This window comes from Macaca nemestrina, chromosome 8 (genome assembly GCF_043159975.1).
Source record: "Macaca nemestrina isolate mMacNem1 chromosome 8, mMacNem.hap1, whole genome shotgun sequence".
Taxonomy (NCBI): Eukaryota; Metazoa; Chordata; class Mammalia; order Primates; family Cercopithecidae; genus Macaca; species Macaca nemestrina.
In genome coordinates this window covers 47,129,897-47,247,303 of record NC_092132.1, presented here as the reverse complement: position 1 = coordinate 47,247,303, position 117,407 = coordinate 47,129,897, and the positions used below count along the sequence as shown (strand labels likewise).

General features: G+C 39.6%; 1 protein-coding gene, 1 long non-coding RNA gene and 1 other non-coding gene across 4 annotated transcripts; 1 reads left to right on the top strand and 2 right to left on the bottom strand.

Moving 5' to 3' along the window:
• Positions 1-9,810: 9,810 nt before the first annotated feature.
• On the bottom strand, positions 9,811-116,218 carry LOC105476087 (NIPA like domain containing 2). 2 transcript variants are annotated; one of them, XM_071067960.1, is made up of 11 exons: positions 115,459-116,218; positions 81,845-81,913; positions 80,305-80,476; positions 63,197-63,256; positions 45,233-45,354; positions 39,832-40,000; positions 35,179-35,275; positions 25,532-25,620; positions 18,318-18,381; positions 17,107-17,201; positions 9,811-15,438 (listed from the first exon to the last, which is right to left on the bottom strand). In XM_071067960.1, exons 1-11 carry the CDS (start codon positions 115,591-115,593, stop codon positions 15,326-15,328), a joined length of 1,185 nt encoding a protein of 394 aa, XP_070924061.1. In that variant the 5' UTR covers positions 115,594-116,218; the 3' UTR covers positions 9,811-15,325. The 2 variants fall into 2 exon arrangements, with proteins under 2 accessions (XP_070924061.1, XP_011730035.1); XM_011731733.3 differs by lacking the exon at positions 39,832-40,000 and adding an exon at positions 27,543-27,678 and having other exon boundaries at positions 9,816-15,438; positions 115,459-116,213.
• On the bottom strand, positions 14,549-14,653 carry LOC112425636 (U6 spliceosomal RNA). The gene has a single exon (XR_003016757.1). It is a non-coding gene; the product is annotated as a U6 spliceosomal RNA (small nuclear RNA).
• LOC105476086 (uncharacterized) lies at positions 104,548-110,203 on the top strand. The gene is made up of 3 exons (XR_983852.2): positions 104,548-104,904; positions 105,762-105,998; positions 109,954-110,203. It is a non-coding gene; the product is annotated as an uncharacterized lncRNA (long non-coding RNA).
• Positions 116,219-117,407: the final 1,189 nt, after the last annotated feature.

Genomic DNA, 117,407 nt, shown 5'->3' with positions numbered 1-117,407 from the left:
AAGGCCCTGAGGCAGGAGTGTGCTCGGTGTGTTCAGCGAACAGGGAGGAAGCAGTAAGGCTGGAGAGGAGGGAAGAAGAGAGCAAGGGGGAGACCTTCTGGGCAGAGAGGTCATGGAGGTTGGATCACGTCTAGTCTTTTGACTGGGTCTTTTCTACTGAATGATCAGTTAGGGGGCTGTGAGTGATCACCACTGAGAAGGCACAAGTGACAGTGGTGGTAGTGGAGCTGGAGAGGAGTCCAGGGCAAATCCTGTTCCATAGATAGTGGCAATTGGATAGCAGGAACCAGATGAGCATGTAGATGACTGTAACGCAACCTGCAAGACACTGAGTTGCATCCAAGAATGTAAAGGGGATTCGAAGGTGGGAAGGAGCACCTCTGGCTGATAAGGATCATAAAACTGGTCAGGCATAGTAGCTCACACCTATAATCCAAGCACCTTGGGAGGCCAAGGCAGGTGGATTGCTTGAGCCCAAGAGTTTGAGACCAGCCTGGGAAACATGGCAAAACCCCGTCTCTACAAAAAATACAAAGATTAGCAGAATGTGGTGGCCTTCACCTGTGGTCTCAGCTGCTTGGGAGGCTGAAGTGGGAAGATTGCTTGAGCCCAGGAGGTTGAGGCGGGAGTGAGCCGAGGTTGTGCCACTGTACTCCAGCCTGGGAGTTTCTTGTTTCAAGAAGAAAAAATTATAAAACTCTTTGTCCATATTAGAGATGGGCTTTGAAGGAGGGCTGGATTCCAGTGGAGTGCAGGTGAGCAGATGATGAGGCCAGGAGCAGTAGCAGGGGAAATGCATGGTCGGGGTAGGATCAGGACTTTCTCTCTCTCCAGGACTCACTGCCCCCACCAGCATGCATGGGAATCTGAGATGCAGACAATGGCTCAGACCAGTGTGTGGACTGGGGTGGTGGTTCAGGTGGGAGGACCTGACAAAAGGGTGACTGCTGGGAGCCTGGGAAAAAAGGGAAGCATGGGTTGTATGGGACCTATCTCATGGTGGTCAGGGGAGCACAGGGGGGCCGTGAACAGAGGTAGTTTGGTGATGGCTGGAGAAAAGACAGAGGGTAAAGGTGGGGAGTTTGACTTGGTTTGCACTGAGATTAGGATGTCCCACAGGCCATGGTCAAGCAGGGGTGGAAAATGCCAGACAAGGTGTGTGGGATGCTTGGCTTTTTGTTGATTTGCACTGATGTCCTCGTTTGCTGAGGTATTTACAGAATCCATGGGAAGTCTGCAGGATTGGACTTGGTAAAGGGGAAGGAACCAAGTGAAACCAAATGGCTGGACGAATGGCCAAGGTCAGGTTTCTGGCAAATGCTGGGTGGCATCCTGGCACCATTACAACTGGAGGTTAGGAGCCACCGCTGCTGGCGATGAAAGAATCCTTTCTAAACTGCCCAGTGCTCTAGCCCCAGTGCCCTGCCTGGAATGGAGCATCATCTGCCAGGGGTTGGGGAGAGGGAAATCTTGACTTTCAGCTTTCATAGCGAGGTGAGGGGTGGGTCTGCTTCCCAGCAAGGTTTGCACCATGGCAGATTCTCCGAACAGAACAGGGCGTCAGCCTCTGGGAGCAAAGGAGATGAAAGTCCTTGTATGAGTTTGCTACATGCTCTGTAATAAAGTATCATCAACTGGGGGACATAACAGAAATTTACTGTCTCACAGTCTGGAGCCTAGATGTCCAAACTCAAGGTGATGGTAGGGTTGGTTCCTTTTGAGGTCTGCGAGGAAGATTCTGTTTCATGCCTCTCTGCTGGCTTCAGGTGGCCACAGGTGTCCTTTAGCTTGTTGATGGTGTCTCGCCGTGTCTTTGCCTTGGCTTCACTCTGTGTGTCTCTGTGACCATGTTTCCCCTTTTTCTATGGACACCAGCTGAACTGGTCAGGGCTCAGTCCCTAATGGCCACATTTTTAACTTGCTTACCTCTGTAAAGACTCTATTTCCGAATAATGTCACATTCTGAGGTGATGGGGGTTAGGACTTTCATGTTTATTTTGGGTGGGGGGCCCCAATTCAATCCAGAAGAGGTCCCCGACAGCAGTGTCAGTTTAGCTTTCTTTGTGACTTCGCTTCCTGTCAAGAACAGGATGGTTTTAATCCTGATAGTTTTAGAGATATATTTATGTAACTGTCAATTTTTATATGATGGAAATCAAATAAATCTGCTTTGCTGTTTCGATCATTCATAAAAATCAGTTAACAAGCTTTGGTTTGCTCTTAGCAGTTTCTGTTGATAGACGGTAGATCCAACACTTTGCTGTGCTCGCTGAGAGTGTTCCTGGCCATGGGATATGTTTTTTCCATTATTAACTTTATTGTTGTGGTGCAAAAATCAGCAGGGAAAGTGAGGCTGCTCCCATTGCTTTTGGACCAAAAAAACATATTCAGCACGTGGGCTGTGTGCAGGGGCCAAACACCAATTTGCAGCACAGACCCGTCACTCCTGGCCCACCCAGGAGTTGCTTGCTCCTCAGACAGAACTCTTCCCAAACATGTTTGATGTCTCCGTGGTTTTAAGCAAAAGCTTAGAGTCACACACAGCTCCATGAGGCTTGATGTCTGGGACTCCTCTGCTCTTCTGTTGGATGAGCTTTTCCTGTCTCGTCACCTGTGTCTTTGCTGTCAATTCTCCTGAACATTATTCTGAAGAAGGATGTGAAATCTTTGTGCTAGTCCTAAACCCCCTCTTTTTTTTTTGTTGTGTTTTGTTTTTTGAGACAGGGTCTTCCTTCATTGCCCAGGCTGGAGTTCAGTGGTGAGATCATAGCTCTCTGCAGCCTCGACCTCCCAGGCTTAAGGGATCCTCCCACGTCAGCCTCCTGAGTAGCTGGGACCACACACACATATGTGCCACCATACCTGGCTAATTAAATTTTTTTTTTTTTTTTGTGCAAACGGGGTCTCCCTATGTTGCCCAGGCTGGTCTGGAACTCCTGAGCTCAAGTGATCCTCCTACCTTGACCTCCCAAAGTGCTGGGATTATAGGCATGAACCACTGTGCCTGGCCAGGTCCCCTCTCTCCATAGTCCTTTCATATTTGTGTCACCTACTCTTTCTCCTTCATCTTCCTTCTGAGGCCCAGCAGGCTGGACATAATTAGCTCTACTTTGTGAGAGAACGGGGTCATGGAAAGCACAGAAACACCCTGCAACCTTGTCTCCCTCTAAAAAGGGTTAGAGAAAGGAGATTTGGGAGTTAACCCAACAGACCCCCAAACTAAACTGCCATGGAACACAAGGAAGAGAAATAGAAACACAGAAGAAGAAAGCAAATCGTCACTTGCAGTGTTCTTTGGAGAGGGGCTTTCTGTGCAGAAGTCCAGCAAAGCCCCCAGGCCGTGGGAAGCCCGCAGAGCAGAGTAAACAGGAAACGCCGGGAAACTATTTTTATTTGGTGCCGTCTTTACTTTCCCTTGTTTCAGTGGAAAATGAGTCTGGATTCCACAAAACTCCTTAGTGAACAACAAATACAACCAGAGGCAGTGCCAAGACTGTCCTTCCTCAGCAGTGGTTTGGATATGTTTCTTTTTTGCGGAGATTTTGGAAGGCTCAGGCCCATGCCGGGCAGGAAACAGGTGGTTTGCTTTAGAGAAGGCCCGTGGAAAGGCCAGCAAGGCAAGCCCTGTGCCCTGGGTGACAGATTTCTGTCCTCCCCTGCAGAATCCTGTTTTCTTGTTAGCGACTGAGAAGCAGGGTGGGCCCTGTCATGGTCCAGACAGCAGTGTCCCAGGTTGCTACCCCGAGACCCCCCAAGCCAAAGGAGAAAGGTGGCCATTGCGTACCAGGCTCCATGTGGGTGCTCACCCTGTTCCAAGGCACAGCAGTGGAGCCATAACCTGGCGCAGGAGTTCCTAGCTTGGGGGTGGTGAGGGCCCGGGGGACGGGGTTGGAGGTTGTGCTACTTGGAGGCGACTCTCCTCCCATGACCTGGTTCATTTCTCTGGTTTTGCCCTAAGAGCCACCTGCTCAGCTTTGCGTTCCTAGGTGGACAGAGATTCAAGGAAGGAGGTGTTTAAAGGGCTCTTTTGCTGTTGTGCTCCCTGTTTTTATCCTGTCTGTGACTGAGGGAGCTGACCTTTCTCTCCACACTGAAAAGGGTTCCCATTATGTCCCCTGCTCCCTCAACGTCTTTTTATGCATCACCGTGCCCCACTCCCGACGCATGCGCGCGCGCACACACACACACACTCTCTCACTCACTCAGCAGATGCCTCAGCCGTCATTCAGTGACCATGCATTGGGAGTACTCTACATACCTTCAAAAAACAAGGTTATACTGCTCATTAAGATTAGCCGGCCGGGTGCGGTGGCTCAAGCCTGTAATCCCAGCACTTTGGGAGGCCGAGATGGGCGGATCACGAGGTCAGGAGATTGAGACCATCCTGGCTAACACGGTGAAACCCCGTCTCTACTAAGAAATACAAAAAATAGCCGGGCGAGGTGGCAGCGCCTGTAGTCCCAGCTACTCGGGAGGCTGAGGCTGGAGAATGGCGTGAACCCGGGAGGCGGAGCTTGCAGTGAGCTGAGATCCGGCCACTGCACTCCAGCCTGGGCTACAGAGCGAGACTCCGTCTCAAAAAAAAAAAAAAAAAGATTAGCCCTGGGATCCACCAAGGACTCCTGATCATTTTCTTGGGCCCACTTTCTTCCATCTTCTATCCAAAGGTTGTCCCCTACCACTATGGACTCTCACTGAACAGTCCTGCACTGCAGTGTGAATACTGGAAATGATGGCCTCCTGGTTTTCATGAAGTATTTCTCAAATGAGCTCATCCCTTCCCTGTCTGGTGCCAACAGCCCAATCTAACTATTGTCTTCTGGAAACCCAATGACTTCCAAGGAACTCAGGCCCTTTGGTGGCTAGGAAGAATCTCTCCTGCCAGCTAGACGGTGTTGGCTGTTACTGTAAGTGTGCCATGAACTTTATACCTGCAAGAGGTCCTGGGCTTTGCTCTCCTGGTCACCTCTCTCAGAGTTTATGTTTTTCTTGCAGTATTTTCTTACTTCCCCTGTCTTTGCCAACAGATTTGGCTCTTAGCTCATTTAGTCTCATGATTCCCTCTTCCTTATATACTATTAACCTTGTCTTGCCAAGGCCCTCCGTGGTCCCCTTGTACATTTATATCTCTCTGGGAAGCCTTCCAGTATCAGCTCCCACTCCTAACTCCTTGACTGCTCTATACCTCTCAACCCAAGTTCTGGAGAGTGAGATTCTGGTTGGCCCAGCCCATTCTTCTCTGGAGACAGCTGTTTTGCTCGAGGCCAACTCGAGGTCACTGTCCAGCTCATGGCCTCATTACGCTTGATCGTTTCTGGTAGGATGTGATGAGCCACAAATGCAAAAGTAGAGTTCAGTCATTATTTTTTGAATATCTTTTATGCCATCTTACACTGAGAGTGACTGCCTAAGGAAGATATGGAGGAATGTCCTTAAATTCTGATAGGTGAGTTTTATTGTTGTTGTTTTTGAGTGGTTATTTGCTAGTGTGAATGGATAGGTGAGTTTTTGGAAAGATAACTGATTATGTTCGTTAAGGTCAGTCCTCATCCCCAGAAATGAAGTTAATACAATTGTTACCTCCCAAATCAAGCATGAACTCTTAAATCTGTGTCATAGCTGGCCACTCAGGCCCTTGTTACCTGCTTTTCTAGCCTTACCGAGTTGCCTTCCTCTTCGTGGGACCCCGTGTTATAGATGTTTACCAGGCTTGAACTATTCAGTTTCTTCTTTGCTCATGGGGCTTCCCCTTATGTCCAAATTCTTCATGTGTTTCAAAGACCAGGTCAATCCCTATTTTCGTTTCCTGGAGTTTCCACAATAAATCACCACTAAGGAGGTCAGAAGTCTGAAATCAAGGAGTAGTCAGGGCTGTGCTGCCTCAGAGGGTGCTAGGGGAGAGTCGTGCCCTGTCTCCTCTAGTTTCTGCTGGCCCCAGGTCTGCTTTGGCTTGTGGTTTCAGGACTCCAGTCTCTGCTTCTATCTTCACAGGGTCCTCTCTGTGTTTTGTCTTTTCTTCTGTCTTTTATAAGGACACTTGTCACTGGATTTAGGTGCCACCCAGGTAATCCAGTTTGCTTTCATCTCAAGATCCTGAATTCCTTTTGCAAAGAACTTGTTTCCAAATATGGTCACATTCACGGGTTGTGGGGTTTAGGACATGGACATAGTGTTTCAGGGGTCACTGTTTAACCCACTACAATCCCAAATCCCTTTGAAGATTGTGCCCTAGACCCTTCTCTCCTCTGAGCTCCCATGCCCTTTAAGTCTCTTAAGGCATTTTTGACATTCAATTGCACAGTGTAGGTACTTTGGCCACTTGTGCTAAGAGTGTGGGTTACAGAGCTAGATGTCCTGGGTTCAAATCCAAGCTCTGCCACTTGCCAGCTGAATGATACTGATCAAGTCACTTAACTCCTTTTGCCAGGACTGGGACACAGTGAGGCACCTAGGGCACAACATTTAAAGAGGCACTCACTCTCAGGGTCCTCTCACCACTCTGCCAGTCAGATTTTCATAAGCTTCCTTAATTTGTGTATCTTGGGCCTCTCTTGACTTACCCTAGTCACTGCCCTGCCTCTTATCATGGTTTTCTAATCTGTAAAGTGGGGATCAGGACCTCTCTAATAGATAATTTTAAGGATTAAATGAGTAACACAAGTAAAAGATTAGCAGTAAGGGCTCAATAAATGATAGCTGTGGTTTCTCTGACTAGACAGACAACTCCCGAAGAGCTGGTCTAATTCATCATCATATTCCCAATAACTTTAAATTGCAAAAACTTGGAAGCTTTTTGCAATTGCAAGATGTCCTTCCAAGATCACATCTATTCATCTATTTGTCTAACCAAGTAGGTGAACAGGCGAATAAACTGTGGTACATCCAGAAAATGGAATACAACGGGTGGATCACGAGGTCAGGAGATCGAGACCATCCTGGCTAACACGGTGAAACCCCATCTCTACTAAAAAATACAAAAAACTAGCCGGGCGAGGTGGCGGGCGCCTGTAGTCCCAGCTACTCGGGAGGCTGAGGCAGGAGAATGGCGTGAACCCGGGAGGCGGAGCTTGCAGTGAGCCGAGATCCGGCCACTGCACTCCAGCCTGGGTGACAGAGCGAGACTCCGTCTCAAAAAAAAAAAAAAAAAAGAGTGAGCAACTAAGTGTAAATAGCCATGGAGGAACCTTAAATCCATGTTACTAAGTGAAATAAGCCAATTTAAAAAAGCTACATACTATATAATTTCAATATATGACGTTCTTGAGAAGGCAAAACTTTGGAGACAGTAAAAAGATCAGTCGTTGCCAGGGCCTGCGGGGAGGCAGAGCAAGAGGGTTTTTGAAACTGATCTGTGTGATACTATTGTGATGGGTACATGTCATCATACCTTGTCCAAACCCATAGAATGTATAACACCAACAGTGAACCCTAATGTAAACTAGGGAGTTTGGGTGATAATGATGTGCCAATGTGGGCTCATTGATTGTAACAAATGTACCACTCTGGTGGGGGATGTTGCTAATAGGGGAGGCTGTTAGCATGTGAAGGGGCAAGAAGCAGATGGCAATTCTCTGTACTTTCTGCTCAATTTTGCTGTGACCTAAAGCTGCTCTACAAAATAAAGTCTATTAAAAAAATGCGCATTACATTGAAAATTGTAGGTGATCAATTATGTTTGAGTGAATTAATGAACATTTGCTAAGTTTGAGGCATGTGGTAATTAGGCAAATAACCCAGGCTTTGAGTCCCTGGGTCAAGAGTTCTTGAGTTGGTTCATCTCCTTGTTCATGCACAGTGTTGAGAAGGTTTAGGTGAGGTGCTTTGGATAGAGGGAGTAGAGTCCAGGCCTCAGAACATTTCTGAGGTTGTTTTTCAAATTAGAACCATGAGGGAAAGGCTCTGAAAGTGGGATGCGTGCACACTGGAGGGACGGGCTCGTGTTTGGATAGCAGCAGCTCAAATGTGCAAAGTGGCTTTGGTCCATGCATGCTGGTCCCACCAGGAATGGAGGGCTCTTTCTTGGCTACGCACTTGTCAGCTCCCTGGGAAGGAGACTCTTTCCTGGAACATGGAGACTATCTTACATCTTGCCTGGAACTCCATGAAACTCTTGGCAGTGCCTGGCCCAGCAGGGTGCGCCTCAAAACACCACATTTATTTGATATTGGGATTGATATTCCTCTTTTACATTGTGGTTGGGACTCATTAACTCTCAAAAAGGACCAACGTTAATGTTAAAAGAGGAGTTTCCTCCCTCTCAGGAAAAAAAAAAAAAAAAAAGCTTCCTTGGATGGGCCACAGCTCCTGTAACTGATTTGCTCTCCTGGCACAGGACATCATGTTGTGTGGTACCCCGAGGTTGGTGAGAAAGGGAAAAAACTCAAAAATTCCTGGGTGGGAAGGCTCTTCCCTGCATTTACCACAATTGCTAAAATGCTAGGTTTAATAGCCCAAGGCTGGTCTATATTTGCATGGAAACTGTGTATGTGTGGAATTTTATTTTATTTTTTTTACTTCAAGATGGTCATAATAAGAGCCAGACTGTTGATGAGTCTAACGATTAGAAGCAGCCTCTAAATTCCCCACACAATCAGGTTGGGTTCAATTTTGAGATTTTGTTCTAATAGTTCAAAATGTGTGGTGTTTATCTAGCAACCCCACTAAAGGACTCACATTCATTGGTGCCAAACATGTGCATTAGCCTTGCAGCTGCCCAGTGCAAAGACTGCCTCTATAACCAGCCACAGAGTTTAAGTAAAGCAGTCTGGAAGAGTGTTGGGAAGGTTCACGTTAGTAACCGCTATATTTATGTCCATCATGTCACTGTTAAATTGGCAAGCACTGAGGCAGCCTTCAGCATTGCTGAGTGTGTACACTCACCATTCCTGGATGAGCTGCGTGCTTGGAAACAGGAGCACAAAGAGGGCTCTTGGCTTAGGGAACTTGGCTCGACATTTCTATCTATTTGAGTCATGTCCACCATTACACCTGCGTCCTTTGGAGCCAGACTTACACATTACCACCATTACTCTTTCATAGCACTAGAATTGCACTCATCTATGAAATCTGTCTTTCTCTTTCTTACGTTGCCACAGAACAGAATCTCTAGGAGTGTGTGGGGTATTGAGGAGGGGGAGGAATACATTCTGGGTCCCGCTTGAGAAATTTTTTAATTGTATTTGTTTTCAAGTGATTCTGGTAACGAAAGTATTATAGTTACAGGACAAGCAAACATTTAAGCCAAAAAACCATCATATGGTAAAGGCCTCTGCTTTAATCTACTACATGAGAGGTCATTGTTACTCATTTCCAAAGCTATTATCGACTTGGAATGTGGAATTGGAGAGGCTTTTCAAATGTAGTTAGTGGTGTTCACAAAAGAACCATTGCCTTCAAAAGAGAGAAACTTGGACACTGAGAATGAACTTATCACTTCCATTTATAACTTATATAAGCAAAAATATCTGAAGGCAAATATCAAGCCATGGTTCCACACTCCCAAAGTATCTCATTTGTCATGAGCCATGAGTGTCACTTTTTAAACTCCTTCCCTGAATGCCCAATCAACAGGAAAGAAGCTGCAGAGCAAGGGCAGAAGAATCTAGACCAGGTGTTGGCAAACTATAGCTCATAGACTGACCACTTGTTTTGTTTGTTTGTTGTTGTTTTTTTGAGACAGTCTTACTCGGTCACCCAGGCTGGAGTGCAATGGCATGATCTTGGCTCACTGCAACCTCCACCTCTCGGGTTCAAGCAATTCTCCTGCCTCAGCCTCCCGAGTAGCTGGGAGTCCAGGCACTCACCACCACGCCCGGCTAATTTTTGTACTTTTAGTAGAGATGGGGTTTCACTATGTCGACCAGGCTGGTCCCGAACTCCTAACCTTAGATGATCTGCTGGCCTCAGCCTCCCAGAGTGCTGGGATTATAGGCGTGAGCCACCATGCCTGGTCTGTAAATAAAGTTTTATTGGAACACAGCCATGCTCTTCTGTTTAATCTTGTCTATGGCTGCTTTAGTGCTACAATGGCAGAGTTGGGTAGTTGGGACAGGCACAATGTCTGTCTGTTGGGACAGACAACACAAACTCCAAAATATCTACTCTGTGGGTCTTTACTGAAAACTTTGCTGACCCTTGGTCTAGACAAACAGTCAGATGAGCTAACTGTTGGCTAAAGGTCCTCAACTCACAATGCCAAGAGAAAGACTGAGTTGGCTTTAGCTGTTGTCATGCACTGCGTAATTTAAAAAATCTTACAAGCCAGTACAACTAAAACTCCTATTTACCTTACTTTGGAGCAATAATATGGAAAGTAAAACTGGGTCTGAATATATTTAATATATTACCTGGACTTCTAAAACATTGTTGATTGCTTAAATGTGCATAAGTCAATGTCATTTCTCAAAACGTTTAATAGATGCAACTGTTGGCGGCTGCTAAAGTACTGGTGTTATGCTTGTGCCTGTGTGAAATTCTGCAATGCTGAAAATCTCATGCACTCGAGCTACGAATGTAGGTCTACTTGAAGCAAAACTCTTCAATCTAATTGTTTTCCCAATCTTGGAAACCAATTTTAAGAGTCACCAGAAAACTGTAGTTTAAGGCACTAGATACATTTCTCCGCTGAGCCTTGTAGTACGAATATGCTGGACAAATTCAGTAAAATATGCCATAAATTATGACTGCTTTATCTGAATGCATGGGACACTTTCTACAATGGTGGGAATTATTACCAGGAGTTTAGGAGCCAGACATGGGTTCTGTATTTTTCATACATTGGTGATCAATTCAAATCGCTTTCCTTTGCAGCCAGGTTTGGTCAGTATGGCCAGGAGTACAGATTATGACAAAGAACAAAGCTGAAAGACCTGAATCATTAAGGTTACAGTCTCAATGCCACCAAGTTAAACAACCTATTTACATGCAAGACCATTGGCTGGAATGATATTGGATAGACATGTCAAACGTGATCTGAAGGCTTTTATTTTATTTTATTTTATTTTATTTATTATACTTTAAGTTCTAGGGTACATGTACACAACATGCAGGTTTGTTACATATGTATACATGTGCCATGTTGGTGTGCTGCACCCATTAACTCATCATTTACATTAGGTATATCTCATAATGCTATCCCTCCCCCCTCCTCCCACCCCACAACAGGCCCTGGTGTGTGATGTTCCCCTTCCTGTGTCCAAGTGTTCTCATTGTTCAATTCCCACCTGTGAGTGGGAACATGCAGTGTTCGGTTTTTTGTTCTTGTGATAGTTTGCTGAGAATGATGGTTTCTAGCTTCATCCATGTCCCTACAAAGGACATGAACTCATCCTTTTTTATGGCTGCATAGTAGTCCATGGTGTATATGTACCACATTTTCTTAATCCAGTCTATCATTGATGGACATTTGGGTTGGTTCCAAGTCTTTGCTATTGTGAATAGTGCCACAATAAACATATGTGTGCATGTGTCTTTATAGCAGCATGATTTATAATCTTTTGGGTATATACCCAGTAATGGGATGGCTGGGTCAAATGATATTTCTACTTCTAGATCCTTGAGGAATTGCCACACTGTCTTCACAATGGTTCAACTAGTTTACAGTCCCAACAACGGTATAAAACTGTTCCTCTTTCTCCACATCCTCTTCAGCACCTGTTGTTTCCTGACTTTTTAATGATCGCCATTCTAACTGGTGTGAGATAGTATCTCATTGTGGTTTTGATTTGCATTTCTCTGATGGCCAGTGATGATGAGCATTTTTTCATGTGTCTGTTGGCTGCATAAATGTCTTCTTTTGAGAAGTGTCTGTTCATATCCTTTGCCCACTTTTTGATGGGGTTGTTTTTTTCTTGTAAATTTGATTGAGCTCTTTGTAGATTCTGGATATTAGCCCTTCATCAGATGAGTAGACTGCAAAATTTTTCCCATTCTGTAGGTTGCCTGTTCACTCTGATGGTAGTGTCTTTTGCTGTGCAGAAGCTCTTAAGTTTAATTAGATCCCATCTATCTATTTTGGCGTTTGTTGCCTTTGCTTTTGGTGTTTTAGACATGAAGTCCTTGCCCATGCCTATGTCCTGAATGGTATTGCCTGAGTTTACTTCTAGGGTTTTTATGGTTTTAGGTCTAACATTTAAGTCTTTAATCCATCTTGAATTAATTTTTGTATAAGGTGTAAAGAAGGGATCCAGTTTCAGCTTTCTACATATGGCTAGCCAGTTTTCCCAGCACCATTTATTAAATAGGGAATCCTTTCCCCCTTTCTTGTTTTTGTCAGGTTTGTCAAAGATCAGATGGTTGTAGATGTGTGGTATTATTTCTGAGGGCTCTGTTCTGTTCCATTGGTCTATATCTCTGTTTTGGTACCAGTACCATGCTGTTTTGGTTACTGTAGCCTTGTTGTATAGTTTGAAGTCAGGTAGCATGATGCCTCCAGCTTTGTTCTTTTGGCTTAGGATTAGACATCTTGGCAATGCGGCCTCTTTTTTGGTTCCCTATGAGTTTTAAAGTCATTTTTTCCAATCCTGTGAAGAAAGTCAATGGTAGCTTGATGGTGATGGCATTGAATCTATAAATTACCTGGGGCAGTATGGCCATTTTCACGATACTGATTTTTCCTATCCATGAGCATGGAATGCTCTTCCATTTGTTTGAGTCCTCTTTTATTTCGTTGAGCAGTGGTTTGTAATTCTTCTTGAAGAGGCCCTTGTAAGTTGGATTCCTAGGTATTTTATTCTCTTTGAAGCAATTGTGAATGGGAGTTCACTCATGATTTGACTCTCTGTTTGTCTGTTATTGGTGTATAAGAATGCTTGTGATTTTTGCACATTGATTTTGTATCCTGAGACTTTGCTGAAGTTGCTTATCAGATTAAGGAGATTTTGGGCTGAGACGATGGGGTTTTCTAGATATACAATCACGTCTTCTGCAAACAGGGACAATTTGACTTCATCTTTTCCTAATTGAATACTCTTTATTTCTTTCTCCTGCCTGATTGCCCTGGCCAGAACTTCCAACACTATGTTGAATAGGAGTGGTGAGAGGGCATCACTGTCTTGTGCCAGTTTTCAAAGGGAATGCTTCCAGTTTTTGCCCATTCAGTATGATATTGGCTGTGGGTTTGTCATAAATAGCTCTTATTATTTTGAGATATGTCCCATCAATATCAAATTTATTGATAGTTTTTAGCATGAAGGGCTGTTGAATTTTGTCAAAGGCATTTTCTGCATCTATTGAGATAATCATGTGGTTTTTGTCTTTGGTTCTGTTTATATGGTGGATTACATTTATTGATTTGCATATGTTGAACCAACCTTGCATCCCAGGGATGAAGCCCACTTGATCATGGTGGATAAGCTTTTTGATGTGCTGCTGGATTCGGTTTGCCAGTATTTTATTGAGGACTTTTGCATAGATGTTCATCAGGGATATTGGTCTAAAATTCTCTTTTTTTGTTGTATCTCTGCCAGGCTTTGGTATAAGGATGATGCTGGCCTCATAAAATGAGTTAGGGAGGATTCCCTCTTTTTCTATTGATTGGAATAGTTTCAGAAGAAATGGTACCAGCTCCTCCTTGTACCTCTGTAGAATTCGGCTGTGAATCCATCTGGTCCTGGACTTTTTTTGGTTGGTAAGCTATTAATTATTGCCTCAATTTCAGAGCCTGTTCTTGGTGTATTCAGAGATTCAACTTCTTCCTGGTTTAGTCTTGGGAGGGTGTATGTGTCCAGGAATTTATCCATGTCTTCTAGATTTTCTAGTTTATTTGCATAGAGGGGTTTATAGTATTATCTGATGGTAGTTTGTATTTCTGTGGGGTCGGTGGTGATATCACCCTTATCATTTTTTATTACATCTATTTGATTCTTCTCTCTTTTCTTCATTATTAGTCTTGCTAGTGGTCTATCAATTTTGTTGATCTTTTCAAAAAACCAGCTGCTGGATTCATTGATTTTTTGAAGGGTTTTTTGTGTCTCTATCTCCTGATCTGAAGGCTTTGAAATGTCATGAAGGGTGGGACTTATTGTTTGATGTTGGCTACAATGAAGGCTACCTCTTTCCTTCTCCTTTAAATATTAGGTAGATCATAAATAACAGATATTATTATGGATTCTACATGCAAATGTGTCTTAGTAGATATGTGATCAATTGAAGTGGAAAAGCCTTTTAGGGCACAGGAGGAGTTGGGCTTCCTCTTGAAGCTCAGGTTTGACCACTGGGTTGTCTTCTATGTCTAGAGAATTAAATGGCTGAAATACAGTTCTCTAATCACAACTCTCCTTTTATCTCGAAGAATGTACAAAGCTTGAGATAATGACTTTGGGAAGAAATGATGTGTAGTGAAAATATCACTAAGAATTTAAATGTGATTTTTTAGACTTATATGGAGAATAAGACATATAAGCCCACTGGATAAATTATAAGATCTATAAAAACAAAGGCATAGGATATTAAATTTTTCTTCAGTTTCAAGTATAATAGAATCATACAGCTGAAGAAAACATCACCATTCTATATTTTTATTACAAAATAAAGAAACATCGGTCCTACTTTTTGTCTCTAATGCTTCATGAATTTATGTGTCAGCCTTGCGTGGGGGCTGTGCTAATCTTCTCTGTATTGTTCCTATTTTAGTACATGGGCTACTGAAACAAGCAGAGTCCTACTTCTTAAACTTCCTCTTTCTTACATTTAAAAAGCCCACCAGTCAAGGTCTTTTAATTTTGGTATACACCGTCACTGAATGCCATTTATAAATTCTAATTTTAAAGAGACCCTTAATTTTCCAAGGAGGACTTTGATAGCATTAGTTTTCAGAAAAGATGACTTGCAATTCTAATTTAGGACTTGAAAGGTAAGATTTTTATAGGGAGGCTTATAAAAGGTGGCTTAGAAAAAAAATGAGCACTCTCAAACCTTTCTTTTGGGAGTCAGGCTACGGGGCTGAAGTGTCTTTTTAAAGTGAAGCAATTGACACTACCCGTGGGAGAAGCCACCTCTGCGACCTATGGCCAAACCACAAATGTACATTTCTGTGCAACATTCCTGCTAGAGCAGCTGGGCTCTGATTAAGGTATAGCTGGCTAGATAATCACTAGGGAGAGGTCCAGGGTGTGGGGAACACTTCAAATCACATTCCATGGAAATATTAGACTGTCAGAGCTTAGGAAGCCCCCGATTGTCCATAGGCGCTGAGGTGGGGGAAAGGACTGAAATGAACGCTAGCACATGTCAGCTTATAAAAGAGCTGCTGACACAAATTGAACATGTGCAATTTTTTAAAAAGGTGGTATCGAATAACAGGCCAACAGTCATCCCTCTCAGCATTTTAGACCTCTTTCTTCTCTCCACTTTGGCTGTTTGTTGAGTCACTTCCATCAGGCAAAGTTCCATAGGATAAGCTATTTGAATCTGGTTGTATTTTGTCCAACATTTGTTTCCCTGTGGAGATAATAATCATAGAGAATCTTTTGTGGTCTTACAGAAAAATGAGTCTTAATAATTTCTCCTCAATCTAGGCCACATTTTATCACCTCTCTTTTATACTATGTGGGCACTGTCTAAACAGAAGAGATGAATGTCAAGGAAGGAAAGGCCCTTGGAATGCCATGTCTCTAGCTGTGTGATAGCATGCTGTCTGTGTCAGAGCCACTGTCCCCACCCCACAGGATCGACAGGCTGTGCATGGAAATCAGGTGGGTTTAGTCTGGAGATTCACATGAAGCATTCACTCATCTCCAAGCCTTTCTCCCCAGGGTTGTGTCTTCTTTTCCATGTCGAATACATATAACAACATAGAAAAATAGCCTTTGATAGTGGCTTCTAAAGCTGCTATGGAGTCTATGCACTGGGCTTTGTGAAATAAAAAATAGAGTTAAAAATAATCAGGCTGGGTGCAGTGGCTCACACCTATAATCCCAGCACATTGGGAGGCTGAGGCAGGTGAATCACTTGAGGTCAGGAGTTTGAGACCAGCCTGGCCAACATGGTGAAATAGAAAAATTAGCCAGGCATGGTCATGCATACCTGTAATCCCAGCTACTTGGGAGGCTGAGACACAAGAATCACGTGAACCCTGCGAGGGGAGGTTGCAGTAAGCTGAGATTGTGCCACTGCACTCCAGAACTGGGTGACAGAGCAAGACTCCGTCTCAAAAAAAAAAAAAAAAAAATAAATAAATAAAAAATAAATAAAATAAAATCAAACTTTATTTCCCACCAAAGGACCTCTAACCATATAAGGCTTCTCTCACATGCACCTTTGCCACTGATGCCAATTCTTTCACTGACTGCTCCCAGCAGATAAGATGGCTCGAATGGCACAGAGAACACAGAATTCATTGCATGGGGCCATATTTCTCAGTCTTAGGGATGAGGCTTCCCTAGTTTTTGCTTCACAGGCATGATGCTAACAGAATGGCGGAGAAAGCTGTGAGAATATCTCCACTCCTGCCTGGAAACCTATAGGTCCCCCCAAACCCCTAATAAGGCTGGAGAGTGCTGAGGGCGGGTGGACGGGGGAAGAAGTTACACAGCAGACTGTTTCCTCTGTCCTGGACTTGGCTTTTGTTGTCTACATGACTAGGTGAGTTATTTCTCAGTGAGAGTGAGAACGGGAAAGAGTGTTTGCTCTCTGGGTAGGTGGGGTGAGGAAGGGGGAAGAAGCTACTTGTGTTTTGGTGACTGTCCTGAGCCACAGTGCACAAGCCACCACAGGCTTTCCCCAAGACATGTTCCTTAGCTGCCTACCCTTTGTCCTTGGATGTTCCTTCAAGGCTCTCAAAGTGGCAGGGGTCTGTTGCTGGTAGTCATTGCTACTCTTTTCTCTACCCTTTTCCAATTTAAGGAAACCCAAAAAGGAAATCCTCCAAATTACCCAAATCAAGGAAACGTGGTCAGTTCTTTTATATCCCCAGTTCTGTGCAAAACTAACATTCAATAAATTATTAGTAACATTTACACTGAAAATATCACCTTTGGTTTCATTATTAAATCCACATTTTTTAAGGGTAAGAATTATGTTTTATATTAACTTACCACCCAAAATAATACCAATAATTATTCATTTATAAGGATCAAATTTTCCACTATAAAGAATATATGATTTTACCAGGAATATTTCCAAAATCAATATAAGACTGTTGCAGATGTTCCTTTTCTCGATTTCTTGTGACCAAAAATACACCAAGGAATGACAGAAAACACCTGTAAGAATAATATTAATAAAGAATACAAGAACACTGAAACAGACTCATGATATTAAATAACTGAGCTCCATATTTACATGATGACATAAATCCCATTGGTTTTGTTCATCCAGTTTCTGGTAAGTTTCCTAGTACTTGTCTTAATTAGCACAGCCAATAGTTCTACCCAGAACCAAGACTTGGGCAGATTCCAGTAGATCTCTGCCCCGGGTTTTTACCATCTGGGGGCTAATTCAGGCTCAAAACCCTTTGGGTAGACACCCTGTCTCATTTTCTACCCATGCACGCCCAGATCCATTTGTGGCATGTGACACAAGAGAAAAAATAATTTATTCTTTAATTTTCTAAGAAATCTAGTTGTCCTTGGCCATAAGAGTAGTCATAATTTCCAGACCTCAGAAGTTTGGCCTTGCCCAAATATCTTATGAAATTGAATTTTCAAGATAGATGGCTTCCTACACGGAAAATAGCCTAGGCTTAAGTTTGCATAACAATGGTCATGCTGACTATCAGATCAGAAGCAGCTAAACATTTAATGAAGTGCCTCATGGACTCATGGAAGCTCCTATACACTGGCGATATATTGTAAAAGTTCTGCTTTCTGTTTGCAAGCAATGCTAGCAATGATGCCCACCAAATCTCTAGGGACAGTTCAAGCTGCACACTCTGACACAAGGAAGGGACACTACCAACATGATGTTATCATGACTAAAGCAAGGGATCTGTCCATCTTGGTCTTTTGTTTTGGGCGACCCTAGAGGATCACGATTCTCTAATTTAGATCTAATCTAGGGGTTCCCAAGAGTGAAGTAGGTCTGATACAGTACAGAAAGGTCATGGAGTAACTACAAGGGCCAGTGGATGTATCTTGTCTTTGGCCTGGAATTGAAAATCCCCAATGTTTCAGAGCTTCAGAGGAATACCTAAGTCACAAAGCCAAAGACACTGAGCCCCATGTAGGGCCTTAAGTTAAAAAACATGTTTCTTTTAGGAGCTCAGGAAACTGACGTTTCTTATATTATTTTCCAATTTTCTATACTTCTGGTACAATGCCAAAAATCCTATGTAAAAGTAATAGAATTTCACATACTTTACCTCTGAGGCATTTACTCACCCAAAAAGATATATAAATACAGTGAGAAAAGCAGCACCAAGGAATTCCTGATAAAATATGATACCTGTGACACAGGAAAAGAAGATAAAATTGATTTTGAAGTAAGGTTATTTATAATAGCTAAATATTGTTTGTAAACTTATGTTAATATGTTATTTTTTCAAAGTAAATTTAGTCACCCTTAAAATGCACATTCAGCAGTTTAGTTTAAGAAAATTTGCAGGCCACACATTCTGAATTATTCCAAAAAGAACATAGATTTGTAGACCTGATATAATTATCATTATTATAAAATCAACATAATTGACATATATTTGCAAGCAGAAATTTCTCATCCAGTCCAGGATTGCCCCACTGGAACATACAAGAAAACAACACTCTAGTGACTATTCCCCACCTGCAGTTTTAGGTCAGGAGTCAGCCAGCCTGGCCTGAGAGTCTTGGTGGACTCTGGGGCCTCTGACATGGCAGGTCCACCTCAGGCCAGCTGCTGCCACGCATGCTGTCACTCGTGGCGATGCCAGTGATCTGTTGGTCTGGCCCCACGGCAACTCAAGCACCAAAGCATACTCTAGCAGCTGAAGTGCTACCTTAGCTCCACTTCCCACTGCCAACCCCCGTCTCATCTTCCTCTGGTCTTCCATAGGTAAACAAGGATGCATCATCTACTTTGATGAATGTTGCTTCTATCCCTGTTGGTCTCAATGATTTCTTCTGTAAAGTTCCAAAGCCTTCATAGAGTTTTTGTTAAATAAGATATCTTTAAGTTATATGTCGCCTGGAATTAAATTTTTTTGTGTGTGGTGTTATCCTTGCTAGCCAGCCAGCAAATATTTATCGAACGTCTGCTGTGTGTCAGCCACTGCTCTAGGTCTTGGAGAAACGACAGGACAGAGACCTATCCTCAAGGAGGTTTCTCAATCTTCACCGTATCTTCTTACCTAGGGAATGAACTTCTTACAGGAAGAAGCCATGTCCAGTTCTAACGAATATTTGTTGAATGAATGAAAGTTTCTGAAGCACACTCCAGGTTATTACATACTTCCTTATAATCATTTTAATGTTTTCATGTTATTTTATTTATTTATTTATTTATTTTTGAGACAGAGTCTCGCTCTGTCTCCCAGGCTGGAGTACAGTGGCGTGATCTCAGCTCACTGGAAGCTCCGCCTCCCAGGTTCGTGCCATGCTCCTGCCTCAGCCTCCCGAGTAACTGGGACTACAGGCGCCCGCCACCTCGCCCGGCTAGTTTTTTGTATTTTTTAGTAGAGACGGGGTTTCACAGTGTTAGCCAGGATGGTCTCGATCTCCTGACCTCGTGATCCGCCCGCCTTGGCCTCCCAAAGTGCTGGGATTACAGGCGTGAGCCATTGCGCCCGGCCAGTTTTCATGTTATTTTAAACTGATATACCATAATATTCATTTCTCTAAGGGCATTTCAAGTTGGTTCTACATCTTTTTTCTCTTTTTTTTTTTCATTTTTTTTTCTTTAGTAAAGCAGCAATGTACTTCTTTGTACAGGCGTATCTTGGAGATACGTGGTTTTGGTTCCAGACCACATCACAATAAAGCTAATCTCTCAATAAAGCAAGTCACACTAAATTTTTGGTTTCTCAGTGTACATAAAAGTTATGTTTATACTATACTATAGTTTATCAAATGTGCAATAGCATTATGTCTAAAAAAAAGTACATACCGTAATTAAAATACTTTATTGCTAAAAATGCTAATGATCATCTGAGCCTGCAGTGAGTCCTAATCTTTTTGCTCGTTGGAGGGACTTGCCTCAATGTTGATGGTTGCTGATTGATCGGGGCTGTAGTTGCTGAAGGCTGGGGTGGCTGTGGCAACTTCTTAAGATAAGACAATGATGAAGTTTGCCACATCAATTAACTCTTGTGAAAGATTTCTTTGTAGCATGCAATGCTGTTTGATCGCATTTGACTTACAGTAGAAATTCTTTCAAAATCTCTACTTAATCTTCTCGAACACAGCTGCTGCTTCATCAACTAGGTTACTGAAATATTCTAAATCTTTTGTTTTCATTTCAACAATGTTCCTAGCATCTTCACCAAGAGTAGTTTCCACTTCAAGAAACCACTTTCTTTGCTCTTTTATAAAAAGCAACTCCTCATCCATTAAAGTTTGATCATGAAGTTGTAGCAATCCAGTCACATCTTCAGGCTCCACTTCTATTCTAGTTCTTTTCCTATTTCCATCACATCTGCAGTTACTGCCTTCTCTGAAGTCTTGAACCTTTCAAAACTATCCAGGAGAGTTAGAACAGACTTCTTCCAAACTCCTGTCAACGTGCATATTTTAGCCTCCGCCCATGAATCACAAAGGTTCTTAATGACATCAAGAAAATCAGAAAGTTTTCAATTTACTTTGCTAAGATCCATTGGCAGAATCACTATCTATGACAGCTATAGCTTTACGAAATGTATTTCTTAAATAATAAGACTTGAAAGTCAAAATTACTCATTGATCCATGGGCTGCAGAATGAATGTTGTGTTAGCAGGCATGAAAACAACATTCATCTCCTTGTACATCTCCATAAGAGTTCTTGGGTGATCAGGTTCATTGCCAATAAGCAGTAATATTTCGAAAGGAATCTTTTTCCTGGTCATTAGGTCTCAAGAGTGGGTTTAAAATATTCAGTAACCCATGCCATAAACAGATGTATTGTTATCCAGGATTAGTTGCTTCATTTAGAGAGTACAGGCAGAGTAGATTTAGCATAATTCTTAAGGGCCCTAGGCTTTTCCGAATGGTTAATAACTCTCTCTCTCCCTCCTTCTCTCTCTCTCTCTCTCTTGCCCAGGCTGCAGTGCAATAGTATCATCCTGGCTCACCACAACCTCCACCTGCCAGGTTCAAGCAATTCTCCTGCTTCAGCCTCCCGAGTAGCTGGGATTACAGGCATGCACCACCATGCCCGGCTGATCTTGTATTTTTAGTAGAGACAGGGTTTCTCCATGTTGGTCAGGCTGGTCTCGAACTCCCGACCTCAAGTGATCTGCCCGCCTCGGCCTTCCAAAGTGCTGGGATTACAGACGTGAGCCACCGCACCCAGCCCAGAAACTTTTTTCTTTTGCCTTCACAACTTGGCTGTTTGGTGCAGAAGGTCTACCTTTCAGCCTATCTTGGCTTTTGACATGCCTTCCTCACTAAGCTTAACGGTTTCTAGCTTTTGACTTAACGGAAGGATTGTGTGATGTTTCCTTTCACCTGAACAGTTACAGGCCATTGTAGGGTTATTAAATGGCCAGATTTCAATATTGTTGTGTCCCAGGGAAATAGGAGGCCCAAGGGGAAGGAGAGAGATGTGGGAACAGCTGGTCAGCGGTGCATCAGAACACATACATTTATTGTTAAGTTGGCAGTCTTACACCGGTGCAGTTTGTGGTGTCTCAAAACAATTATGGTAGTCCATTAAAGATCACTGATCACAGATCACCATAACAGATATAATAATAACAATTTGAAATAATGCAATAATTACCAAAACATGACACAGAGATATGAAGTGAGCACATGCTGTTGGAAAAATGATTCCAGCAGACTTGTTCGATGCAGGATTGCCACAAACCTTCAAGTTGTAAAAAATTGCAGTATCTGCAGAGCACAATAAAATGAGGTATGCCTCATTTTCCCAAGTATTTTATGAATTTTCGTGGGTGTTTTTAGAAGTGGAATTTTTGTTTCCAAAGATTTTCTTGGTCCTCCTAGAAAATCTTTATTTATTTTTAACTTTTATTTTTTTAGAGATGGGGTCCTGCTCCATCACCCAGGCTGGAGAGTAGTGGCGTGATTATAGCTCACTGTAACCTTGGACTTTCAGGTCAAGTGATCCTCCCGCCTCAGCCTCCTGCATAGCTGGGACTACAGGTGTGCACCGCCACACCTGGCTATTTTTTTCCCAATTTAAAAACATTGTAGGCTGGGCGCGGTGACTCAAGCCTGTAATCCCAGCACTTTGGGAGGCCGAGACGGGCTGATCATGAGGTCAGGGGATCGAGACCATCCTGGCTAACATGGTGAAACCCCGACTCTACTAAAAATACAAAAAACTAGCTGGGTGAGGTGGCGGGCGCCTGTAGTCCCAGCTACTAGGGAGGCTGAGGCAGGAGAATGGCATAAACCCAGGAGGTGGAGCTTGCAGTGAGCTGAGATCCGGCCACTGCACTCCAGCCTGGGCAACAAAGCGAGACTCCGTCTCAAAAAAAAAATAAAAATAAAAATAAAAAATAAAAAAATAAAAACATTGTAGTAAAATATACATAACATAAAATTTACTATCTCTATTTTTTTTTAGTGTATAGTTCAGTAGCGATAAGTAGTTCACACTGTTTTGCAACCAATTTCCAGAACGTTTCCATCTTGCAAAACTGAAATTCTACTCATTTCCTCCTCCCCGCAGCCATCGTTCTACTTTTGTTTCTGTAAATCTCACTACTCTAGATATCACGTATAAGTGGAATCATACAATATTTTTCTTTTTGTGACTGGCTTATTTCACTTACCATAATGCTCTCAAGGTTCATTTATGTTGTAGCATGTGTTATAATTTCCTTCCTTTTAAAAGCTGAATATATTCCATTGTATATATATACCACGTTTTGTTTATTCATCTGTTGATGGACATCTGGGTTGCTTCTACCTTCTGGCTATTGTGAATAATGCTGCTATGAACATACATATACAAATGTCTTTTCAAGACCTTGCTTTCAATTCTCTTGCCTAGAAGTGAAATTGCTAGATCATATGGTAATTCCATTTTTAATTTTTTGAGGAACTGCCACACTGTTTTCCATAATGGCTGCACCATTTTACATCCCAACCAGCGGTGTACAAAAGTTCCAGTTCATCCACATCCTCACCACCATTTGTTGTTTTCTCTTGTTAATAGCAGCCATCCTATTGGGTGTGAGATTATATCTCATTGTGGTTTTGATTTGCATTTCCCTTATGATTAGGTGTTGAACATCTTTTCACGTCTTTTGGCCATTTGTGTATCTTCTTTTCAAAAACATCTATTCAAGTTCTTTTCCCATTTTAAAATCAGGTTATTTGGGTTTTTGTTGTTGACTTGTAGAATCAAAGAATAGAAATATTTTTAAGGCTTCTGATAAAAACTACAAAACTCAGTTCTAGGAGGGTGGCACCATGTTACCCAGCCCATAAGAGTGCCTGTGATACTGTAGCCTTATCAGCACTGGATAATGCAATAAAAAGAACAAACAAAACTTGACTAATTAGTAGGCAAAATATGGTCTCATCTTAATTGTAAGCTATGCTTTCTCATGGAGGCAGAGAGAAGAAGTAGTCAGCAAGCTCCACCACCATTCCACTCACCAGTAACATCAGAGGGACTCTTATGACTCCCAAAAGGTCTCAGCATCCCCCTGACTCATTAATTACTCTGTATGCTGAGTATTAAGACCCAGCCCTGTTGGTCCTCCTAGAAAATCTTTATTTATTTTTAACTTTTATTTTTTTAGAGATGGGGTCCTGCTCTGTCACCCAGGCTTCAGAGCAGTGGTGTGACTATAGCTCACTGTAACCTCGAACTTCTGGGTTCAAGCAATCCTCCTGCCTTAGCCTCCTGAGTAGCTGGGAATACAGGTATGTGCCACCATACCTGGCTGATTTTCCCCCTAATTTTTTAGAGATAACATTTTGCTATGTTCCCAGGCTGCAGAAAACCTTCTGATCAGAGCAACTAATGTGCATAAAGCAACTTCTTTATGCACATTAACTATCAGGCTTATGTCATTTCTGTGACTCTTTTTGGCCTATTTTCTTTTTCCAATAATTCTAAGACACATCAATATGCAATCTTTTCTTACTTTGTTAACTAGCTTAAAATACTAAAAAATTAGATGTCATGGGATAGAATCTTTTTCTTTAAATATTAAGTGTCAAGTTTGGGAAACAGAAAATGCATTAATTACTTTAAAGAACTACCCACTGACAGTCACATTGTTTTCCATAAAATAAAAAAAAATGTGTCATTTAGGAAACAGGCAATCTTCAATTACTCCCTCAAATACATAAACTTTACATTGAGAAATGAACTCTCAAGATCAAGAAGGTGGTAAATACATCAAATAAGCCAATGAATGAGGGCATACCAGTACCAAATTTAGAAATGGTATACTTGAATCAACTTTGGTTTGGACTGAGTTTCAAATTTATACTTTTAGTTTTAATGTTATCATGCCTGTCATATTTTTAAAAAATGTTCCATACTAATAAAAGAACTGCAATAGTAGAAAAATAGAGGCCAGAATAGCAAAGGCACTAGTTTCTATTCTTGCCTCTCTGGCTTTCCCTGGAACATTGAATTCAGTTTTGGATTGTGCTCTCTGACCAAGCTGGCGAGGGGCATATAGGGAAGAGTTAGTAGATTTGGGCATGTATGGCCCAGAGATAAGACTCAAGAGGATCTTTCAGTTGCTTTGATGATCAGAAGGGCTGATATAGCTTGGATATCTGTCCTCTCCAAATCACATGTTGAAATGTGATCCCCAAATGTTGGAGGTGGGGCCTAGAGGAAGGTGTTTGGGTCCTGGGGGTGGATCCTTCATGAATGGCTTGGTGTCCTCTGTCAGTCCTGAGTTCATATGAGATCTGGTTGTTAAAGAGACTGGGACCTACCCCTCTCCCTTGCCCCATCTCTTGCTATGTGACACGCCTATTCACCCTTTGCCTTCTACCACAGTAAAAGCTTCCTGAGGTCCTGACAAGAAGCAAATGCTGGCACCATGCTTCTGTACAGCCTGCAGAACCATGAGGCAAATAAACCTCTTTTTAAAATAAATTACCCAGTCTCAGGTATTCCTTTATAGCAACACAAAATGGACTAATACAAGGGCTGGCAAGGGAAAGACTCCAACAAGAAGAACAAAGATGAGTGTCTTGAATTTGCAAGGAAACTCATTTCAGCTCCAATATAAGAACACATTTTCTACTTAGAAATCTCCAGAGAATGAGAGTGATCCAAAGCAGGACAGCTGAGCCAGGAGGCAGACAGCATTCACAAAAAGTAGAGGAACCTCTCCTGGAGGATTGTCACAGGGGCAATTCAGACACCAGGTGGAGGCAACAGAGATCCTTACAACTTAAAGATTTCTGGATCCTCTCATTTACTCTGGGAGATACTTAATTTATGCTTGGAATCACCTATGTATAGAAAACCAAAACTCACCTGCAATGATGGCACTGATTGTAAAGAAAATATGATTAACTGGCACCACTCTTGTCGTATTGTAGAGTTTCGTGGCTTGATTCAGGAACCTAGAGCAGAAGGCACTTACTGGAGCTTTGGCTTTAAGAGACATTCAGCAATAAGTTAACAATAACTTCAAGAAATGCGTGTTCTTTAGCTACAACTACAAAGGGAAAGGAGGTGCAGTGAAAGGGCATTTCCAATCAGCAGTCATAGCTTATATGCATCTGATGTATGAGATCAGATGTCAGGTTTTATGGTCTGTTTAAACCAACAACAGTAACAATGAAAAGCAATTAATCATATTCCGAGGCCACAGAAGTTTGAGTTGGAAGCGATTCAAGCTGCTGGACCAGTATCACACTGGGCCTGATTCATTAGGATAGACCCTAGAATCTGTTAAATATCATATCTGGGGAATAGTAGAGCTATCCATTGACATGCCACGTGCCAAGAAAGAAGATGGAGAAGTAAAGGAATGTTTAATGTTTCAAAAACAATGCTCAGTGCTCCAGCTGCAGAGCATATGTGGGAGCTCAGCTTCTCATTCTGGCCACCAACACAAAAGCAGTTCCCACAACTGTGCTGTGCTGCCCTGCTCGGGACTAGATTGTTTTTTGAAGCAGTGAATTGTACTATCACCGGGGTGCTTTTAAAAAGCACGAATGCTTAGGTCCTACTCTAGAGCAATTGAAAAAAGTACTTTGTGGGTAGAGCCTGTGTGTATCTCTCTGTGTGTGTGTGTGTGTGTGTATACACACACATATGTAGGTATACATAAATGCATGTATGTTCTTATATGCCTGCAGGTACGTATATGTACAAAAGTCAGGTCATATACATGCATGTACATATATATGTACTAAACCCAGGTCATTTTAATGGGCAACCAGGGCTGAGAACCACAGTTGTACAGTGTGATGGGTGCAGAGATTGAGACAAGGGTGACAGAATGCAGTTTACCCCCAATTGTGTCTGCCTGCCAAATTTACAAAGTATGGTATGAAGATAATGTCACTAATCCCAAAAGATATTGTGGCAGTACCAATTAATTCAGAAGAAGAAAGAGAAAAAAATAGCAAAATACAAGTATTAGAAACACAGACTTATAAGGAGATGACAAACCAGTGACAAAACATTGGGTTTCTCCAGTAATTCTCCACAGACCTTGTAACAGGGCCTATCTTCAGTCCATAACAATTAGATGGTACTTCTTGCACCTACAGAAGGAACCACTCTTGTACTGATTTTGAGCTCTGATTTCTTATCTGGGATGGTGCTTTTGCATAGCATTTTGGGGTAAACAGAAAACTTTCAGGTCAACTCAAGAAAGCCCAGCAGGCAAAGGCACAATCCCAGTGTGAGAGATGGAGGGGAAGGGATCAGAGCTGATGGAGGTCGGGGCAGGGAAGAGCAGAAATTAAAAATGTTCCATGTCACCACTATTAGGCCCCAAGAGAAACATAAAACAATCATTCCACAATCCCATGGATACAAAGGAAATTCTGGCCAAAGATGCAAAATTTTGGGGAAAGGATTTCCCTCCCGGCCAAATGTCTGGTTTCGTCCATCTCTGGGCAATTAGTGAGCATGAGCTAAGAAATGAAGGTGAAGGGTTCATGTGTGTCCTATATTTAGAATGAAAGCCTGGATGTGGACCTGCCCCTTTGATTTATTGCTAATGACAACCTGTGTACCACGGATATTAATTACAAGCAGAAGAGCATCAGGAAAGCATCAAAGTGCACTTAGCTGGATTAAGGCTGCGCTTTAGAACTCACAAGACATGAAGGCAACGCTTCGTAAAAACTCATTATTGGATGAAGTTTTGGAGGAAGCAAGGCACATTGACTGAGGACAAGCTACAGGCCCTTCACCCTTAGAAATCAGTTGTATCTCATTTTAATTATCATCTGAAGTCAATAAAGATTAATGCCCAGAGAAGCACAGGAATGTTGAAAGATTAGTGAGTATGCAGAAGCTAACTTACTTGACTTGGAAAACACAAGATGCTATCATGATGATAAACATGATATAGAAAATGGGATAAGTTAGTTGCATTTTATCCGTCATAGAAAAAGTGATCATGCCTGAGACGGCCTTTACTGAAATAACAGTCAATGAGGCTGAAAAAGAAAACAAAAAACACAAAGAACATATTTGAGATTGAATTAACAAATAAATATCTTAAGCTTATGTGGTAGGGTAGCAAATACACCAATTATGGTTTAAGAATGAACATGGTTTTGGGAGGTGTAGGAAGGAATGTGACAGTAGTAAGCAGTGGCCTCATTGCTCGAGCCGTGCTGGATTTCAAATTTGCTTAAATCAGCTAAAGTTCTGCTGTGTGACTGTGTGCTTTTTTTTTTTTTTTAATCTTTGGAGCAAGATGCTTCTTTTCCAGCCCTAACTGTTGAAAGAATGCTGTGGAGGTTATAATTACGAGTAGATGGGAAAGGCAAAAACAATGGAGGGAGGAGATAAGAAAAGTCAGATTGTCCACGTGACATTAATGAGAAAAATAACTATTAAGCTATACTGAAAATTTAAAAACCAAATAGATGAGAAGACTAGAAAGTGAAATGTAACTCACTTCTTGAATTTACTTAGAGTTGTACTAAGTCATTGCTTCTCAGCCTTTTGGCTAAGATCAAGTGAGTTGTACTAAGTCTATATATAAGCCTTTTTGTTAGGAGACACCTAGAAGTTTCACTAAAAATATTTTTGACAATGACAATAATTGGAAAGAGGACCAGAGTTGAGTATTCATTTCTCAGCGTGGACCATCAATTTAAGGTTTACATAAGCAATAACTATGTATTTTCTATGCTAAAGATGAACTCATCCCTTATGAGAACAAACTTTTCATAGGTTCCAAACAGCCATTAAGAAAAAGTAACTTGATAAGGTTATATCACTATGAGAGTAATGGAGCATTTTCCGACAACATCATCTTTCTGTAAGGAAGAAAAGAATGCTTTCTGTCTTATGTCTCTTGAAGTTACTGCTGCAAATAATTCCATAATTTAGCTAAAATTCACTGAAAGTTCAAAAATAATTTTTACATGAAATCAAAAAATTATAAGTCAAAGGCAATGCAAAGGAGAAATACTCCCTTTGTTGCTGTTGAACTACTTGGCCATAATATATCTGAATTTTCCTCCTTTTATTTGAAAAGGTATTTTATATATATATATATGAAATATATATACATTTAAAACAGCGAGTGGTGGCCAGCCAAGAAGAGTCTTCCATAATATCGTTTTCCAAAAACTGAAAATATACTTTAACTTGAAGGGTACTAGGGCACACTTCCAAATTAGGCATTTTCTTTCAGTTAAAAATCATAATTGGCCGGGCGCGGTGGCTCACGCCTGTAATCCCAGCACTTTGGGAGGCCGAGGCGGGCGGATCACCAGGTCAGGAGATTGAGACCCTCCTGGCTAACACGGTGAAATCCCGTCTCTACTAAAAATACAAAAAAATTAGCTGGGTATGGTGGCAGGCGCCTGTAGTCCCAACTACAGCTAATCTGGAGGGTGAGGCAGGAGAATAGCGTGAACCCGGGAGGCGGAGCTTGCACTGAGCCGAGATCGCGCCACTGCACTCCAGCCTGGGCGACAGAGCAAGGCCAGACTTCGTCTTAAAAAAAAAACAAAAACCATAATTGACACAGGAGATCAGGTAATAAATTCTAAAAATAAACCCCAGTTCTCAACAAAGAGGCCCTTACAATCAGGTCTCTCTCCATCTTAAGATGTCTTTTGACCTGATTCTTTTACATATTTCCTATTGATTATGCCAATAGTCACATCTTAGCTAACCTAGGCACTTTAAATAGCTATAGAGATCTGTGTGTCACTTGATGGTTTAAGTTTGTAGGTTAGCTCTTGAGGGACCTTGATTCCCTCCTAAACACTGCCTGAAATCAGAGCACAATGTGATTATGATCTTGTGGTCTGAACAGCCAGGTTTCCCAAAGGGACAATTAATGGAGAAGGAGTTGAACGTACGGTTCCATTAGCCTCAGAACCTCAGAATTGCAAAGGACTTTAAAGGTCATCTGATTTAACCACTATCTGATTTTATATTATACTTAAATAAAGACAAAGACAAAACTAGAATTCTCTGTTATTGATAGCTAAACAAACTATCAATTTCTGTAGCCAATCATTATATTTTCAAAGCATGCGCAATTGTCAACTGATTAATCACTATTTTAACCTGTAAGTTATTTCTAGGCTGGTGTTGAGTACTTCTAAGTATTTTTGGGGGGTAGTTGATGAGGATAGGTGGAAATACAGAATTGTAATGCAGTGTTCTTCTAACATTATACTTAAAAACAGAAAGTACTTAGGTAAACACAGAAAAAAAGACTAGAAGAAACTACATCAAGATATTGTCAGTGGTTATCTCTAGCACTGGGATAATGAATTAACTTTAAATTCATTAAAAAAAATCTACAAAAGTAAACACATTCATTTAAAAATTTTTGGAAAATGTGGAAAAGCCTGGAAAGGAAAATTAAAATCACTTGTAGTTTCAGCACTCACCCCAAATCATTTTTGACATTGGGACATATTGTTATATTCCTATCTATAAGTATGAATATGTTACAACATGTGAATCATAAGGTATATACTACTTAGGAGCTTATTTTCCAAGTATATACCACTTAGGAACCTATTTACCTAAAGTAAATAGATTTTACCTAAAGTATTTTCTATGCCATTAAGTATTCTTCTAAAGCATGGATTTGTATGAATTGTATATCCTTACAAAAGCATAAAGAATGCTTTTGTATGAATATATAATTTATTTTGGCAATTCCCTATTTTTGGATATTTAGATTGTATTTTTTTTTTAAGTGTTAAAAGCGTGGCTGTGATGAATATTCTCGAACATAAGTCTTTGTATATCACTCTGCCTATTTCCTTAGGAAAACCACCTAAAGGGGAATTCCTGACTACAGCCACTTTGAGGGCTTGTGAAATATACTAGCAAACTGCCTTCCAGAGAGTACCAGCCACACTCTGTTGTACAGTGCTCAGTTACACAGATTTTCATATTTTTCTTTGTATCTTTCTCTATTTTCTTAATTATCAATAATTACCATATATACTTTCATCATTAGAACAACACCATTTTTTCTAAACTGTGCTGACCTGTTCTTGAAATTTGGCCCTCTCAATTCCCTCTTAGATTTTCATCAATATACCTCCTTCCAAAAATTTTCCTAGGTTGCCATCAACGTTTCCTTATGAGAGCCATAAACATTTTATTTATTAATTTATCTCTGATAACCAAAGCATTCCATGGATAGAGAAGGACTTCCTGGCCTTCCTAGTTTTCTGACGGTCCCAGAGGCTTTGGAGTACTTTCTTTTTTTTTTTTTTTGAGATGGAGTTTCACTCTTGTGGCCCAGGCTGGAGTGCAATGGTGCGATCTCAGCTCACTGCAACCTCCGCCTCGTGGGTTCAAATGATTCTCCTGCCTCAGACTCCTGAGTAGCTGGGATTACAGGTGCCCACCACCACACCCAGCTAAGTTTTGTATTTTTAGTAGAGCTGGGGTTTCACTATGTTGGCCAGGCTGGTCTCAAACTCCTGACCTTAGGTGACCCACCTGCCACGGCCTCCCAAAGTGCTGGGATTACAGATTGAGCCACCGCACCAGGCCTGGAGTCCTTTAAGAATGATCACCACCACTGGCAAAGGGGGCCACTCACCAGAAGTCAGGTTTCTTTCTTCTGACTACCCTCACTTGCTATTTTCTATTTTTTATTCCAGTCTTTATCAATCACACAAGCAATATTATGTATTTTGCTACCTCTCATGGATACAACATGACTTTGATAATCACTTTTTTAAAGGGTACTAATGCTCATTGTGCAATATTCAAGATGAGCACACGGTGCAGAGTGAGCATCCTGGTTCTCATTTCTTGTTGTAATGAGAACACTTCTGGTATTTCACCAGCAAGTTCTTTATTAGGAGTGCATATGAAACTTGATGAACTATATATTTCTTAAAGAATCCCTCTTTCATTCCCATAGTTAATTAAATTCACATGTTTACTGTGTGCTCACTGTGCTCAATTCTACTTAAAGAATGTATACTGTAAATAATAGACATGCTCTATGTCCTCATGTAGCTAACCTGGCCAGGAAGAGGGGCTCATAACAGCATATAAACATATACGTAGAATATGTAAGTGTAAATTGTTGTAAGTGTTACAAAGAAGAATCAGTTTTATTAAGACCACTTGGGCCAGGTGCGGTGGCTCATGCCTGCAATCCTAGCACTTTGTCAAGGTGAGGCAGGCGAATCACTTGAGCCTAGGAGTTTGAGACCAGCCTGGGCAACATGGGGATACCCTGTCTCTCCAAAACAAAAATAATAAAAAATAAATAAATTAGTCAGGCATGATACCATGCATCTGTAGTCTCAGCTACTCAGGCGGCCGAGGTAGGAGGATCGCTTGAGCCTGGGAGTTTGAAGCTGCAGTGAGCTATGATTGTGCCACTACACTCCAGCCTGGGTGACAGAGCAAGGCTCTGTCTCAAAACAAAACAAAGACCACTTTGTCACTGAGTATGATTTGCTCTGTGTTTATTTGCTGATTTTTTTTTTGATTTTTGTATCAATATTTAGCAGTGATATCAGTTCATAGTGTTTTTTGTTTGTCCCATTTTTTTCCCAGTTTGGGAGGTGAGTCTTATCTGATTATGTTTTTTTAAAAGTAAAAGCTTCCTTCTTATGTCCTCAAATAGTTGCAACAACATCAGAATAATCTATTCCTTAAGGATTTGAAGATATTACCTTTGGAACTCTCTAGGCCTGGTTCTTTTTTAGGATATAGCTTTTTAACAACTCCTTTATTTCCTCCGTAGTTATTTTCATTAAAAAATAAGCAATTTATTCAAATTATATATATGCATATCTATTGTTTCTATTTTGGGGTATTTGTGGTTTTTCTTTTTTTCTGATGGAGGATCTATTTTACTGTCTTTTTTTTTTTTTTTTTTTTTTTTTTGAGACGGAGTCTAGCTCTGTCACCCAGGCTGGAGTGCAGTGGCGCGATCTCAGCTCACTGCAAGCTCTGCCTCCCGGGTTCACGCCATTCTCCTGCCTCAGCCTCCCCATTAGCTGGGACTACAGGCACCTGCCACCACGCCTGGCTAATTTTTTGTATTTTTTAGTAGAGACGGGGTTTCACTGTGTTAGCCAGAATGGGATGGTCTCGATCTCCTGACCTCGTGATCCGCCCGCCTCAGCCTCCCAGGGCTCTGGGATTATAGGCGTGAGCCACCACGCCTGGCCTATTTTATTGTCTTTTAAGAACACGTTGTTGTGTTTAGTTATAAATCCATTACTTTTCTCTATTCTATTTCATTAATTTTTGTCTTTTTAATTAATTTTAATTAATTATTTCTGCTTTCCTTAGTTTTATTTCAGTATTTTTTCTAATTTCTTGAGTTGAGTGCTTAATTGACTTACATTTAAAGCAATCAATTTCTCTGAGTACAACATTAGTCAGAAACTCTAGGTTTAATATTAAGTGTTTTAATAATAATTAAAAAATATGCTGCAATTAAATCTTGGTTTCTACTTTGCACAGCTGCAGTTTAAGGGTAGTGTTAACATTTCCAGGTGGTAGGGTTTTACTGGTTTCTATTTTTATTATTATTTTTCTGTTTTTATTTCACTGTGATCTGAGGATGTGGTCTGTACTGTTTCAACTTCCTGGAATTTATCAAGGATTTCTTCATGGCCAATTATAGGATCAACTTTTGTAAATGTTACACAGGCACTTGAAAGAGAGTTTATTCTCTGTTTTCAGGCTTTAGAGTTCAATATTACAGGTACCAGTTCATGATTAATTATTCAGATCCTCTGTCTTTATATGGTTTTCTGTCTAATTATCTTCCATGAGCTGAGAGAAGTCGCCTAAACACCTTATATTTCTGTTAATGTAGTTTTGCATTTTCTGCAGATTTTCTGTTGCATGTTGGGTATGATATTTTTGTGGATTGTGCTCTTTTTGTCAGGATAAATTACTCCTTTTGTCTCATTTAATATCTTCTGCCTTAATTTTCATTTAGTAATATCATGACCTGCTTTGTTTTACTTTCAACCTCATTTATTTTGTTTTAGATGAAAATTTATGCATGTAGCCAAAACACTTTGCCATCTGCAAGGGCCAATCAGAAAGGGTGCCGGCCTTGGCACTGCTGGAAGAGGGTCCTGGAGGGCTCCTGTCTTAGTACTTATGACAGGGTTGGGGTTGAGAGGAGGAGATCTTAGGGGAAGGAAGCATGGTGGCTGCTATTTTAATAACGTTTACAGCTGTACTAGTGCAAATTGGCTGAATCCAACTTCAGAATCATTTTCAAAATCAATCTGGAAGTTTCCCTGACATCCAATTTGAGAATGTTTCTTTTTTTTTTTTTTTTACTAGGTAAACGTATTCCATTTACATTTATTATAACTGCTACACATTATCTTAATTCTGTTATCTTACATTCCTATTTAAAGTTGTCTTCATTTTCATTATTTTCCTATATAAGGTACATTTTGTTTCTTAGATGTCTGCTTTTGTTTTCCCTATTTGGTAATTTGGAAAGAAACAAATATAAAGTTCTCTTTCTGTTCTCTTGATCTACAGCATACCTGAATATAGCACAGAGTACATTTGTTTCTCTAAGTAACTATCAAAAACACAAATTTACTAGCACAAAGGAGAGAACTAGTTGATGAGATGGGAACATGAAAACCCAGCAGCTCATTACGATGGAGGCTATATGCTGCCCCAGGGGTAGGAGTACGGCCTTCCAAGTCATGGCAAACAGCACGCGATGCGTGGGCCATCTGACTGGCAAAGAGGAAATGAAGGAAGATTTACAAATATATTTTTATAAAGGGAATTTCCTAAATGATTAGTGAGATCTCCTAGTGTTGGTATATATGAGTGAGAGTGTGTGTGTGTAGGGGTGGGGGAAAGAGAGAGAGAGAAAGAGAGAAAGGGGCAGGGACAGAGAGACAGAAAGAGGCAGAAAAGAAGGGAGTGAAGATACATTAAAAAATACATAGTGGGCTTATCTAAGCACTATTTTCATCTCTAACAAGGTGCCTCTGGAAAAACAAAGTAAATGGGTTGGTAAACAATGAATGCAAGAAATGTGGTATTTAAGAAAATCATACTGCTTACATTTACATTTCCTATTAGTCATATTACAAAGTTTTTAAAGAAAATATTAATAGTATAGGTCTTGCTAACCAATTCCTGACACAAGAGTTTCAATTGGGATCATTAATTTGTTTCTCTTTTAAGATTTTCAATTACATATTAACAAAATATCTTCAAATTATCAGGGAGCAAATAAAGTTATCAAGAAGCAAAAAATCCTTAAATATATTTTTAAAAGAATTAAATATCTAACCAATTGCAGTAATGGACAGGCAATATATAATTTTTATAATTTAGACTCAGTTTCTTCCTGTAGATCAGAGCTGAAAAATATAAACAATGAGAAAGGAGTAGAATGCTTAAGTATTTTCCTTCAAACCTCATTTATGATTCAGCACAGCTCAATTAAAGAATAAGAAAACAAAATATGCCTTTACCTAGAAGTGCCACCAGGGTTAGCAGAATCACCATGTGTTTCATTCCTTTTCTTTTGTAGAAATATAGGAGAATGCAGAAAATTAATATTTCTAAAATCTAGAAATGAAAAAGATGAAAAAGAGTAAGTTATTCTACACAAAGTCTTCAAAATGTCACACTTCTCATTTTGATTTTTGCAGCAGTTCTCATATGAGAGTTGAGGGTGACTGAAGTTCCTAGGAACGACACAGGAGAGCAGCATAAGCACCTCGGCCATCCAGACCCGGAGCTCGAACACCCCTCTCCGCCAGTGATGCCCAATCTAGATCTCCAGTCCTAACCTCCCTGGGAGTTCAGCCTCATTTCCTCAAGTATCTACGGGACATTTCCACATGCATGTTTAATAGACACGCCACAGTAATGTGGGTAACACCTCCCACTTGATTCTCTACCTTCCCAGCTTGTTCCTCCAGGGCCTTTGCCCTCCAGTTAGTAGCATTCCCACACTCCCTGTTGCACAAACCCCAAACCCTTCCCTTTCCCTCACTCCCTGCCTTCCTCTCTAGACAGCTGCATTTGCTTCTAACTCATCTCTGATTTTACTCTTGCCTCTCTATAATCCAGCCATTCCACAGCCAGAGGAATCATTTAAGAACACAATTTGGATAATGAAATATTTTATTCATGGAGAACATATATGATACACATCAAAGGGATTTAGAGTAATATGACAGGCACTCACAGATTCTCTACTCAAACTAACAAACAGAACCTACTGACACCTCTGAAGTTGCTCATGTGCCCCTCTCCAGCTGTACTCCCCTCCTCCTTCAACCTCCCCAGGAATCACTATGCTGAAAATTTGTGTTTATTATTTACTTTCTTTATAGTTTATTGCATTTCTATGTGTCCCTAAGTGGTACCCAGTTTACTTTTGCATGTTTGGACTTTATACAAGTGGACTCATACTTGCTTTCACTCGTTTGTTTTTTTCCACCATGTATTATATTTGTGACATTCTTCCAGGATGATGCATGTAGTAAAAATATAAACTAGACCCATTCATTCCTTTGCCGAAACCTCCTGTGGTTTCCTACCACATTTAGAATAAAATCCAAACTTCCTTCTGGATCACAAAGTTTTAGGCAACTCCCTGGACCTCATTTTGTACCACTCACTCCTGGATGGTCCACTCTGTGCCAGCCTCATGGCAATTTTTAAAAATTCTTTTTTTTTTTTCCTAGTTCTTTCCAATCTTCAGATTGCTCCTGCCTGTGGGCCTTTGCACTAACTGCTCACTCTGCCTGGAATGCTCTTTCACTGATCTTTGCACAATGGCTCCTCCAAGTCACTCAGCTCACAGGTCAAATGCCACCTCTCTGAGAATTCTTCTCTGACTCTTCTGATCTAACGGAGCCACTCATTATCCTGTCACACCCCCAGCTTCAGGTCGCGGTGGAGCATTTTGCCATCATCATTTCTTGTTCATATGTTTATGTGTTTCTTGTCTGTCTTCCCTACTGGAATGCCAGCCCTAGGACAGGAATCTTACCCACTCTTTTTGCCACTCAATATCTGGTGCCTGGCACACAGTTGGTCACTCAATGAGTACTGATGGAATTAATGAGTAAATCACACCTCAAATTTATTATGAATAAGTCACCAAAAAAGACCTAATGTCTGAAAAAGTGACTGTTCAATAAATATTAATTGACTAAAAGTCTAAAATTTTCCTGTCCTTAAGAACTTTAGTGTAATTTTGAGTTCTCAGTTTTATTTTTGTTTTAACTTTTTTTTTTTTTTTTGGAGATGGAGTCTCACTCTGTTGCCCAGGCTAGAGTGTAATGGCTCGATCTCAGATCACTTAAACCTCTGCCTCTTGGGTTCAAGTGATTCTCTTGCCTCAGCCTCCCAAGTAGCTGGGATTATGGGTGCCTGCCACCATACCTGGCTAATTTTTGTATTTTTAGTAGAGACAGGGTTTTGCCATGTTGGCCAGGTTGGTCTTGAACTCCTGACCTCAAGTGATCCACCCGCCTTGGCTTCCCAAAGTGCTGGGATTATAGGCATGAGACACCGCGCCCAGCCCAGGCTATTATTTTTGACGAGATAGTATTCTTGGGCTGAATTCGTAAGTGTGAATGTTTACTTTTCTACCAGCAGACAGTACCATCACTAATTTTTTTTCTCTTTTTTTTTAACCACAGGAGTTAGGGACTTCACTATTTACAGGAATGCATTCTACCTACAACGCCTTCTCTAAATCAACTTAAATTTGTTTCCATTCAAGGATTTGCTTGTGGGTTTGTTTTTTTCTCTATTCCTTTGTGGGCATGGGAAACAGCAGGCCCTTATCTTCCTCATTAAAAAACCTTTTCATCTAATACGGAAGATGAAATCATCCCTTTGTCTTTTCTTCTCCTGGTAAATTAAACCAATTATTTTAACTGTTTCTTATGGGACTTATTTGCCAGACCTTTAATTTAATTGAGTAATGCTACAAAAGCTATTAAACTTGTATCTCTTTGCCTTCCCTAAAATGGCCATCAAAACATTGGATATCCTAATTTCTGTGCATTTCGCCAATTGTTAACAGAAATATCCCTCTGGGCCTGGTCTCCCCTCCACCACAGGCTTCCACTTCTCACATGAGACAATTATAGACAGTTCACAGCAGCGTTTGGGCCTCTGTGTTTGTTGCGGGAGAAAAGAAAGCTCTTCCTGCGTTAACACACAGAGCCTATTAGGTAAATCGATTATCATGCTGATTATTAATTTTTGCAGGTATTTGTTATCAGGTCTAGAAACCATGTATGACTTTTTTCATGTATGGGCAAATTCCATCTCTGTGGCTTCAGATAAATAAAACATGAGTTCCCATTATTCACAGAATAACTATAGTTGCCCTGGTTCTGCCTTGTGGCAAGAAGTCACACAGCTCCTAGGAATAAAATATTAAAGCAGTATGAATTAATGCCGATTTTTTTCTAGCAACATTTTTTTTTTCTCCCTGAAAACATCAATATTAAAGAAGCTGTGATTTCTGCAGGTTGCGGTGCCCCAGGAAGGGGCTGCATTATTGATTGCAATCTCACAGGTTAGAAAAAGTAACAGCACTTACTGAGTCCCCCGCACCCTGTGCACTGTTCCCAGAGCTTCCTGTTACGAATTCATTGAATCCTCACAATCACTTAGGAGGTAGGTGCTGTCGTCGGTTTACAGGTGAGAAAACTGAGGCTCAGAGGGGCAAAATGATGCAGCTCTGATAGGCAGCATGATGGCCCCATAGGAGTCCCTGGTCTAATCTCCAGACGCTGTGAAGATGTTACTTTACATAGCAAAGGGGTTTTCTATTAGGTTGGTGGGTTGGTGCAATTCTTCCTTTCTTTGTTTTCTGTACCAGATCAGAGGAAAAAGTTCCTGGGCCTTGTACCTGTGAGGCTTCCATTTAATGTAAGCCTTGAAGGAAAAACAGACAATTTTCAATTTTCCCACTGAAAATAACTACCTTCAATGGGAAAAACCTCAATTACTTTTGCACCAACCTAATGCAAAGAGCACTGGCAGCTGAAGGGGTGCGTGGCAAAAGAGATAGACAAAATTTTAGCACTGGATGCCCCACTGCCAGTACCAATATCTGAGCCCGATTTGACCTCATCTTGCCTCACCAAGTTCTCAAACGCATAGCCTATGGCCTAGCATATGGCTTCTCTGTCCAAAAGAAATGAGCTCTGCAAAGTTTCTCTCTAAGGCCATATTTGGACAAAGATCTGATCCTTGGTGGTCGGTTTATTAATTCTGCAGAGAGGCATTGAGTGAGGCGTATTGGCATGTGCACCCCAGAAGTGAACAAACTGGTTTTGAGTTTTGGCTTTATCACTTAGTACTTATGTGACCTTCAACAAGTTCCTGGGCCTTCCCCAGCCTCAACTTCCCCATCCATTAAATGCAGAGGATAACAGTGTCCCATGTATAGGGCCAGTGTGCAGGTAAAGAGCAGAATGTAATCTGAGCTAGACGTAGGGCTCAGCCACTCAGAGAGTGGCTGCTGCTACCAAAGAGGTGGACTCTTGTGTGGATGCACAAGTGCTATTTGCATTCAGACAATAAAGCAAATAACATCATGCCATAGATATTGATATCCTATAAAAACATACAGTTTTCTCCCTTAGGTTTCTAATACCTGATGGTGGGTTTTGTCGCAGCCGTGCCAGAAAGGCTGACTTAATAATCAGGTTTAGGGTACAGAATGACACCAAATGACAGGCTTGGCCCCAGCATCTGCTGGTTTAATTTTTTTGTCTGAGAGAAAATGAGCAATGTGCAGATTATTTTGTGAAGGATTTTATGTTCACAAAAGAGGTTTCCATTTGAATAGTCTTTTGGAAAATCTGGGTGAGCAAAATAGCCATGACCAAGCCTGCCAAAGAACATGAAGTAATTGAGAATTAGGGCTGCATTTTCTAACGTGGTTTTTGCAGAACACGTTTGCTCATAGGTATTACTCAACAAAAGGTCCTTCCAAGAAAAGGGCCTCATGGTCGAAGTAGCCTGGGGCATGTAGGACGAACAAAATCAAACCTTTCTCATTCTTACAGGACTTCTGGCTTTTAACATGCTAACAGAGATGATGAATTTCTCAGACAGGCCATGTTATGCAGAATTTTCCTCACCTAGTTTGACCTTGAAAATCCCACTTCTCTTTGTGTTTTGGCAAGGATCGGGATTGTCCGTCTGCGGCAGACAGGCTGGGAGAGGCTGTTTCAGTGAGTGAGTGGAGGGCACTTTATTCTTCTCTGGCTGGTATACACTGGGCTTCTCAAATCTTCCTTCCTTTCTTTTCTGTACCAGATCAGAGGAAAAGCTACTGAACCTTGTTCCTGTGAGGCTTCCATTTAATGTAAGCCTTGAAGGAAAAACAGACATCTGCCTGGGGCACGCAAACACGCAAAACAAGGGGTTGATGTGAGCCAGTGGGTGCTGCAATATTATAATTCCTTTTGTGAGAAATATAAAATGTATTCAGGCTTATAAATATTTTAGAAGTTATTTGATCAGTCCTGAAAGCCAATTCAGGTGCTCTTATTTATACTTGGTATAATACATAGAGTTAGATGAATGATATGTCAAAGAATAGTCTTAATTACTGTAATTATTATCTTTGCAGTCAGGGCTTGCAGAAAAGCATAGAATTTGCCATATCTGAGGATTAAATATTACTTAAGTGTTTAACAGATTCAAACCAAATTTCAGCTCACAATCTTAGTATAAAATACATCACTTCTAGAGTCTTTAGAGATGCAATTATATAATGGATTAAATTACAAATGAATGTAATATAGATCTATTCCCCTTAGGGTCTAATGCCAACAGTGTTATTCAAAAGTAATTTTATTAAAGGTTTATTTTATGCTATGTTATAAACACCTGAAATTATTTACATTTTTCTCTGTGGCATTTACTTTCAAATATACTTTCTTTATCTTAATATGATTTTTCAGATATATGGGTTTCTCCCAGAACTGTAAAATTCCTGCTACGGGAATTCCTGTCTCTAAACTTGGTGTCTAATCACCACTTAATGGATGAGTGAATAAATGGATGAATAAATTTATTTTAAGAGTTGATTTTGGAAAAATGGCAAACTGCAACTCATCTCAGTACTTTTTGTGGAAATATACAGTTTAATAAAAAGTAGTTTGGATCTCTTCAAATGTTTTCTCTGGTGTTAAAACAATACAAGATACAGCATCATTAAATAATGCTGTTTATTCCAGGAAATAAGTCTTGATGCATCTTTAATATACAAAGGATTTAACTCATGCCATTAATTTTCTGGTTTCAGGCTATGTGACCCTTTTCTTAACTAGATGAAGAATTTATTTTGCCTGCAGGCGAAGAGTAATAATTTGTTGGTAGGGCTTCAAGTCTGGATTATCATGAAATTTTCTGTAAAGTATAAAAGACAGAAGTAAATCACAGAGATCTAGTGCTTATCATTGACTGACAAAAGCTGTGATAATTAAAGAACTGAGTGCGGCATAGAAGTAGGAAGATAAATGGGGCAGAGGGGTTGGCACAAAGTATGACAGACCCGAGGAAGGCGATCTGACTTGGGAAGCCCAATCTTAAAGGCTGAAGGAGGGCAGGGGTGAGGGAAGAGCTAGGATGTGACAGCACTAGGGTAGAAATAAGGCCTATGAAAATGGATTTTGGGGCCATAACATATGAGGATCAGGGATTTAAATAGGCAGGGCACTGTGACTGATGGCCTGATTGATTCATTGATCAACCAGTACAAGTTCATGTCCTGAAGAAGTGCAGGGTCTTCTGAAATAAGACAGGCAGGTAAATAGATAAAGAGGTCCAATCTGAGCCATGCCCATGAGGGTAAGTTTTCAGGGGTCATAAGGAGATGGGGCTGTGGGTCAAAGGAGGTAGGGGAGGCAGACAGGTACAACAGCACTGCGTTATATGGCTGGAGGGGGCTCACTGGTCACATTTGTTTATTAGGAGGAGCTTGTACCAGTGTTGATGATGAACAACAGGGGAGGCAGCCTTGTTAAGAGGCTGCTGACACAGTTCAAACAAGAGATGGTGGAAGCCTGAATTAATGCAACAGGAATGGAAATGTGAAAAAGGGGTCAAGTTCAAGAGACTTTACATTTCCAAAAGGATCAGGGGTAGGAGTGAGGAATGAGGGTGAAGGAGAAGTCATGTGTAGTTTAGGTTTCCAGTATGGGAAGCTGACATGGAAGAGAAGAGAGAGTCTGGGAGAGAAGATAGTTTGTTTTTTGATATGTTACAATTGAGGAGACAATGGGATGCCCAGGCAGGGATGAGTAATATGTGGACAGATGAGAATATAGATCTGGAGCCCAGGAGGTGCCTGGGAAGGAGAGGTAGGTCTGGATTAAGACGTCTTTAAAAAGGTTGCTGGTGGGTGGGCAATGGGATTCTTTTAGAAGACCTTGGAAGAGTGTGCAGCATCAATAGAAGCGAGGCAGAGGAAGAGGAGGTGCTCAAGAGTCTGGCGTGGATTAGTCAGAGAGGAAGAAGAGAAACAGGGAAAACATGTGGAGGAAGCAAGGAGGAGAGAGGTTCTAGAAGATAATGGGCCAGGGAGTAAATGCTGCATAAGGTTCGAGAAGAATCAGGACCAAAAAGCAATTCCTTTGGCAATTCATGGAGAGGGATTTACTTTTCCAGACTTCTCCTACACCCTCATTCGTCACTACTAGTCCCCTTCCTGTTGGGAATGTAAAGCCTCTAGAACTTGGTCCTTTTCTACATTCCCATTCCCATCGCATTAATTCAGGCTTCCATCATCTCTTGCTTGAACTGTGTCAGCAGCCTCTTAACAAGGCTGCCTCTCCTTTCTGTTAATCATCAACACTGTGGCTACAAGCTCCTCCTAATAAACAAATCTGACCAGTGAGCCCCCTCCAGCCACATAATGCAGTGCTATTGTATCTGTCTGCTGTTCCCTCTACTGGCAATATCCCCCTACCTCCTTTGACCCACAGACCCATCCACAGATTGGAATGAGTGAAGAGTCAGTGGGAGCTGAGGAAGTGGACAGGACCAGCAAGAGTAGATTATTTGAAGACATTCTTGGTAGTAAATGGCAGGAGTGAAATTGGGCAGTTTATTAAAAGGGTGTGTAGTGTATGAGAATTTTTTTAAAATAGAGAAACCTAAGTATCTTTGTAGAGCAAGAGAAAGGAGTAGAAAAGGAAATGAAAGTGAAAAGATCTGTAGATATTTGTGTTCTAGTGGTCAGAGTACATATCAGAAATGGTAGGATATATAGAATTCTTGTCATACACACTAGGAACTGCTTCAGTCATGTATTTAGAGCAAATTTAATCAGTAGACACATCCCTGTAAATGCCAATGTCACACTTTTCAATACTAGGCATATAAAGTAGGATCATACTATTTTATCTGTTTTAATGGCAGAAGGTTAGACCAGTTAGCTTTTGAGGTCACTTCTAATCCTAATAGTGTGTGCTTTGATTCTTTTTCTTTTTTTTTTTTTCCTTTGTCTTGAGACAGGGTCTCACTCTGTCACCCAGGCTGGAGTGCACAGCTGCAATCACGGCTCACTGCACCCTTGACCTCCTGGGCTCAAGATCCTCTCATCTCAACTCCCAGTAGCTGGGACTGCAGGTGCATACCACCCTGCCTGGCTAATTTTTAAAATTATTTGTAGAGATGAGGTCTTGCCATGTTGCCAGACTGGTCTCAAACTCCTGGGCTCAAGCGATTCTCCCACCTTGGCTTCTCGAACTGTTGGGTTACAGACGTAGGCCACCATGCCCAGCCTGATTCTTTTTATTGTTTTCACAACTATTTTACCAAACTAGTTCTTGGTTAAATGCTCAGCTAGACTATCCCAGCTTTCTTTTATTACCTACCCTTCCTAGAATATTATTATTCCCCAATCTGTACCAACTTCTGTGACAAGTTGCATATCAACCCTTTTGATCATATTCTCTTTATACCTACAGATACAGCCACTGCATCAAGCGAGATAACCCAGTTAACGCCTTCATATTTCTCTACTTCATTCTTTTTATTTTTTTGAGACAGAGTTTCACTCTTGTCGCCCAGGCTGGAGTGCAATGGCACCATCTTGGCTCACTGCAACCTCCGCCTCCCAGGTTCAAATGATTCTCCTGCCTCAGCCTCCCAAGTAGCTGGGTTTACAGGTGTGTACTACCACTCCTGGCTAATTTTTGTATTTTTAGTAGAGATGGGGGTTTCACCATGTTGGCCAGGCTGGTTTCGAACTCCTGACCTCAAGTGATCTGCCCGCCTCGACCTCCAAAAGTGCTGGGACTAAAGGTGTGAGCCACTGTGCCCAGCCTCATTTGATTCTTTTACACATCTGTTGGTATTGTAGTACTGTTGTGTGCTCCTCTCAGATAATCTGTAGCATTGATCTCAACAAGGACTTAAAAAAAATTAATAGATCACTTTAATCTTTTTCACTGGAAAAATTAAAGATATAAAATTTAAAATATAATAAAAGAGAAAAATATACAAGTTTAAATATTTTGTATTGGTTGACAGTACTAATGGGAATATAAATGAATATGGAAATTCTGGAGGGCAGTTTGTCTACATCTATCAAGTTTTTAAAAAAATTATTATACTTTATGTTTTGGGATACATGTGCCGAATGTGCAGTTTTGTTATGTGGGTATACACATGCCATGGTGATTTGCTGTACCCATCAACCCGTCACCTACATTACATATTTCTCCTAATGCTATCCCTTATGCTCATCATCACTGGTCATTAGAGAAATGCAAATCAAAACCACAATGAGATAACATCTCACGCCAGTTAGAATGGTGATCATCAAAAAGTCAGGAAACAATAGATGCTGGAGAGGATGTGGAAAAATAGGAACACTGTTGGTGGGAGTGTAAATTAGTTCAACCATTGTGGAAGACAGTGTGGCGATTCTTCAAGGATCTAGAACTAGAAATACTATTTGACCAAGAAATCCCATTACTGGAAATTTACCCAAAGGATTATAAATCATTCTACTATAAAGACACATGCACACATATGTTTATTGCGGCACTATTCACAATAGCAAAGACTTGGAACCAACCCAAATGTCCATCAATGATAGACTGGATTAAGAAAATGTGGCACATATCTACCATGGAATACTATGCAACCATAAAAAACGAGGACTTTTTTGAAGAGAACCCCTATTTTGAATAAAGTTCAGTAAAGCAAAATGTGTCCTCAAGTATTGTCCCTTCAACTTGGAAGGGAATGTTTTGTTTTATTCTGAGTTGTCCTAAAACATGTTGCTTTGGAACTTGCTGGATTAATTGATGTGGAAATTGTTCCAGGAAAGGATATCTGGGAAACTAAGGGTGCTTCTATTGCTGACTTAGTAATTCAAATACTTTGGTGTTGGTCAAATACATTTACATTTTAATAAGATATTAGTGCTGGTGAGGAAAAGGTTATGTTCTCTAATATCTGCATGTACCAGTGGTCTGGATAATACAGATTTGGGGATAGTGAAATATTTAGAATTCTTACCACATAGATCAGGAACTGCCATCCGACAAAGTAATACTGCACTGTTCTTGCTGAGATTGCCTGAGTTATATTTGGAGCAAAGTTCACCAGTAAATATGTTCCTGCAAATGCCAGTGTCATACCTTTAAATAAAATTGAAAAGAAAAACCAAATTGAAACCAACCTAAAGCTTTTTGTTGACACAGACATTGCCTAGAGACTGAGCATTACTTGTAAAAGTGCCAGTCGCCCCTCCCTATTATACTCCGTTTCATCAAACCATCCCTGCATATCTTTCACATTCACCTGAAGGCATTCCCTTTACAGGGGAATAGAGCTGGGGGATGGATGGGGTAGGACATAACTTCCAATTTTTCTCTGTTGTTCTGGATGACTCCCGGCCTCTTCAGGGACGCTTTCCCCAGTGATCGGGAAGATCAGAATATGTGCTATGAAGATGTGAAAACACATCCTAAGCTGACCGTTTCCTCATGGGCCAGTAAGTGCATGATAGATGGCACAGTCCAGAGGACAGGGAAACCCATCACATGATGAGCTGCTCTACACTCACTCATCCCTGGAGCCTTCAACACACTCAGGTGATTTAATAATTTGCAACTCTGGTAATGAGCATCTTTAATCACTGCCATTTATTGGATTCCTTTTAGCAGCAATAACGAAGGTGAACACTGGCTTTGCTATAGGAGTTTAATTAATCCAGTCTAGAATATAGAATTCCAAGGTTAGCTTAATAAAATAAAATAAAATAGAAACCACGTCATAAACCTATGTAAGGAGTGTGTTACTGCCATCGGTTTAGCATTACTTAAAATGACAGAAGGGAATGTGTGTAGGGGGGTTGGGGGTGAGGCCACCGAAGAAGGGGTGAAGGGAGGACTTGCCCTTCCAAATAATGTTGAAAAGTGCTTATTTATATATAATTAGCAGTCTGAAAAAAACCCTGATATAAGTAGCATATTTTAGATAGCACACTTGAAAACATAATTCAACTTGTTTCATCTCTGAGGTCAGTGCTATTGTGAATATAATTTATAACCAACATTGACTCCAACCTGAAACAATTTGGTTTGTCTACAAAGTCTCACAATTTGAAGGCACCAATTTCCTGTTCCTCTTATGCAAATGACTTAGGTTTTGAACTCTAGTTCCTGGAAACAAATAGCATTTGATTTTTCGCAAAAGCTAGACAACAGCAATTCAGGGTATTGTAGAAGCTACAAGGAAGTTTCCTCTAATGTAACGATTTATTCTGTAATACTTTGTGAAGACAGATTATATGCAATCTTTAAAGCTATTTTGAATGAGAAGTTTAGAAACAAAAAACAATATACATTATTAAACACTGTAATAAAAGCAAATGATAAAACCATATATAAGAACTTGGGAGAAAATTATTTGTCAGTCATGTCTTTTCTTTGGAAAAAAATTACATAATTGTTCAAAAGTAGGTCCCTAGGAGGAAGAGATTAAAAAAAACCTGTTTTCTAAACTTGGTATGATAAAGTAGCATAAATCCATTTAATCTACTTTAAAATGTCTCAGATACTTCTGTTTCTTTTGTGAAATCCAAATTTCTAGTTATATTAAGTTCCTCCATCAGATACTTCTTTATCTCTACTAATAGTATCTAGTTTCTATTAACTTTCTTGTATTTAAATTCAGTTTTGAGTAGGCAACACATGTATATGGCAAAATTCCAACAATACACAAGGCGGACTAGTGAAAAGTTAAATCTCATACACCCTGATGGTTCACTAGTTTTCCTCCTCAAAGTCACTACCACCACCAGTTCCTGGGGTTTTCTTTTCAGAGATGTTTTATGCATGTGTGTATAAGTGTGCATGAGGTTTTTTTTTTTACATAAATAATTGCATATTATATAAGCTTTTCTGTATCTTGCTTTTTTTTTTTCTACTTAGAACATTTTGGAGGACACTTCACATCAGTATATGCAGGGTGGCTTCATTCTTTTTAAGTCTACTGGTATTCTATCTCGCGGAGGTAGTATTGCTTACTGAATAACTTTCCAATATTGTCCCTGTTTCACATCCTGACATATCCCTCCCTACTTCACATCCACGTCTGCATTTGCCTTCCATGACTGTTCCTATCAATGTATATCTTCATTGCATTTCTTTTTAAAAATTTTTAATTTTTGTGGGTATATAGGAGGTGTATATATTTATGGGGTATATTTCATTGCATTTCAAAACTTTTAAAAAATATAAAATGGCTGATGCTTTTACAGTTATTCTTTCTTTCTCTCCTTCCTTCCTTCCTTCCTTCGTTCCTTCCTTCCTTCCTTCCTTCCTTCCTTCCTTCCTTCCTTCCTTCCTTCCTTCCTTCTTTCCTTCTCTCTTTCTTTCTTCTTTTTTTTTTTGAAACAGAGTCTTGCTATGTTGCCCAGGCTGGAGTGCAGTGGTGTGATCTCAGCTTACTGCAACCTCTGTCTCCTGGGTTCAAGTGATTCTCCTATCTCAGCCTCCCGAGTAGCTGGGACTACAAGCATGTGCCACCATGCCCAGCTAATTTTTGTATTTTTAGTAGAGACGGGGATTCACCATGGTGGCCTGGGTGGTCTCGAACTCTTGACCCCAGGTGATCTGACCGCCTCCGCCTCCCAAAGTTCTGGGATTACAGGAGTGAGCCACCATGCCCGGCTGCAATTGTACTTTCTAAGTCCCTTTCACATATATTATTTCATTTGGGCCTCACATCACTGTGCATCTGCTAAGTAACTTTATGGCAGTTCAGCAGGTCACACATTCTTTCTTCTTAATAATTTTTATTTCAGCTATCTGCAATAATTACAAAGGCAGTTCTGGATAGCTGCCACCAGTTGTATGCTGGTTTATTTGGCATCATTTATATTTATGTGATTTACTGTCCCCTTTATGAGTTATATGCACATTTTTCATGTTAGTCATTTGTACTTCCTTAAATAAATTCCTTTTAAATTTATTTATATTCTACCTTTTTCTAAAAGTGATATGAGATATCAGTTCCTGTTATTTTTATTTCAGTAAAGCTACATATATTCCTTCTTTTGAAAGACACAGATTTCTGACTTAGGAAACTTGTCAGTTTACCTTCTGCTGGCCCGTTTGCCGAAAGGAGTAATCTGAACATGTAAGATCCTCTGAAAAGTCTGCTGCCAGAAGTCTCAGAGCTCTCTTGTATGTTATTTGTTTCTTTTCTCTTGTTGCTTTTAGGATTCTTTATCCTTGACCTTTGGGAGTGTGATGATTAAATGCCTTGGGGTAGTCTTCTTTGGGTTAAATCTGCTCAGTGTTCTATAACCTTCTTGTATGTGAATATTGATGTCTTTCTCTAGGTTTGAGAAGTTCTCTATTATTATCCCTTTGTATAAACTTTCTAATCCTCTCTTCCTCTACCTCCTCTTTAAGGCCAATAAGTCTTAGATTTGTTCTTTTGAGGCTGTTTTCTAGACCTTGTAAGTGTGTTCCGTTCCTTTTTGTTCTTTTTTTTTTTTTTTTTGTCTCCTCTGACTGTATTTTCAAATAGCCTGTTTTCAAGCTCACTAATTCTTCTCCTCGATCATTTCTGCTGTTAAGAGACTCTGATGCATTCTTTGGTATGTCAGTTGCATTTTTCAACTCCAGAATATCTGCTTGATTCTTTTGAATTTTAAAAATTTCTTTGTTAAATTTATCTGATAGGATTCTGAATTCCTTGTCTGCGTTATCTTGAATTTATTTGAATTTCCTCAAAACAGCTATTTGAATTCTCTGTCTGAAAGATTACATAACCCTGCCTCTCCAGGATTGGCCCCTAGTGCCTTATTTAGTTTGTTTGGTGAGGTCATGTTTTCCTGAATGGTCCTGATGCTTGTGAATGTTTGTCAGTGTCTGGGCATTGAGGAATTAGATATTTATTGTAGTCTTTGCAGTCAGGGCATGTCTGTACCCTCCTTCTTTGGAAGGCTTTTTGGGTATTTTAATGAACTTGGGTGTTGTGATCTAAGTTTTTGGTCACTGTGGCCATATCTACATTAGGGGGCACTCCAAGCCCAGTAATGTTGTAGTTCTTGCATATTTGTAGAGGTACCATATTGGTGGTCTTGCATAAGATCTGGATGAATTATCTGGATTAACAGGAGGAGACTCTTGTTCTCTTCTCTTACTTTCTCCCAAACAATCTGTGTGTGTGTGTGTGTGTGTGTGTGTGTATGTGTGTGTGTGTGTGTGTCCTGAACTGCCTGGAGCTGGGGGCGAGGGGTGGAATGACATAAGCACCCCTGCGGCCACTCCCACTGGGACTGCCTAGGTCAGACCTGAAGCCAGCACAGCATTGGATCTTGCTCAAGGCCTGCTCTATCCACTGCCTGGCTACCACCTATGTTCGCTCAAGGGCCTAGGGCTCTACAATCAGCAGGTGGCAAAGCCAGCCAGGCTTGTATCCTTCCCTTCAGGGTGACAAGTTCCTCTAGGCCCCGGGTGGGTCTGGAGATGCTGTCCAGGAGCCAGGCCTGGAGTCAGAAACCTTAGAAATTTACCTGGTGTTCTATTCTACTGCAGCTAGGTCGACACCAAAACCACAAGACAAAGTCCTTTCTGCTTGTCCCTCCCCTTTCCCCACGCAGAGGAGTCTTTCCTCTGTCCACCACCCTCAGGGACTGCCAGGGTACTGCCAATAGTCACATAAGGCCCAAAGGCTCTTCAGTCATCTTATGGTGAATGCTGCCAGGCCCGGCACTACCCTTCAGGGAAGTGGGCTCTCCTGTGGTTCAGGGTAGGTCTAGAAATGCCATCCAAGAGCCAAGACCTGGAATCAGGGACCCCAAGAACCCTCTTGGTACCCTACCCCGCTGCGGCCAAGCTGGTACTTAAGCTGCAAGACAAAATCCTTTTTATTTGTTCATCTCCTTTTCTTAAGCAGAAGGAGTCCTTCCCCACAGCCACCACAGCTGTGAATATGCTGGGCCACACCTGAAACTAATACATCTCTGAGTCTCACCCAAGGCTCACGGTGAGTACTGTCTGGCTGCCACTGCTGATTATTCAGGGCCCAAATACTCTTTAGTCAGCAGGTGATGAATCCTGCCAGGACTAGGTCCTTCCCTTCAAGGCAGTGGCTTCTTTTCTGGCCCAGGGTGTGTCGTGTGTCAAGAAATGTCATCCAGGAGCTAGAGCCTGGAATGGGGGCCTCAGGACTTTGCCTGATGCCCTATCCTACTGTGGCTGAGCTGGTGTCCAAGTTGCAAGACAAAGTCCTCTTTATTCTCTCTCCTCTCCTCAAGTGGAAGAAAGGAGGCTCTCCCAGAGCTATGAGCTGTGCTGCCTGGGGCTGGGGGAGGAGTGGCGTCTGCACTCCCTTGGCTTCCCAGCTGTTGTCTCACTGGATCATATGCCCCTTGAGTCCACTGGTTCTAATCCTAGCACAGCACCAGGACTTGCCTAGGAGTTGCAGTTCTTGTGGCCATGCAGCCTTTCAAGTTTATTTAGGACCCCAGAGAAATGTTAGCCTGCGGTGGCAAGGCTTGCCAAAACTCAAGTTCACACCTCTGGAGTGGTTGATTCCTCTCTGGATAGAGCTGGTCTAAATGCTCCCTCTGTGGCCATCAGCTGAGCTCTAGCCAGTATTGGCAGCATTGAGTTCCAGTGCGAAGTCCCATAATCACTGTGCTCTTCTTCTCCAAGTGCGCAGATTCTCTGTGCCACTTGGCCACTGCTGGCGGATGTGGGAGAGGTGGTGTTGGTGATTCGAGACTGTCCTTCCTACCCTCTTCAGTGCCTCTTTCAGCAATATGAAGTTAACACCAGCTACTGTGATTGCTCACCTGAGTTTTGGTTCTTATGAAGGTGCTTTTTTGTGTTTAGATAGTTGTAAAATTTGGTGTTCCTACAGGCAGGACGATTGGTAGAGGCTTCTATTCAGCCGTCTTGCTCCATCTCCTTTGTCTGGACATATAAGATCCAAAAGGAAGCAGGGTATCACCAACATGTTCCTCACCCAGGGAAATGTTACATTTTAGGTCAAGACTTGGATCCCAGGAGTCTAATCCAAGCTGAAACTGCCCTCACAAAATTCACATTTCACTGCTACTTGCTACCTGGAAGAGCTTAGGCAAGTTATTTACTCCATTGTGACTCAGTTTCCTCATCTCTAGGTACAAATTATGTCATCATACTTGCAAAATCCCAGGAATTTGGCTCTGCAAGAGGCCAGTCTAGGGAACTGAATATGCTTCAAAGCCCACTGAGAGGCCTGATGTGACAGCGGATCCTGGATAGATCCATCTCAGGATGCTGACTGCCTGCCATGAGCCAATGGCCATTTGAGTTAAGCTTAAAAATTGGTCCAAAATTGTATCTCTAATATTATAACCTTGGGATGATCAGGGACCATCACTGGGGCTGTCTCTAAGGAGATAACCCAATTTGATAATGGAAGGAATGAGCAGGAAGGAATTGGCTGGTGTTTTCTGAATGCCTAGCAAAGACTTCTCGCTGTTGGTTTTCAAAGAAAACAGAAAGAAGGACATGGCATAACTAACAGACATAACAAAGAAGAAGGAAAAAATAGCAGTCCTATGTTTGCTACCCACAGCTAGCCTCAGGAAACTGGTGCATAGAGTTCCAAGATCTGGATATTGGAGGGGACATAAAACAGCAGCCAGACAGCTGTGGGTAAGCTGCAGGTAAGAGGCAATGTCTAGATGCTAGATGCTACCCACAATACAGGCATGGGATGCCATCCTCTGTCCTCATGCCCATACCTGCAGCAAATACATTTTTCTCATCAAATACAACTCAAGTCACTTAGAAGTCTATAATGGTCTGCTGGGAATCTTAGATTTAGCTTGATAACATGTACAAATATTAAATAAAACCTCTCCCTATAAACTTGATATTTGTGCAAAACAGGTAAACAAGCAAATCCCTGCCTTTTATAATAGATACACTAGTTATACTGGGAGGGCATATGCCAAGGGAACGTAATCTTTTTTGTTTTAAATAGAGATACAGTCTCACTCTGTTGCCCACGCCGGAGTACAGTGATGCAATCGTAGCTCACGGCAGCCTCGAATTTCTGGGCTCGAGTGATCCTTTCATCTTGGCCTCCTGAGTAGCTGGAACTACAGGCATGTGCCACCATGACTGGCTACTTTTTTAATTTTAAGTTTTGTAGAGATAGGGTCTGGCCATTTTACCCAGGCTGGTCTCGAACTCCTGGTCTCAAGTGATCCTCCCACCTTGGCCTCCTAAAGTGCTGGAATTACATGTGTGAGCCACTATGCCCAGCCAGTAATAATTATTTTTAGGTGTTGTTCTTAAAATTATTGAGTTCATAGATGTGTATGGCTGACATGAGCGTTATGGTATAATCAGCATCATGCTAAAATGTGATGATAATGATAACTATAATAGTAATAACTAATACTTGTAAGCACAGTTCTAAATGCTTTATACATAACTAATTTAATGCTTCCAACAAATCTGTGAAAATGATTTACCTTTGTGTTATTATACTATTACAACTTTTACTATACGTAAGTTGTATAGTATATGACATATAATATGAATACTATATAATGTATACTCTTAAACTGTTACCATCTACATTTGACAAAAGAGGAAATTGAGCCACAGAAGAAATAGTTATTTTGCTTGGGATTTTCCAGCTAAGAAGAGGAGAGCTGGGATTGGAACCTAGGTGGTCTATTTTCTTAACTATTATACTCCACTGCCTCTTATTTGCCTTAAGAATCAAGGCCACTGAATGGACAGCTCAGGGCTGTCATTTACATTGAAGTCTGTATGAGTGGCACCCCTAGGAGCTGTACAGAGCACAACCTGAGGCCGTATGCAGCATCCTTACTGGGGATAAAAGAAATTGATTGTTCCCGGCAAAGGTCCCTGGGGTCCTTGACTGGTCTCAGGTAATTTTTCTGGCCCTAAATTTCCTTTAGAAGAGTATTCCCAAACTGGTATTCCCTGGAACCAGTTTTGTAAGACAGATGCTCCACCAAAAAAGGTCCCAAGGCAAATGTATTTGAGAAGAGGTGAATTAAACAAACTTGAATCATTCTTTTACTGGAAAACCTCTCCCATCCTAATGTATTAGCATTCACTGTAAATCTCCCAGAGGAGGATATGGTTGTCATATTTTCTAAACATATTTGACCATTTATATTGCACTGAAGTAGTGTTTTGGGGGAATATTTTATATTTTGGGAAATACTTGACATTTAACTGGATCCAGCTGTGAGCATGCCTTTGTTTCAGGAGGCTACTAGTGTTCTGCTGCAAAAGTCTTCTATAGATACCTGTGCACCAAGAATGTGGTTGGAGGAAAGCACCCCAGAATCAGGCTCCTTCTGAAGCTTCTGTTCACTGGCACCTCTAACCTGTGGAGTCCCTCACCTGTGCAAGTTTTGGAATCTAAGATCTACTTGCACAGTTCTTCCACAACAGATATCCCGGTTCCCAAGCTCCTCTTTCCCTGAACTAAAACCTGAAATCTTCTTGAATTTTGTCCACTCTCCAGCTGGATGCTACTTAATATTAACTGCCCATTTGCTGACTTCTGGAATCTGGTCTGACCTGACTTTTAGGAGCCTTAAGAGTTTTTCTTATTCAGCTAACCTGACTGCAACCAAGATTGCAGTCTAATTCCTTTGGTCCCTGCAATATGTCTCCTGGTCAGTGGGAGTCCAGTTATTGCTTTTGTGGGATAACAGGAGTCAAAGAATAAATTGGACTCCTTAACATCAAACCATTTGGGAATACCCTCCCATAAGTACAATCTCTCTGGATTCCTCAGGCTTATGGTAGCAAAACCTTGAAGAAGCCCTCGATTGAAAATCTCAGTGATGTGGTGAATTCATGTAGTCCATCAGAAAGGCTCCCATTCTTGAGGCAGCTCTGCAACCGTAACAGTCAATCTGTCTTCTCAACCAGAGACAATGGGGCATTTAGCTAGTTTAGTGTTCTAGATATTGGCTCCAAATCAAGCTGACTTCTGGTGTGGGAAATGGAAGGAAGGAAATAGCTCTCCTCTCACTATTAATCTTGTGATATTCTATTTAGGGAAACCTTTTCTAGGTGACCCGAAATAATCAAATTGCTTGTCTCTGGAAATTGCTGATGAGTTGACTGTCATTTTTGTTTCTATGATGACTCTATCTGGTCTTACATCAACTAGGATCTCACAGATGATTTGGTGCTTTTGATGTCTAAGGGAGAAGAGAGAAGAAAATTCTATAGTTTTGAGCTGATTGAAGGGGAGAGAAATCTGGTGCTTTTACTTTTTAAAGGAAAAATAATCATTAAAATAATTAATCCACTAAGAATCAGAGCACAGTCCAAAACCTGTCATTGACTTAATAATACTTGGCGATTGCTTTCAGACATAGCTTTATGAGGTCATTTTTTGAGACTAGTGGTGAAAAGCTTCATAGTCACAGAGTAACATTTGGCAATAAATTAGTTCAGCTTGTTTCCACATGGTCCCCAAATCTTCATTTGTTCCATCATGAAAAACAAACTTCCATTTGCTTGAAACAGGGAAAAATAAATGATTTTCCTTTACACATTTTGATAATTTAATTTTTAGCATGTTCATATGTTAATCTTTAAAACATACCACTAACTACTCTTTTCCCTGTTTGGTTTTAGTCCCTATGAAGTAAAAGACGCTTTTTTTTTTTTTTTTTTTTGCTTTTAACAGGAAAAGCTACATTTTCTCAAGGCAACAGCAACAAAGGCTCAGAGCAAATACACGTGACTTGACACATTTCTGAGACAGGGGTTGGGAAAAGTCCTTCCTTGGACTTCCGTAGGTATGAAGTGGGTTGCTACATCTCAGATAATGATAATCTTAGGATATCGCTTGTTGGAGGCAAGGGTATAGAATAGGTGACTCAACCCTTTTTTCATTCCTAGGACACTAGATTAAAGGCAAAAATTGGTCATGTTTAACTATGGTATGAAATAAATGTGACTTATGAGTTACATGGCCCTACTCAAAAAGCATTAAGTTAGGTAGGAAAAAACAAAACAAAGCACCCAATCAGAGTTGTGGGAAAGATTACCTGGATTCCTAAAGTGTGCAAAAATGTCCTAATCAAGGTTTCCTCTGATTAATTAGTAGAGTACAGTGGTGGGGGGTGGTGGTAGTAGTAATAATGACAATTATAGCTAATATTATTGAACACATTATGTGATAGGCTCTGTTGTAAGAGTTTTACATATATGAACTCATTTAATCCTGTAAGGTATATAATATTATCTTTATTTTAAAGATTAGAAAATTGAAGCTTAAAAAGCTTATGTAACTTTGCAAAGGTTACATAAGGTTCCTCCAGTGTAGCCTTAAAAAAGAAAAAAGAGAAAGGTTATATAAGGTTACATAACAGCTTTCTGATACTAAAGACTCACCCTAACTTTATACTATAGCTATACCAGATTGCCATTTTTAGGATACTGGTCCATCATGTACTAGTTATGACCTTGGGCAGGTTACTTAACCTTTCTAAGTATCAGATTTTGCTTCTGTAAATGGATTGTTCCTACATTTAAATGAGATAATCCATGCAAAACACTTAACATAGTATTTGGCAAGAGTAAATGTTTAATAAATGTTAGCTGCTTTTAAAAGATGAGGAGGTAGGCCAGGTGCGATAGCTCACACCTGTAATCCCAGCACTTTGGGAGGCAGAGGTGTGTGGATCATGAGGTCAGGAGTTTGAGACAAGCCTGGATAACATGGTGAAACCCTGTCTCTACTAAAAATACAAAAATTAGTCGAGCATAGTGGCATGTGCCTGTAATCCCAGCTACTTGGGAGTCTGAGGCAGGAGAATTGCTTAAACCCAGGAGGTGGAGGTTGCAGTAAGCTGAGATCACGCCACTACACACCAGCCTGGGCAAAAGAGCAAGACTCTATCTCAAAAGAAAAAAAAAAAGGTGAGGAATTAGCAAAGAATCCCAAATAATTACTTAAAAGTTTTATTTTGTTAGTTTGTTTTCTTGATGTGTGTGTGTGTGTGTGTGTGTGTGTGTGTATTTCCCCTTCCTTATATTGCATTTTTAGTATTACCTCTTAGGAATCTCTCAGCAATGAAAGTGGTAATAGAAATTATGACAATTATATTGACAAAGCTTTGCATTTTTCAAAGTACTTATATATGAATTAATTAATTTGATCTTCAAAACTATCTTATATATTTGTCAGAAAAGTGAGGCTTAGAGAAGTTAAGTAATACTAGGTTGCCCATACAGTTGATAGCCAGAGTTGAATCCAGATCTGAAGTTATGAGAGTCAGTTTAATTTAGATCCTTTAATGTTGAGAGCTGGTTTATTGTTTAGTTGATAATGCGTTCTCTAAGTATATAATAAAATAAACTGTACATATTGATATTTTTATTTCTTCCTTTCCATAGTTACAACTTGCATTTACTTTTTTCCTAAGCCTTACAGGCAGGAGTTATGGTGGAGTATGAAATAGAAATTTACTTTACCTTTTCGTACCTTTGTTAACATTTCTCATGTTATTCCCTCTGTATGGCCTCCTTCAAATTATTGGATGTAGCCTATGCCTGTCCTGCCCAGCTGTCAGAACCAATTCAAATGTTGTCTCTGCTGTAAAAAATTCTCTCTGATCTTCTCAGCTAGAGAAGAACAGAGCTAAACCTGAGTGTTTTGTCCCCTAGGGGACATTTTGGAATGTTTGGAGACATTTTTGGTTGTCATAACTGAGTGGGAGGATGTTAGAGGGATCTAGTGGGTAAAGGTCAGGAGGGATCTTAAAGATCTTACAGTGCACAGGGCAGCCCCTACAATGAAGAATGATCTGGCCCAAAATCTCAGCAATGCTGATTCAGAAACACTTCTAAACTAAAGACTCATGGCATTATGGCACATATCCTTTTCTACTTAAAAAAAACTTATTTATGAATATATTTTATCATGGCCTATAAATTATTTGAGGACAGGAATTCTGTCTTAATCATCTTTTTATCACTAATATTCAAGATTAGTTTGCAAATCCCCCTTTATATCTGCATTCTGTCATTAAATACCTTAGGTTAATTTCATCATTATTCAACCATTAACTATAAAAGATGACAGATATTAGATAAAAGGATTGAAAGTTCCCTTAAGTCACTTGATAAATGAGAAAAATAATGTATCTAGGAACTAATTTTTAGCTTATAAAACTCAGGTATTGGTAATTTTTTTTCACCTTTTTTCTTTTTTTTTTTATTATACTTTAAGTTCTAGGGTACATGTGCACAACGTGCAGGTTTGTTACATATGTATACATGTGCCATGTTGGTGTGCTGCACCCATTAACTCGTCATTTACATTAGGTATACCTCCTAATGCTATCCCTCCCTCCTTCCCCCACCCTACAACAGGCCCTGGTGTGTGATATTCCCCTTCCTGTGTCCAAGTGTTCTCATTATTCAATTACCACCTATAAGTGAGAACATGTGGTGTTTGGTTTTTTGTCCTTGTGATAGTTTGCTGAGAATGATGGTTTCCAGCTGCATCCATGTCCCTACAAAGGACATGAGCTCATCCTTTTGTATGGCTGCATAGTAGTCCATGGTGTATATGTGCCACATTTTCTTAATCCAGTCTATAACTGAGGTATATTTGGGTTGGTTCCAAGTCTTTGCTATTGTGAATAGTGCCATAATAAACATACATGTGCAAGTGCCTTTATAGCACATGATTTATAATCCTTTGGGTATATATCCAGTAATGGGATGGCTGGATCAAATGGTATTTCTAGTTCTAGATCCTTGAGGAATCGCCACACTGTCTTCCACAATGATTGAACTAGTTTACAGTCCCACCAACAGTGTAAAAGTGTTCCTATTTCTCCACATCCTCTCCAGCACCTGTTGTTTCCTGACTTTTTAATGATCACCATTCTAACTGGTGTGAGATGGTATCTCATTGTGGTTTTGATTTGCATTTCTCTGATGGCCAGTGATGATGAGCATTTTTTCATGTGTCTGTTGGCTGCATAAATGTCTTCTTTTGAGAAGTGTCTGTTCATATCCTTTGCCCACTTTTTGATGGGGTTGTTTGTTTTTTTCTTGTAAATTTGATTGAGTTCTTTGTAGGTTCTGGATATTAGCCCTTCATCAGATGAGTAGATTGCAAAAATTTTCTCCCATTCTGTAGGTTGCCTGTTCACTTTGATGGTAGTTTCTTTTGCTGTGCAGAAGCTCTTTAGTTTAATTAGATCCCATTTGTCAATTTTGGCTTTTGTTGCCATTGCTTTTGGTGCTTTATACATGAAGTCCTTGCCCATGCCTATGTCCTGAATGGTATTGTCTAGGTTTTCTTCTAGGGTTTTTATGGTTTTAGGTCTAACATTTAAGTTAGACCTAAAACCATTAATTTTTGTATAAGGTGTAAAGAAGGGATCCAGTTTCAGCTTTCTACATATGGCTACCCAGTTTTCCCAGCACCATTTATTAAATAGGGAATCTTTTTCCCATTTCTTGTTTTTGCCAGGTTTGTCAAAGATCAGATGGTTGTAGATGTGTGGTATTATTTCTGAGGGCTCTGTTCTGTTCCATTGGTCTATATCTCTGTTTTGGTACCAGTACCATGCTGTTTTGGTTACTGTAGCCTTGTAGTATAGTTTGAAGTCAGGTAGCATGATGCCTCCAGCTTTGTTCTTTTGGCTTAGGATTGTCTTGGCAATGCGGGCTCTTTTTTGGTTCCATATGAACTTTAAAGTCATTTTTTCCAATCCTGTGAAGAAAGTCAATGGTAGCTTGATGGTGATGGCATTGAATCTATAAATTACCTTGGGCAGTATGGCCATTTTCACGATATTGATTTTTCCTATCCATGAGCATGGAATGCTCTTCTATTTGTTCGTATCCTCTTTTATTTCGTTGAGCAGTGGTTTATAGTTCTTCTTGAAGAGGCCCTTGTAAGTTGGATTCCTAGGTATTTTATTCTCTTTGGAGCAATGTGAATGGGAGTTTACTCATGATTTGACTCTCTGTTTGTCTGTTATTGGTGTATAAGAATGCTTGTGATTTTTGCACATTGATTTTGTATCCTGAGACTTTGCTGAAGTTGCTTATCAGCTTAAGGAGATTTTGGGCTGAGATGATGGGGTTTTCTAAGTATACAATCATGTCATCTGCAAAGAGGGACAATTTGACTTCCTCTTTTCCTAATTGAATACCCTTTATTTCTTTCTCCTGCCTAATTGCCCTGGCCAGAACTTCCAACACTATGTTGAATAGGAGTGGTGAGAGAGGGCATCCTTGTCTTGTGCCAGTTTTCAAAGGGAATGCTTCCAGTTTTTGCCCATTCAGTATGATATTGGATATGGGTTTGTCATAAATAGCTCTTATTATTTTGAGATACGTTCCATCAATACTGAATTTATTGAGAGTTTTTAGCATGAAGGGCTGTTGAATTTTGTCAGAGGCATTTTCTGCCTCTATTGAGATAATCACGTGGTTTTTGTCTTTGGTTCTGTTTATATGCTGGATTACGTTTATTGATTTGTGTATGTTGAACCAGCCTTGCATCCCAGGGATGAAGCCCACTTGATCATGGTGGATAAGCTTTTTGATGTGCTGCTGGATTCAGTTTGCCAGTATTTTATTGAGGATTTTTCCTTCAATGTTCATCAAGGATATTGGTCTAAAATTCTCTTTTTTTGTTGTATCTCTGCCAGGCTTTGGTATCAGGATGATGCTGGCCTCATAAAATGAGTTAGGGAGGATTCCCTCTTTTTCTGTTGATTGGAATAGTTTCAGAAGGAATGGTACCAGCTCCTCCTTGTACCTCTGTAGAATTCGGCTGTGAATCCGTCTGGTCCTGGACTTTTTTTGGTTGGTAGGCTGTTAATTATTGCCTCAATTTCAGAGCCTGTTATTGGTCTATTCAGGGATTCAACTTCTTCCTGGTTTAGTCTTGGGAGAGTGTATGTGTCCAGGAATTTATCCATTTCCTCTAGGTTTTCTAGTTTCTTTGCGTAGAGGTGTTTATAGTATGTTTATAGTATTCTCTGATGGTAGTTTGTATTTCTGTGGGGTCGGTGGTGATATCCCCTTTATCATTTTTTATTGTGTCTATTTGATTCTTCTTCTTTATTAGTCTTGCTAGTGGTCTATCAATTTTGTTGATCTTTTCAAAAAACCAGCTCCTGGATTCATTGATTCTTGAAGGGTTTTTTATGTCTCTATCTCCTTCAGTTCTGCTCTGATTTTAGTTATTTCTTGCCTTCTGCTAGATTTTGAATGTGTTTGCTCTTACTTCTCTAGTTCCTTTAATTGTGATGTTAGGGTGTCAGTTTTAGATCTTTCCTGCTTTCTCTCGTGGGCATTTAGTGCTATAAATTTCCCTCTCCACACTGCTTTAAATGTATCCCAGAGATTCTGGTATGTTGTATCTTTGTTCTCATTGGTTTCAAAGAACATCTTTATTTCTGCCTTCATTTCGTTATGTACCCAGTAGTCATTCAGGAGCAGGCTGTTCATTTTCCATGTAGTTGAGTGGTTTTGAGTGAATTTCTTAATCCTGAGTTCTAGTTTGATTGCGCTGTGGTCTGAGAGACACTTTGTTATAATTTCTGTTCTTTTACATTTGCTGAGGGTGCTTTACTTCTAACTATGTGGTCAATTTTGGTATAAGTGCTATGTGGTGCTGAGAAGAATATATATTCTGTTGATTTGGGGTGGAGAATTCTGTAGATGTCTATTAGGTCTGCTTGGTGCAGAGCTGAGTTCAAGTCCTGGATATCCTTGTTAACTTTCTGTCTCATTTATCTGTCTAATGTTGACAGTGAGGTGCTAAAGTCTCCCATTATTACTGTTTGAGAGTCTAAGTCTCTTTGTAGGTCTCTAAGGACTTGCTTTATGAATCTGGGTGCTCCTGTATTGGGTGCATATATATTTAGGATAGTTAGCTCTTCTTGTTGAATTGATCCCTTTACCCTTTACCATGGCCTTCTTTGTCTCTTTTGATCTTTGTTCATTTAGAGTCTGTTTTATTAGAGACTAGGATTGCAACCCCTGCCTTTTTTTGTTTTCCATTTTCTTGGTAGATCTTTCTCCAACCCTTTATTTTGAGCCTATGTGTGTCTCTGCATGTGAGATGGGTCTCCTGAATACAGTACACTGATGGGTCTTGATTCTTTATCCAATTTGCCAGTCTGTGTCTTTTAATTGGTGCATTTAGCCCTTTTACATTTAAGGTTAATATTGTTATGTGTGAATTTGATCCTGTCATTGTGATGTTAGCTGGTTATTTTGCTCATTAGTTGATGCAGTTTCTTTCTAGCATCGATGGTCATTACCATTTTTTTTTTTTCTTTTTGAGATAGGGTCTCACTCAGGTTGCCCAGGCTGGAGTGCAGTGGTGCAATCTTGGTTCACTGCAGCCTTGTCCTCCCAGGCTCAGGTGATCCTCCTGCCTCAGCCTCCCAAGTAGCTGCGACTACAGGTGCATGCCACCACACCTGGCTATTTTTATATATATATATATATATATATATATATATATATATATATATATATATATATAGTAGAGATGGGGTTTTGCCATGTTGCCCAAGCTGGTCTTGAACTCCTGGACTCAAGCAATCCATTTGCCTCGGTCTCCCAAAGTGCTGGGATTATAGGCATCAGCCACTGCATCAGGCATTGGCCATTCTTATTTCTGAGTCCATACATCTTCCCCAAATGATTCTACAAACCACATTATATTAAAAAGGGTATAGAAAAATAGTATGTTGGGAGAGATAGAATCCACATATGAATGCATTTAGAAAAACATTTAACCATGAAGAATTTGACAATGTTGACTAAAAACTCTGCTAGCAGAATCAAACCAAGGAGGAAAAGAAAAAGAGAAAACATTTTCAAGACATTATGCTCAAGGGAAACATGATCAGGGAAAACAAATGCTCAACATACCAACACTGGTGTCACATTTAGAGCTCAAAATTTTAAAAAATATGATCTCCCTGGAAGAGGGGAGGCATTGTTTTATTTAAAGTGCCTAAAGTATTTGTATTCATTATCATATGTCAGCAGCAATTCAAACAGGATTGTGTCACAGAAGAAAATATGATTCTCTATAATTCTTCTCACCAATGATATGTCCAACAATAGCTGGAAAATGCAATACATAAATGATGGCTTTGCCATACATCAGAAATGTTTCTTACAGCCAAGAAGGCTACTGTCATTTTCCATTAATAACTATATGTCCAAATAAAATATTTAAGAACAATGTTCTGTGCTACTTTTGGGAAAAGCCAAATATAAATTGTAGTTAGTTGGTGCAGCAAATTTTTTGTGGTTTTCATTTTTATGCAATACTTTCTTGTAACAACATAAGAAATATATCCTTTGGAGTGTGGTAGTCTATTAGGTAACACAGATGTTTTCATTGAATTTTATTGTGTTCATACAATTTTATAACATTAATATTATTATAAAGACCCATTATAAAATATACAAATGCTCAACATACCAACACTAGTGTCACATTTAGAGCTCAAATTTTAAAAAAAATATGATCTCCCTGGAAGAGGGGAGGCATTGTTTTATTTAAAGTGCCTAAAGTATTTGTATTTTAATGGGTTATTATAATAATAAAATGACATGAAATTATAATTCAATGCATTATAATAATATAATCCACTCAATTGATTAATATAATAATCCATTATCAATTATTTTATAATAATTCATTATAATTATTAATTAATAATTTGCTATAGCAAAAATTGATCACATTTAGCAGTGGTAACAATAGAAATGGAAGTATTTCATGTGAGAAGAGATGGCAGCTCCAAGACAGAATAATGCTTGTCTCTAAATGAGACTTACACCCATTTCAGTAATTTGTTTCCAGTTTTTATTGCACATACTTTTTACGGATAGTATTATTTATTTCCTGATCAAGCAACGCTGCAATTACATGAATTAAATAATTACTTACCTAGTAAATCTGAGGCTCTCAAATTGTCTTTCAGAAATGTAACAGAAATAATGGCACTACCTAGAAAGAAAATGGCCATTAGTGGTAGTTCCAATATGAAAGTGTCTATTACGCAATGCCTTTCGAAAGAAGTTAAGCAATTTGTGTCTTACGCCTGATGAGCTATGTCCTGATCAGAGACATTCAGCAGTTGTGGCTATAAAAAGGCCTTTCTTCCCCCTGTGGCTGAGGATATGTGAAAATTGGTGTGGTTTACAACGGATGTGTCTTGTATATTGTGAGGGCTTAATAAAGGTTTACTAAATGACAGAACAAACGAATGGAAAGAAAGAAGAAAGGCAGAGCAGGAAGGGGTAGAAAGACAGCAAGAGATAGAAAGGAAGGAAAGAAAGAAGGATGGGGCAGGGTGCAGTGCCTCACGCCTGTAAGGCTCAGCACTTTGGGAGGATCACTTGAGTCCAGGAGTTCAAGATAAACCAGGGCAACATAGTGAAACACCCCATCTCTACTTAAAATACAAAAAATTAGCCAGGCATGATGGCATGGGCCTGTAGTCCCAGCTACTGGGGAGGCTAAGGTGAGTGGATTTCTTGAGCCTGGGAGGTTGAGGCTGTAGTGAGCCATGATGGCACCACTGCACTGCAGCCTCAGTGACAGAAGGAGATCCTGTCTCAAAAAAAAAAAAAAAAAAAGAAAAGAAAGAAAGAAAGGACAGGAAGAACTTTAAATATGTGCTAAACTGAAACTCATGATTTCCCAGCATTTCCTCCCATAATTCCTGTTCTGACAATTCCTGTATCTACTTACTAACACCAGAATCCCAGGACTTCTCCTATTTCTTTTCTATTTGACGATCCACATCCAACAGGTCACTGGGTCAAAGTCTGTAGTCCACTCTCTATTTTTTTCTTTTTTTTTGAGACAGGATTTTGTTCTTTTTTTTTTTTTTTTTTTTTTTTTGAGACGGAGTCTCGCTCTGTCGCCTGGGCTGGAGTGCAGTGGCCGGATCTCAGCTCACTGCAAGCTCCGCCTCCCGGGTTTACGCCATTCTCCTGCCTCAGCCTCCCGAATAGCTGGGACTACAGGCGCCCGCCACCTCGCCCGTCTAGTTTTTTGTATTTTTTTTAGTAGAGACGGGGTTTCACCGTGTTAGCCAGGATGGTCTCGATCTCCTGACCTCGTGATCCGCCCGCCTCGGCCTCCCAGAGTGCTGGGATTACAGGCTTGAGCCACCGCGCCCGGCCTGGATTTTGTTCTTTTGCCCAGGCTGGAGTGCAGTGGCAAGATCATAACTCACTGCAACATTGCACTCCTAGGCTCAAACGATCCACAGGCTTACGCCACCCTCCCAGCCAATTAAAAATTTTTTTTTGTAGAAATGGGGTCTCACTATGTTGCCCAGGCTGGCATCAAACTCCTGGGCTCAAGTGATCCTCCTGCCTCGACCTCCCAAAGTATTGGGATTACAGGCGTGAGCCACTGCAACCAGCCTTATTTCCCTCTCTGTTAGGTCTGTTCCCGAATCTTCATTCCTGTGATCACCAGCCCTGTCCCAAGCTCAGGGCAGCTTCTCCTCTGGCTTAGACCATTAGCTTCTCTCTGACCTCACATTTCCCCCTTTTCCCCTTTCCCCATACCACCACCAGAGTAATCACTCTAAAATGCAAATCTGATGTAAATACACTGCTTTCAACCCCTAAGTGGCTGGTCTACAGGACAAAGGTCACACTACCAAGCTGAACACTCGAAGAGCTATGATTTTGCTTCTGATGCTTTGGTCACATTTGTCTTTATTTCTTTGATAATCTGTAGTCCACCCTTACTGAAGTAATTATAATTCCCAGAATCCACCGTGCAGTTTCATGCTCAATGGCTTATACATGTCCAGCTCTGCCCCTGTCCTTGTGACTAGCTCTAGACTCAAGTGTCACTTCTGGATTCCCCTGGGCTGAGCTGATCACCCCACCCGTATGCTCTGATGACCCCTGTATATAGCTTTTTCACCACACCTAGATTTATATGCCTGTCTTCCCCTGAAAGACCATCAGTTCCTTTTAATCTCAGATATGTCTTCTTATTCTTCTAAGAGCTCCAGTGAGTAGCTGTATCTAGCACATAAACAGTGTTCAATAAATGCTCATTAAATGAAATGAGAGAGTATGGGATCTCAGCCTTGCAGCTGTTCTCCTTCCCATTAGTGACACTACTGGACTCTCTCTCATACAGTCGATCCACGGTCTGCTACTGTCCCCTCAGGTATCAGGGTTAAACTGAACCTCTCTGAGTTGTTCCTCTTATGGGGCCATTTCTCTATGAGTATAGGCATGGGAAAATCCAAAATTGTAATAATACAAAAAAATATGCAACATAATATATGCTGTAAATTTTTAACAAAAACGATTTGCTGTTTGTTTTTTAAAAGCAAAAGTACAGGAAAGAAAATGATCATAAAATAATATCATCCTGTAAAGAAAATTGCCGTTAATATATTGGTGTTTTTATTTCTCTTCAGTTGAGATCAAACTTTAGTGGCAAATTTATTTTCTCAGTTTCCTCAGTCAACACATTACAATTTGCCATGTCATCAAGAATTCTTCATAGACATAATTTTAATGGTATAATAATCCATTAAACAGATGGTGTGGTTAAATTTGAATGTGACTATATCTGATATTTTGGCAGTTTATTGAAAACAAAATAAGTCCACACCAGAAACCCTCATGCGGGATAAGATGGGATGCTATTTGTCTCTGTTGGGTTTTTTTTTTTTTTTGTCTCAACTTAGCTTTTTCTCATTCTGGTTGATCTTTGTCCTTCAAAACTTTTCCTGGGCAGGTTACTTATAGGAAAGGAAGCTTCACACAGAGTAAACCAGGCCTGGGAAATGCTCATCAGGCATGAGTTTGAGTGTTGTGGTTTCAAAACATTAAAGCAAGATTTTCTGTAGATAAACTAATGCATGACTACATGGCTCATTAAATTAAGAAATGAATTTGGGATAGGTATAAAAATGTATGCAAATTTTCTATTTCAGATTTGAACCAAAATAATCCAGGGAAACTAATTTCACATGGTAGAGCATGAGAAAAGGTATTAAAAACCTGAGCCCCTACCCCACCCTCCAATCCCAGACTTCCTGTGTAATTAAGTAAGGGATGTTTCTAAGTAGGAGATAGATTAGCAATAAAAATAGGTGAAGTGTTGCTGCGTTAACACATCCCAAATGTGTTCCATTCTAACAATCCTTGAGGTGACCATTTCACAACAAAGGATTATAGTAAGAAGGGAAACATTGCTTACATGGAATGAGGAGATTTTGAGCTAGTAGGAGACATAGACATAATCCACTCCAGGTTCTAAACTTGAAATTGGGAAACTGAGGTCCAAAGAATTTGTTTGTCTATTCACTGAGCCATCCATTTAAAACACATTTACATTACAGCAGAGCTGGAACAGGCACCCATATTTCCTTACTCTCAGTCCAGAGCTCTTTCTAGTACACTATACCCCATTGGCTCCCTTGAAGTAAGAAAACATCATTTTACTTTTCTTGTTGCTAAGCCACAGTTTCTTAATACATTTACTTTCAGAAGGAAGAGGGGAAAATGTTATATGGGAAATAATTTCATTGCTAAAAGCAAAAAGGACATAATTGGTAACAAAAAACTGGAAGTACACTACTTGTATCAAATTATATCAATTGCTATAAATAATTGTCAGAATTTTATGAAACATAAATATGCTACTCTTCCTTTCTGAAAGATAATAGAAGTCTAATGCACTTCCATATTCAGCTAATAATATATTTTTTTTCTGTTTTAAGAGAACATGAGATTTTCTACAAAATTTTTAGGTAATAGAACAAAAAGATATTTTAGTTTTATTTATCTAGTAAAAAAGGCAATAAAAAAGAACATTCTATTAAGATACATTTACTTTCAACTCATTTATCTTGCAAAACATGCTAAAATGAGAGCTGTGCTGAGCAAAAAGGCAGTATTGAGCAATAGCTAATAACATGACTTTTAAGTAGAGTAGTAAATTTTTCAAATGAGAAAAATGTAAACTGAAGTACTCTCATATATGTTTGCAATCAGAGGTCTGTCAAGTTCAACACTTTTTAGTAGTTGCTATAACAATAACCATTGCCTAATGAACACCTAGAAAAGGGGGAACTCTATTATACTTTTATTCCTATAGTAAAATTTAATATTCAAAAATAGAGCATTTCAAGATTAATCATTTAAAAAGCATGAAAACAGAACACACAATTGATTGCTTAGGTAAATATCCAGTCATAACTATAGTTTCACCATAGCTAGTACAAAATTAAACAGATTTGTACTAGCTATGGTGAAACTATAGTTATGACTGGATATTTACTTAAGCAATCAATTGTGTGTGCATTTTTGGTTTGAGACATGTTTGGGCAGAGACTCATGAATGCTTTTCCCTCTGGCCTTCAGAAGACACTGGTTTCCAGAGAGTGCTCACTGATCTCGGTGCTTTATTAAAAAGTACCTTTTCAGGGGGGAAAATTGATGTAAGAAAAACCAGGAGGAAGATGCGAGCTCTCCTAAGCACATAGTAGTCCTAGCAGGTTAATAAAATGTCCCTGCTTCAGACAGGCTATTTTCCCAGTCAAAACTCACTGCCCATAGTCAGTGAACTGTTATTCTTGGCAGGTGGGAAATGTTTATAAAATGTGACACCCTTTCCCCATAAGCTTATCAACAATTGATGGCCATTGCAGTTACCCAAGAATCATCTTATCTTGGGGCCGATATACAAAATTTGCAAAAGGGGGTCTAATCTGAGCTGAGCTGTCTTCAACTCATTCTTATTTCATTATCCTTAAGGAAATGCTCAGTTGGAAAGGCTGAGGCTGATTCACGAGGATGCTGGGAAGTGGAATACGGACAGGAATTAGCCAAAAAGACTTCCCTACTGTTTTGTTACTCAGAGTATCACTCCAGGTGAAAAGAAGAAGGTCCTATTGAAGAACTGAAGTTCCACAACACTGCCTAGGTGGCTGGGTGCTGGGCTGGGGTGTAGAACACCTGGGTTTGAGTGTTGCTCTTTCCAGAACCAGCTATGGAATACAGCACATGTTAACACGCTAGCCTCAGTTTTATTTCCTCAACCAGTGAAAGGAAGCATTTGTGCTTCATCCTTTCTAATTATTCTCCTTGCTTGAACATTTTATAAATAGTCAGTTATTAGAAATAAGAGTGCATAGATCAAGCTGTGCTCTTTGTGTTTTCCCAGGTGGCTTTCAGTATTTGAGGGAAAAGAGACAGGTCCTCTGTTTTCCAAGATGACCATGGTCTATGTGTGCACGTATAACTGAAAGCACCAAGATGTGACACAGCATCTTTCCTTTACTTAGTGATGATACGTGTGAACAGGTATACCCACCAGTAGGCAAAGAAACACAACCCCGGTGGATAAATGAATGGGCAGGAACACAAGGAATTAAAAAATGAGAGCAGACAAACACATACGGGAAAGTCCAAATCATCAGTAATAAAGATAATTTAGAGCCAGGTGCTCTCTTCCACATGCAATTTTAAGGCTGAGTATTGACAGGGAAGAAGTAAAGTCAGTACGCCCTCACATTGCTAGTGTCATTGTAAATTGATGCAAACTTTCTGATGAGTGATTTTACAATATCTATCAACAGCATCAAACAGTTCAAATTCTTTGACCTAGTAATTCTGCAACTGTGAACTGTTCTAAGGAAGCATTCCAAAAAACTGAGAGTCTCAAGCCTAAAGGTGTCAATTACAAAATTATTTTTCATAGTGGAAAACTGGAATAATCCAAATGTTCAGCAATAATCAGTAGAATATTATGCAGCTAATAGAATTTATTATGGAAAATTATATAGTGATATTGAAAATTTTATGCTATTATGTTGAAGGAGGTAGAAAATTATATTGATACAATGATCATGACAGGAAAATTTATACATAATAATGGTGGCTGAATATTCTACTTATTAAGGGTTTGACATGAAATAATTAACTCTTTCTATCCTCCCAACGTCTCAGTGAGATAGTTGGCATTGTTATGCTCATTTTACAGGTAAAGAAGCTGAGGCTTGGAGAGTTTAAGTTTATTACACAATGTCACGCAGTGACTCCAGAGTCAAGCACTAGACCACAATGGCCATAATGCATTAAAAAAATAAAAGGTGAAAGGTAATATACCATTGGTATACCATGGTATAAAAGGCGAAAGGTAATGTACCATTGATAATATACCAATTTATCAAATTTCATTTAGACAGGAGGAATAAGTTTTAGTGGTCTATTGCACAGCATGGTGACCAAGTTAACAGTAATACATATTTCAAAATTCCTAAAATAGTAGATTTTAAAAGTTCTTTTTTTTTGAGACAGGGTCTCCTTCTGTTACCCAGGCTGGAGTGCAGTGGCGCAGTCATGGCTCACTGGAGCCTCAACCTCCTGAGCTCACACGATTCTCCCACCTCAGCCTCCCAAGGAGCTGGGACTATAGGCAATACCGTGTACTAAAATCTAGCCTGGATAGTTTTTCAATTTTTTGTAGACACAGAGTCTCACTGTGTTGCCCAGGCTAGTCTCAAACGTCTGGGCTCAACTGATCCTCCTACTATGGCCTCCCAAAGTGCTGAGATTACAGCAAAAGCCACTGTACCCACCCTAATTTTTATTTATTTATTTATTTTTAAAACGGAGCCTGGCTCTCTTGCCCAGGCTGGAGTGCATTGGCGATCTCGGCTCACTGCAACTTCCGCCTCCTAAGTTCAAGCGAGTCTCCTGCCTCAGCCTCCCAGGTAGTTGGGACTATAGGAGTCCACCACCATGCCCGGCTAATTTTTGTATTTTTCGTAGAGATGAGGTTTCACTATGTTGGCCAGGCTGGTTTTGAGCTCGTAACCTTGTGATCCTTCTGCCTTGGCCTCCCAAAGTGCTAGGATTACAGGAGTGAGCCACAGCGCCCGGTCTTTTGCCTACATATTTTTAACCATACAAAATGAGAAGTAGATGAGATGATAAATATGTTAATTAGCCTGATGTAATATTTTTACAGCATATATGTCTATCAAAACACCACACTGTACCCCATAAACATATAAAATTATTTGTCAATTAAAACAATTTTTAAAATTACATTAAAAAATAAAAAATTTTGAAAAGATAATATGCCAAAATCCAAAGAGTGGTTCTGTAGAAGTCATGGGGGGTGGGGCGGGGGAAGATGGCAGGAATACTATCCATAAGGGGAAAGGACATACAATCTTCTTCTAGTCTTTCCTCTGGTGCAAAATGGTACCTCCATGGAGGAGTCTAACGTATTTAATGTATCCAGTTGCCCTTGAAGCTCTAATGCTTTAAGGTCAGGAAGCTTCTCAGCAGCAATTGCAGTGGACTGATTCCTACTGGTGAGTCATCTGTTCTCCTTGTGGCTATTAAGTGTCACTTAGGTTGGCAATCAAAATGGAAATTCATTTAGGTTGGCAATCAAAATGGAGATTCATTTTGATCAAGGTTCACATAAGGAAACCTATACATGGGCATTTGGATTCAGGTAAAAGACCAAGCAAGTTTCCGGTGCCTTCCAATGATGTCGGGGAGGGTGCCAGTCCCAGAGCGAGGTATGTGTCTTGGTTTTGTGCTTCCTTGTGCGTCTTGATTTACTTAGGAATCAACTCTCGGTTTGTCCTTCATTCACATACTCTCTGATATCCTTCAGTTTATGAGAGTCCAAGACCAGCTGTTATTATGGAAGAGTTATTTGATGCTCTAAGACCCATAGCAGTTCACGAGAGAGAAAAAGCCAACCATAAATTAACCTGATGCATGAGTATTCAGAAAAGTTGTAAATACTTGGTTTGGGTTCTTCTGTAATAGCTACTAATGAGGATTAGTAAATGAGAAGTTAAATACCACACTTCTCTGTTAGCAATTTAGCTCAAGGGCAGCTTTTTACATGTCAGTTTAGAACCCTGTGTCTGTAGAATAATAGGTAAATGGGTATTCCCTTTTTAAATATGTAACATTAAGACATATGTGTACTTTTTATTTAAACTCTCTTCCCCTAAAATAATAATTTTTTATTAAAAGCTTAATGGTACAGAAGACTGTTCAATAACTCTTTAAATGTTTAGGGTATGTTTAAATGATTTCAATAACTGTTTAAATGATTTTGTTCACTTTTGTTTCTCTCTGTTTTTTTTACCCTTCATTATCACTTCTTAAAGACAAATGTAACCCAAAGCTAAGACAATCAATTAATTTTACCTTACTCAAATGTGATTACGGACATGATATTCTTATCTGATTCAGCTGGGGAGAAAAAGAACATTTGGTTGACAGGTTAGAAACTCAAATGCCTATAAGGGCCTTTAAGGTAATCCTCTGAAGACAAAAAAAATAAAATAAAATAAGGAGGGTGGGCCATAGTAATAAGAGGGATGGGCTCTGGTGAATGAGGGGGGTGGGTGTGGTGATGGGGTGTAGTCTGTAATGTTGAAGGGGTGGGCTCTGGTGATGAGGGGGCTGGGCGTGGTGATGGGATGTAGTCTGTAATGATGGGGGGTGGGCTCTGGTGATGAGGGGGTGGGCGTGGTGATGGGATGTAGTCTGTAATGATGCGGGGGTGGGCTCTAGTGATGAGGGAGTGGGTATAGTGATGGGGGTAGGCTGTAATGATGAGGGGGTGGGCTCTGGTGATGAGGGGGGTGGGCATGGTGATGGAGTGTAGTCTGTAATGACGAGGGGGTGGGCTCTAGTGATGAGGGAGTGGGCATAGTGATGGGGGTAGACTGTAATGATGAGGGGGTGGGCTCTGGTGATGAGGGGGGTAGGCGTGGTGATGGAGTGTAGTCTGTAATGATGAGGGGGTGGGATCTAGTGATGAGGGAGTGGGCATAGTGATGGGGGTAGGCTGTAATGATGAGGGGGTGGGCTCTGGTGATGAGGGGGGTGGGCGTGGTGATGGGGTGTAGTCTGTAATGACGAGGGGGTGGGCTCTAGTGATGAGGGAGTGGGCATAGTGATGGGGGTAGGCTGTAATGTTGAAGGGGTGGGCTCTGGTGATGAGGGGGGTGGGCGTGGTGATGGGGTATAGTCTGTAATGATGAGGGGGTGGGCTCTGGTGATGAGTGGGATGGGTGTGGTGATGGGGTGTAGTCTATAATGATGCGGGGGTGGGCTCTAGTGATGAGGGAGTGGGCATAGTAATGGGGATAGGCTGTAATGATGAGGGGTGGGCTGTGGTGATGAGAGGGTGGGCTGTAGTGATGGGGGGTGCTGGCCATGGTGGTGAGGGGCTGTGGGGCCATGGTGAACTATTCAAGATCAGTGAAAGGTGGCACTCCTGAATCAGCCTTAGCCAACTGCAAATCCAGCACTACCAAATCTGATTCTTTAGCCAAAAATTCAGCTTTTTTGTGTGTGTTATTGTCTAATTTTTACCCATAGGAAATTAATTAGTATTCTTTAAAAGCATTGTTTGAGCCAGTCAAAACGTGGGCCAACTCTGGTCTACAGGCAAGTTTGTGAATTCTGATCTAGCCTACAAATAAAAATTCCATCCATTTTCATTTCCTGGACATTCAATTTATTGTGTCACCTCTGTGATATAAGGAGAAACCATGATGTATATTTATAATATAGGAAAGTAGAAGATAAAACAGTAAGGAAAACTCTCTTTTACCAAAAAAAAAAAAAAACCATGACATGAAAATAACATATTTACATAATGATGATACAAACAGAGCCTCACATGTAAATATCTGGCTTGTGGTTTCTGACCACTTATAATGGCAACTTTATTGTACTGCTAAAAAGCAAACCACAAAAACACTTTCATGTCAGTCACAATCAGGCTTCAAACACGTGGACACATTGAGCGTGCTTACAGGCTGAGTCAACTCTAACCATATTGAGGCACTGCTATGTAATTATCATTCCCCATTAGTTGTAGAATTTTAGGAAAAGAGGTATGTCAATTACAATGTATTCCATGGAATTAAGGTTTGAATATCTGAGGATATGACAGTTTGAAAAATGTCATCTTACAGAGAGAAAAGTTCTACCATTCATGTTGGCAGGAAGAGAAGTGTCAAGTAATTCATGTTGATTAAAAAATTGCTATTGTCATTTACTGAAGATAATGAAGAAGGAACTGTCATTCAGAGACAATTTGCATAATTTCAAACGAGGGAATTTACCTGGATTAAGAACAATAATCCTTTCTTTTCTATGTTTTTCTTGGCATGCATTAATGATTAAAGTTGAAAAGACTCCAAAAAAGTAAAAATACTACCACCGACTAGATTAATTCTGTATTACAAATTTAATTGTGTATTACTTCACCATTAGCAGCCTCTCTAGAAATACTTTGTGGCATGCTCAAAAAATAAGGATGAGTGGAAAAGATGTTTCAAATAAAGCGTTTAGGCTTCAGGAATGCTTTCTGCTGAGAGTGTATGAACGGACATAAAATTAAAACTTCAGAGTTTCACACATTTTATGTAGGCCGGTTTTTGGACAAACACGCAAAAGCAGATAACTCAGCAAGCCACTAAGAAAAGCGATATTTTCTGCATATCTTGAACATTAAAATCAATGTCCATGTGAAGTGACACTATCACAGGCATCCTGTGAGGTTTTAGAGTTCCGGTGACCTCATCCAGGCTGGCACTAAGCACATTGCTCTAAGGGACAAAGAGAATTCGCAGCATCTAGGTTTGCGTAACGCCATGGGTCACTTGCTCATTGGTCTGTTTATGTTTCCTTTCATTTGTTTCTAATAAAAATCTTGGAGACCAAAGTTTCTGCTTGACATGATTTCTTTGGAATTCCAAAAGGCCTCACCAGGGCTTCCTGGCTCTGCTATGACCGTCGTCTAATGGATTACAGATACATTTCAGTTTAGGGCTTCATAACAGCACCACAGAAACACACAAAACAACATGTATTCCACATCATGAATATTGATTTGAGCAAAACCCAGCATATTGGGGAAAATTAGAGATGGAAAAGACTTATCAGACTCACGCTCTCCTCATTTTCTTAGTGCAGTTAGCTCTCCAACCTTAATACAAATTAGTAACAGAGCGACTACTTCTCTTAGGAACTTATTCTAGGGCCACAGAGATCTTGCTGCTAGCTGCTATTATCTTTCCATACAAAATTTCAAGTGCTTAATTTAATATAATTTATCCCAAAGTCAATCTATTTATTACTCATTTCCATTCAGCTGGGCAATGATTGAGGTAATGAGTTTATGTGTCTCATACCTGGCATAGTGGATGCTCATTCAATATTAGTTTCTTACCTTTATTACTTTGTCTAAAGTATTGCCTGAATTTAACTTGGAAAAAGCTGATATGTTCTTGCACTCTTTTCTGGTTACTTTTAATCAATATACTCAGAGGCACAGAACTGAAAAATGTCACCGGTGCTTCCATCATGTTCTATTTCTCCCTCCCTCTCTCCTTGCCCCTGCAACGATCTCCCTCCATATCCCACTTCCTTGCTGCTCCATAGACAAGTTAATTTTATACTGAGAGAAGTCTGAGAGAAGTCTGCCATGAAGCTATGTAATTCCATGTGGCTTCAATTCTTTCGACTGTTGATAACTTCATTGTTTTTAATCATCTTTAAATGTTTAGGCATAGCATAGATCACAGTCATGGGGATAAACAGAAAAAGGAAAACATTAAATGTAAGCCCACGCTTTGGAGATGCACAAATAATTGAACTCAATTCCCAAAGGACAGGCATATAGCCCTACGAGTGTTCACAAGCATGAATATTCATGAGTCTCTTGCAATGAACTGTTTAACCACCATGCTTCATTAGAAATTGAAATCTTTTAAGCAAGCATTTATCTCTTCCAACACCCTAGAACGGAATATTCTATCCTTGTTTTATCAAAATTCAAATTCAAACCAATTCTGCAGGCTGCATTGTGTGATTTCCTCGTGCCATGCTCTTCCAGGAAGGGCAAATGTCAAGCAACAAGACACGTAGTCAGTCACCAGTCCCCTGGGTCTCAGTTAAATGGTGAGGAAGGACATGAAACAGGTCATTGTGAGCATGCTGAGAGGTGCCAAAGGGGAAGCATAGGGCAGGGTCGCTGTGTGTGGTTGGACAGGCTGTGTAAGTTTTGGAATGCAGAAAGTCTCCACATCTGAGGTGGCACCATCTGCGTCTCACACCTTGTTGATTTGTGTATTTCTCAACACAATTCTCTGACAGATGTTGCCAGAGTGTCCTGCTCTAATAAAATTAATGTATTACAATCATTTGCAGACAGACAGAAATAAAGTATTTTGAGAAAGGGCTCTCTTTTTCTAATTCACAAAACGGCACCACACAGGTGAGAGGAAGGCCTGCATAGAGTGTGAAGGGAGCAGAGAATAAGCCTGTTTAATTACCTTAGTCTAAAAGCCAGGGAAGGCCTCCTGAGGAAGGGTTTACCTGAGACACGAAGGATTAGCAGTAGTTTGAAATTTTATTACAAACTCCACAGAATAGCTAACCTATGTCTTTGTACTGGATATCTAGTATAATAATAGTTTCCCAGAAAACATATCCTCAAATCACAGTTGATCTGAAAAGAATCTGCCATTCAGCCTCTCTATGTAGTTAATGAACAAGAGAACACAAGCTCTTTGAAACCAGAGCACGAAGATGGAAAACTGCATACACATCTAGCTTTCTAAGCATTTCCTCTGACAAACTCCCGTATTTGTTTTCAAAATGTATTTCGTCTTGGTAGGTTATTTGGAAATTCTTCTATTTTCCACTGTGTTTTGGTAGGGAATATGCGAGGGCGTTGAAGGTAATTGCTACTTAATTAGATGAAAAATGAGCAGTGAGGATCCTACTTTTCTGCTCTCCATAAATTTAACCACTGCGTGGATAATAACAATAAAAAGCCTTTCTTGAACTGATTTCTCCATTTTAGAGAATTTAGCCATCAGCCATCTTTGGAGGCATGAAAGTATGCTCCATTATAAAGAATAAGGTATTTTATTTTTCTACACACTAATAATCACAAATCATAGTGATGATAGCCAGTGTTGTCATTATGTCAAATACTATCTACCCAACACTGTCCTTAGATGTTTGAGTTTACTCAGTTCTTCCCCACAACGACCTCTAATACAGAAACTACTTCACTCCCATTTTACAGGCTAGGGGTCTGAGGCATAAACTGGTTTCAATAATTTGCCCAAGGTCACAGAGCTTGCCAATGGCAGAACTGAGATTTGAACCGTGGCAGTGTGGTCCTAGAGCTCTTGACCTTTCTGCTGCCCTGGTTTATTAGGGCGAGTATGGAACCTAGCCTCTAGGTGAAATTGAAAATCATTAATTAAGCTTTCTGAATTACACAAATCCACATCTAGAATTAACCACACTGCTAGTATAACTCGCGTTTTAGTCAGAATAGATTTTGGACCTATTATTCATTGAGAAAGACTTCCAGTGAGAAAAATAAAGTAAAATTAAAAGATGACACAAGGATACGAAGGTTCTGACTCTCTCAAAAAGCTGGACCCAGGCCTGGGCATCCCTGTGCACTGAGATCATTCCCCATTTTGCCGTCTTCACGGTGAGGCATAGACGGGTTATTTAGGCTGAGTCTCTAGCACGATGTGACTGCCTGTGAGCTTTGCCTTAAGAATTCCCTAAAGGGTTTTCTGCAGAACTGCCTTGAGATACAATCAAGGGAATCTCAGATGCGCTCAGTATGTTTTGGAGACCTGGCATACTGCATCTGCCTCTCACGATTCACAGTGTGCATGGGCCTGTCTTAAGGCCCCAAGAAGCTCTACACTAATGAAACCTCTGTCACCTTTAAAACCCCAAGTTGCAGAATGCTGTTTGATTATGGAATTCTTTGTTTCTTAGAACACCTATGAATCTACCTGTAAAACTAATGTTGGACAAATGCTGCCTGAAGCTGAGCATGTCAGTGAGGAACAGCAGGACACACAGAGAGAGGGGAAAAAATCACAGAAGAAAGATGTTTCAAGGCAGGAAAACATGGGTAGAGGGCAAGTTGAAATGCCCATATTGCTAACTGTGGTGCTTCTTACAAATGAGTCCTATATGTGACTAGCATATATGTCAGACATATATATGTCAATCATATGACATGCATACTTTAATTGAATACATATTCAATTAGTATAGTATCTATTAATATAGAACTATATTTAATATATATTAAATATATAACAAAATAAAATTTAATATCTTATTAAATATAATCAATATATTAAATATATATTAAATATAATCAATATAATTATATTAAGTATAATAATACAATTATATTAAATATGTTAAATACAATAATAAAATTGTATTTATTAAACATAAATATATTAAATATATATTTAATTTACATTTAATATTTAATTGAATATATTATACTCAAAGTATACAAATACATATTATACTCAAAGTATACAAAAGGAGCAGGAATTTTGATTATGTGAGACAAAATAGCAGGTCTGGCATATTAGCAATCATCAGTGTAGTAAAACTAGTCCACGTGTTTACCTGCACTGTCTCTCCCTACTTCTGGAAAGGAAAAATGGAGCAGAATGTGTTGGTGTGAACCAGACTGTCTAAGGAGAGGGAGGAAGATAAAAGACTTAAGGGACTTAACACACTTGGATTTAAGGGCTAAAACTATTGTAAGTGTTCTGGATTTTAATAGTTTCTCTTTTAATAGTTTCTCCTTCTCTTAGAAAAGCAACAAAAGACAGAAGAAAAATCAGAAAAGAATCTGCAATTTCCCATGCAACACTGCAACAGGTCTTATTTTTTATTCAAATTCAATGGGAGATTTGATTTCTTAAAGCTCCCAAGAAATGATACCAAAAAAAAGTTTTAACATAGAAAAGTGTGGATTTTCTGCTTCATCTTTAGACACAGACATAAGACACATCTGGTTTATACTTTCCCTTTTCCTTCAAATTCTCTAGAGTTTCTAGGATCTTTATAAAGAATCTCAGGGTAGCAGGGGTTTGTTCTAGGGAAAATCCTCCATCACCAGCAGTCCCTCACCCACCCACAAAGCTTTACAATGACTTAAATCCAGCTCAGGACTGCTGTGGGAATACTATTTATGAACATACATTACTGTGTGCAAAGATTGTAAAGTAGGAAATGAGTTGTGTTTGAGGCTGTAAGTTCACGTCTTTGAATCATTTCAGATGGACAGAGAGGGAGGTAACTAAAAATGTTCTGAAGCTGAAACATTAATTGGGGCTAACAGCACACAAAGAAAAATAATCTATAGCATGAAGAAAAAGCCCATCTGTCAAGGCAGTGGGATCCGAGTTTGAAGGTGGGTGGACCGGCTCGCAGGGGACTTGGGAGAATAGGACACTCTTTCTGAGTGGAAGTTTGGAAAGCTTCAGCTTTCAGTTTTTAATGAGAGCTTGGATCAAGTCTTGCCAAGATAGGCAGATTCACAGGCAGCTTCACTGAAGGTCTAGGAAGGGTACGACTGCTGACTCTGAAGTCCTGAAAACTGCCCCATTCTCACTTCAGGCCCCATGAGGTCTGGTTATATCTCATTTCTGTGAAATCTCTGATCTTTACAACAATATTTCCCCTTGTCTGAACCACCTGGGGTAGCACCCTTTTTCTTATACCCCACTCCTGCAAAAGACTTCCCAGGACCAGGAGACGTGAGATAAATGGAGAATTTCAATACCATATGGTGCACTCACCACCTGCCTTCCCCAGTTATCTATCTAATATGCCCGGACACATTTTTCTCTGGCTATTTCATGGAAACAGCATAAAGTAAGGAACAAAACTAAAGATCAGCATGACAAACACAGTCATTATTGGAGAATAAAACAATATTTTCAAGACAGCAAGAGTCTGGAGGGATCCCAAGTTCACCATATAACTAGATCTTTTATCTGTTATTTCTTAGATTTTGAAAACATAAAATGTCTAAAATGTCTATGTACATGTTATGTGGTTTACTAAATAGAAAGTGAGGTTGACCCAATTTGCTTATTCTATTGGAATGTTAAAAACAGTAAATGTTTACATAAATTGTGTGCCTCTTCAGAGTAGTAACAGGATGGCTCTTTTAAGTAGGCTATTTCTAGAAAGCAAAGTAAGTGTTTTTTTGCTAAATATTCTGTTATACCTCATCCAAGTATTTTAAATAAAATATTTTAAATGATTGAGATAAATGACTTACAAAATAAAATAAAATTATCTTTGAATCTGCATTGTTTCAGTTTAAATGATGTTTTCTTTAAGAATATCATATAGTTGTTTAGGAGGAACATTTAAATTGGGATATGTAAACATGTGATATGCTTGATCTAGTTGTTAACAGATAATGACTATCAAGTTGTTTCTATTTCAATGAAGTTTCTAAATTCACGCAAATTTAGTAACATCCTGTTTCCATAGCAACAGATAAAGAGTAAAACCAAAAAGATTTTATTGATTTTAACAGGGCTTAGAGAATTTGTTCTCCTTTTTAGCAGTGATTTTTGCTCTTTTTTTTTTTAAAGTCTTTCACAACATCTCATTTTCTGTTTTCTAAATGTATTTAGTAAATTACATAAAATTTCAAAGTAGATATTTGTGACATTACTGTAAAATTACACATTCTTATAGTAATGTAGAATAACCAATATTTAATTCTTAATGTCAAACAGATACTAAACTATGAAGTCAAGACCAGACATCAAAGACTCTAACCACAGGTATTATCAGTTTAACATATGAATAAAACATTGCATTACAAATGCTTTTAGGTAACTCATTAATGATTACAAGCATAGTATAACATTTTCTGTCACTGTTAATTTATTAAGACTCAGGCATCAGGCTTTCACAGATAAGTGTTAGAGTCACAAACTGCAAGTTTCTATAGTTAATGTGACAGCGTGACAATGGATTGCTGAAATTAGCAGAATAATTGTTCCATGTTAATGTGCTAAGAAACCAGGCAATAGACTTTCTTTTTTGGTGCATTTGTTGTTTCAGTTGTGTGTTTTTCTCCAATTTTTCTGCTCATTAAGTTTCTGTTTGTCAAAACACACAACAGCTTACCTGTAACAGACACACAGCCTAATGGAGCGATCAGAGTAATGGGAGCAAATCCATAGGCTGCGAAGTTCCCCGTCTCTCCCACGGCCATCAGCAGGACACCACTCCACCACAGCACACTCTTGAAGTATGGCCTTGGGTGCTCCTGTTGTGCCAGCTGAAGGTGAGAATATTTCTGAAAGTAAATCAGAAGATAAATAAGAAAACATTCTGAACTATGAAGGGAATGCCACTTTTTTTCTTTTGTATTCCTTTAATTCTTTTTATAAGAACACTAATTTATTTTTGTATTTTTTAAAGAACAAATACATTTTTGGGGAATTATTGAAAATTATACTAGGTCATTTTCTAGCAAAGATTTGTATAAACAAATATAGTGGTCACCCCTCGATCCACGGATTCATTTTCTGTGGTTTCAGTTACCCATGGTCAGAAAATATTAGATGGAAAATTCCAGAAATAAACATTTCATACATTTTAAATTGCATTCTCTTCTGAGTAGCAGGATGAAATCTCTTGCTGTCCCGCCTGGTATGTGAATCCTCCCTTTGTCCAATGTATCCAGGCTACAGATGCTCCCCGTCCCTTAGTCATTCAGTGGGCCTCTCGGTCATCAGATCAGCTGTTGCAATAGCACAGTGCTTGTGTTCAGGTAACCCTTATCTTACTTACTTGTTCTATTTTATTATTAGTTATTGTTATTAATCTTTTACTGTGCCTAAGTTATAAATTAAATGTGATCATAGGTATGTATGTATAGGAAAAACATAGTATATACTGAATAGGGTTCAGTATTAGCTCTAGTTTCAGACATCCACTGGGAGTCTTGCAATTTATCCCCTGAGGTTAAGAGGGAATTACCATATAACATTCTGGGAGATATTTTGATGTTCAGGTTTATTTTGATTCAAATCATTTTAGAGACTGCAGCAATTTGATTCTAATTCAAACTGATTCATTAAATGATTTAAAATGGTTTATTTAATTCCTGATTTGGTTAAAAATTCATATTTCCTTCAATTTGCAATTAGCAAATCAGCAATTTATTCAGGTTTCTAATTCATGTTCAATTATAGTTCCTATTTTGTATTCTACATTCTTTCCTCAAGATCATTAGTCTATACTGGCATATTTAAGAGCATTTTAAAGAAAGGGGAAAAAACCCTATAATCTGTACTTTTATGAACTGCTTCTAAAAAGTATCCATATCCCACCTGAGGTGAAGGCTATGAAAGAAATCAAAGTACTGCAAATCAAACCAGTGACACCATAGGCCCCTTACCTAGGGTCTACAATACTGTCAGAGCCCACTCCATACCCCCCAAAATTAATTTCTTTTAAAATCAGAAGAAGAAGAAGAAAAATGAATGCACTCCAGCTTGCATTATATTTCTCTTTACACCAATGAGGTCATAAAATATATATTTTTTAATAATTTTTATGGAGAAAAGAGCCACAAAGACAAAAGTTTCCAAGGCCCATGAGAGTCATAATGTGTCCCTGGATTAATCTACAGTGCTAGAAAAATAAGCTTTTTTCTTACCTGAATATTTAGAGAAATGCTGATCACCAAGTTTCCTAAAATGGCCAGCAAAACTCCAAAAAGGTGAATCTGTAAAAGAAAATGTTTTCCTTAAATAATACTTGTAAGATATTTACTGGAAGAAAAAAGACAAATTTAGGTATTCATTCATTTGTTCAGTAATTCAGCTTTAACTTAGCACCCATTTGCTAGGGTAGGTTTGATAAAAATTACACATTCTTATAGTAATGTAGAATAACCAATTAATACCATAAATACCTATTAATATGATTTAATTAGAATTAGTTTTTCACTTTTTTCAGACACTATTTTTAAGAAATCACTTGGTCCTCTATGAATTCTCTAGATATTTGCCTGCCTCATTTACTAATATAAATAAAATATTTATTTGGCTTTTTCCTATCAAGATGCTGCTTCTTATGTATCCTTTCTTTTTATTTTCTTTTCTCTAATAGGTTTTGGAGGACTGTGATATGAAAGAAAGATAATCGGACTACAAGGTAAAGGATAAATCTGAGACACAGATTTGCTCATTTCTAACTGGGTAACATTTTGAGCAAGTTATTTCACTTCTCTGGCCTAAGTAAAAATGGGATATTAGATAAGATGTTTCCAGAAATCCCTTTACTTCTAAGGCTCTATGATCTCCACTGGAGATGGGCTAAATTTTCCTACTACTCCCCTGGTCAAAAACCTACAATGATTCTCTACAGTCTACTATATCAAACAATAAACTATTATACCAGCTCACCACAATTAGTCCTCACCCAGCCCTCTGTCCATAACTTACTTTTAATGTGCTTCCTCTATCTCAGGTATGTGGCACGTGCTATCCTCCAGCCAGATGTGACACTTTCTCATGTCACTGCTCTCCTAGGTCGTGCAGGTGCGCCTCTCACTCACTCCAACCAAACCTCGCCCTCTTGGCCTGCAGAGGTCCATCTCCTTGAGACCTCCTCAGACCACCTCGGCCCACCTTGACTTTCTCAGATTCTAAATGGTAAGCCTCCCTTATTTATTCTTTAATATTATCATGTTTGCTCAAATTCTCTGAGGGAAAAGAACCAAGTCTTATGCTTCTTTCTATTGGGTCTTCTGCATCATCTACTGCAATATAAAATTGAAGATTTAACAAACACTTGCTTGAAAAAGTATATAATCATCTAACACAAGAACTATAGAAGTTAAAAGGTAAGTTCTTACACATTGCCCAAGATGTTTATCATGGATAGCTCATGTATTATTTAATGATTTCAAAAGATGCATTTGTTGCTCCCATCTAGGTCCAAAAGTATAATATCTTCTATTAGTATAAATTAGCAATGATACAAAGGATCATCTCCCTCTTATTCTACAGTACGTAACTTCTAGCTAGCTTCAAATTCCAAGAAGTTATTTGAATTTCAAATGAGCATTGCAACCACAAAGAACCCTTTTCAGAATGCAAAATGTCTTTGAAGTTTTAGAGCTTTATTATATGTGATTTTTGTAGCAATAAGACACCAAATTCCAGCCTGACTCAAGTATAGCATGAAATTTAGTATTTAGAAATGAAATTTAGTATTTTTTAAATGAAGTAAAAAGTTGAAAACTCATTATATAGTTGATATATAATATCCATGGTCTTTAATCAGTTAAGAATTTTCTTTTCCTAAGAGAGGCAATTGGTAATAATTTTGATCACGATTCCTCATGGGGAAACAATTGAGGTACAATACAATGTACTATTTCCATGCTTCCCATTTACATCTAATGTACTTGGCATTGATCAGGAAAATGAAGACTGAGAAAAAACTTTGGCCATGAATGGATATTTATTAACATCTCCCATAATTATAAAAGTACATTGTTGAATAGAAATAACTCACTTTAAAATTCTTTAAGTCATTCACTAAACAGTTTAAATGGATTCAGGCTGGGTATTTAAAAATTGGTGGCAGGATTTGGCAATAATTTCTTGGATATGACACCAAAGCATAGGCATTGAAAAAAATAGATAAATTGTGTTTCACCAAGATTAAAAACTGTGTGTTTTTTTTTTTTTTTTTTGAGACAGAATCTTGCTCTGTTACCCAGGCTGGAGTGCAGTGGCATGACCTCGGCTCACTGCAATCTCTGCCTCCTAGGTTCAAGCGATTCTCGTGCCTCAGCCTCCCAAGTGGCTGGAACCACAGGCGTATGCCATCACACCCAGCTAATTTTTGTATTTTTAGTAGAAATGGTGTCTTCAAGTGATCTGCCTGCCTCAGCTCCCAAAGTGCTGGGATTACAGGCATGAGCCACCATGCCTGGCTGAGATTAAAAATTTTTTGCATCAACATGCACTATCAACAGAGTGAAAGGCAACCCATGGAATGAGAGAAAATATTTGTAAATCATATATCTGGATTGAGATTCAGAATATTTAAAGAATGCCTATAATTCAACAACAAAAAATAAACATCCTGATTAAAAAATGGGCAAAGGACTTGAATAGCTGTTTCTCCAAGAAGACACACAAATGGCCAATAAACACATGAAAAGATGCTCAGTATCACTAATCATTAGGAAAATGCAAATCAAAACCACAATGAGTCACTACTTCACATCCATTAGGATGGCTATAATTAAAAAAAAAAAAAAAGAAAAGAAGTGTTAGCAAAGATGGGGAGAAATTGGAACACTTGTGCATTGCTGGTGGGAATGTAAAATGGTGCAGCCACTGTGGAAAATGGCATGGAGATTCCTCAAAAAATTAAACACTGGATTACCATATGGTCTAGCAATTCCACTTTTGGGTACATATCCAAAAGAACTCAAAACAGGGATTTGAACAGATATTTGTACACTTACATTCAATAATAGCAGCATTATTCATAATAGCCAAAAGGTGGAAGAAACTTGTGTCCCTCAGTGGATGAATGCATAAATAACATAGAGTATATACATATGATGGAATATTATTCAGCCTTAAAAAGGAAGGAAATTTCAATATACACTACAACATGGATGAACCTTAAAAACCGAAAATAAAATTCTAAGTCCCTCAACTGACTGATGGACCCTCACCTAGGCCAAAGGCATTCCAAAGTTAACCTGAAAAACTAATTTAGGCCATGATGGGAAGTAGGGGTTGGGACATACCTCATTATACCCTCCTTCCTTTAGAATTAGGGCACAACTGACCAGCATTAACATTAAAACAAAGATCTGAAGACTGACAAAACAGACTTTTTATAGCAATAAGACACCAAATTCCAGCCTGACTCTAGTATAGCATCGCATGACAGATAGCAGGCCCTGAAAGGAATCAAACTATTTTACCCCCATTTCTTTCTTTCTTTCTTTCTTTCTTTCTTTCTTTCTTTCTTTCTTTCTTTCTTTCTTTCTTTCTTTCTTTCTTTCTTTCTTTCTTTCTTTCTTTCTTTCTTTCTTTCTTTCTTTCTTTCTTTCTTTCTTCCTCTTTCTTTCTTTCTTTCTTTCTTTCTCTTTCTTTCTTTCTTTCTTTCTTTCTTTCTTTCTTTCTTTCTTTCTTTCTTTCTTTCTTTCTTTCCTCCCTCCCTCCCTCCCTCCCTCCCTCCCTCCCTCCCTCCCTCCCTCCCTTCTTCTTTCTTTCTTTCTTTCTTTCTTTCTTTCTTTCTTTCTTTCTTTCTTTCTTTCTTTCTTTCTTTCTTTCTTTCTTTCTTTCTTTCTTTCTTTCTTTCTTTCTTTCTTTCTTTCTTTCTTTCGATGGAGTCTTGCTCTGTCACCAGGCTGGAATACTGTGGCATGATCTCAGCGGCTAATTTTCGTATTTTTAGTAGAGACAGGGTTTCACCATGTTGGCCAGGATGGCCTCAATCTCTTGACCTCATGATCCTCCCACCTCAGCCTACCTAAGTGCTGGGATTACAGATGTGAGCTACCACACCTGGCCTATTTCTTTTACATATTTTGAAATGGCCCTGCAAAGCTGTCTCTTATGGGGAAAATCTACATTCTGTAGAGAATCTCCATCCTTTTCCAGGTCTTTTCCCTGATCCAGGAGAGAATTTACTAAGACTCAGGTACCTTTTTAGGTCTGATGAGAGCTCTGAAGCCTGCTACCCAGAGGCTTCATCTGCATAATAGAACCTTGGTCTCCACAACCCAGATATTCCTTTTTATTGATTCTATGTCTTTAGATAATAACTCTTTCAACCAATTGCCAATCAGAAAAGCTTGAATTCGCCCACGACCTGGGAGCCCCTACTTCCAGTTGTTCCCCCTTTCCAGACGGAAGCAATGCCCATCTTATGTGTATGGATTGATGTCTTATATCTCCCTAAAATGTATAAAACCAAGCTGTGGCCTGACCACCTTGGGCACATGTTCTTATAATCTCCTGGAGCTGTGCCATAGGCCATTGGTCACTCATATTTGGCTCAGAATAAATGTCTTCAAATATTTTACAGAGTTTGATGACTTTTATCTACAACCTTGAGGCCATTATGCTAAGTGAAATCAGCCAGTCACAAAAGAACAAATGTTGTGTGATTCTACTTACATGAGGGAAATTCATGAAGATAGAAAGTAGAATGGTGGTTGCCAGAGTGAGGGGAGGGAAAAATGGGGAATTTGTGTTTAATGGATATAAAGTTGGGATAGATGAAAAAATTCTGGAGGTGGATATGATGACAGCTGCACATCAATGACAATGTGCTTAGTGCCACAGAAGTGTACACTTACAAATAGCTAAAATGGTAAAATTTTATATTACTTGTATTTTATAACAATACAAAATTGGTGGTGAAGTACGTCAGAGTGTGCTTTAACTTGGAGAAGTAAGGAAAAACTCACCTGCTACAGAATAGCTCCCTGGCCCAGGGTCAACAGTGTTAAAGCAAACTAAATATGGCCTGAGAAGGACTCTGTACTTCTACATTTGAGTCCTTGTGGGTGAACTGCAACCCAACTTAGTGGGTAGACAAGACTGAAACCCAAACTTAGGAGCATGTGCCTGTAACAATAGCTGAGTCCTGGCCAATGCCATAAGCCATACTTCAACCAGTCATACACTTCTGAGTGTTCAAACTGTGTTCAAATAAGGTAAATGACAACCTGTAACCAATTCAGCTGTTTCTGTATCTCACTTCTGATTTCTATATGCCACTTCCGTTTTTTTGTCTATAAATTTGTTCTGACCACGAGGCATCCCTGGAGATTCTCTGAATCTGCTGTGATTCTGGGGGCTGCCTGATTCAATCATTCGTTACTAAATTAAGCTCCTTTAAATTCAATTCAGCTGAAGTTTTTCTTTTAATAGTCTGGGTATTAAAAAAAATGGTGGCACGATTTGGCAGTCATTTCTTGGCTATGACACCAAATGCACAGGCAACAAAATAAAAAAATACATAATTCTTCAACAAGACAGCATTATGCTGCCATTCCTTTAAATATTCTTATCACAGGTTTATTTTTGCCCAAAGCAGATATTCCTGGAAAGGTATACATGATTACATTATTAATATCTTAATATGAATGTATCAGACAAGTTATTTGGAAGTAATCGGAGTATGGCAGATTGCAAAAATGGACACACTTGCTTACTCCTCCCTGTATCCGTGCCCTTGGCTAGGTAGTCTTGTACCTCCTCCTGTTAGGAAGAACAGTCTATTTCCCTATCCCCTTGAATTCAGGCTACAAATTCAGTGAAAGTGTGCTAGTTCCAAGACTAGGCCTCAAAAAGTATGACATGCTTCTGGTTATGAAATATTTTGAGAACAAGCCCAGGCTAGCCTGCTGGGTGATGACAGATGGGGACACACACAACCCTGCTGCGCTCGTGTCTACGGCCCTAATCAATAGTCAATCAATGTTCAACCCCAGTAGGGGGCCCTCCCTAGAGCAGCCAGCCCCCAGCTGACATACCAGCTGGCGCAGAGGCATGAGTGAACCCAGGTGGACTCAGCCAAGTCTGACCCACATCAATGAACCCCCAGCTGACCAATTGATTCCAAAGCACTCATTGATGTTTGTAATTTTAAGCCACTAAACCTTAGGATGATTTATTACACAACAAGAAATAATATACTAAGGTAGACTAAGAAGATGAGAGAGTGGAGTGTGGGTATTGTGGATCACTTACAGTGAGAAGAAGGGGACACAAAAAAAGTGAGACATTTTGCTGAGGGTTACTATGGCATAGAGGCAGCAAGCTATTTTAAAAGTCAGACCAAAAGGCACTGTTCCAAAAGTCAGGACACCTGTCCCTGCCAGGTATTCACTATAAGTGACCCCTGCAAAGCCATTATCTTCTTTGACTCTCAGTTTTCTCAATTGTAAGGTGAAAACAATACCATAAGGAGTTTGGAGACCTAAATGAATGAGGTCCGCTTATGAAAGTATGACACAACACGCTAGTAATACAAAGTGATGGGCTAAGGCGATACTAAGAGGTAATAAGAAAGCTTTATTTTCTTTATCTGTATCTAAAATGACCAAGCAATCACATAAATGGTTCCCTAAAAAAAAAAAAAACAAAAAAACTGCCAACCTATTGCTTGGCAGACATAGTAAATGAAGGTTTTGCTGTTTCTCTATTCCCCATTTTTTTTTTTGCCTCAGGGTGTGTGCACCAACTTTATGATATGTTATTGCAACATTCATTTTGTTTTCAATAATGTCTTCCAAATCTAATGAATATAGAAAATACTTATAAGATATAGGTGATAGTTTGGTTTTCTTAATAGAGGGATGGTAAAACTACCAATTACAATTTTTTTTTAATGCTGTAGAACCAGAGATAAAAATATGTAGCATTTTATTTATTTTTCTCAGAAAACGACTTGACTCACAGATGTAGGTACAACTAGAGGGGATATTCTATTTTCCTTTTTTGTTTTTTGAAACAGGGTCTCACTTTGTTGTCCAAGCTGGGGTTCAGTGGTATGATGATGGCTCACTGCAGCTTTGACCTGCCGGGTTCAAGCAATCCTTCCACCTCATCTTCCCAAGTAGCTGGGACTACAGGCATGCCACCACACCCACCTAATTTTTCTATTTTTGTAGAGACGGGGGTCTCATTATGTTTCCCAGGCTGGTCTCAAACACCTGGGCTCCAGCGATCTTCCTGCCTCAGCCTCCTTAGGATTATAGGCATGAGCCACTGCACCTGGTCAATATATATTTTTCTAATTGGTAATGCCAATCATACTATTTTATTATTTTAACTTTTTAAGCCATCATTATTAGTTTAAAAGAGCTCACATTATAATATTTCCTTTCTTACCACTTCCCCATAAGTTATGGGTTATTATAAAATTTACTCATATTTCAAAATGGCCTGAATATAAAACTTACTTTACAGTTCCTGAAGTTAGAATTAACTTTGAAGTTTGTTCCCCACCCCCTGGAATCTACATGAGGCAAAAATTTAGAGATTTAAAATTAACCATATACACATTCCCCACAATTAAATAATAGTTGTCAAAATCATGTGGGAGTTCAACTTCACATCCTAAGAAATCACAAAAAGAAGATTGTCCTTTCTTCAGTCCAAGTTTAGTTCTGAATATTATACAATAATTAACAGAGGTAGGAACAACCATAAACTGTACCTGAGAGAATCACATGTTTTTAAATTACAGAGCAGAAACAAGTGGGCAAAGAGATAATTGAATATACATAATTTCTTTTCATAAAGAATGTTGAAGGTAGATATCACCCTAGTTGAGTCTTTCCTAGTCTTTCTCATCTATCAAAGAATACCCTATACTATTTCTCCTTGAATACTTATGATGCATTTTTTTTTGTAATATGTGTGTGTCTTTACTAACACAATAAAAACAATGTCTGGTGGCAGGTCCAATAATTACCACGAGTTCAAAGTAGGGATAAGGCCAGGTGCAGTGGCTCATGCCTGTAATCCCAGCACTTTGGGAGGCTGAGGTGGGCAGATCACTTGAGGTCAGGGGTTCGAGACAAGCTTGGCCAACATGGTGAAACCCATCTCTACTAAATATATAAAAATTAGCTGGGTATGGTGGTGCATGTCTTTAATCGCACCTACTTGGGAGGCTGAGGCAGGAGAATTGCTTGAACCTGGGAGATGGAGGTTGCAGTGAGCCGAAATCGCACCACTGTACTCTAGCCTGGGCAACAGAGCAAGACTGTCTCAAAAAACAAAAAACAAAACACACACACACACACACACACAAACCCCATAAAATAAAGTAGGAATGAGCAAAATTATACAGGCATACCTCAGAGATATTGCAGGTTTGGTTCCAGACCACCACAATAAAGTGAATCACACAAACTCTTTAGTTTCCCAGTGCATACAAAAGTTGTGTTTACACTATACTGTAGTTCAAGTATAGTGTAACCTATACTTAATAAACATACTGCAATAGCATTATGTCTAAAAAAGTTAGACATTCTTTAATTAAAAAATACTTTATTACCAAAAACACTAATTATCATCTGAACCTACAGCGAGCCATTTCTACAATATTTCCAGCATCTTCACAAGAAGAAGATTCCATCTTAAGAAACCACGTTCTTTGCTCATTGGTAAAAAGCAACTCCTCCTGCATTCAAGTTTGATCATGAGATGGCAGCAATTCAATGACATCTTCAGGGTCTACTTCTAGTTCTCCTGCTATTTCCACCACATCTGCAGTTATTTCCTCCACTAAGTCTTGAACCCTTCAAAGTTAACCACGAGGGTTGGAATTAACTTCTTCCAAATTCCTGTGAAGGTGGATATTTTGACTTCCTCCCACAAATTACGAATGTTCTTAATGGCATATGGAATGGTGAATCTTTTCCAGACAGTTTTTAATTTACCTTGGCTAGATCCATCAGAGGAATCACTATTTATGGCAGCTGTAGTCTTACAAAATGTATTTTTAAAGTAATATGACTTGAAAGTCAAAACTACTCATTGATCCATAGGCTGCAGAATGGATGTTGTGATAGTGGGCATGAAAACAACATTCATCTCCTTGTACATCTCCATAAGAGTTCTTGAGTGACCAGATGCATTGTCAATGAGCAGTAATATTTTCAGATGCGTCTATTTTTCTGAGCAGTAGGTCTCAATGGTGGGTTTGAAATATTAAGTAAACCATGCCATAAACAGATGTGCTGTCATCCAGGCTTAGTTGTTCCATTTCTGGAGTACAGGCAAAGTAGATTATTGTTAATTTTGGTTATTGTATTTGTGGCTGTTGTTGGTTACTGTAGCTTTATTTATTTATTTTCATTTTTCCTTCTAGATTCAGGTGGTACATGTGCAGATTTGTTTCAAGGGTATGTTTGCAAGATGTTGAGGTTTGGGCTTGTATTGATCCTGTCACCTAGACAGTGAATATCGTACTCAATAGGCAGTTTTTTTATAAGTCTTGCCCCCCTCCCTCCTCCAGAGTCCCCAGTGTCTATTGTTCCCAGCTATATGTCCATGTATACCCAATATTTTAGCTCCCACTTATAAGTGAGAACATGCAATATTTGGTTTTCTGTTTCTGTGTTAATTTGCTTAGGATAATGGCATCCAGCTGCATCCATTCTGCTGCAAAGGACATGATTTCATTCTTTTTAATGGCTGCATAATATTCTATGGTGTATGTACCGTATTTTCTTTATCCAGTCCACTGTTGATGGGCACCTAGGTTGATTCCATGTCTTTGCTACTGTGAATAGTGCTGCAATGAACATGTGAGTGCATGCGACTTTTTGGTAGAACAATTTATTTTCCTTTGGGTATATACCCAGTAATGGGATTGCTGGGTCAAATGGTAGTTCTAGTTTTAGTTTTTTGAGAAATCTCCAAACTGCTTTCCACAGGGGCTGAACAATTTACATCCCCACTAACCATGTATAAGTGTACATTTTTCTCCACAGTCTCACTAGCATCTGTTGTTTTTTTACTTTTTAATAATAGCCATTCTGACTGGTATGAGATGGTATCTCATTGTGGTTTTGATTTGCATTTCCCTGATGATTAGTGATGTTCAGCATGTTTTCCATATGTTTGTTAGCCACTTGTATGTCTTCTTTTGAGAAGTGTCTGTTATATTCTTTGCCCACTTTTTAATGGTATTATTTGATTTTTGCTTGTTGATTTGTTTAAGTTCCTTACAGATTTTGGATATTAGTTCAAAATCTCTAGACTAATACATCTTTGTCAGATGCTTAGTTTGCAAGTATTTTTTCCTTTCGACAGGTTTTTTTTTTTTTTTTTTTTTTTTTATTCTGTTGATAGTCTCTTTGGATGTGCAGAAGCTCTTTAGCTTAATTAGGTCCCACCTGTCAATTTTTGTTTTTGTTGCAATTGCTGTTGAGGACTCAGTCAAAATTATTTGCCAAGGCCAATTTCCAGAAGGGTATTTCCTAGGTTTTTTTCTGGGTGATTTTTATAGTTTGAGAGGTCTTACACTTAAATATTTAATCCATCTTGAGTTAATTTGTTTATATGGTGAGAGGGAGGGGTGCAGTTTTATTCTTCTGCATTTGGTTAGCCAGTTTTTCCAGAACCATTTATTGAATAGGAAGTCCTTTCTCCATTGCTTTTGTCAACTTGGTCAAAAATCAGTTAGTTGTAGGTATACTGTTTTATTTCTGGACTCTCTATTCTGTTCCATTGGTCTATATGTCTATTTTTGTACCAGTACCATGCTGTTTTTGCTACGACAGCCTTCTAGTAGAGTTTGAAGTTGGGTAAGGTAATGCTTCTAGCTTTGTTCTTTTTGCTTAAGATTGCTTTGGCTATTCAGGCTCTTTTGGTACCATATAAATTTTAGAACAGTTTTTTCTAATTCTGTGAAAAATGACATTGTAATTTGATAGGAATAGTATAGCATCTATAGATTGCTTTGGCCAGTATAGACATTTCAACAATGTTGATTCTTCCAATCCATGAACATGGAATATTTTTCCATTTATTTGGGTCATCTCTGATTTCTTTCAGCAGTATTTTATAGTTCTTGTAGAGATCTTTCATCTCCTTAGTTAGAGGTATTCCTAGGTACTTTATTTTTGTGTGTGGTTATTGTAAATGAGATTGTGTTCCTGATTTGGCTCTTAGCTTGAACATTGTTGGTGTACAGAAATGCTATGATTTTTTTAAATTTTGTATCCGGAAACTCTACTGAAGTCATTTATCAGGTCTAGGAGCCTTTTGGCAGAGTCATTAGGGTTTTCTAGGTATAAAATCATATCGTCAGTGAAGAGAGATAATTTAACTTCCTCTTCTCCTATTTGGATGCCTTTTATTTCTTTCTCTGGCCTGACTGCTCCGGATAGAACTTTTATGTTGAATAGGAGTGGTTAGAGTGGACATTTTTGTCATTTTTGTCTTGTTCCAGTTCTTAAGGAGAATGCTTCCTTAAGAAGTTTTTGCCCATTTAATATGCTATTGGCTGTGGGTTTGTCATAGATGGCACTTACTATTTTGAGGTATTTTCCTTTGATGCCTAGTTTGTTGAGGGTTTTTATCATGAAATGATGTTAAATTTTATCAAAAGTTTATTCTACATCAATTGAGATGATCATGTGTGTTTTGTTTTTAATGCTGCTTATGTGGTGAATCACATTTATTGATTTGAGTATGTTGAACCAAACTTGCTTCCCAGGAATAAAGCCCATTTGATCAGGGTGAATTAATTTTATAATGTTCTGCTGTATTCAGTTTGTAGTATTTGTAATGATTTGTATTCCCTTCCTATAGATGAGGAAACTGAACCTGAGAGGTTTAAGTTACCTTCTAAATTTCCACCATTACTGGTGGATCCCAGGTCTATTTGACTTCAGAGCTTATCTTCCTTCCAGGACCTCATGATTGGTGTTAACTCTTTCTTACTTCTCTCTGGCTAAATGAGGATCATCAAGAGCAGAGGTTTTGTTCTGTTTTCATTCCTCATTTATCTTTCCATCCGCAATAATGGAACTGGATAAGATTGTGCTGCAAAAATTTGCAGTTAAATGTATAATCATAGACTGAGGTGTGGGAAAAGGAAGGGAGATTTATTGAATACCAGTTAACTTGTTTAATTTCATTTGATTAAATGCATAAATATTTTAGACTATTAGAAATGGCCTATTATTTAAAATATTATTACCAGTTAATGTAGTGTATTAAGAAACAGTTTCAATACAATTAATCTGTTTATTCTTAACACCAGTTTAGAAAAAGCATCATAGTGTATGCTTTTTTTTTTTTTTTTTTTTTTTTTGAGACAGTCTCGCTGTGTTGTCCAGGTTGAAGTGCAGTGGCGCAATCTCGGCTCACTGCAATCTCTGCCTCCCGGGTTCAAACAATTCTCCTGCCTCAGGCTCCCGAGTAGCTGTGACTACAGACATGTGGCACCACACCTGGCTAATTTTTTGTAACTGTGTGCTATCTTACACAATTCTGCAGAATCAAAAAACCACTTGAAATAGCACATAAACTTATGATGTCTGAAAACCAAGGAAATGCTTATTTTTTCCAGGAATATTTCAATAATGCTCAACATCATTGTGATATTAACTCCCACTACAAAACTCCACAGTGATATTTGGGATAAACAAAGGATTGAAAGTGTCCATAAAAAGGCTATCATTACAGAGGAGAAATGATCCAAGAGAAATAAAACATATGTTCACATAAAAACTTGTACACAAATATCCATAGCACCATTATTCCTAGTGCCCCGAAGTGGAAATGACCGACATTGGCTGATGAATGAATAAACAAATGTGATACATTTCATATAATGGAAGATTATTCAGCTGTAAAAGGGAGTGAAGTACTGATACATGCTACAACCTAGGTGAACTTTGAAAAGTTTATGCTAAGTGGAAGAATTCAGTAACAAAAGATCACAAATTATATGATTCTATTAATATTAAATGTCTAGAATAACAAATCTGTAGAGACAGAAAATAAATCAGGGGTTTTCTTAGGGCTGGGATGAATGAGGGGCTTGGGGATGACAGCTAAAGGGTGAGGGGATTTCTTTTTGAGGTGATAAAATGTTCTAAAATTAATTGTGGTGATAGTTGCATAACTTTGTGATATACTAAAAACCAACAAATTGTACACTTTAAATGAGTGGATTATATGGTATGTGAATTACATTTCAGTAAAGTGTTACTGAAAATAAAATACTTTAAAACACACTATGTGTAGATACAGATATTTGTCCAAAGAAACAAAGTACTACAAATGTAGCTATTACTATTTCAGTCTCTTCTCCCTCTCAGACATAAGTAATTTTCTGAGGTTGATATATTTAATAAATGTATTTCTTCCTTAGATTTTTGTTATCTTTATTTTGTTAACTCAGTTTTTCCTTTTTCATCTTGTTCATTTGGACTCTTAACTCATTAGCTTTTTCCCTTTCTTCTTATCTAATAATATATGAAAGTACCACTACACATTTCCCTCTAAGTACACTGTTTCAGCTTCATGTGTAGTTTGGACATACATAGTCATTGTCATTTAGTTCTAAATAGTTTCTTTTTTTTTTTTTTTTTTTTTGAGACAGAGTCTCACTCTGTCACCCAGGCTGGAGCTTGCAGTGGCATGATCTCAGCTCACTGCAAGCTCCGCCTCCCAGGTTCACGCCATTCTTCTGTCTCAGCCTCCCAAGTAGCTGGGACTACAGGCGCTGCCACCACACCCGGCTAATTTTTTGTATATTTAGTAGAGACGGGGTTTCACCGTGTTAGCCAGGATGGTCTCGATCTCCTGACCTCGTGATCCACCCGTCTCGGCCTCCCAAAGTGCTGGGATTACAGGCTTGAGCCACCGCGCCCGGCCTAGTTCTAAATAGTTTCTAATTATCTCATGATTTTCATCTGAGCCTCAATATTATTCAAAAGTATGTTTTCTGAAAAAAATTCTAAGTGAATGGGGTAGTTGGTTTTCAACCAAATGAAGTAGGTTACCACTTTAATAATTTCTAATTTTATTGAGTTGAGGTCAGAAATGTGCTGCGTGTGAAATCAACATTTGCTTTAGGATCTAATACATGGTATAAATAGAAATTTGTCTTGTGACCAGGTAGCGTGTGGTCAAGGTTTATAAGTGTTCTATGTATGCTTGAAAATAAAGTATTTAGTTGCTAATATTATACATATATATATATATACACTTTACATATTCTATCTATCTATCTATCTATCTATCTATCTATCTATCTATCTATCCATCCATCCACCCATCCATCCCATCTATCTCCATTAATACATTGCTCAAATCTTCAACAATCTTACTAAATTTTGTACTGCTTTGTCTTTCAGTTGCCAAGTGAGATCTATTAAAAATCTACCACAGGCGGGGCGCGGTGGCTCAAGCCTGTAATCCCAGCACTTTGGGAGGCCGAGAAGGGCGGATCACGAGGTCAGGAGATCGAGACCATCCTGGCTAACACGGTGAAACCCCGTCTCTACTAAAAAAAAAAACAAAAAACTAGCCGGGCGAAGTGGCGGGCGCCTGTAGTCCCAGCTACTTGGGAGGCTGAGGCAGGAGAATGGCGTGAACCCGGGAGGCGGAGCTTGCAGTGAGCTGAGATCCGGCCACTGCACTCCAGCCTGGGCGACAGAGCATGACTCCGTCTCAAAAAAAAAAAAAAAAAAAAAAAAAAAAAAAAAAAAAAAATCTACCACAAATATGGATTTAGACATCTTTTTTAGACATCTTTTTCCTTTTAAATCTGCTGAATTTTGTATTACATATTTTAAGGCTATACTGTTAGGTATATACAAGTTCAGAATTATTTTATCTTCTCAGTTAATTGTTCCTTTTATCATTATAACTCTTTTAATCTCAATAATGTTTTTAAGTCTATTTTTGTCTGATATTAATATAATCACTTTCTTTTGATATTTCCTCTTCCTCCATCACTTTACTGTCATCATTTCTGTGTCATTACATTTTAGTTGGATCTCTTATATATAGAAAATAACTGGAGTTTTAAACTGAGATTTTCTGTCAAATGGGAAATTTAGTCCACTTATACTTATTGTGATTGTCAACATAGTTTCAGTTATTTCTACTATCTTTGTGTGTGTGTGTGTGTGTGTGTGTGTGTGTGTGTGTATCTGTAGGTATCTTGTTTTTCCTTTGCATCCTTATTTCTTCTTTCCTATACCCTGTTAGAATTGGTTGAGTGTTCTTTATCCCCTCTCTGCTTTCACTCTTCTGGTTAGGAAGTTATACATCTTATTTCTATTATTTTAGTAAGTATTGCTATTTTCTTAAACCTTTAATTTTGAAATAATTATGGATTCATAGTAGGTTGCAAATAAATATATGGGGGTTCCTATGCATATTTCCCCTAACTGCCCTCCCTAAATGTTTACATCTTACACAACTACAGTAAAATATCAAAACCAAGAAATTGGCATTGGTAAATACCTTATTTAGATTTCACCAATTATATAGGAACCCATTTGTGTGTGTGTGTGTGTAACCACCGCCACAATCACAATATTCATCTGTACCATCAGCATAAGACTCCCTTGTATTACCCCTTTATAGATATATCCTGTTTCCCTCCCCATTCCTAACCCCCACCAACCTCAATCCAATCCATTCTCCATTTCTATTATTTCAAAAATATTGTTACATACATGGAATCTAGAAGTATGTGTACTTTTGAAATTGCCTTTTTTCACTAAGCAGAATTTCCCTGAGTCTCATCTAAGTTGTTGGGTCATTCATTCTCATTGCTGAGTAGTATTCCATGGTGTGAATATGCCGCAGTTTGTTTAATTATTCACTCATTGAATGACTTTTGAGTAGTTTCCAGTTTGGGGCTATTTTGAATAAAGCTTCTTTGAACATTCGTGTACAAATTCTACATGAAAATAATCTTCATTTTCTGGGAAAAATGCCCGAAAGTGTAATTGCTGGTTTGTGTGGTAAGTCCATTTTTAGTTTTGAAAGGAACTGCCAAACTATCTTTCAGAGTTGTACAATTTTACTTTCCCACCAGCAATATATGAGTGATCCAGTTTCTCCACTAATTTATCCACATTCTTGACATAAATTCTAAAAGTTAATTAATATTCCCACCCTCCTGAGCATTATAAAAGCTTCCATTGGTTTTAACTACAATCTTTCTTCTTTCCTATCTCATATGTTGTTGACTAGTGTATCAGTTCTACCTTGTATTTATATCCTCAAACTAGTCATGATTATTATTATTTTTTAACCAGTATTATTTTTTAGAGTAGTTTTAGGTTCACAGCAAAATTGAGAGGAAGGTACAGATTTCCCATTTCCTCCCTGCCTCCATGCATGCACAGCCTTTCCCATTATTAACATCACCCCTCAGGAATCAAGAGTAATATATTTGTTACATTTCATGAGCTTACATTGAAACATCATCATCACCCAAAGTTCATAGTTTACATTAGAGTTCACTGTTAGTTTTTTATCCTCTATGGGTTTTGGTAAATGTACAATGACATGTATCCACCTTTATTATAATGATATACAGAATAGTTTCACTGCCCTAAAAATCCTCTGTGCTCACCTATTCATCCCTTCCTACCCACAGCCCCCAGCAATCACTGATCTTTTTACTGTCTCCATAGTTTTGCCTTTTCTAAAATATCATATAGTTGGAATCATATAGTATATAGCCTTTTCGGATTCACTTTTTTCACTTAGTAGTATGAATTTCAACTTCTTCTATGTCTTTCATGGCTTGATAATATTCCATTATCTGGATGTACCACAGTTTGTTTATCTATTCAGCTACTGAAGAACACCTTAGTTGCTTCCAAATTTTAGTAATTATGAATAAAGCTGCCATAAACATCTATGTGCAGGCTTTTGTGCAGACATACATTTTCAATGCCTATGGGTGAATACCAAGGTTGCTGAATTGCCTGGTAAGAGAATGTTTAGTTTTGTAAGAAACTGCTAAACTGTCTTCCAAAGTGGCTATACCATGCATTCCCACTAGCAATGAATAAGAGTTCCTAGTAATTATTATTGCTCCAGACAGCCAATACTTGCCTTACTTATCCATGTTTACCCATTTCTTTCTTTCTTTCTTTCTCTCTCTTTCTCTTTCTTTCTTTCTTTCTTTCTTTCTTTCTTTCTTTCTTTCTTTCTTTCTTTCTTTCTTTCTTTCTTTTCTTTTCTTTTCTTTTCTTTTCTTTCTTTCTTTTTTTTTTAAGACAGTCTCACTCTGTTGCCCAGGCTGGAGTGCAGTTGCATGATCTCAGCTCATTGCAACCTCCACTTCCTGGGCTCAACCGATTCTCCTGCCTTAGCCTCCTGAGTAGCTGGAACTAGTGCATGGCACCATGCCAGGCTAATTTTTGTATTCTTAGTAGAGATGGGGTTTCACCATGTTGGCCAGGCTGGTCTTGAACTCCTGACCTGAAGTGATCTGCCCGCCTTGGCCTCCCCAAGTGCTGGAATTACAGGCGTGAGCCACTACACCCAGCCCATGTTTACCCATTTCTTTCTCACCACTGTTCTTATTTTAAGTAACAGCTTTATTGAGATATAATTTACATTCCAAAATGTTCAACCTCTTAAAGTGTACAACTCAATAGTTTTTAATATACTCATATAGTTGTGCAGCCATCACTACTATCTAATTTCAGAATATTTTCATTACCTGGCTGGACACTGTGGCTCATGCCTGTAATTGCAGGACTCTGGGAGGCTGCGGTGGGTGGATCACTTGAGGTCAGGAGTTCCAGACCAGCCTGGCCAACAAGATGAAACTCCATCTCTACTAGTAATAAAAAATACAAAAATTAACTGGGCATGGTGGTACATGTCTGTAGTCCCAGCTACTTGGGAGGCTGAGATGGGATAATTGCTTGAACCTGGGAGGCAGAGGTGGCAGTGAGCCGAGGTCGCACCCCTGCACTCCAGCCTGGGTGACAGAGTGAGACTCCGTCTCAAAAAAAAAAAAAAAAACCAAAAAAGAATATTTTCATCACCTCAAAAAGAAACTCCATAGCCATTTAGCAGTCATTTCCCGTTCCCTCCTCCCCACTGTCCATGGCAGCCATCAATTTACATTCTGTCTATATGAATTTGCCCATTCTGGACATTTTATATAAATGGACTCATACAGTATGTGGCCTTTTATGCCTGGTTTCTTTTACTTAGCATAATGTTTTCAAGGCTCATCACATTGTAGCATGTATCAGTGTGTATCACCTCTAGAGCATGTATTATTTCTTTTTATGGCTATTAAATATTCCATTGCATGAACATACTACATTTTATTTATCCATTCATCAGTTGATAGATATTTGGGTTGTTTTCATGTTTTGGATATTATGTTCTTGCATCTTATTTTTTCTTTTGACTTCAGGGTCCTTCTTCCTGAAGAAAACTTTAGTAGCTCTTTCAATAAAATTATTTGAATTAACAAACTCTCTGTCACTCTGCAAATATCTTCATCTTTCCTCTTGAGTATAGAAGTATAGGCTGGCTGACAGTAATTTTACTCAGCACTTTATGATATTATTCTGTTGACTTCTGGCCCGTAATGTTGTTGTTGAGAAGTAGGTTGTTAGTCTAATTGTTTCTCCTTTGTAGGTAATCTGTTATTTTTCTCAGAATGCTTTTAAGATTTTCTCTGTCATGGTTTTTGTTTGTTTGTTTGTTTGTTTGCAATTTTACTACAATTTCTGTATATGTGATTTATGTTTTTTTGGGGGACTCATGCTTCCTCAATTTGAGGATTCATGTCTTTCACTAATTCTGTTAAGCTCTTCACCATTATCCCTTTAAATGTCATCTACCCTTTGTTCTCTCTCTGTTCTCCATCTGGAACTCCTCTTACTCATACATTAGGTCTTTTCATTCTAACCCCTTGTTTCCTAAGATGTCTTCTATATTTTCCAACTCTTTATCTCTTTGTACTGAATTCTCGATAATTTCCTCAGATCCATCTTCCAGTTTACCTTTCCTGACTTCCCTCTTCTGAACTGAGTCTTATATATTTCTATCAGGACATGTATTGTACAATACTGCGGTTAATTTTTACAAGGCCATTTCTCCACTAGACTACAAGCTCCTTGAAGGCAGAGCTGTGACTTACACACCAACTCATCTCAATACTTTTAAACTAGTATGACTAATGACTAGTAAACTAATGACTAGTATAGACCTAGCACAGAGACATTGTTTATTAAATACCATTTGAACTGAACTATTGGATCAAATATAAACTGTCTAGAAATAGGAAATTTTGACCTTTGGTCCTAGAAGGATCTCAGTGAGTAACTAGCTTATAATAACTGAGGTTGGAATATACCAAAAACCCAGTTTCTGTGAGAGCAAAATTTGTCCCAGAGTTCAGATTTCAACAATTAAGAGTGTAGTAAAAAGTTGCTTGCTGACTTTTAAATTCTAGTTAATTTGAATTATACTAAAAAAACAAGAAATATACTGGTATAAAGCAGCTGTCAGAAACAGTTTCCTGATAGTACTCCGTATAAACTGATACATCTTATTCTATGTTTTTTTCTGAAATTTTGTCTAATTATTCGAGGTTGATTGCATGCTTATTAAATTTATTTAATACATTCCTGTGAATGGTAGTAACACAGTAAATCCTCATTAATTCCCCTAGTTATTGGAGAGGAAAACTTCCAATTTGCAATGCTTTTAAAAGATGGTGGTTTGATTACCTTCAAAGACATACAGTAACTTGAGGTAACCATTACTAAATACTGCTTCCAATTAGAAGCTCTGGTAAATGTACTTTAATGACTACAAACTCCTGTAATCAGAAGTATCATTTGCATACACTGAGCAGGCCCTTAGAAACTTCCCATTACATTAGATTAAAAATGTCTACATCATTACTTATTCAGCACGTTATCTCTTTTTCTAACATTTTGGAATTAATGGAAGTTTAAATATCTCTCTCTTTCTTTTGTTTTCTCTTTCTTCCACTCCCTAGCTTCCCTGTCCTTTTATTGGTCAGGGAAGAGAACAGGGCCAGAGAAGGAAAGTGACTTATGCAAAGTCACACAGCTAGATAGCAGTCAAATTTTGACCCCAAGGCACCCAGGTCAAGTCTGAATCACTATTTATCTGTAGAATGCAATAGATAACCTTTTGGCTAGTCAATGTCAATGCACCACAAGTTTTTAATTAGCAGAATTTGTTTCTTTTTCTCAATACAAATGAAATAAAGCAATGACAATAGTTAGGAGGAAAGGTTGTTCCACATCTTAATAATGTAGTTATAAGTAGAGGCCAGAAACACAGGAAGGTGCCTTCAATTAATGTCTGTAGTGCTCACTGTTGTCACCACTGTAGCGTAATTTCTGGCTTTTCCAGGATGTCTTGGCAAATACATGGTGGCAGCCACAGCATACAATTTATATAGAATGAGGTTCAAAATAGCAGCACTGATAAGCATTAAGATATTTTCATTGTATTTCGAATAACAATTTTCTGTTCTACTTTTATTGTGTCAGAATGTTCTTTAGATATTTCAAATTGACCTGTAGTATTGTGTTATTGAACTGTAATCCATTGTGGAGCAAGAGCAGTGGTTTGGCCACAAGGAGATGGGATATGGTAATACAGGGGTGTGTGGAATTGGTGCTCTGTCTCAGCTCTGGCTTTGAACTCAACCATATTCCTGGCTCTGTCTTCAAAACATAAATGCAAAATCAGATCCAAATGGAGCTAGTACATGGCACAAAAGCACCACAGATTCTGAGCTCGTTTTGAACACAGTAATGGTTGCATGCAACTCACAACTGGAATAATGACATCTCTTGTTTCTGGTAATCAAACATGCATGAACTGGAAATGAGATCTAGCATCTTGTATCAGCAATAGTACAGGTTGAGTGATTTAGCTCAACCAATTACTGCAGAAATGACTGTAATGGCCTGAACCAGGGGACATGTCTGAGACATGGGTGTTCAGTTCACCCCATCTCGTGGTAAACTCTTAGGAAGGAACTGTAGTTGTTTTGCATTTGTACCTAGTAGACAGGTAGGCACATGAGATATCTCCAGGACAGTTAGGATGGGACAGGAAGACATCCAAACTCTCAGAGGTACATCTTTAAGTATTTAGGGGTAAACATTTATAATGTGTGCCACTGACTTTCAAATAGCCCATTACTCCATATATATATGGAGAGAGAGAGAGAGAGAGAGAGAGAAACAAATATTTCACAATGTTAACAACTGGTGAATCTCCAGGTGAGGGACATATGGTGTTTATTGTACTATTCTTTTTTACTTTTCTATAGGTTTAAAATTTTCCAAGCTAAAAAATTTTAAATACACCCTCCTTTGCAGCCTCAGTGAAATTAAGGAGAAGATGGATTTATTTAAAAATAGAGTTAAGAGGAGATGATAACAAGAGAAGAAATGAAAAGGAAGCTGGCAGAACCAAGAAAAGATGTTAAGGAGAAAAATAAAACCATTGCGCAACTGAAAACCGCATGTAGGCACTGCTTGAGAAAAACACACTATGTAGAGGGAAAGGACGTGAAATGAAAATGATTGGAGAGAAGAGGAGAGATGTAGGGGACAGACAACTTCAGCAAGCTCACATCAGGACGTTATCCATCCAGTCATGCATCCATTTGGTATTCATTCAGCAACCGCTAAATGTTAGGCCCTCTGTCAGGAATCAAGGATGCAAAGTACCCCCTAAGAAGCTCAGAAGGAGTAGAAGGATGGTTACTAGAGGCTGGGAAGGGTACTGGGGTAGGGGGTGGTGAGGTGGGGATGGTTAATGGGTACAAAAAAACAGGAAGAATGAGTAAGACCAACTATCTGGTCGCACAACAGGGTGACTCCAGCCAATAATAACTTAAATGTGCATTTAAAAATAACTAAAAAAGTATAACTGGATTGTTTGTAACACAATTATAAAAGCTTGAGGGGATGGATTCCCCATTCTCCATGATGTGATTATTAAACATTGCATGCCTGTATCAAGACATCTCATGTACCCCATAAATATACATACCTACTAGGTACTCACAAAAATTAAAAATTAAAAAATTTTAAAAGGGAAGCTGAGAAGGAGTAGAGAAAGCAAGCACTGACAAGCAGAGCACAGCCTGTTCAGTCTCTAATAGAGGTGTGCTCCACAGAACCCCAGGGAATAGAGAAGACAGAGTACGAATCTGTCTAGGGTGGGGACTGTACTTGTTTGCTGTGGCTGTTGTACCAAATTACCACAAAACATGGTGGCTTAACATAACACAATTTATTCTCTCACAGTTCTGGAGGCTAGAAGTCCAAACTCAACTTTGTTGGGCTGAAATCAAGGAGTCAGGAGGATACCTGTGATAGCATTTAGGCCCACCTGGGTGAGCCAGGACACTCTCCATCCCAAGATCCTTACTTGAATCCCATCTGCAAAGTTCTCTTTTTGCCATGCAAGGTAACATTCGAGGAAGACTTTGGGATCTAGATGCAGATATCTTTTGCTGGGGGGTCTTTGTTCAGCCTACTCCAGGGATGGAGTTAGGGAAGCCTCACAGGGTGATATCTCACCAGGGTGAGTGCATTGGGCTAAGGGCAGAGCAGGTAGAGGGGCTCAAGGTGCAGCAAACAAGGTGCCTTGCAGGCCTGAAAGCAGAGTCCTCTGAAAGCAGAGGACTGCAGTATAGCTGGTCTGGAGAGGCAAGCAGGAGACGTTTTGTGCCACGGATCTGTAGGCGGTGCTAAGACACAAGGAACTCAAAGAACACAAAGACACAAACTAAAGAAGGCTAAGTCCAGATTTGGCTTTTGGAAGACTCATCCTAGCTGCAGTGTGGAGGATGGACTGGCAAGGAGACCAGGGAACAGGAAGACCAAGCAGGAGATCGATCTAGGAGTTCAGACAAGAAGTAGGGGCGATGAGGATAGTCAATTAAAACAGGGTGCTAAAGAAACAACACTAGCTGGATGTGGTGGCACACATCTGTAGTCCCGGCTACTCAGGAGGCTGAGGTGGGAAGATCACTTCACCCCAGGAGTTTGAGGCTGCAGTGAGCTATGATTGTACCACTGCACTCCAGCCTGGGCAACAGAGTGAGACCCTGTCTCTAACAACAAAAAAGAAAAGAAAAAAGAAACAATATTCATAACGGCAAACATAGGAGACAACCTGAAATACGGTAATGCTTTTTAGATTACTGGGTGGGTTGTGCTATTTTTACCACTAATCTCCTTCATTCTTGTAGATAATTGAGTTGTCTGCAATACTAACACAAACCGAGTTAAAACTATAATCCTATATGTGAAAAAGAAAGAAACATTTTCAGTCAGGAGCAGATTTTTAATTTGTTATCTTGGTTATTGTATGCTATTGGGTTATTGGGTTCCTATCCTGAGAAAATCATATGACACCAGATCCAAATCGGGTTATTTAAAAGCCAACATAAAGGCTCAGGGTTACATAACACAGTACATCGTTGCTATTCTACAAGCTGTTTCATGCCAATTTTTAATCAACCTTAAAACCTAGGCAGAAAACCCCAACATATTGCCTTCCCATGCAATTAAGAATGATTACATTTGTCTTTTACTAGGGAACACATTTATTTATATAATTGTACATTCTTTATTTTTAAAAACAAAATTTCATTAAAAATAAGCCTGAGTTTTGCTAAGAAGCCACCAGGTTTTTTCATTTCTGAGAAATGTAAGTCTCAGCAGAGCAAATTTATGGAAAAAGCAATATATTTAATAACACACCCTTTGAGGGCTTTTAACACTTTGTTAAATGGGGAGCAACAATAGTCGAGAAAAGGTGAGATTCCAGTTAAGGAAGTCTTAAACTTGGTTCTATTACAAAACAGCTTAATCCTGTATAATACTGGAGAGGAAGTTTTTGAAACAAAAACAGACATGCTGAACACAAAGAATGCCACTGTCTATGTCCAGGTCAATATAGGGCCTTATAACTTTCATGTTTTACAAGAACATGTTTATTATAATAGTTTTAACAACCCATAATCCTTTGTTTCCAAAGAAGCAGGATTGCAGGCCACCTTTTGCAGGCCCAGCCCAGGTTTGGAACAAGGCTTCCTCTGCAAAAGCTGGATGCTGTGAGCTCTGTCAGCTGCATCGCTCTACCCCACACCTGCCTGGGTCTCCGGAGTGCATACTCTATTTGGGAGCAATGCCTGCCTTGAACTCTAACAGTATTTTGTCAGCATCTTTCCCCAAAGACTAAACTCTACAGCCTATATCAGGTGTCAGCCACCAGGTGAGTCTTTGCCTTGATATGGGGAGGGATTGTCATGATGTTGCCACTCACTCACTGATCTCTGCCAGAGACTCCTGATGCCCTCACTACCCACCAGATTAGACCTTTCTGAAATTGAGTCAGGAATCAATTTCAAGTTTGCTATACCCCTTAGACATTGTGACTTGGGCTCTACACAACCTCTAAAGGGCCAATTCTCACAGCTAAGCATATTTCCTCATCCCTAAGACTCCTATTCCTGGCAAAAGCCTCACATCCCACTGGCATAGCAGCCAGGTCCCAACACACCTCATGGTCAATGCTCATATGACACCCACATGATTCACTGATGGCAATTGTTATTTGGGTCGAATCTTGCTCACAAAGAACTGCCCATTTCTCTACCATTGTGACTCCAGCAGCCATATCCAAATGTATGTCACAATCTTTCCTCTTCTGTTTTGGCTCTCTTATTCACAATCACAAAACAGAACCATGTTAGTTCTGGAAGTTTAACGTAAATAACTCACCAGGTTATATAAGGGGGGTGACTTCTAACCACTTTTTCAAATGTTTTTCAAGTATTTCTAAGGCATCCTCTTTCTCTCTCCCTCTCTCTCTGTCTTTCTCTCTCTCTCACACACACACACACACAATGTATATCACAAAAAATGCAGCTACTTTTTGAGGTCATAGTCCATGTTTTCTGACTTCTTTGGTAACACTGCCTTATAGAGAAGGACTCTCTGCTTACGATTTTTCTTGAATGGAAAGTTGGTTGCATTTTGGGCCTTCGTTGATTCACTGACCCAGCCTAATGTGAACTGTGGTAAGAGGGAACACAATACAGACAGCCCCCAAAACAGCCCTGGAACAATCAGAGCCCTGCAAGTCCAGAGGCTGAAGAGGAAATAAAGACCCCCAGAATTCCCAGGAATCACCTCAAACTTGAATGAGATATTCACAATGCTAACATGACCCCTAGGACTCCATACAGCATTGTATTTGCATACCATAACCTAAGTCACCTAAATATGCTAAACTTGTCCTACCTACTGAAGAGGTGTTTGTTGATAAGAACTTGCCTAGCAAGAATAAGCAAGATAGAGACCAAGCAGAGGATACTGCCTTTGCCATTTCTTCCCTTTACTTTTTCTATCAATAGGAATGAGCAGAGGCCTTTCTAGAATTTCTTGGGGGCAGGGGGAGATATATTTAGAACTTGGAAATAGTTACTGCTTAGGGATGATGCTTTTGAAAATATTTCAGAAATTAAACCTATAATCTAAGCTTCTAAGGAGATTACTGTTCAGGTCCCACCAACAAAGACAAGGCCGAGTGAGTGAGTTATTCTGGGGAGCCGCTCATGTGAGCCAGGACACAGAAATGAAAGGTCCTGGGTGAGCTGGGAGTGGTGTTAGCCCAAGGATGTCCCATGAAGACAAAACTCCACAGGAGGAGGACTTGAGCCCACCTGCGGGGGGATTGCTGTTGAGGCATACAGTGCCCTTTTCTCTTGGTTACAGGACTCCTATTTCAGGTGGGTGTCCAGTCCTTCTCAAGGGTGCCCATGTGCTTTGGGAACACTAAGTCCAGTAACTCCAACCTTGGTGACTGGTATGAGATAGGACATGGTCTTAACATCATCCAATCAGACTAAAGCCCATGTTTTTTCGTTAGTGGCTGAGAAAGTCAAGCTCTTTCTTCCAGTGGGGTGAAAGGAAGTATGTACCCTAGAGGGGTGAGCCTGATAAAAGTGGAACCAACAACTCTGAAGAACAAAAGTTGAAAATGAGAGTGAGAAACTGAGCATTCAGCATATTTTTAAAGCCCCCCGGATGGAAGGTTGACTGAACCCAGAGTTTTTCTGACCTTTTACATCATCCAAATGGATTACTTTCTTTTCTTATTTAAGTCAGTTAAAGTTAGTTTCTTTCTTTCCTTCTTCTTCTTCTTTTTTCTTTTTTTTTTGTGTGTGTGTAACTTGCAACCTAAAGCCTCTTAACTTACAAAGCATTCATGGTAGGGAAGCCAAGTTCAAAGACCGGAAGAGAGACTGACTCCTCTTGCAAGCTAAAGAAATCAGGCCAATGGTCCAAGTTCCTGAGGGAGGAAACAATTTGAGAGTTACAAAGAAGGTGAAGTGGGGTCAAGTGATGAAATGGTTTAAATGTGTCCCCCAAAGTTCATGTGTTGGAAACTTAATCCCCAATGCAACAGTATTGAAGGGTGTGACCTTTATGAGGTGATTAGGTCATGAGGGCTCTGCCTTCATGAGCGGATTAATGTCTTTGTTTCTGGAGTAGGTTTCTTATAAAAGCAACTTTGGCCCTCTCTTGCTTTCTCTTGCACATTCTTTCACCATTTGATGCCTTCCCTCATGTTATGACACAGCAAGAAGGCCCTCACCAGATGCAGCCCTTAGACCTTGGACTTCTCAGCCTCCAGAACCATGAGCCAAATAAACTTCTATTGTTTATCAATTACCCAGTCTGTGGTATACTATTATAGCAGCATGAAAAAGACTAAGGTGATTTAGGGAACCAGTGCTGAGGACACAGGCAAGCAGCCAGACACTCATTTTATGCAGACCTGGTATGACCTGCCAAGCTCAGGGTGGGTCTCTGAAGAAGTCATGTTGGGACAAACACAATCTTCAGTGAGGCATGGAGCTCATAACTAAATATATATCAGCCTATACTTACATTAGGGATCAGTCAGCATCTCTTGATATGTGCCAAAGATGGCAAGATACCATGTTGAGGCTAGGCACGGTGGCTCATAACTATAATCCCAGCACTTTGGGAGGCTGAGGTGGGTGGATCACCTGAGGTCAGGATTTCAAGACCAGCCTGGCCAACATGGTAAAACCCCATCTCTACTAAAAATACAAAAATTATCTGGGCATGGTGGCACATGCCTATAGCCCCAGCTACTCAGGAGGTTGAGGCAGGAGAATCACTTGAACCCAGGAGGCAGAGGGTGCAGTGAGCTGAGATCATACAACTGCAACTGCACTCCAGCCTGGGTGACAGAGTGAGACTCTGTCTAAAAAAACAAAACAAAACAAAACAAAAACACATTAAGAGTGACCAAGGGCTGGGAAAGTGACACGGTGAGGCAAATGTGTAGTGTGTACATCCTAAGAGCTATATGGAGGGGCAGTAGAGTGCTATCTGCCAGGCCTCATGCAATTGGACGCTTTGGTGGGCCATGACAGACTGGGTGAAGAGATTTGACTTTATGTAAAATGTAAGTCTATTGGAATATAGGATGGGGAAGGGGGCAGTTAACAGAAGTTATAAATGGAATAGAGCAATATCGGTCTTTCAGGAAAGAAAAAAAAAAAGCTAAAATAAATGGCACAAAGTCTTATGTTAACACTAAATGAGCTTTCCTAGGCTGGGGTGGTGGTCCTTCTGGTTGGTTAAACTACAGTCAGGGCCTATGAAATATGATGACATTACCGCCACCAAACACCTCTATCAGCTGTTCCCAGTGCTACACTCACCACCTTTCCAATCTGGAAGTCTGGAAAGTGGCTGAAGACATGGGAAGAATCTCTGCCTTAGTACTTCGAGCTATCAAGTGCTCTGATTAGAAAATTACTCTCCTTAGGAAGTGTTCTGAAATGTGACTGAAAGGGAGGCAAACATCAAAGAGAGTGAGGAAGGCACTAGATGCAGAGAAATAGTGGTTATGGTTTAAAGAAAGCAAAGTTACATCAAATAACTGACATAATTTTTCTTATTTCCATTTGCAATGAGCTGAGTCCAAAAATTACTGATTATTAGATATACATTTTTATGACATTTCCTATAATATAGGTTGATTACAATGTAATAATAGCTAGTGTTTATTGGGTACTTGCTATGTGTCTGGCATTTTGCTAACTATTTGACATGCATTATCTTATTTTGTGCCTACAACAACTCTGTAAGGTACATATGTATTATTATTATTTCCATTTATATAGAGAAAGCCAAGAAATGGAGAAATCGAGAAACTTGGCAACACACCCACTAAAGTCCAAGCTTTTATAACAGCACAATACAGAAACAAAAAGGATAGCTTTGGGGAATGTCACCCTTTCCAAGGTAAGTTCTCAAATGTCAGTGTGAACAGTCATCAACATTGGAAAATTGGAACAATTGGAAAAACAAATTGTTTAATTCTCATAAACTAACAAAATGATTATGACATACCATTTCCCATGCTACCTAGGTGAAGCATGCAAACTGAATAGTCATAGCAATGCTAGTATTATTTTTTAAGGTTTTAAAAATTATATAGACAACTGTGAAGATAATTATTTTGATGAGTAAATTACTACAATAAATTATCATAAGGAAAATATCCAGATCAAGAATAGAAATTGGGTCCCCACCCAAACCCTCCCTTTTCCTCCTCCCATCACAACCCTCTCCCTTCCCCAAAGGAATTGCTGGCCTGACTTTGTGGCAATCACTTTCTAGCTTTTTCTTACAGCTTTATCACCCAAGTGTGTGCCCCTAAATACTATAGTAAATGGTGTCTTTTTCTGCTGTGTCTTTTATGTCTATTTTAACCTATAGGTCATCCAACTACCCATTTTTTCCGCTTTTCTCCTCATAAAAATGATTTTTTAAGAAACCCTAAATACTATAGTAAATGGTGTCTTTTTCTGCTGTGTCTTTTAGGTCTATTTTAATCGATAGGTCATCCAACTATCTATTTTTTCCCCGTTTTTCCTTATCAAAATGATTTTTTAAGAAACTAGGCCATGTATGCTGTAAACTGGCAGTTTCCCATAGCCTGGATTTGGCTGATTGCCTCAATGTGAATATTATAACTATGTAGTATTAGTCAAGCCATAAGGAGGGTATCAGGTAGATTTAAATGAAAATATCTGGTCTGCCATATACACAAGTATATTAAAACTCAGTTCCTCTAACAAGGGCCAGGGGACTTATTTATTGATTTACAAAAGTTTTGAACAGTTGCTTTGACATAATCTCTTTCTTCCTCCCTCTCTCTTCTTGCTTTTTTTTTTTTTTTTTTTTTTAAGGGACAGCATCATGCTATGTTGCCCAGGCTGGTCTTGAACTCTTGGACTCAAGAGCTCCTCCTGTCTCAGCCTCCTGAGTAGCTGGGACTACAGGCACAAGCTACCATGTTTGGCTTCTTGCTGCCTTATACGTACATCTCCTAGAAAATCTGATAAAGGAAAAAATATCACATTGGATACATAACAAAGGGAACAAAATCAAGTATGAACAAAACAAAATAGAAAAAGGATTTTTCTTAGGAAGGAAATGGAAAGGACCAGCAATTTGAAAGTTTTGCACTATTCTTTCTTTAAGAGATAGTCATATGCAGCTACTAGCAGAAAAGAGATAGATGGTAGCAAAGCAAAATTAATAAAAGGGTAATATAAAACTCAGCACGATTTTTCTCAAGACCAGCAAGAGAGAAGGCTTAATCATTTTCCCTTCACATGGACTCTTACCACATTGTTTTCAAGCCTTAGTTTCTAGCGATGGCCTTCAGGCATGGAATAAAAGTAGTTTTGCAGTTAAATCCACTTGTTGTAAGATCTCGGGGCAAGTTATTTAACACAAGTTTCCTTACATGAGCAGTGAGGATAATACATACCTTACGAGGCTGAGGGGGGCTCAAATGAGATAACAGCTATAAAGTGTCACACAGTAAATGCATAACAAATGTCCGTCTCCTTGCTGTCCTCCTCCCTGCCAAGTTGTATCAATTTTCCCTTAAATATGTTGACTTTAAAATCCAAGCCATTGAATATCAAAAGTTCAAAGAAAGGGCATAAAAAATCCTGAAGTTTCATCTCACCCTATGCAGAAAAAACCTTTCTGACCATGTCCTTGTGAATTTAGACATTTAACAATATGCATAAATTTAAAGAACCAACAACAAAATCCTCCTTCCCATTATTTCCCACATTTTCCCTCTTCTATCCATTCTCTCTACAAACCTTGCTGGTTTGTCCCTTATTTATTCAACCACATAGCATGAGGGAAGCTGGAGATCTTGTGGTTCAACTGTAATTTTTACCAATAAGGAAACTGAGGTCCAGAGAAATTAAGTGACCTGTCCAAGTATGCTAGTTAACAGCAGAGGTGACAGACTCTAGCACTGGTTGCAAATTAAATGCCTATGTTTTGAAATTTCACATGGACCACATAAATATGTACAACTATTATGTATCCATAAAAATTAAAAATTTTAAAAAAATGCGTGTGGGAGTCAGTAGGTAAAAGAAAAGAGAAGCAAGAGAGCTACAGCAGGAAGCACAGCTTGCTTTAAACATGATATCCAGCTCAGTGATCATGTGGGGGAAAAGGCCCAGTGTTGCTGGAACTCCTAATATTTAAAGAGATTATGGTAACTTGAAATTTTGTATTTAATCTTCTCATTTTAAAGTGCTGGCAATGTATTGAAGATTTTGAAGCCTCTCTGCCGGCCAAATAAGATGTATCTATAGGCTGGATTGAGTCCACAGCTGGCCAGTTTGAAAACTCTGGATCCTGCTAGCCTTAATTTAAATTTTTAAAATTTAATTTGCTTTGATTCCTGCACTCTTTCTCAAAAAAAATCTTCAATGGCTCCCCACTGTCTACAAGGTAAAGTCTAAACTTTGTCACCAGTCCTTCAAGGCAATCCATGGCTATATCCAAGACCCCAAAACATATTTCCACCTTATAGTCAGTCTCCATCTTCCACCGCAACCCGAATGATGGCTGAACTGTACTCTAGGAAGGAAAATATTCAGAAAGGCACCTGTCCAGGCCATGAGGGCTGCTCCTGGGTCCCTGAGCTTTTTCCTTTCCTGAAATGCCCTACACTGTGCATGCCTATCAATGAAACCCTGTCCATCTTTAACTGTCCAGCTCCACCTCTCCACAAAGCATCACTGATGGCCAGCCAAATGCCCCCTTGCTCTGAATTTCCATAGGACTTTATATCACTCACATGACACTTACAACATACTGCCTTGTTTTGGCATTACTTACATAGCTCATTTTCCCAAACACCTAATAATATTCACAGAAGGAAGAGTTTGGGTCTTGCACTATATTGAATATCCCTGCAGTGCTTTGTACATAGCACGGAGCTCAATAAACATCTTGGGAACATTATCCTTCTCTACTGAAAACTTGTGGATCAAACATAAAGTGCCCTTTGTTTACCTGGCACAACTCTGTCACTTCTATAGGCCAGGCTTTTCACCAAGCACACAGCATCTGAGTAGTGCAAAGGGCAAAGACCTTACCTCCCTGCTCCTAAGACATCTTCCCCCACTGAACTACTACTTTTGAGTTGCTTTGAGATTTCTTCCTCTGGAAGCACTCACATCTTTGCCTTAGACAACATTGATTCCAAATGGCCACTGTTAAACATTCATCTATTACATGAAAGCATTCCAGGGAAGTTTGTCTATTTCTATGTAGTAAGGTTAATTGATCAGATTTGACGATCATCACTTTGGAAGGGACAAAGGGACAGAGAACTAGGCTATTAGCCTGCACGCACTGTGCAAATATTTTAGTTGTGATAAAACCAATGGAGGCAAGCAAATAAGCATCATTAAGCTGTGGCTAGCTAGCAACCAACATTCATTTTGATTGTGGGAGTGACACATTTATATCTCACACTTTGTTTTTCTGGAACCACACCCATTTTCAGCCATTTCTATTCAGTGTTAAAAAAGACAAGAAAAAATAGACTCAATTTTATTTTTACTGGCCTGGACAACACCAGAGGCACTCAATAAAATGCTTCTTGAGTGAACTTTTTAAAAATTAATTTTTACTTTTGCTTAACACAAATGCAATTACCAAAAAGATAAAATACCACCATCTTATAAGAGGGCCTAAATTTGCACAGTAATGGGAAAACTTGATACAGTCTTACTTATCTCAAACCAGCAAAGTTTAGATGTCAGCTCAGTAATTTCAATTAGCACATTCTGGATACATCCTTTCTAACCTGTACAAATACACACTGTCAAAGGCAAATTAAGCCTTGCAAACAGTATTTATTTGCCTCGCATTAATGTCACATGATAATCTGTGTTTGGTTATCAGAGAGCCAAGACAATCAAGAATTCCAGGAAATGTCAAAGAAAACTAATGACTACAGAGGTTTCCACTGTGAAAACAATGTCCTGTTTTTGGATGATCACATCTACTAACCCTCTAATTTTTTTTTTTTCAAGAGGGGATAGATAACTCATTCTTAAACTTGCATTGGGAATGCATGTAATATAAGAATAATACAATAGATATACTCAAGTTCCCATAAAAATGATGCTTTTCTTTGTAATTCCTTTGTAGAAGAAAGGAGAAATGGGGATGGATTACAAACACTGATCAAGAGGCTCTGAGTACCCTCATTTTTCCTATTTTTATGTCTTTTATGATGAAATGACTTAAAGCAATACTCTCCCCTCTTGAAAACTAATAAAGTGAGCATGCTTATTTATCCTACTTATTCTTTATACAAATATATTGTCTTCTGCATTCAGAAATTAGCATTTAAAACACTTCAGGCATAAAAGGAATCTAAATCTTTAATAATTGGTTAAACTCTCTGATTTAGAACAACAGCAACAAATATTTTCTGATTATATTGTTGCAAAAATAAAAGTATCCATGGTTTTGTTAAAGAACAAGAACAAAGTAACACATTTAATGAAAACAGGAGGAAGCCTGGAATCCACCCTGATAAAACTCAGTTGCAATATGAATGCTGCTAGAGGAAGGGTTGGTCAGAGCTCTTCCTCATCTTAAACCAAGCCAAAAATAAATGGGCGACTCCAAGTCCCTTTGATTTTGTTAAATGTATATTTCCAGTGTAAACTGGCGTTGTTTAAGTTAACAATGTTTTCCCAAAGGGCCGGTTGGAAAGAATGAGAGTCCTGCAAATGCAACCTGAGAAAATGTGTTCCTCGCACGGAAATGGAAGAGCTGTGTTGAGACACCAGGGACACACGCAGGGCATCTGCGCGAGGTGACATTAGGTTGCCCTTAATGAGTTTTCTGCTTCTGACAACGGGGTGTCACTTTTTTTCTTCTTTTCTTTTAACTGCAAAAGGATCCAGGGGTGAAAATGAGTGAATAATCGCCCCCACACTCCTAGATTCCTTCCGGCAGAAGAGGACGGACGCAGGCTGGGGAGGCGGGATCGGGACCAGGAGGCCCAGAAACGGGTGGCTGAGGTCAAGGCCCAGGACCTGGACGCCCACTCCCAGTGCCGGGTGCCCGGGAGAGGAAGACTGGGCGGACCCCCGCGCTCCCACATGAGGGGGACTTAGGTCAATGCAGGAAACATCGCATGTCAGCTCCTTCCACTCGGAGAGCCCGGGTGTCTTCCTGAGAGCTGGCAGGAAAGCGGCCGAGGCGCAGAGGCGCCCGGAGGCAGCCGCCCCGGCCGTGTCCCCACCGGGCTGCGGGAGCTGCGGGGCGGCCCTTACCTGGTTCCTGCGGTACCAGGCGCCCGAGAGGGAGCCGTTGCCGACGCCTGGCGCCCCGTACGTGAAATTCAGTGACAGCTCGTCCAGGGCGGCCGAGGCGGCGTCCCCGGGGCCCGCGGGCGCCAACGCTGCCATGAGGTCTTGCTCCCGGCGCTCAGGCTCCGGCTCAGGCTGCGGCCGCCTCCCTGCCCGGTTGCACCGCGAGGAGGCCGCGCCCGGGCCGCGCCGCAGCCACTTCCTGCTCGGTGCCCGGGCTAGGCTGGCGCGCCGAGGCCACCTGGCTCCCGCCCCCGCGCGGCCGCAGGTGCTCCCAGCCAGGCCGTGCGCGGCCTCCTCTCCTCCTCCGAAGCGAGGTGTTGGCGGGGAGACCGGCGATCTGCCGCCTCCCGGGGCCGCACGGCTCGCACCGCGTCCTCCTCCCGCCGGGCCAGTGTCTGCATCCTCCGGGCCGCACTGCCCAGGGGGCAATCCGTGCGGCCCTCCGCAACGGGTGCCCGCGCTTGTCGGGGCCAGAATCAGATCATCTCCGATGTAAACATTTGTCCAAGTCGATGGAAAAGGAGGAGACACTGACTAACCCAAAGCAGCTACCATCTCCCATCTCTACCTGGCAATTCCGGTCCTCTACCACATATGTAGTGTTTCTCATTGATATTTTAAAAATTGATTGCATATGAAAAAGTCATGAGTTCCCAGAAATATTGTAAGCAATATGAGCAAAAAAGATCCGAGCGATTAAATCTCAGTGCCAGTGCTTGATACATCCTTAGTAAATATTCGTTGAATGAGGAATGTGGTAGACCGTAGGACCCCAATGTGCGATGACTGGATTGGGTTTTCTTCAGATGGGACCAGGTGGAATTGCGGAAAAGTTGCCAGCTACTGTATATATGAATTCAGGATGAGAGATAAATGTTGTTATTAATCTTAAGAACTCTAACGAGATGTTCTGGTTTTACCTGTATTCAAAGAATGTGTGACCACAAATGATCTGTAAGGTATTTCTCACTTTAAAAAGACCATGATTCTATACTGTTGTCTGAAGCCTGATACTTGCCTTCTTTTGTTTACACAATGCTGAGGTTTTTCTTAGATAATGTGCTTTGACTTCCATGACTTCATGAAAAAGAGACCTTCAAGAAAAGAGAATTGCTGCCTAGAAGGGAGCAGGGACAGTTTTCAGTGTTTCTTAGGGGAAATGTGCAAATGAGAGAAAAGAGTGAGAAAAAGTCATTTCACATGTGAGAAAAAGCAAGACATGTCATCTCAGAAATTGTGTAGTTTCTTGCTTAAGCACTCGAGATGTTCAGTGAACAGCTAACAATTGTAGTTAACTATTCCCAATTTTAAGAGGCTGGTTTACTTCAAATAAATATCTGAAGGAAAAAGGTCTCCATTTGTTATATTACATTTTATTTTATTTTTTGAGACAGGGTCTTGCTCTGTTGCCCAGGCTGGAGTGCAGTGGTGTGATCTTGACTCACTGCAGCCTCAAATTCCTGGGCCCAAGTGTTCCTCCCACCTGGGACTACATACAGGTGCATGCCACCATGCTCAGCTATTTTTTTTTTTTTTAGATGAGTCTCTCTCTCTCTTGCCTAGGCTGGAGTGCAGTGGCACAATCTCAGCTCACTGCAACCTCTGCCTCCTGGGTTCAAGCAATGCTCCTGCCTCAGCCTCCTGTGTAGTTGGGACTACACATTCACACCACCATGCCTGGCTAATTTTTGTATTTTTAGTAGAGACAGCGTTTCACGGTGTTGGCCAGGCTGGCCTCAAGCTCCTGACCTCCAGTGATCCCCTTGTCTTGGCCTCCCAAAGTGCTGGGATTACAGGTGTGAGCCACCACACCGGGTCCTGGCTAATATTTTTCTATTTTTTTGTAGGGACAGGGTCTCGCTATTTTTCCTAGACTGGTCTAGAACTCCTGGCCTCAAACAGTTGTCCCA

Coding starts and splice junctions, on each gene's coding strand:
- LOC105476087 (XM_071067960.1), bottom strand. CDS start 115,593: ATGGCAGCGTTGGCGCCCGCGGGCCCCGGGGACGCCGCCTCGGCCGCC. Junction 17,202..18,317: donor GTATTTATATATCTTTTTGG/GTGAGTAAATGC, acceptor TTATTCTTACAG/GTGTTTTCTGTCATTCCTTG. Junction 15,439..17,106: donor TGATTTTGGAAATATTCCTG/GTAAAATCATAT, acceptor TTATCTCCACAG/GGAAACAAATGTTGGACAAA.